This window comes from Equus caballus, chromosome 11 (assembly GCF_041296265.1).
Source record: "Equus caballus isolate H_3958 breed thoroughbred chromosome 11, TB-T2T, whole genome shotgun sequence".
Classification (NCBI taxonomy): domain Eukaryota; kingdom Metazoa; phylum Chordata; class Mammalia; order Perissodactyla; family Equidae; genus Equus; species Equus caballus.
The window spans coordinates 21,103,585-21,242,129 of record NC_091694.1 but is presented as its reverse complement, the minus strand read 5'-3'; the positions used below and the strand labels follow the sequence as shown (position 1 = coordinate 21,242,129).

At 53.2% G+C, this 138,545-nt stretch overlaps 6 protein-coding genes, 4 long non-coding RNA genes and 1 pseudogene across 15 annotated transcripts; 4 read left to right on the top strand and 7 right to left on the bottom strand.

Moving 5' to 3' along the window:
* The window catches only part of KRT9 (keratin 9), a 5,800-nt pseudogene extending 2,797 nt beyond the window's left edge, over positions 1–3,003 (bottom strand).
* Positions 3,004–12,823: 9,820 nt separating this feature from the next.
* On the bottom strand, positions 12,824–17,309 carry KRT14 (keratin 14). The gene is given in 8 exon segments (NM_001346198.1): positions 12,824–13,080; positions 13,650–13,696; positions 13,791–14,011; positions 14,106–14,231; positions 14,325–14,486; positions 14,646–14,802; positions 15,356–15,438; positions 16,696–17,309. Coding segments are annotated over 8 exon segments (1,437 nt in total). The 5' UTR covers positions 17,239–17,309; the 3' UTR covers positions 12,824–12,982.
* A 2,661-nt stretch (positions 17,310–19,970) lies between these two features.
* LOC138916241 (uncharacterized) lies at positions 19,971–21,636 on the top strand. Its single transcript, XR_011423223.1, has 2 exons — positions 19,971–20,057; positions 21,254–21,636. It is a non-coding gene; the product is annotated as an uncharacterized lncRNA (long non-coding RNA).
* A 14,976-nt stretch (positions 21,637–36,612) lies between these two features.
* KRT16 (keratin 16) lies at positions 36,613–42,256 on the bottom strand. The gene is made up of 8 exons (XM_005597406.4): positions 38,978–42,256; positions 38,422–38,504; positions 38,122–38,278; positions 37,847–38,008; positions 37,627–37,752; positions 37,116–37,336; positions 36,977–37,023; positions 36,613–36,864 (listed from the first exon to the last, which is right to left on the bottom strand). The coding sequence occupies exons 1-8, from the start codon at positions 39,497–39,499 to the stop codon at positions 36,764–36,766; spliced, it is 1,419 nt and encodes a 472-aa protein (XP_005597463.2). The 5' UTR covers positions 39,500–42,256; the 3' UTR covers positions 36,613–36,763.
* Positions 42,257–46,731: 4,475 nt separating this feature from the next.
* Positions 46,732–54,149, bottom strand: KRT17 (keratin 17). 2 transcript variants are annotated; one of them, XM_070225646.1, is made up of 9 exons: positions 54,018–54,149; positions 52,094–52,878; positions 50,935–51,017; positions 50,369–50,525; positions 49,601–49,762; positions 48,872–48,997; positions 48,559–48,779; positions 48,443–48,468; positions 46,732–46,981 (listed from the first exon to the last, which is right to left on the bottom strand). In XM_070225646.1, the coding sequence occupies exons 2-9, from the start codon at positions 52,523–52,525 to the stop codon at positions 46,887–46,889; spliced, it is 1,302 nt and encodes a 433-aa protein (XP_070081747.1). In that variant the 5' UTR covers positions 52,526–52,878; positions 54,018–54,149; the 3' UTR covers positions 46,732–46,886. The 2 variants fall into 2 exon arrangements, with proteins under 2 accessions (XP_070081747.1, NP_001333122.1); NM_001346193.1 differs by lacking the exon at positions 54,018–54,149 and having other exon boundaries at positions 46,736–46,981; positions 52,094–52,590.
* A 328-nt stretch (positions 54,150–54,477) lies between these two features.
* KRT42 (keratin 42) lies at positions 54,478–64,784 on the bottom strand. The gene is made up of 8 exons (XM_014736774.3): positions 61,156–64,784; positions 58,720–58,802; positions 58,436–58,592; positions 57,133–57,294; positions 56,469–56,594; positions 55,985–56,205; positions 54,900–54,949; positions 54,478–54,787 (listed from the first exon to the last, which is right to left on the bottom strand). The coding sequence occupies exons 1-8, from the start codon at positions 61,618–61,620 to the stop codon at positions 54,690–54,692; spliced, it is 1,362 nt and encodes a 453-aa protein (XP_014592260.1). The 5' UTR covers positions 61,621–64,784; the 3' UTR covers positions 54,478–54,689.
* A 3,484-nt stretch (positions 64,785–68,268) lies between these two features.
* On the top strand, positions 68,269–75,264 carry LOC138916239 (uncharacterized). Its single transcript, XR_011423221.1, has 3 exons — positions 68,269–68,368; positions 71,250–71,400; positions 74,904–75,264. It is a non-coding gene; the product is annotated as an uncharacterized lncRNA (long non-coding RNA).
* On the bottom strand, positions 69,474–80,665 carry LOC138916240 (uncharacterized). Its single transcript, XR_011423222.1, has 2 exons — positions 80,595–80,665; positions 69,474–71,416 (listed from the first exon to the last, which is right to left on the bottom strand). It is a non-coding gene; the product is annotated as an uncharacterized lncRNA (long non-coding RNA).
* A 7,394-nt stretch (positions 80,666–88,059) lies between these two features.
* Positions 88,060–110,953, bottom strand: LOC102151052 (uncharacterized). Of its 3 annotated transcripts, XR_002811441.2 has the most exons (5): positions 110,815–110,953; positions 110,084–110,230; positions 104,180–104,449; positions 90,875–90,979; positions 88,060–89,223 (listed from the first exon to the last, which is right to left on the bottom strand). It is a non-coding gene; the product is annotated as an uncharacterized lncRNA (long non-coding RNA). The 3 variants fall into 3 exon arrangements; XR_011423220.1 differs by lacking the exon at positions 88,060–89,223 and having other exon boundaries at positions 89,543–90,979; XR_002811442.2 differs by lacking the exons at positions 88,060–89,223; positions 90,875–90,979 and adding an exon at positions 92,747–94,227.
* Positions 110,781–114,351, top strand: EIF1 (eukaryotic translation initiation factor 1). 2 transcript variants are annotated; one of them, XM_070227290.1, is made up of 5 exons: positions 110,781–110,970; positions 111,518–111,893; positions 112,605–112,768; positions 112,912–113,013; positions 113,474–114,351. In XM_070227290.1, the coding sequence occupies exons 2-5, from the start codon at positions 111,863–111,865 to the stop codon at positions 113,516–113,518; spliced, it is 342 nt and encodes a 113-aa protein (XP_070083391.1). In that variant the 5' UTR covers positions 110,781–110,970; positions 111,518–111,862; the 3' UTR covers positions 113,519–114,351. The 2 variants fall into 2 exon arrangements, with proteins under 2 accessions (XP_070083391.1, XP_003362611.1); XM_003362563.5 differs by having other exon boundaries at positions 110,781–111,090.
* A 16,962-nt stretch (positions 114,352–131,313) lies between these two features.
* GAST (gastrin) lies at positions 131,314–134,058 on the top strand. 2 transcript variants are annotated; one of them, XM_023651597.2, is made up of 3 exons: positions 131,314–131,442; positions 133,535–133,759; positions 133,868–134,058. In XM_023651597.2, the coding sequence occupies exons 2-3, from the start codon at positions 133,540–133,542 to the stop codon at positions 133,969–133,971; spliced, it is 324 nt and encodes a 107-aa protein (XP_023507365.1). In that variant the 5' UTR covers positions 131,314–131,442; positions 133,535–133,539; the 3' UTR covers positions 133,972–134,058. The 2 variants fall into 2 exon arrangements, with proteins under 2 accessions (XP_023507365.1, NP_001075979.2); NM_001082510.2 differs by lacking the exon at positions 131,314–131,442 and having other exon boundaries at positions 133,517–133,759.
* Positions 134,059–138,545: the final 4,487 nt, after the last annotated feature.

The window sequence follows — 138,545 nt, the reverse complement described above, 5'->3', positions numbered from 1 at the left end:
TACGCTAGGTGCTGGAGCCCCAGGGAGGAAGGGAGTCATCAAGGAGTTCAGTGTAGTGTGAGAAGCACACTGTTTCTCTACTAGAATCTGATAGCATATCACCTTGTGTAAGCTGTTCGTGCTCTGCCTTTGTTAACACTTGTGATAAACTGTGAGCTTCTCAAGGGCAGCAATCTTATTTGACTCATCTCTGAGATGTCAAGATTTCACCTAAAACCTGGCATTGAGAAGTTACTTAAGACTTACGTTTGTGGGCAATGAATGAATTGGAAGATGGATGACTGACAGCCGGCCTGAGAGATGGAGTGGTAAGAGAATAGAGAGGTGGGGTGGAGGAATGGAGGGACACATGGACAGAGGGAAAGAAGGTTGAATGGGCAGCCCACCCTGCTCACCTGACTCTCATATTGCAGCTCGATGTCCTCATGGTTCTTAGCACTGAGCTGCTCGTACTCCTGGCGCATGTCATTGAGGATCTTAGTTAGATCTTTGCCAGGAGCAGCGTTCATCTCCACACTGACATCCCCAGTGCTCTGACCAGTCTGCTGGCTCATCTCCTGCCAGGGAAGAAGGGGATATGTGGTCAGAGGAGTGGGATCCTCTCCACAACCTTTCGGCCCTCTCCCTCTGCTCCCCCCGGGGTACAAAAAAGGGACACAGTTATAGAGCCAAAGCCCAACCACCACCATAGGCCATGCTAAGGAGGTGCTGGGAGTGTCCTCAAGAGTAAAAGAGAGCATGCCTCCCAGACAATGCTCCATAGCCCCCCTCATCCCCTGCTGTCTCTGCACTCCTGTTCCTCCCTCTCCCAAACAAGCCATAAGTAGCCGGAACCCTACATCTTCATGATTCTTCCTGAGGGTTGCCAGACCCTCCTGCAGAGACTCATACTGCATCTCCAGGTCAGACTTTTGCATGGTCAGGTCATCCAGCACACCACGCAAGCCATTGATGTCAGCGTCCACGGCTTGTCGCAGGCTCTGCTCCATCTCAAACCTGCAGACCAGCCATGGGTAGGGAATGAGAAAAAGAGAACCAGTCCCTCGAGGGACCTCAAGAGCACTGGGGCATGGAGGAAGGATTGATGACAGGATAGGGAGAGAGAGCAAGACTCACTTCATCCTGAAGTCATCCAGTGTCATGCAAGTGTTGTCAACGTCCATGAGAGTTTTGCTGTTGCCCACTGTTGCGTCCATAATCTAAAAAAGAGGAAACAGCATGGAATCTATGCTCCCCTGCTATGACCCACTGATGGAGGGCAAGGGGCCAAGCAAAGCCACAGGAAGTGAGGACTCAATCCAGGAAGATGCTCAAGAGGTAGGAGGAGCTTCCAACAACTGGTACATGATACAGACCCCTCACAGCCTTCAGCAAGGATTTTCAGTATGGCCTCCATGTTTGAAGATCCACTACACAGGACACTGTGGAGTTTAAAGGTCAATAAGGCACTGCTCCTCAAGGAGCCCACGGTTGACTACAACATCCAAAGCATACTAGACAAGTTCAAGGAAAGGAAAGATGATTTATGGCTATGGGAGTTCAAGAAAGACTTAAGGGAGCAGGTGGCAATTGAATTGGTTCCTGAAGGATGGCTAAGATTGCACTTGAATAAACAGATGAAAGAGGCTTTTGGTAGAAGAAACAGGATGTCCAAAGTCAGTTCACCAGAATGTGTGAAGGTAAGGAGAACAGGGGGGAACACTGAATTAGCTAGACTGTGAGCTCCTCAAGAGCAGAGACCAAGTCTGATATATTACTATGTCTGCTCAGAGCAACACTGAGGGTAGTCACTCCATTAACCTCAGTGGATGAATAAATGGAAAGATGGAAATGTAGATGGATGGATGGATGGATGGATGAGTGAATGGGTGGATGGGTGGGTGGGTGGATGGATGGATAGATGGATGGGTGAATGGGTGGATGGGTGGGTGGGTGGATGGATGGATGGATGGATGGAGGGATGGGGGGGGGGTGGGTGAATGGGAGGATTGGTGGGTGGATAGATCAGTGGATAGATGACTTCCATCCCCAGAATTCTAGATCCTCCCTATCATTTGAACAACTAGCATGTGTATCTGGGTCCAACAAAACTGAAAAGATCAAGATAGGCCGCTATAGGAGCCCAGGAGAAGCAGGAAGGGAGAGATAGCATTTCTGGTTTTCTAAACTAGAAAACTCTGAAGTCCTAGTGGGTGAGAGGAGAGACAGGCATAGATGCTTTCCTCTCCTGAGCCATATGATCCATCTGGTTTTGGCCCACCACACTCTCATCTGGTTTTGTTTTGTTTTTTTAAATAAAATCACAGAAGTTTTAAACCAACAGTGACCTGAGAGCTAGTCTCCCTGTCCTCTGCATTAAATGGTTAGGAGAACAGGTCCAGAGAGGGCATCAGGTTTCCCAAGGTCACACAGTGAATTGGTGGCAGACCCGGGACCAGAATCCTGGCTCCCAAGAGAGCGATCCCCTCACTATGCTCCCTCCACACTGCCTCTGCATTCCTAACCTGAGGCCAGGAGGAGGCTCCCACACCCAGCGCCAGGCCTGCCCATGTTAAGCCAGGCCTCTTCCCTGTTCTGCCTAGACTCTGAAAGTTGGGGATGTGGAAATGAAAGCCCAGAGCACAGGCCAAAGTCCCAGCGCTTGGGCCATGAGGAGCCAAACATAAGTTTGTTTCTGATGAAAGTTTAAGGATTCTAAAAGATGGGTTCCCTGGCTATTGTCTAAGCCTGGAATCTAGCATCCTACCTTTTTATTAGATAAGGCACGTGAGTGCGTGTGTATGTGAGAGAGACAGAGACAGAGACCAAGATGACAGTGCCCTCACCTACCCGGTTCTGGAGATCCTTGATAGTGTCGTAATAACAAGAGTAATCCTTGCGGAGGGTCCCGGGCGCCTGCCTGTCCTGCCACTCCCTGATCTTATTCTCCAGGGTGGTGTTGGCCTCCTCCAGGGCCTTCACCTAATCCAAGAAGGACGCCAGATGGGTGTTGAGGTCCTGCATGGTGGTCTTCTCATCAGCAGCCAGAATGCCACCATCCCCACCTCCAGCACCACCCCCGAAGCCCCCAGACCCACCGAAGCCTTCTCCAGCACCACCGCTGAAGCCCCCGGAAGCACCACCGAAGCTCCCGCCGAAACTACCAGCCCTGAAACCACCCGCAGACCCTCTGCCGTAGCTGGAGCCAAAATTACTGCCGCCTCCCCACCCTCAGGCCCCAGAGCTCCCCCCACCATAGCTACCGGAAGAGCCGAATCGGTCCCCTCCTCCGGCAGCCCGTGAGGAGCTGAAGTGGCTGAAGGACGACCCCATGCTGCCCCCACTGCCCCCACCCGCCCCGCAGCTGCTGCGGCGCTGGTAGGACACCGAAAACTGTCTGCAACTCACGGCGCTGCCCGAAGCTCGTCGGATGGGAAGCAATTGTAGGAGTGCTGCTGGCTCTGGAGTGCAGGATACAGAGCCATCCCCAGGGCTGCCTACTTATACCCCCACCTGCAGGTGGCACACCTGGGTGTGCCGTCTGTCTGTGCAGCCTCCCCCACAGACTCAAAGGAGGTCTGGGACACAGGAGACGGCAGGGCCGCCCCAGGCTCAGAGTCCTTTGGTGACTGCCTGGAGACAGCCCAGCCTCTCCCCATTGTGTGGAGTAATGTGATGATATCAGGCTGTCAGGGGCACCATAAATCAGCTCTGCTGCCAAGGGGGTGACCTAGATCCTGGGGTTTGGTCTCCTGCTGGCCCCACAGCAGGTCTGAGACTTAGCCATTCTGGGCTAGAAACTCCCAGGAGCAGTCACTCTCCCATTGATGATTATTACTGCCCACAACCCTCCCTGCTCCCGCCTCGTGCCCACTGTGGACTGAGCTGGGACCGGGGTACCGAGGAGTTACTATAGATGATGAGGGATGCACAAGCCCTGCCCACAGGGAGCTGCCAATGCGGGTGGGAAGCCCAGCCACTGCCCTCGTGGAGCCCCACTCTGATGGGGAGCCCTGTCCTTGCTCTCAGATGCTCCACTCTGATGGAGATGAGTGACATGGCAGAAAGACCGAGATGGTTACAAAGCAGCGTGCCCACCAGCACACAGAAACAGCAAGCAGAGTCCACACGAAGAACTCAGGGAGAAAGTGGACCGAATAAATAAAGTGGTGCTAATACTGGCTGACCTTAGAGCAGGAACACAAGCAACTCGGCTGTCCTGGTCCTTCAGCAGCGCCCGGTGGTGGGTATGGAATTGACCTTGATCAATTGCCTAGCCCGTCCGGACCCTGGGAGGGATACAGGGATGTGTGGTTTATCCTGCCCTCCTGGAACTTAGAAGCCCCTTGCTCTTGGCAGAAACTCGGAACACATTCTAGTGAGCAAGGCCAGAAGAAAGCGGTAAAGAAGGCAGTGGGCTCTGGTGCCAGACTACCTGAGCTCCATCCCAGCTCCACACTCACTAGCTATGTGACTTTGGTAAGTTACTTAACTACTCTGTCCCTCTGTTCCCTCCTCTGTAAAAATGACGATATTAATAGTTTTGCCCATCTCCTAGTAAGAGATGAGTGAGAAGCACTGGAGAAATGTTAGACCGCCTCTGATCATGCAACCCCCTGAGGCCCCTCTTGACTCTGCCCTCGCCTGGACCACCAGCTCCTTGCTCTTCTCCCTGCCTCTCTCGGCCTTTCTCCACGCGAGAGGCAGAGTGGTCTTTCCAATCCATCTGACCATCACTCCACTGACTTCTTTTCACCCCCAAGTTAAGGTTACATTCCTGGCATTCAAGGCCCATCCCAGTCATTCCATCCCGGCCCCATCTCCCACCATTCCCCAGGCACCCTAACCCAATCATACAACGCTCCAGAACACCCTTCACACCTTGGAGAAGGCTCAGCGCTTGCAGTTCTCTCCACCTGAAAGGCCCCTGTTCATCTTTTCTTCCCAGAAAACCCCTGCTCATCTTGGCTGACCCCTCCATGTGCCCCCTCCTCCGTGAAGCCTTTCTGGGTTCTCTCCCTCTGAGTTTACACTTTGCTCCATTACAGTTTCTCAGATCATATCTCCACCCCCGCCCCCAACTCCATGTCCACACTGAGAGCCCCTCTGCCCCTGCACCTGCTCATCTTGTACTCGCCTCAGTGCCCAACACCATGTCTGGTCCCAACACAGGGAGGATCCCGCCACAAATGGGATGAAGGAGAGAGAGCCAGCCATTCCAGTAGGAGATGCTAAGAGCCAAAAAAGAGCTACAAGTAAGAAGAGAGAGGCCAGAGTGGTCAACAACGACCGCTGGAAGGGGCAATGACCTCTGGGCTGAAGCTAAAGGATGTTTGGGCTTCATAAAGGACCAGTGTTTCCTCAGCTGCTTTTAGATGGTGCAAAGACTGTGTTAAATAATATTGAGTCACTTGGTGAGAAAAATATTTCCTTTCTCTGTTTTTCAATCTTCTGATCAGTCAAGGAGAAAATCTCAGTCAGACTCTAGAGCCTCTCCAGCGCCCCCCACACTGCCGATCACCCCACTTAACAAAACAGGAGCCCGTCTCGGGTTCAGAACTTTCAGGAAGCAACAGAATCTAGTTAGAAGTTAAGTATTTATTTATATCATTTCCCTCTATTTCTGGAAAATGGTTCTGATTTTCCTTTTTTGTTAGAAATAGTGTAATATGGGATTTCCTTCATAGATATATCTTTGTTGAAATGAAAGGTACACCAAAACGTGCTAAATAAATATTTAAACAGGTAGTACAACGTTTATGTTAAGTAAAAAATTAAACAGGTAATATGAAAAATACTGAAAGCATTTTGGGGATGCCTAACCCACGGAAAACTCTTGGACCAAGGTTGGCGGCGAGTATATTCGTTGTAAACCCTTCCCCAGGCTCCTGCTAGGCTAGGCGGGTGAGCCCAAAATCTGCCTGCGTGCAATTTGAGACCAGGGAAGCGTCAATCCTTCTCCTTCCCTGGCCCCCCAGTGCTGACGCTGCCACTCTGGGAGGTAAATCCGGGCCCTGGGTGTGTGCTGGATGGAGAAGAAGTTGGCAGAGCCGCGGTAAGCCTGCAAGGGGGCAGCTGGCAGAGCAGCGTCTCTGGGGCTCCTCACGCGCCTTCTCTGCAAATGCATTCACGTGGGGGACCCTGAGGACCCGGGCCTGACTGCCTCAGGGCAGCTGAGACCTGCCTGCCTGACCAGAGCTCCCAGCTCGGGCATCCCTGCACCGCTGGCTGTCTGAGAGACGGCCCATTTCCAGCCCTGGTCCCAAGCCCTCCAACCCTGCCCTCAGCCACCTCCTCAACTTGCCCCCTCCAGGGCCTGCCCTGACTCTCGCTTAGCTCCCAGCAGCAGGCTGCAGGCCTCAGAACTGCAGCTGCCCGGGAAGGCTGAGGTGCCGGCAGGGCCCACTGCACGGCCAGCCCTCTCCCCAAACCTGCCTCCCGGGGGCCAGCGAGGTGAGAACTTGACAGTCCATGTGCTCCAGGTTGGTTGTCAAATCTGGCTCTCCCCTGAATTTTGGACTTGTCTGGCCCATTCTCCCCCTGGGTTGAGGGAACCCTGATCGCTGCCAGCTCCCCTCCCTTCTCTGAGTGCTGAGAAGGCACAGGCTTTTCTCCCCATATCTGCACATCTGCACATCTGCTCCAAAGCCTCATGGGGTCAGGGGCGCAGTGGAGTGGAGAGAGAAGGGCTGCCTCCCAGCGCCCCCTCCCTGCCCCGGGGCCTCCATCTCAGTTTCCTCTTGAGAAGCCCCTTTGTGTGGAGCTGTCAGGGGCCGTAAAGATAGCGTGTGAGGTCTTGTCTGGAGCGGTCTCTGGATGGATGCCCCAGTGCTCCCATGTGCAGCCGTGCTCCCCACATCTGCCAGTCCTCTCCACTCTGGCCCTGCTTCCAGTACGAAGAAAAGCTTGCAGTGTCGGACGACCCCCACAGCCAGGTCTTACTCCAGTCGCACCTGGGTGCCATCCTTTCCCTTCCTCCAAGTTCTCTGTAGCACAGGGAAGACTGGGCAAGATGGGTTCAGAGATGAGAGGTCAATTTCTTCCAGGCCATGTGACACGGCTCCGTCTTCTGCCCTCTCAGGGCTCGTGGGCCTCCCTCTGAGCTGCGCCTCCAACACCTCCTGGGGGACCCCTGCAAAGCGTGAGTGAGGAACAGAGCGCTCTCTCCTGAGTGCGGAGAGCCAGCGCTGCCTCTCCGAGACCCACAGTGCCAGCATCCACTGTGCAGGCCCTGCCCGTGCAGGAGGGAGAAGTGGGAGAGAAGGTACCATGAGGACTCCGGCAGACAGAGGAACACAGAGACATCTGAGATTCCACCCACGAGGTGTCCCCAAAGGGCAAGGGCACAGGGACGTGGGGGGTTAAGGACAGCCTTCCTCTGACCATGGAGTCCTGCTGCTTGCCTATAACCAGCTGCTCATCGCCCACCGCCCCGCACACCCCACCCCCTCGTGCTCTCCGTCATTGAGCCCCAGGTGGGGCCCTGGGAGGGTCCTGAGTCTTCATGTGACTGGCTGCTGGGGGAGGGAAGCCAGGTGTGGCGCGGGACCCACCCCTCCGTTAGCCATCTAGACAGATCTAGACAGTGCTGCCCACTGACTCAGGGCCGAGATGCCTGCCTCGTCTGTCGACACTGGTTCTTTCCTCACAGGATAGGCGCCTGCCACCACCCTACTGAGGCAGAGCCCACCAGACCAAGTGGCATGGGTGAGGGTGGGGGCTGAGGTGGGCCCTCAGGAGGCTCCTCCATGAGTCTGGACACCCCAGCCTTGTGTCTGCAAGGACACACCCAGCAGAGAGGTTCAGGGCACCTGCTTGGGAGCTAGACCCGTGTGAAACAAAAGCCAGGTTCTTCCATTTATTTGGGGAAGTTGCTTCCCCTCTCTGAACCTCAATTTCCTCACTTAAGTTTGGCTTCATCCTTTATTGAGCCCTACTATGTGCCAGGCATGTACTGAGTGCTGGGGATAAAGTGACAAGCAAGCCAGACACAGCCCCTACCTTCCTGGACAGTTACGGGATAAAACAGACCCTCAAAAATAAATGTATAATTCAAAACCGGGGGTGAGCACTGTTGGTGGGAAAATGGGGGAGCATATAATGAAAGTGTGGCCCAGTCTGGGAGATAAGGGAGGATCTCCCTGAGCAAGAGACACTGGAGTGAAAAGGGAGTAGGAGTGAGCCAGGAGAAGAGCATCTTGGGAGAGGAACAGCCAGCATGTGCAAATGTCCTGAGGTGGGAAGGAGCACGTGACTGCAAGGGCAGAAGGCCAGTGTGGCTAAAGGGCAGTCAGATGGGTGAAGCAAAGGATTTTAGTGGCAAAAAGTAGTTCTGACCTCACACGGTTGCTGTAAGGCTTGAAAGAGCTAATGTTGTAAAGTTGCTGGTGTGGGTCCAGCACACAGTGGGATGTTTTCCCGACTGTCCATGGCATTGTGCCCGCCCCTGACTTCCTCTTGGACTGTGTGGACGACCTGGGTTCTCAGCCCTGTCACCTATGGTCAATCCACCCCTCGAGTCTGATGAGCCCCCATTAAGGTCAGGGACCGGTGCTCAATGGAGCTGGGGAGGAGGGCACAGAAAGGTGTGAGGACTATGGTTTCTTCCATCAAGGACCCTCCAGGGCTCCGGGCAAGACCCCCATTGCTTTGCCTGCTCTGTCGTATTTAGTCATCACAGTCATTTTATGAGGTAGGTACTAATTTTTAAATGAGCACTGAGGCTCAGAGAGGGTCGGTGTCTTGGCCACAGGCACAGAGGTAAACAAGCAAGAGGTGGAGTGGAGTTTGTCCTGCAGTGAGTGGGAGCGAAGACAGGCACGAGGCTTGGGGCATCGTCTCTCCACCCCCAGCCTCACACGCTTTCTGGATCCCTCTCTGCTCCCCTCCTCCCTGTGTCTCTCTCCTTGTGGAGTCTGTCTCACTTCACCGCTAGGGTCCCCCACACCTAGAGCAGTTTGCTGTTGTTACTGCCATGGAGTCAATTCCGACTCCTAGCGACTCTGTGGACAGCAGAGCGGAACTCTGCCCGGTCTTTTTGCGCCATCCTCTCCCCTTCCGGCGCTGTAACAGACCATGCTTCGCTACTATTCATGGGGCTTTCATCATGGCCAATTTTTTTGGAAGTGGTGGGCAGAGTCCTTCCTCGTCTGTCTTAGTCTGGAAGCCTTGCTAAAACCTGTCCACCACAGGTGACCCTGCTGGTATTTGAAATACCAGTGGCATAGCTTTCAGCATCACAGTGACACTCAGCTGCCACAGCGTGACAACCGACAGACGGGTAGTGTGGTTCCCTGAGCAGGGAACGAACCCAGGCCGCAGCAGCGAGAGCGCCAAATCTTCACCACTAGACGACCAGCGCTGGGCACACCTCGAGCAGCGAGCTTCACTAAATATGTGTGAGCGGATAAACGAATGAAGGAATGAATGAACGGTCCTCACTGCCTAGTCCTAGCCCAGGGCCTTTACTCTCCTGTCTGTCTGTCTGTCTCTCTCTCTATCTAAATGCGTTTCTGTTTCCTCTCTCTCTCTCACCCTTTCTCCCGTGCGGAGTCACCCCAAAGCTCATCACAGTCCCTCAGAGGCAAAAAGCTTCCTTTCCAGCCCTGTCCCAACAGCTGATGGTGCCACACAGGAAGCCCCATCGGGAAAGTGCTGGCCCAGCACCTCATGCTGGTGCCTGTCCTGTGTCTGCCTGAGGCCAGGTCACTGCCTTGGAAGTCCCTGCCATCCCCTTGTCCCCTTTGTGGCAACATCCAAGCTCAGTGAGGTGGACCCAGCCAGGACATCAGGACCTCCAGCCTCCTGGGTCAGCCCGCCTTGGGGCTGCCTCCTCTGACACCAGCCCGTGGGACTAGTTGGCTACTTTACCCAAATCAGATCCTCCGTGGCTCTGGGGAAGAGCCATTCACCGGATCAGGTAACCACCAGGAAATATGCTGCTCTTGCCTATAGATCTCCCTGAACACCTTGGAGGTCCATTCACAATAAAAAGAGCCCCCAAAACTAAAGGGATCCAAGAATTTCATTGTGGGCCTCTTCCCATAAAACAAAAACATTGGAGTCAGCTAGGAAAAATTCGTGTTGGTCCTGCTGGGCCCTCAGCTTCATCCTCAGAGAGAACAGCAGGAATGAAGCACAAGCCTCACCAGGCTGGGCTGGGCCACTTTCAGTCTGCATGTCCTGGAGCAGGCCCCGTGCCCTAAGACGAGGAGGTTGCAGGAGGCGTCTCCACGGCTCTCCCAGCGCTGTCCTTCCGCGTCTGAGAGGGCGGGAGATGAGCACTCCTCCCAGATTGCACTGGGGCCAGTGGAGCCCCAGGGGCCCCATGACCTGCCCCAGGACTCTGACAGGCAACTCCTGCTCCCTCCACTAGACTGTGCTGTGGAGTCACTTTCCTGGTCTCCTATGGTGTAGAACTGGGGTGGGGGTGGGGAGGCAGCGCTCAGTTGGGTGGTCGCTGTGCCAGGGCCTGTGGACAGGAGCACTGCTCAGCAGCAAGATCCAAGGTGTTGGCTCCACTCTTCTGAGTGGGGTGTGGAGTGGGGGTCCCCGAGGGGAGTAGACTCTATGTGGGACTCTGGGACAGCTGCCCTGTCTACTCTGTTCCTCTGGGGCCCAGGCACACACAGTGGGACCACCTCGAAGCCCACCCCTTGACTTCCTGCCCTCCCACTTCTGAGCCTGCTTTCAGCCAGGCGGCCCCTGGCAGCCATCTTTGCCCTCAAGCGAGCCCACTGTCCCTATGTTCCCTCCAAACAGTAATGGCAGCCACTTGAGCAGGGGAAGGCCACCTCACCACATCCAAGTCTAAGAAATCTCACCTTCCTATATTCCCCTAAAGCAGATCTCCTTTGCTGGTGGAGACTTATTCTGGCACCACCTACTAGGCAGAGCGACACCTGGGGATTCTTCTGCAGTCCAGAGCATTCTAGGCTTCAGTCCTCACTAGTGACTCCTGACATGTTTCTCTGTCCTGGCCCATGTGGCCCCCCAAATGTGGACTGCCCAGATTCAATGCCACACTTGACCTCGTTGCCCAGCTGGGAACACTGGTCCCCAGGGTCCAGCATCCCTTGGGGTAACATGCAGACCCTCCCCACCAGGGTCCTATCACTCTGGGACCACAAAACCATCCCTTCCCAGTGCCTGAGGAGCTCCTTCTGACCTCCCTCCTCCCTGAGTTGTCCCCACAAACCTCCAAAACCCCAGTCATTCACCTCCAGAATGGCCCACCCTCACCCGGAGATCACCAGATCAACCCTCATTAATGCCTAAACTCAGATAAAAAGCCATCCTGGAGTTCTGGGGACACTAAGCAGGTCTCTCTTTCCGGGGGTGAAGACGGGGTCAAGAGGAACCAACATCATTTACTACTTTTCCTTACAACTCACCCTCTTACGCTGCCATTTATAGAGCACAGCTATGTGCCAACACAATGCTAAACTCGTTGCCTGCATGAGATCATTTAATCCTCTGTTGGCCTACTGTAGTAAGGGTTTTTATTCCCCATTTTGTAAAAGAGGATCTTGCCCAAACTCTTAATGCCAGTTAGTGTAGGAGCCGGGACTCCAACCCAGGACGTCTGATTCCAAAGCCGAGGCTTTTGGCTCCCTTGTCCTCAAAGATTAAGTCAGTCTTTACCCCAGTTCTACCCTTGACCCCCCACCCCCACCCCCACAAGCTTCATTCATGCAGCGGAATGAATGAGCTGTTGAAACTGACACAGTGACTAGTCAACTCTTTCCTAGCTCGGGGCAGTGAGCCCTACCCACCTCTGGAATCTTCACTACTCACTCAGGTGAGTCCTCCCCTTCCTCCTCCTTCTCCAGCCCCCCAAAGAGAGGAGAAGATGATCCCCATCAGAGGAGGCTCCTACCAGCCTGGTTCTCACTGTGCATTCACTCATTGGATTCCCATAGCAGCTCCAGGAAGCAGAGTTCACCACTCTTACTGGAAAAGTGGGGAAACTGAGACTCTCGAAGTTCACAGAACTAATTCAGAACAGAGCCAGAGTCAGAAACCAGTCAGTGTCTTTCCAAAGCATCTGAAACCATCCTCATCACGGACGGAGAGTCACCAGAGGCAGCTCACCCAGGACGGCTCACACAGCCGCACCTGCGCCTGCGCCACCCCCACACCACGCCAGGGGCCTCACATGCGTTCTCCCCGTGAATCCTCACAGGAAGCCCGTGAGGGAGGTACTGTCAATACGCCCACTTTACAGATGTGGAAACTGAGGCTTGGAGGTGATAATCAGCTTGTCCTCGGTCAACTAAGAGCAGGAAGGATTCAGACCCAGACTGCTCTGGAGGCAAGAGCAGGTGAGCTGGAGGGAGACAAATCTCTCAATAAAGTGTGAGTTCCTACTGGGTCCATGGACCTCCACTGACGAGCTTTAGGGGGACTCATGAACCTCATGAATTGTATACAAATGTGCGTGTTTATTGAGGGGCAGAGGAGAGAATCTATAGCTTCTAATATATTCCCAAAGGAGTCCCCGATGACAAAAATGTTGAGACTCCTCACCTAGCACAGTGCCTGGCACAAAAGGCACTCCAGACTATCTGGCGAATGAAGGCACCAATGACTGAATAAATGAATGAGTGAGTGAAGGAATGAATGTGCCCCATGGCCTAGGAGTCACCACACATGGCCTAGTACACACATCTATCTGTATCTTTTGAGATGGTGAAAGGCATCCCGGGACCTGAGCCCAGTCCACCTCCCAGCCCTTTCTCCCAGTCACAGAGGCCACAGCCAGGTGCTATGACAAATTCCAAAGAATGCTTCCCAGGCTTTCTCCCCACCTCCACTCCTGACAATGACCAGGCAGAGGTAGGAGTTGTGCAACTCAGATAATGAAGCTTTATTGATTGCCAGGAGCGGGCAAGGGTGAGGCAGGGTTCAGGTATGAAGTGCTTGGGGGATGGGAGAGGGGATTCCCCAGTGACACGTGTGTCCAGACGGGGGGCTTCCTAGGCCTGAGCAGTGCTGAGCAGCCTTAGTTCTTGGTGCGAAGGACCTGCTCGTGGGTAGACACCACCTTGCCATCGTGCACATCCATGACCTTGGTGCGGATCTGACGGCTGGTGGAGGTCACTGGGGAAGAGAGGAGAGAGGGCGTTACCAGTGGTGGACAAGCAATGGAGAAATCAGGACTGGGGAGGCCAAGGAATTGAGAGAACTTAAATGAACCGTCTTCCTACTGCCCTCTCCCCTAATGATCACTTCACTCCCTGCTGTTGCTCCAGCACTGATACCATCAGCATATTTCTTTCAGACTAAGTCTCCCGAAGGTCAGGGGCAGAGTCTGTGTCCTCAGACTAGAGCCTCCTAAGAACTCAGATTGGACTAGTTCAGTCCAGATCAACCCAAATGGACTGGTCTTGGTGGGGAGAGCCATGTGGGGCCCTGTCCATGGTGCTGAGTGCCAGAACCATGGGGTCTGCCACATACACTGGGCGACAGAAGAAAAAGGTGGAGGCTGCCAGCTCCTAGCCCTAAGGAGGGTTTAGAAAATGGCTTCTTCTACCCAAAGACAGTTATAAGGGATCCTGGGTGAGAAAGCTCTAGCTCGACCCTTCCATACGTCCCTCTCCAACTCCCTAGACCTGCTAGGGGACCGGGGATGGTCCTGAGTTTAGCCTTGATGAGAAGGAAGGTCTTACCATCTCTGGACGACTGAGAGCCAGAAGAGAACTGGGAGGTGGAGAGGCTGCGAAGACAGAAAGGGGCAAGATCATTAAACGCATAGGGGGCCACAAGTGAACAGTGGGGGGATGGACTGGAAGGGTGGGCAGGGCACTCACTGGGCATCTTCTCCCTCCAGCAGGCGGCGGTAGGTGGCGATCTCCTGCTCCAGCCGCGTCTTCACGTCCAACAGTATCTTGTATTCCTGGTTCTGCTGCTCCATCTCGCAGCGCAGCTGGGCCAGCTGCTCCTCCACGCTGCTGATTAGCTCCTGGATCTGGGCCAGCTGCATGCAGTAGCGGCCTTTGGTCTCCTCTAAGCTGTTCTCCAGGGATGCTTTCTGTGAGGGAGGAGAAGAGGATCAGGGATCAATGAGGGTAGTCATACCCTCCCTTCTAGTCCTGGGTGCACCCCAAGCCTGGCAGTGCCCCTACCATGCTGAGCTGGGACTGCAGCTCGATCTCCAGGTTCTGCACAGTGCGCCGGAGCTCCGAGATCTCGCTCTTGCCGCTCTGCACCAGCTCGCTGTTGGTGGCCACCTCGCGGTTCAGTTCCTCTGTCTGCAGAAAAGAAAACATCATTCACACTGGAAGTTCCCAGGAGGCAGGTCTCCTGGGTCCTTTCCACCCAATGACGCCCCCAATGACCCCCACCTTGCTGAAGAACCAGTCCTCCGCGTCCTTGCGGTTCTTCTCCGCCATCTTCTCGTACTGGTCGCGCATCTCGTTCAGGATGCGGCTCAGGTCCACGCCAGGGGCCGCGTCCATCTCCACATTGACGTCTCCGCTCACCTGGCCTCTCAGGCTATTCATCTCCTGCACAACCAAAGAACAGTCCACAGTCAGGAGCCCCACTATAGCAGCTGATTGGGACTCCCTAGTTGGAGGTGTTCATGGCCCGAGCAATCCCTCCATCTCAACTCCATCTCTTCTCCCAGCTAATCTTCCAAGCTGGCTTTTCCACTTAGCTCTCACCTCCTCATGGTTCTTCCTCAGGTAGGCCAGCTCCTCCTTCAGGCTCTCGATCTGCATCTCCAGGTCGGTCCTGGCCAGGGTCAGCTCGTCCAGCACCCTGCGCAGGCCGTTGATGTCGGCCTCCACACTCAAGCGCAGGTTCAGCTCCGTCTCGTACCTGCAATGACCCGAGAAAAAAGGAATGAGACACCCATCCCGGCCACAGTGAAGGCTTTGTTCTCTTCCCCCTGCAACTTCTTCCCGTAGCTGGCACCCTGTGGGCGGTTTAGGGAACCAATCTTGAAAATGGCATGGTTGGACACAGTGCCCATTGATGGCTCAGATCTGAACATTCCTGGGGGGTAGGGAATAAGGAAGTTCATCATGCTACAGAATTCGGGGAGGGAAGATGCTTCCAGTCAGCCACCCAATAGCACACAAGACCTCCAAATACGACAACCTCCTGCACTTCAGGGCCAGGTGGGGAAGTGGGGAGCACAAAGCAGTGGCTCCCAAACCTGGCTGTGGATGAGAATCACCTGCGTAGCCTGTTGAAAATAACTGAATCAGAACTTCAAGGGTGGGGCTCAAGAATCTTGTACTTTTACAAGTACCCCAAGGGGTTTCCACATGGCCATCCCGGCACTCATCAGCCCTATTTAGGGAACGCTGTTCCAAAATTGCCCCACCCTGGGGACACTAGATGTTCTGGGCCACCACTGCAAACTCACTTGGTGCGGAAGTCATCAGCAGCCAGGCGGGCATTGTCGATCTGCAGGACAACATTAGCATTGTCCACGGTGGCCGTGAGGATCTGCGGATGGAAAGGGCACAGGTCACGGGTCAAATGGGCATCACTAGCCAGACTCCACTGCGGCCTGCATTAGGCCTTTGCTTTCAGGGGTCCCCTCTTCTCCCTTCAAGCCTTTGCCACAGCAGCCAAAAGGATAACCCCCAGTGGTCCAGCTTTGACCCAGGGCTTTGCTGTCTCATGGTCGACAGAGGGGGTAGAAAGAGCCCTGTCCTTAAAATCAAAAGTCCTTGAGTTCTGGTCCTGGATCCACCACTGACTTGCTGCAAACCCTGAGACCTGAGCCTCGGGGCCTCGGGTCCCCTGCCTACAGACCAGGGGAGCAACCTAAGGCTCTCTAGACCCCTTCCTGTTCTGAGCTCTCCTCTCTGCACAAGCCAGCCCTGCCGGTCCTCTGCAGGCACGTACATTCCTTTTCAACCCTGCAGAGCATGGGACCTCAGGTGGGGCTTTTCCAAAAGATGAGACTCAGCTGGCACACGGGATTAGAAAAGAGGAAGCCAAAGAAAAAGAAAATCCACTGAACCCTGAGCTGAGCTCGAGTTCCCTCCCTCGTCATCTAATTTCCCTAATCCATGCAAAGCATCAGAGCCAGACACCAAGGGAAGCAGGATCAGCAGGGAGGGCTTCCCGGGGTGACATGGAAGCAGGGAGCAGGGGGCACAGATGACACAGGCCCCCAGGCTCCCTCCCATTCAGGGCACATAAGGTAGGCCACCACTGATTATCTCTGTGGGTTTTCTGTGCCTGCCTGGCTGTGGGGTGGGGCGGGCCAGTGCCAGGCTCATGGGCAGCAGCCGCCACAGCCCAGACTAATGAGGTAATGAGCGGTTTGGGTGTCTAGCCTGGTCCCGTTACAGTCTTGCTCCTCCCCTGTGCTGAAGAACAGGTAGCTAGCTGCCTCCTGTACTGGCAGGTAGAGCACAAGGGTTCTAGCCTCAGCTCTGCCAGTTATTTGCTGTGTGACCTTGGGCAGGTCAAGGCACCTCTCAAAGCTTCAACTGCTTCCTCTGTAAAATGTGAAGGTAAGAATTCCTGGTCTCATGTGGTCCAAGGATCTGCAGCACAGAAGGGCATGAGCAAGGCTAGGGAGGGAAGACCATCTTCCCACTGACCAGCTCTGTCGGGGCAACCCAGATCCCAGATCTGGGGTTGGAATCTGTCCTTTCTAGGAATCTAAAGATGCCAGTGGCCTGGGGCATCTACTGCTCCCAGAGTGAGGTAGCTGGAATGGCACCTCCTGCTACCTGGTGCACACACCTTGTTCCTCAGGTCCTCGATGGTCTTGAAGTAGGGGCTGTAGTCCTTGGTCTCAGCAGGCCTCTGCCTCTGGTACCAGTCACGGATCTTCACCTCCAGGTCGGTGTTGGCCTCCTCCAGGGCGCGCACCTTGTCCAGGTAGGAGGCCAGGCGGTCGTTGAGGTTCTGCATGGTCACCTTCTCACTGCCCACCAGGAGCCCATCACCGCCACCAAAGCCAGCACCAAAGCCAGCACCAAAGCCACCACCAAGGCCACCACCAAGGCCAGCACCAAGGCCACCACCATATCCTCCACCGAAGCCGCCACCCAGGCCCCCACCAAAGCTGCTGCTGCTGAAGCCGCCGCCATAGCCGCCCCCCAGCCCGCAGGCTCCCACGGAGGAGTAGCGGCTGGAGGAGACCGACAGGCCGCCCCCATAGGCGCTGGGGGCCCGGTAGGACCCTCCGGCCAGGACAGAGGACATGCGGCTGGAGCCACCACCGATGCCACAGGAGCCCTTCATGGAGCTGGAGGAGGTGAACTGGCGGCTGCAGGTGGTCATGGTGCCAAGGAGGGAGGCGAGTGAATGAGCGAGTCCACAGAGAGAAGAGAAAGGTGCTCAGGTGAGTTGGAAAGGATGCGGGTGCTTTATATTCCTGAGGAGGGGGCGGGCCTGGCATTTTCCATTCCCCTTGGCTTTCATCACCCGCAGGCGGGTGCCAACTCCCAGTCAGATCCCTCCTCTCCTCCGCCTCATCATGTCTGTCATATTTTACTGGAAACTCATTGTTTGGGGTGTTTTTGGTTTCTTGTCCCGCCAGGCGTGATTCACACCAGGAGGTGTGGGCCTGCAGGCTACACTTTCCCGTGGGGCCCTGGGAACCGCGGCCCTCAGGAGCCCCCATGCTGGGCTCAGCCAGGTGGCAGGGATCAGGGCCACTCTGCACCTTAAACCTGGTGACCTGTTGCTTCCCTGTTAACTAGGTGGGCCTCTGACATCCACTTAAAGAAAGCCCACCACTTCAGGTGGCGCCTGGCTGGAGAAACACCAGCACAGCAAGGTCACGTCGAGCACGGGGATGCCCCCTCAGCATTACCATCTATAAAAGTGAGACGAGAGGGTCTCAGGACCCTCCCAGGGCTGACCGACTGGGCTGAGCTAAGGAGTCTGTCACATCCCTGAAGCATGCCCAGCCAGCCCAGTGGCTCAGGTTTCCACCCTGACAGCCCCACTAAAGTGAGGTCCACGCAGCACTGCCTGACCCTGGGCACAGACCCTAAGATCCTCCACAGGCTTGTGGATAGACCCGTGGCATCGGCTGCTCAGTCTGGCCAAGGGCAGATGGCCTCACAGGCACAACCAGGGAAGTGGGGAAAGAGCATGGAGTCAGACTGAGTCTTGGCTCTGCTATTTACTCCTGCGAGACCCAGGCCCTGACACTTCCCTAAGCCTCAGTTTGCACATCTGTTAAGTGGGAGTAAACACCATCCACCGTGCCTACTGCAGAGCCAGCCCTGAGAATGCAACGTTGGCGGAGTGTGTGAAAGGGTTCTGTAAGCCGAGTGAGGCACTAGTCTGCTTGGCCTTGTTGTAGCCCAGTCTGGGCCCCGAAAGAGGTGGAGCCACACCCCTGGAACAGGACTGAAGGGGCCTGTTGGCTTCCAGCCCCAGGCATCTTCTCAGGCCCCCAGGGCAACCTCAGAAGGAGAGGTTGGCACAAGCACCCTTATCTGGGCCTCTGTGGAGCCAGCTCAAGGGATTTTTTTTGAGGTGGGGGCGACCCTCTAGGATCCCAGACTCCTGAGGCCCCGAGGGTCAGGGGACATTTCCAGGGGTCCATTGGTTCTGCCTTGGAGGTTTGTGTATCGGGACCTCAGCAGTCCCACATCTCCCAGACAACTCCAAAGGCACCCCCTCCAGCCGCACCCCGCCCTCCTGCCGGCCCCTCAGCTCCACGGACCCCGGCAGGCATGTCGGGAGGAATGTGGTCGTGTCTGGGGCTGCCTGACACGTCCCATCTCCCCAGACAGGCCCCAACAGCCCCCGCTGGAGGCTCCAACGCTCTTCCTAGGATCAACTGCTCCCAGAAGGGAAGCGCAGCCTCCCTCTCCCCCTCCCCCCACCCCGCCCCGATTGCCACCAAAGCAGAAGTCTGGGAGCCGCCCCCACCTGGGGGGCTTAGGAGCCCAGAAGACAATGCTGAGACAGGCACTTGAGGCCGTGCGCTTCCCAAATCTGCCACGGGGAGCATTTGCAAGGATGTGAGTAAGCTAGGGCCCCGCCCCCCACTGACAGACACTCCTAATCTCCCTCCAGAGGCTGGGCCCCCACCCAGGCCCAGCCCTACAATTTCCCTGTTGAGAGGCACCGCGAATTTTAGCTGAGGGACAGATGCTTTTGTTGGGAGGCATGTTGCTTTCGGCTGGGGTGGGGGGCAGCGGGTGCTCACCAGACAGAAAAGCAGCATTGAGAGGGACATCCCCCCCCCCCAGCAAGAGCTGGTGCAGAGCCCCATAGGGGCTTCTGCTGCGCCGCCCACCACCCTGTCTTCCTCCGCCACGGGGAACCTCCGATAAAGTCCCTGGAGCATAGGACTCGAGAACAGCTCTCCTTTCCCCTCGCCTGATTCAGTGGAACCTCGAAAGAGGCTCCCTCCTTGCCCCTCCAAGGGGAATCCAAAAGATCAAGAGGGTAGGGAACCGATGACATAAACGCATGCACACAATCTAAGAGGACTTTGCCAGCCCTCCCTGCCCCCACGGACCATGGAACGCAGCGTGGAATACACGTCTGCCCCGGCCCCAGGATTGGAACCCTGGCTCAGATCCCGAAGCCGACTCCCTTCCCCCTGCAGACATGGAACTGGGCGCCAACGGCCCAGCCTGGTGCTCATGACATTTAGAGGAGAGGCAGCTTTCTGGGGCAGTGGGGTTAATGGGATGGGGGGTTGTCTGCTGGGGCCCAGAGTACCCCCCACTTCGGACTCCTAGGCACGTTTTGTGTGAGCGCCATTACCTGACCCTCGCTGCAGCTGCCTCAGGAAGGAGGGGGCGCAGGAGCAGCTTGGGCGGCGCTTCTTGTGGTCGGTGAGTCTCCCCGCCCTAGCCAGTGGGGGGGACTCACGCCAATGCAAACAGGTGAGGCAGCAGGGCCAGGCAGCCCCCCACAGAGCCCGTATTGTGTGCTGAGGACGGGGCGGGACCGCCCAGGTGATGGGATCCTAAGGAAGGAGGGGACCTCGGGGACAGCCCAGTCTGAGCCGCCCCCCCCCCCCCCCGCACCCCGCTTAGAGCCCAGTCTAATGGAAGAGACTGTCTCTGTCTGTAGGAAGTCCGCAGCCCAAGAGGGAAGACAGGAGACACATCGAAATTACGTCAGAGGTGAGCAAACCTAAGAAGAGTGCAATCCATATGTATTAGTTTCCTGGGATGGCCATAACAAATTCCCACAAACCTGGGGGATTAAAACAACAGAAAATTATTCTCTCACAGTTCTGGAGGCCAGAAGTCCAAAATCAAGGTGCCAGCAGAGCCACGCTCCTTCTGAAGGCTCCAGGCCAGAATCTTGCCTTCCGTCTTCCAGCTTGTGGCAGCTCCTTGAGTTGGTTGCATTGTGGCTGCATCACTCCAGTCCCCCTGCCCCGGTCTTCACGTGGCCTTCAGCTCTGTGTGTCTCTGTGTGTCCTTTCCTGTCTCTCATCGGAACACTCCTTGGATTCAGTGCCCACCTAATCCAGTAGGATCTCATCTCAATTCTTACCATAATTACATCTGCAAAGACCCTATTTCCAAAGAAAGTCACATTCTGAGGCTCTGGTGGACATGAATTTGGGGGGGACGCTGTTCAACCTCCTACACCCTATAACAGACCAGGAGCTATCCATGTTGCAGAGGGGATGGTGAAAACTTGGTGGGGAGATGGTTGTGATAAGATGTGGGCAGGGCCAATCTTGAAGGCTTCTGGGAGCAGCTTTTAGGGCAGCAGGGAGGCACAGAATTCTCAGGTATCCGGACCACGCTTCCCACCACCCAGTTTCTCTGGCTCCTTCGCAAACAGACAACTGCTCTGGGAGAGAGCTCTTTTCTTTTTTTTAACTTTTTATTTTGAAATAATTTAGACTTTCAGGAGAAAGTTGCAAAAATAGAACAGAGAGGGGCCAGCCTGGCACAGTGGTTAAGTGTGCACAGTCCACTTCAGCAGCCCGGGGTTCGCCGGTTCAGATCCTGGATGCAGACCTGCACACCACTTGTCAAGCCATGCTGTGGCAGGTCCCACATACAAAATAGAGGAAGACGGGCATGATGTTAGCTCAGGGCCAATCTTCCTCAGCAAAAAGAGGAGGATTGGCCGTGGATGTTAGCTCAGGGCTAATCTTCCTCAGAAAAATTTAAAAAAAAAAATAGAACAGAGAGTTCATGTGCACCCCTCCCCCAGCTTCCCCTAATATGATCATGTTACGTAAACATTATATAATTATCAAAACCAATAAATTTACATTGGCCCAATACTAGTAATTAACTACAGACTTGATTCGAATTTCACCAGTTTTCCCACTAATCTGCCTTTTCTGTTGCAGGACCCAATCCGGGATTCCACCTTCTATGAGTCGTGTGTCTCCTTTGTCTCCTTCAGTCTGTGACAGCTCCTCCGTCTTTCCTTGTCTTTCGTGACTGCGACAGTTTTGAAGAGCACCGGTCAGTTATTTTGTAGACTATCCCTCAGTTTGGGTTTTTCTGATATTCTCTCATCATCAGATTAACTTAAGCCTTTTGGCAACAAAAACAGAGAAATGCCGTGGTCTCCTTCTCAGTGCGTCATCTCAGGTATATAAGACATATGTCAATGTCTTATTGCTGGTGACGTTAACCTCGTCCATTAGCTAAGGCGGTGTTTGAGGATCTCTCCACTGTAAAGTTACTATTTTTTCCATTGAAATTAATAAATACCTTGAGGAAGTTACCTTGAGACGAGGCAACTATCCTGTTTCCCCTTAAATTGTCACCCACTAGTTTTCCCATCTATCAGTGGAGGCAAAGAGCTCTGGACGCCCACCGGGCTCAAGAACCTCATTTGCCCCTTGAGGGCCTGTGGTTTTTAGGAGAGACTTTGGTGGCAGGAGTCCAGACCCAAGAAAGAACTCTTTCCACCTATCTCGTCCAGCCCCAAAGCCAGCCCGGGCCTCCTCAAACCCTCTGCGTGCCCTACAACTCTCCCATGCCGGCCTCCCTTGAACAGGGAAGTGCTTCTCTAATCATTGATGTCTAGAGTCTTTTCCTAGGCCCCCACCAGCCCTGGGGGAAAGGAGGGGACAGTCAGGATCCTCCTCCTGTCACAGGTAAGAGGTCTGAGGTCCAGAGAGACTCATAGTTAAGTGACCAGCTAGAACTCTCCTTGTGATTCTCAGACCCACAGGGTCTGCCCAGGGCTGGGCTTCTCCTCTCCTCCTGGCAGAGTCCCATATCTCCTGCCCTTCCTTCTCTGGCCCTCCACACTTGCCTCTGCCCAGCCCCTTCCCTGTGCCCATCCCTCTCCCCACCAAGTCCCAGCCACCTGTGTGTAGTGAGGATAAGGTCTCCCAGAGCTGAGGGCTGCCACTTATAGGAATGACAGGCAGGGGACTGAACTGAGCTGAACCTCAGCCTCTGCCACCAGAAAGGCAGGGCTGGCGTGGGAATTGGGAGCAGGCTGGCAGGCAAGATTGCAGGCACAGGAGGCAATCGGGAGCCTGGAGCACCTCCTTGAGGTCCGGGTCCCCTTTCCTCTAGAAAGCTCTGCCACCCGCTGGTTTCCCAGGCCAACCTGCCCATCTGGGCCAAACGTCCTTGTGAGAGCCTGGGCTGACACAACAGATGGGCTGAGCCAGGTGTTTCAGTGTCCATGGCCTTGTCTGAGCCCGCCAGCTGCTAAAGCTGTTGGAACAGAGAGTGATCACCCTGCGTTATAGAAGCAGGTGCGAAGGAAACTTGAGGAAATTCCCAAGGTCCACAGCATGGAAGCTGCTCAGCAGGATTCAACCCCAGCTCTGCCTAGCTGCAAGCATCACTTTCCAATGACAGGTCCCCTCCTGCTAGAGGGTCCCCAAAAGTCAGAGCCAAAAAGGGCCTTGGGGGTCATCCAGACCAGCCTCTTAACTTTACTTATGGGGAAACTGAGACCCAGGGAGGGGACGGGTCATGTCCAAATTCATGCAGCAGAGCCTGCTTTGAAAGTGTAAAATGTTTCGTAACTGTCACCCAGGAATCTGAGCTAGGTAGGGTGAGGTTGTGTGGGATGAAAAGAGCTGTGCCTGCACCCCAGAATCACATTTGGGGTGTTAAGAACACAAATGGTTAGGTGGCCAAGGGCCAGCCACAGATGGGTTCACTAACTGTCTACTGGCTCCTTCTCAGAAAAGTAAAGATTAAGTTCTCCAGCCAGCCGATTTCCCATGATGCCCTCTGCAGACTGAGCTCTACCTCCAACAGCCCGTCCCCTTGCTGACTCCTCCATACCCACCCATCTCCCAGCCTCTGCCTGGGTTTCTGCTTCTGTCCTCTCTTCCTACCCGAATCCCTCACGTTTTTTAAGGCTGAGCCTCAGTTTAACACACAGATTTAAGATATGATTTCTGCAGGCTGTGTGGCATAAAGTAGGTGCTCAATGAAAGACAGACAATAGGAAGGGAGGGAGGAAGGGAGAAAGAGAGGAAAAGGAAGTTAGTAAGAGAATGTGGAAGGATGGATGGATGGATGGATGGATGGATGGATGGGCAGGTGACTGGGCTGATGGATGGATAGATGGATGGAAGGATAATGGATAGGTAAATAGAGAGGAGAATGGAAGGAGGATGGATGGTGAGTGGGGAGGTAGGTAAAGGATAGATGGGACACAGAAAAAGGGCAGTCATCCCACCCATCCCAGGGTGGGCAAGCATCCTAGAGAAGTTCTCTTTTTTTGAGGAAGATTAGCCCTGAGCTAACATCTGCTGCTAATCCTCCTCTTTTTGCTGAGGAAGACTGGCCTGAGCTAACATCCGTGCCCATCATCCTCTACTTTATACGTGGGACGCCTACCACAGAATGGCTTGCCAAGCAGTGCCATGTCCGCACCCAGGATCCTAACCAATGAACCCGGGGCCGCCGAAGCGGAACGTGCGAACTTAACCACTGTACCACCAGGCCAGCCCCCCTAAAGGAGTTCTTAACTGAGCTGAATGTTGACAATGAGTAGGTGCTGAGGAAGCACAGACAGTGAGGATGGACATTCCATTTGCTCAGGGAAGCACCTGAGCAAAGCCGCAGAGGCGTGGAACACTGGTGTGACGGAAAACGCAAGCGCTGAAGCGCTGCTGGTGCGCAGCTGGAGGCTGGATCTGCCTGATGGAACTGAGAGCAGAGGCTGGGTGGTGAAGGCCGTGCTGAGGAGCTCAGACTTTATCCTGACAACACGGCGGGCACTGAAGGGTTCTAAGCAGGGGAGTGACACTGTCAGGTGTCTTTTATAATGGCCACTCTGGCATCCCTGTGGAACATATTTTGGGAGAGGGGACAGAAAAGGGAAACCCAGGGAGGAAGATGTTGCCATGTCATTCTGCAGGTAGGGATGGTGCTGGCTCAGCTCGCTCTGCTCCCAGGAAGTCCCACCCATCACCTCAGATCACCTGGCTTTCCCCTTCTCAGCCCTCCCACTGCCTCAATGATCTGTGCCCCACCCCTCATTATGGCTTACCCAGTGCCTTAGGGGGGCACCAAGTATTTCTCGAATAGTGGGTGCTCAGCATGTTAATTTACTGTGTCTGATGGGGAGACACAGCCCCTGCCCTTGGGGATGTCCAGTCTGATGGGGGAGGGCAAATGAGCCTAGAGTTTCCTCTGCTCTGTGGGCTGTGGGGAGCTGGGAACCGAGGAGCCACCAGGTGGGGTGGGTAGCACAGGGAAAATTTCTTGGAAAGGGTGTGTTTGACTCAGGTTTTCAAAGAAGGAAGAGCCCTGGGTGGGTGGAGTGGGGAGAGGGCATTCCCAGGCAGGGGCGTGGCTGTGCGAGTTCCAGCACCATGGTGAGTCGCAGGAAAGTCAGCACCTGGGAGTCACAATGGCTGTGTCAGGAGTCCTAAGCTATGGGGCCGGCAGGACAGAGGGAAAGGGAAAGGGGGGAGAGGGGTCCCCAGGTACTTCCAGCCTCGGCGGGGAGAAAGAAAAGGAGTGGTCAGAGGTTGGGGAGCAGAGACACTCCATAGGCTCCGGGAAGCTGCAGGGCCCCCCAAGTCCGTCAGACCAGGCTTCCAGTCTGGGCTCCCCAACTGACCGGCCACGTGACCTTGGACAAGTCACTGCAGCCCTCCAAGCCTGTCTCCTATCCAGTGGGCATAGAACAGTTCCTGCCTCGCAGCATTGTTAAGAAGAATAGATAATTCATGGCAAGTGACCAGCATGGTGCTTGGCACAGAGTAACGCTTGGTAAAAAGTTCCCTTAAATTAAGCCCTAGAGTTTGGCTAGTGGGGGCAGGGGATGAGCCCACATGCAGAACAGGTATTGAAAGTCAGGCAAAGACAGGGACAAAGAACAAAGAGGAGTCAGGACGGTGCTGGGGCGTTGGAGTGACAGGAGGAGGGCGGCCGCGGAGAGCTGCTGAGGCCAGCGGGCTGAGGCGATGAGCTGGTGCGTTCGTGACGGCCTGGCTGGGGTGGAGTCGACGGGAACTAGGCCCGGAAGCCTAGCTGAGGAGGAGTCAGCAGGAGGGTTTGGGTGTGAGGGGGGAAGACACGGGAGCTGCCAGTGGGGCCCACAACCTGAGGCGGGAGGCCCAGCACTGCTTCCCCCCCGCCTGGGAGTGAGGGATGGGGAGCAGCTGCTCTGGGTTCCGGTGAGGTCCTCAGGCTGGGGGAAGCCCCACCGGTCACTCAGCATCACCCAGCGCCTGGCTCTTCTCCTCCCAGCTCTGGCTGTCAGTACAGCGGGGGCAGCATCTATACACACACACACTCTTACACACATGCATGCGTGCACACACACGCATGCACACATACACAGTTTCTATGCCACTCACTTCAAAGGAGTGGTTTTGGGCAGCTTATGATTAAAAAAACACGTGTACAATAAAACTAAAAATATCCAGCAAGGGTCCAATAAATTGAGGTTTAGGTAATAGGGTATATTGATGAACACGTTTTGGTTGCAAAAAACAGAAACCCAACTTGAATTCATTTCAAAAAGAGGTAATTCATTGATTTATTGTCCTGTTTCTCTCTCTCTCTCTTTCACACACACAGTCTCTATCTCTCTCTCTCTCTCTCTCTCTCTCTCACACACACACACACACACACACACACACACACTCCCCTCAGCCTTGCTCTGCCTCCTGACTTCCTCCACAAGGCTGGAATCAGGCTGACGGCAGCCCTGAACTCATCCTTCAGCCTCATGGCCAGAGAGGATCAACTCGAATTTGAAAAACCCCAGGGAAGGCTTCTGCGTGGCCCGATAGGGGCCAGAATCCTATATGACCAACCCAGCATGTGCACACCCCCCACCGTGACCAACGAGGAAGAGTCTAGTATCAGAAGGAGGGGGCACAGCTTTGGCCCCAACATTTACGAACTAAGCGGTCACCCCAACGTGCGTCTACTGCAAAAGGGAGGTGGCAGTAACTATAGGAAGGAGGCTGCTATACCTGATATCTGGCCCTGGGTTTCCCAGCAGCCAAGACAAGAAGGGAAACGTGATGGAATATGAAACTCTCACTAACTAAGAAGGAGGCACATCTGACTGTCAAGAAAGACAAACATCTTCTAAGATCTGAGGTCTGAGAAGAGTCTGTCTTCATAGACTCTGAAGGACACTAAGAGCTTCAGTTTACCGAGCCCTGCTCTGTCAGGCTCTGTGCTAGGCACTGCCACAGATGTTCTCATTTAGTCCTAACAACCGCCTTGGGGAAGGTCTTATTGTGTCCGTGTTACAGACTTAGACAGGTAAAGGCAAGGAAACTCTCTGGGCCTCAGCCCCCAAGGGCTGAGCCCCTCCCAGCTGCCGCTGAATGTGCAGGTGTCGCAAAGGTGCCAAGGTACTCCAGAAAGCCAGATCCCCTACCCCTGGTAGCATCATCATGGCTCGCCTCCTGTCACCACCAAGCTCTGGCCACTTCTCCTGCGCACTTACTGGCCAGGGTTCCAACTGTCAGCACCAGAGACTTTTGGCTGAGGACCTTCTCTGGCCACCAGAGCCTGGTCTGCCTGCACTGAGGGCAGGCTAGAGCACTGTGGAGTCAACGTGACTCCCCTGCCTGAGCACCCCTCCACCTGTGACTGATGGGGTCGGAGGGCACATATGCCAGCTCCCTCGTCGCTGGGAAGAACTCTGAGGTGCCTGATCTTCACCATCTGTTGGAGTTCCCGAGCAGGACTGAGCTACAGCTGACCGCGGTAATCACCTGCTTGATAACACACCCCCTGTCGGCTGCCTTCCCTTCTCTGTCTCACCTACCGGCTCCCTAATGACATTTCATGGGACACCGCCCAAAACACTGCTTGCGCTCGAATTTCTGTCTCAGAGTCTGCTTCTAGAGCCCAAACTGAGGCCCCTGAGTCTTTGAGTTTTAACTATATAAGCCAGTGATATACTGGTAAGTGTTTAACCACCAGCTATCCAGGCGGGAGAGGATATACATATTATATATACAATTTTATTATAAATTTTACTAATATAAGGGATGTGTAACGCTCAATTTACTAATCATAAGAAGTACTCTTTATTGTAAATTCCGTATAATCAACTGATCTCATAGGATGCCTTCACTGATTTTTGCCAAACTCTTGCAACCTGTAGCTGCAAGTAACAAACGAGTATAGTGCCGACGTGAATGCTAGTTGGAATTTGTGTTTACAGTAAGGAGTATGATAAAAGTGAAGCGACAAAGACCCATGCCCTAACTTCAGTCACTCATCGATGACGTGTGACTTCTTTCCAAATCAGATAGCAGATTTCGAATACTGAATGGATGTTTTCTTACGTTTTTTGCTATTCACAGTGCAGTGACTACAGACATGACACGCTTTTAAGTTTAATCTGCCTTATTTTTGACATTGTTTCTTCAAAGGTTGAAGTCTAGACAATCAAAAGACAACAAATCAAGCCCTGATTTGTATCATTGTAAACGCCCCACCACCCTCCCCAGGGGAGGAGGAGGGAAAGGGAGGCACCAGCCAAGGCCAGGCTGCAGGAACACCGCCCACCCTCCGCGCACTAGAGGCACCTAGAGGAGAAGCAAGACAGAGTGCCATTCTCTGAGCAGAGGCTACAAGTCCATGTCTCATATCAGGGTGGGGCAGCTCCTGGTTGATCACTGTAGCCCCGACCCTTCGCCCGCCCCCGAGCCCAGCACACCTGGCCCAGAGCAGCCTCTGAGGGGACGTGGGCTGAGTTCACTCGGCTCCTGCGGGAACTCGCCTTCTCTGCAGACCCGATCAAGTCAAACGAGGCCAGCAGTCTGCTCATCTGGAAGATCTATATGCAGGTGGCATGAGGGGGGCCCATTTTGACACCCCAGTTGTGCACCCTCAGGCGAGTCACAGCCTCCCTGAGCCTCAGTTTCCTCACCTCTAAAATGGGATGAGGGCGGTATGGGGAGGTAGCGAGAGTCTTGGCAGAGAGCGGGCTGCGGGGAGGAGTTTGCCCCGGTTCAGCCTTAGCAGACGGACAGCCGCCTGTCCCAGCTTTGCTGCGAGAACCAAATGAGGTAATAACGGATCAGGCTGCTTCGAAAACTGTCAGAGGGAGACGGAAGGAGCAAGCAAACATTTATTGGGTGTCTAGTTTGTACTTTGTCCAGCTTTTATCTTCTTTAATCCTCACAGGAACCCCTTCGGGTGGATACCAATACGCTAAATTTACAGAAGAGGAAAGCGAGGTTCAGAGAGCTGAAGGGACCAGCCCGAGGTCATGCTCAAAGTTCAACCTGGGCTGGCCTCTTGCCTCCTTCCACTATTCCGCATGACCTCTGCAAGGGACTACCATCTTACTTTAGCTTATTGTTTTTCTTTTGGTTATCACTTTTAATTTGTGAGGTCATATTATTATTTAAATACAAAGTGACTTAAAAATGTATTCTATGGTGTCACCTGCAACAACACGGAAGAACCTTGAGGACATTATGCTACGTGAAATAAGCTGGTCACGAAAAAGAGAAATACTGCGTGATTCCACTCACACAAAGTACCTGGAGTAGTCAAAATCACAGAAACGGAAAGTGGAAGGTTGGTTACCAAGGCCTGGGGCGGGGAGAAGAGGGAATTAGTGCTCAGTGGGTACAGAATTCAATGTCGCAAGACGAAAAAGTTCTAGATTTCTGTTGCACAGCCAAGGGAATATATTTAACACTACTGAACCGTACACTTAAAAATTATTAAGATGGTAAAAATATCTATTACATAGCGCTATAAAATTGACTGTCCAGAACATTAGGGTATGCAGTCTGTTTTTAACTAGGAATTTGATGCGATATTCAACAAAGTAACTGATTCTTTGGTTTTTACGATTTTTGCTTATTTTCTTTGCTCTTATACACACATACACAATTTTATGTATGTATGTAAAAATACATGCACTCTTTTTTTCCTCTTTTGTTTTTCTTGGATCCCCTCTTCCTCTCTATTCTCCCTCCACCCACGTCAGCCTCCTGCCCTGCCCCCAAGGTAAGCCGTGCTGATAACTTCACAGGCACCCTTCCGTATCTTGGTGCTCACGTCATTATACATGCATGCACGTGTATTTACATAAATGAGGCACTGGGTTTTGTTTATTCACACCAGTGAGATCAATATGCTACATATGCTTTTCCACATGATGCATTTCTTTTTCCCCGACACACTGAGGAATCTCTTCTTGTCATCTGACATGGCTCCGATTTATTGACTGTGATGGCTGCTTAATATTCCACAGTATGAGTGGATGCTAATTCCTCAACTGTATGCTACCAATGGTAGCCACTTTGTTTTCCATTTTCAGTCACTGTAATTAATGCAGCGATAAATACCCTTGCATATGTGTCCTTTTATACTGGCCTTTATTTCTATGAACTTATTCATTTCATAATGAAGTCCCTTAAATGTTTGAAAATCATCTTCGTCATGTACTCACACATGAGGCCAGAGAGGAGCCTGGGAGAATAAAATCCCTGGGGACAGAAAAACGGACAAATGTTTTTATTTTTTATACTTCCGTTTACATTGTCACACTATTCGTATGGCAGATAAAAGCTGGAACCAAACATGTGTTTTATGTCTAACAATCTTATGATGTAGGAAAGAACGGGACCCTTGGACCCCAGCAATGAGTTCACAAGGACCCAAGTCAGAAGTGGACTCTCCTTCTAAATAGCTGCCATCTTTGCTTTAACATCCCGATCTGCTCAGAGCCTTTGAGGGGCCCCGGCTGGCTGGGGGGGTGGTCAGGCAGAGATACAGCTGCTCATGGTGGTGACCACACAAGCACGTCAGAGGAAGGCCAGACAAGGAGCTGCACTTGCTCTCTGCCTCAGCCCCATCCCTCCACGGCTTGAGAAGATGCTTGCTTCCTCTTCCGTGGCAGCTCCACTATGCCTATCCACGGCGGCTGCCTTGTACCAACGTGACCAAAGGCATGTGGAATTCAGAGAAGCCTGACCTCAACAAACTTGCTTCTGAGAAGCTTCCATGGAGACCAGAAAGAGCAGAGGCTTCTACACCAAACCCGTGGCCTTGACTCCACAAACCTTCACCGAGCGTCAGCTCCGGGCTGGGTGCTGGGGGTTGTTGGGGACGAGCAAAACCAGAAGCTTCCTTCATGTTTATGTTTCAGGGAGCTGTTAGAAGGTCTTCAACGACAAGCCACAGCGGTGAGAAGGCAAACAGGAGAAATTGCTTATCTCAGACGCCGGGAGGGACACTGCTCTTTTCATAGCTCTCAGAAACAATGGGCCCAAAGAAAGCAAACCCTTACAAGCTTACCACTAATTCATTTAGCTCAGCAGACACGCTTTATGGGCTATCATTAATTCTCACTCCAGCCATTGTTTTAGCACTTTATGCAATTATCTGAAACAGTATTTCACAAACTTTGACTCTAACTCAAGCTTAAAGAATCTGAGGGTGTGTTCAAGCAGACAAGTTACGAGGAACATTCCAGAACACTCAACCTCCTCATCTCAGGCGCCAGGATCTTAGGAAGTGGGAAAGGCCAGCCAGGAGCAAAAAGCATTCCAATCTGGGGCTTGAATCTTAGTTTGAGAGATCCAGGTGATGCGGGGTCGGTGAGCCGAGGAGTCGAAAGAAAGATTTCTTAGACTCTTAAGATCTGGCAGTAGTGCTCTTTTATTTAGAGAATAGTATAGAATAGCATGGGGACAGGACCCATGGGCAGTGAGAGCTTCTGCTGCCGCCGCTTCTGCTGCCCCCGCTGGCATGGGGACAGAGCCCACGGGCAGTCAGAGCTCCTGCTGCTGCTGCTTCTGCTGCCCCCACTGGCATGGGGACAGGACCCACGGGCAGTCAGAGCTCCTGCTGCTGCCCCGAGTTGAGGGTTAGGGCTAAATTTAAGGCATAGGTATGTGAGTTATCTCTTTACAAGACAAAGAATATGTAAAAAAGTTAAAATGGTATCAGTGCCCGTATGGTCTGGCCGTTTGGCGGTCCCACAACTTTTAGATAAGAATCAAACCGGATTGAGTAAATGGCAGAAGTCACCGCTTGAATTTTATCCTCAGCTAAAGACAAAGGAGGATTTGGGGGGGGGGGGGGGTGTCAGTTACATGAGGTTGCCAGACAGTAACCAACTTAAGTTCTTGCCTCTGGCATTGATTAAGAGCTTCTAGAGATAAGACCATCCCCCCTTCTTCCTGGCACAGAGAGGGAGGCATCTTCACAGATAGAGGTTTCCCTTAGAAATGTAAATGTTTCCCAACAAAGGGGCAAACAAATTCCACTCCTTGGAGCCTGAATCTCATCTGTAGTTTTAAAACTAACCAGCCTAAAAATCCTCATCATAAGCCATTTTAAAATTAAGCAGCCTAAAAAATCCTCATCACAGGCAGCAAGGCGTTTTTGGGTAGAAAAGCTGATTCCCGTCCTGAAGGGGAAACTCACATTTCTGCTTTAATGTTGTCCTTTTCTAAAGGGCTCTCATGCTTGGTTTCCACAGGATGCAGCCACGAACAGGACAAATGTGGTTTCTGCTCTCAGGGAGTTTTACTAACCAGCTGGGAGACCCTAAGAAATGATGCAGGGTCAGTGAGCCGAGGAGTCGAAAGAAAGATTTCTTGGACTCTCAAGATCTGGCAGTAGTGCTCTTTTATTTAGAGAATAGTGTGGAATAGCATGGGGACAGGACCCATGGGCAGTCAGAGCTGCTGCTGCTGCAAACATGGGTGGAGAGTAAGGCTAAATTTAAGGCATAGGTATGTGAGTTATCTCTTTACAAGACAAAGGAAAGAATATGTAAAAAGAGTTAAAAATGGTATCAGTGCCAGTAGGGTCTGGTTATTGGGTGGTCCTATAACTTTTAGATAAGAATCAAACCAGATTAAGTAAATGGCAGAAGCCACCACTTAAATATTATCTTCAGCTAAAGACAAAGGAGGATGTTGGGGGGGAGGGTCAGTTACATGAGGTTGCCAGACAGTAAACAACTTAAGTTCTTGCCTTTGGCATTGATTAAGAGTTTCTAGAGATAAGGTCATCCCCCTTCTTCCTGGCACAGAGAGGGAGGCATCTTTACAGATGGAGATTTCCCTTACAAATGTAAATGCTTCCCAACAAAGGACAAGCAAACTCTGCTCCTCAGAGTTGCTTTTATTAAAAGTAACCAGCCCCCTTCTCATCTGCAGTTTTAAAAGTAATCAGCCTAAAATAATCCTCATCAAGAAAGTTTTTGTTTTTTCCTTAATTAGTTGGGACCTCAGTTTCCCCATCTGTCAAATGGAGGCCTTTCTCAGGGAGCTTCCAGAGGGTCCACTGAGGGGCGTTAGGCCCTCTGAAGACAGTGGCACAGACAGCTTTGCTAAAATCACTCCCCACGCCCGGGGACATCTCTCACTGAACAGCTCAGGAGCATATGCTCCCGCTCAGAGCTTTCGTCACCAAGGCCAGGACTCCATCTCTGTGTAAAGGTCCTTCCACACCTTCACTTTAAAAGTGACAGGTGAATCAATTTATAAAAGAGATTTTAAAAGATGATACTCAAAGTCGGTGAGCACGTTTTGAAATAGGCACTCCCATTCCCTGCTAGCAAACTATGCTAATTGGTACAACTTCTCTTTAAATCAATTTGGCAATCCAAATCAAGAGCCTTAAACCATTTGTTATTTTCTCACCTAGTAATTATACTTCTGGAAATCTGGCCTAAGGAAATAATGCAAAATATTTGTAAAAGCTTTATGGTGAAAGATGTTCATTGCTGCATTATTTCAAATGGCAACCCAAAAAACCAGTGGAAACAGCATTAAAAATGTATAACACTTTTAATAACCCAGGGAAGTGTTTCTCTTATGAAATTAATATAAAACGGTATAGACATTCAGTGTGATTGTAGCTATATTTTATGTATATATAATTTGTAATATATATGCTTAAATATATGAAAGGAAGTCACCAAAATGTTACTGGTGGTTACCTTGGGGCATTGGGATTTAGGGTCAGTCTGAATACAAGCTCACCCCATGGCCCGGAGGACAGGATCAGTGGCCAGAAACAGGGAGACATGTATGCCAAACCACCAACAGTGGTCATGCGTTATAGAGTGATGGGTCAGCCTCAGCAGCCTGGAGGAATGAAAAATACTTTGCCATATAGATCAGGGACTTCTGGTTAAACTAGCAGGTTACGTGGTTTATCTTCTCCCCCTAAACTCCACTAAAATTACTATAAGTGATAAAGCCCACATTGGACAAAGAGAACCGGAGAGGAGATGACAGTAATAAAATTTTGGAATCTGGAAAACAGACAAAAAGAAATCTCAGTGCTTTCCCAGGGAGAAGCAGAGAAGCCAGCAGATTCATACATCAGAACCCTGGAAAATCTCTGGAACGGGAGGCACGAAGCACCTCTGAGAGGGAGGTGCAGGCGGGCTAGAAACGGGAGGATGGATGGGTTACAAGACTGTGTAAAGCAGGGGAGACCTCCATAGCTCCTCTCACATCACCCACCCCTCCCTTACCCCAGGAGAAACTGGAACTTTACTCTGGAGGGTTTACCCAGAGGGACTCCGAACCCTGAGACACCGAGCACAGCCAAAGGTGGGATAATAAATTGAAATAAGTCAGATTAACAGAGACTGAGACCCTCCCAGCCCCGCTTCTCCATGTAACTTCCCAAAAGCTGGCAGCTTTTTACACTTTTACGGAAAGGACATTAGAGGCATCCTCCTTGAGGAAAACTCTGCCCAAAAGAAAAAGCCCACAGATACTGACATTTGGGGTTCCCCAATGAAACAGTTTATTCTCCACCAGAATATTCTATATTGAGACTCACCAGGGAAAAAGCCCCCTTGCTGTACACACACACACACAAACACACACACACACACACACACACGTGTATGTGTTCCAATCAGTTTCTTAGTATTATTACCCTTAAATATTAGCAGACTACCAAGAACCACCAGACATTTGAGGAAAACCTCTGACATGGAGGATGGAGACAAAATAAATAGGAAAAAAGGAACCAAGAGGAAACTGAGACGATGGCAGAAACAGAAGAATTATTACATCCATGATTAATAGGCTCAAAGAGATAAGAGAAGATATTCCCTTGACACAGAACAAAAGACTATAAAAAAAGAGCTATGAGATATTTAAAATATATCAGATTTTTTTAAACTCAAAATAATAAGGTTAGATGGCAAATTTTAGGCAAATCTCAGAAAGTCAAAAAAAGACTTGAAAATAGAATGAAACACATAGGCAAAAGAGGAATTCAAAAAAGACAGAAAATAGAGGGGAGGAGATCATCAAATAAATAGCCAAGGAAATTTCCCAGAACTGAAGAACATGAGTTCCCACCTGAAAAATTCTGCTAAGTGCTCAATCCAACAGATGAAGACACAGCTACGTCAAAGCAGAACGTGTGATATTTCAGCCGGCCAGAGAGAAAGAGAAGAACCTAAAAGCTCCAGGGAAAGGGTTGGGGATAGGACAGTGCAAAGGATAGAGGATCAAAATAGCATGAGACTTCTCAGGGGCCACACTGAAAGTCAGAATGCAGAAAAGCAATACCTTCAAAATGCTGAGGGAAAATTCTTTCCAACCTAGAGTTCTATACCCAGCCAAACTGTCACTCAGGACTGAGGGAAGACTAACGATATTTTCAGACATGAAAGTCTCAAAAAACTTAACCCCTATGAATCCTTTCTCAGGAAACTACTAGAGGATGTGCTTCACTTAAATGAAGGGGAAAAAAGAAGAGGGAAAAAGAAAGAAAGAATGGGATCCAGGACACAAGCGCTGCAACAGAGAAAGAAGGGATGCCCAGGATGATGGCGAAGGGAGATTCCAGGAGGACAGCAGGCCTGAAGAGCACCCAGAACTGACCAGAACAGGAGGACAGAGGGCTCCAGGAGGGGCATCTCTACGAAGATGAAATTGATGGATGATATACAGTGTTTAACGTATAAAGAGGAGATTTATACTTCTGGCAATGAATGAGGGAATAAATTAGTGGTAGGTACATAGAAAACAAGCAAATTGAAAAACACATATTTATCCCAAGCATATTTAATATAGTATAAAATGTGACTCAACTGTGAATAACACTTAAATAGTCATAATTATTTCAGCCTTAAACATTTGTCTCATGAATATCTTGAGAGGGTGGGAAGAAGTGGGGAGGGGCTATGATGTATAAGAGAGCTAAATCCCTATCCTTCATGGCAGGAAGTCAAGTGGTTAAAAATAAAACTGAAACAATCAGGAAATAGTATAAGCCTGTGATTTAGAAACAAGGAGAAAATACCAAAAGTAACAGCTAAAAGTTGAAAGTGGAAGGTGGGAATGGAGGAATGGGAGCCAGCCTAGGGATGGCTCTTTTTCATAAAAAGTCTTATTATTATGTTATACATACATAACTTTGATTTTTTAAATTAAAATTTTAAAATATGGAAGGCACCCATGGCAAGGTGTGGGACGCTGCAATAGCCAGGGATGGTTGACTCGGGGAACAGGGCAGGGAAGGGCAGGAAGGCACCAAAGCGGGTTGAGACTGGGGCCAAGAGTCAGAGGGGAAAGGAAACATCTCAGGTGCTTAAGCAGAGGAGTCTTGATCATGGCTTTGATCTTGATCTTGACCAGATTCTTTTTAGGAAGATCCTTAGGCAAAAAAGGGAGTGGGAGAGATGGATGGCAAGGGGCTCTTGGTAGGCTGTGCCCATTTCTAGGGAGAGAGGACAGCTCTGAACATGGCGGTGGTTGTGGGAATGAGAGGAGCACGTGGGTGACCCAAAGAGGAGCCCAAAGGAAGAAGGCTCTCCCTTCCACCACCCAATACAAAAATCGTGTTCAGATGTGAGGAGCCAAGGGGTAGAGTTAAGAGCTCAACCTTTGGAGCCTTTGGGTTAAAATATGGGTAGCTAGAGACCTGGGTGTGACCCTCTATCATGCCACTTACTAGCTGTATGACTTTGTGCAGGTTACTTGACCTCTCTGAATTCTGGGGGTTGTCTCAATTGCAAAATGGGCCTGACCACATCCATCTCACAGAGTTGCCCAGAGAATCTAAGGAAAGAACCTCTGTAAAATGCCTCTGCCAACACGTGTGAGCTCCCTCCTGTCCTGTGTCCCACCTTCCACTCCCACGATGGCATGAAAGTCTTCTAGGAAGACCCTACAAGCTCTTCTGAGCTTGATTTCCTGAATCCCTCAAGTGTGAGGCCCCAAAGGGTTCCTGGGAGGTACTGTCAACTCCCCTCCGATCAGCTCAAGAATAGAGACCACACAGGTTTGCATCAACCAGAAAGTCAGCTTTATTAGCCCACCACCAGCGGAGGGGGAGGGGAGACAGCTGGGAGCCGCGCTGGGAGAACAAGGGCCCGACCCAGGCCTTCAGGAGGGGAGGCCAGCAGGTGGACAGGAGGCTCTGGGAGAGGCAACTCAGTGCTTGGAGTTCTGGCCCTGGCTGAAACTGGAAGAGTCCATCTCCTTGAGGATGGACCGGGTCTGGCGACCGGAGGATGACGAGGAAGAGGAGATAACTGTGGGAGAGAGGAGAGGCGGTGAGAAGAGCTCTGAGAGCTAAGCAGACCCCATACATGGAGAAGGGGAGACTGGGGGCTCTGGAGTGCCCAGGAACCTCAGGAGCCTTACCATCGCGGGAAGAATAGGATTGGCTGGACATGTGCTGGGAGGAGAGGCTGTAGGGGAGAAGAGGCAGAGAGGTTAGATGTGCTGGGAGCAGTGGGGGGCTGAAAGGTCTATGGGGCAGGACTGGGGGCTGGGCACTCACTGGGCATCTTCTCCCTCCAGCAGGCGGCGGTAGGTGGCGATCTCCTGCTCCAGCCGCGTCTTCACGTCCAGCAGGATCTGGTACTCTTGACTCTGCTGCTCCATCTCGCAGCGCAGCTGGGCCAGCTGCTCCTCCACGCTGCTGATCAGCCCCTGGATCTGGGCCAGCTGCATGCAGTAGCGGCCTTTGGTCTCCTCCAGGCTGTTCTCCAGGGATGCTTTCTGTGAGCAGGAGAGAGAGAAAAAGGAGTCAACAGTGGTGGTCACTCCTGTCCCTCCAAGTCTCTGGGTATGTTTCCTGAGAGGTGCATGGATTTTGACCCCAGCTGGGCTACTGAGGGGCCAGACAACATGGAGAAAAGTTGCTCCACCATTATGGGCCTTAATTTGTCCATCTATATAATTTGTCCCACTCCTAGGAAAAGAGTGATGGAACTGTATCGTGGCAGTATTGAGGGGCTGGTGGCCATTACTGATGACTTGGGGGCTAGGGCTGGGCCAGGTCCTCATACCATGCTGAGCTGGGACTGCAGCTCGATCTCCAGGCCCTGGAACACCCTCCGCAGCTCAGTCACCTCACTGCGGCTGGTCTGCACCAGCTCACTGTTGGAGGCCACTTCTTTGTTCAGCTCCTCTGTCTGGGATAGGAAAGAAGAGCAGAAGGTGTGAGTAACTGCGGAGGTGCCCCCTGGCTGGGAAGCCCTGCAGGAGGGCTGACGGCCCGAGCCCCACCTTGCTCAGGAACCAGGCCTCGACGTCTCTGCGGTTCTTCTCCGCCATCTGCTCATACTGGTCGCGCATCTCGTTCAGGATGCGGCTCAGGTCCACACCAGGTGCAGCATCCATCTCCACGTTGACGTCCCCACCGGTCTGACCCCGCAGGGCAAGCATCTCCTAGAAAGGGATTCAGGGAGGTGGTCAGCTCAGTTGACCCCTTTCCTGTCCCCAGGCACATCTGCAACCCCACCGAACCAGCCTCCCACCCCCAACGCCAGCAGCAAACTCACCTCTTCGTGATTCTTCCTCATGTAGGCCAGCTCCTCCTTCAGGCTCTCGATCTGCATCTCCAGGTCCGTCCTGGCCAGGGTCAGCTCGTCCAGCACCCTGCGCAGGCCGTTGATGTCGGCCTCCACGCTCTGGCGCAGGGTCAGCTCGTGCTCATACCTGGCAGGACAGACGTCAGGGCATCAGGTTCCATCTGTGAGGCTTCTGAGCCTCAAGACCTACTGGTCCACCCGGATGGACAGCCCCACTACCCGCCCCCTGCCTCTTCTCTCTGCCCTCAGCCCACCACAGCGGCTGCTCACTTGGTCCTGAAGTCATCCGCCGCCAGCCTGGCATTGTCGATCTGCAGAATGGGCTGAGCATTCTCAATGGTGGCCGCAATGATCTGCAGAGGGCGTGAGGGACAAGGGGCCTGGTTAGCCAAGACCCTGAGGTGAAGGAGAGCAGAGAGGGGAGAAAGGAGCCTCCCCAAACTTGAGTGCTGTCTGGCTGTCAGGTCAGGTCCTCTGCTCCCCCAGCCAGCCCGGGGTGCCTTCTCCACCCAACTCAGGGTGTGTAGGGAGGCACCCTACATCTCCCATCACCCCATCCTGGGCCAAGGCTGAGAGCTGAGGGTGCAGTGCAAGAACACTTGCAGGGAATTAGAGGTTCAGGGTTCCAGGCCCAGCTCAGACACGTAGATGCCGAAGAGGGACCCTCTGCCACCAATTCTGAGTGGACCTTGGCTGCTCCCCCAAGGCAGGCCTTGGTCTCCCTGTTTGTAAAGTGGAGATGCTAGCAAGCAGTTTTCTAAGGGCCACTGATGCCCTGGCATCTCTCAACGTGCCACCCACCGGAGCAGCCCATCTGGCCACCCACCTTGTTCCTCAGGTCCTCAATGGTCCTGAAGTAGGGGCTGTAGTCCTTGGCCTCAGTGGGCCGCTGCCTCTGGTACCAGTCGCGGATCTTCACCTCCAGGTCGGTGTTGGCCTCCTCCAGGGCGCGCACCTTGTCCAGGTAGGAGGCCAGGCGGTCGTTGAGGTTCTGCATCGTGATCTTCTCATTGCCAGAGAGGAGGCCACCATCACCACCACCAAAGCCAGCACCAAAGCCAGCACCAAAGCCAGCACCAAGGCCACCACCATATCCTCCACCGAAGCCGCCACCCAGAGCTCCACCAAAGCTGCTGCTGCTGAAGCCGCCGCCATAGCCGCCCCCCAGTCCGCAGGCTCCCATGGAGGAGTAGCGGCTGGAGGAGACCGACATGCCGCCCCCGTAGGCGCTGGGGGCCCGGCAGGACCCTCCGGCCAGGACAGAGGACATGCGGCTGGAGCCACCACCGATGCCACAGGAGCCCTTCATGGAGCTGGAGGAGGTGAACTGGCGGCTGCAGGAGGTCATGGTGCCGAGGGAGGCGAGTGAGCGAGCGAGTTGGCGGAGAGAAGAGAAAGGTGCTCCAGGAGGCTGGGAGAATGCTGGGGCTGCCTCCAACCCCAGGAGCCTTTATATGCACCTGGGGAAGGCGGGGCCCTCCGAACTGCTGACTCCGGGTTCCCCTTTGGATTTCATCATTCCAGGTCCTGCCCAACTCCCCACTCCAGATTATTCAGCCCAGGGTGGACTCACTTTGCTGCATGCTGCTCGGAGTTCCCACCCAGCTTTGGGGGTGTGGGGCCGAGAGAAAACACACAAGCGGGAGTCGGTCGTGACTCAGGCTGGGTGGTGGGGACCCAGCTCTGTTCCTGGAGCCCCAGGGACCAGTGGGGCCTTGGCACAGGCAGCTTCGTGGTGGCTGCATCCCCAGGCAGTGAGTCAGCCCATGGAAGGACTCCCTGCCCCACGGTGACAGCCTTGCTGAAATGGTCTCAGCGATGCCATCCCGGGGCTGTCTCGGGATGCAGCTGTGGGGATCCTAAATGCCTGGCTCTGCACAGGAGAGTTGGTTCTGTGGCCTCACTCTGCTTTGCTCACTGTGTGACTGAGGCCCCTCACAACCTCTCTGGGCCTCTGTTTCCCCTCAGTAAAGTGGCCTGGACTGGGTGATCTTGGAATCCTTTCTAGTTCTAAAACTTCTATGACTCTGTTTCCCTTATGGGATTTAATCCCAATGTCAGAGGCTGCCTTTGAGCCCCAGGACCTCCAGAAGTGGAGCGTGCCATGGACGCAGTACGCTCTGTGGAGCCAGACAGACTCAGCTTGAACCCCTGCTCTGCCACTTATAAGCTACATGGCATAGGCAGCCCTCTAGCCCCTCTGCGCCTCGGTTTTCTCATCTGTAAAAGGGGAGGACACACCACCAGCCACAAAGAACATGCATGAAGGACCCTGCCAGCCCTGCCCTTCAGCCTCCCCACCTTCCCTTTCCAGCCCAGCTGCCCCTCGCTTGCCTCCTCACGCCCACCTCTGTGCTCTGGCACCTCCCTACCACAACCCTGCCCTCTCCTCCGCACCCCGACACTCCCACCCCAACGCATTGCTACACCTCATCCCAGGCGCCCACTGTAAACTGTGGTGGGAGGGAGACCCGTCCTGCCACCAGGGCCGTGTGTGACCCCTGACTCAGCCATGGGCTACCCACACAGAAAACAGTCGTATCCAGTGCTCAAGTCCCCAACAGTTTCCTCTCGCGTGTCCACAAATTCCAGGCTGGGCTTGGCAGCTTCATTCATGCAGTCCAGGAGAGGGAGAAGGCAGCTCTCTGGTCATCTGCCTCGCTCAGATACTGCAAGGAGTGCCCTGCTCATGCCACACGGCTCTGTGAGGGTCGTTATTCCTGCCACCAGTTCACAGGCGAGGGAGCTGGAAGAGTAAGTGGGCTTCCCTGGACAACAGTCACTGGGGAGCTGAGGTTTTGAACCCCTGTCTGTTGGCTCACCCAGCCCGGGCCCTTTCCACCATCCTGAACTGCCCTCTCTAGTGCCTCCAAAATATATCATTGTCTTGAATTAACCCTGTGAAGGGGGGAGGGGAGAGGGAGAAACAGAGAGGGGGTGGTTCACCCAAAGTCACTCGGCTTTAAGCCATGAAGCCGGGACTAGAACCCAGAGCTCAGGCCATCTCCTCTCTCCCATGATGCCTTGCAGGCAAGTATGGACCAGGTATGTCCATTCTCATCTACCTCCCCACAGTGCCCAGGACAAGCTCCGCCCACAGTGGGCATGACCTTGGCCTGAGGGCTGGAGGCAGGATTAGGGGATGTGGACCTAAAAACGAGGCCTCCTCAGGGTTCTCTGGGGGTCACCCACATTCCTGGTTCCTGTCCTTGCTGTGAGGGGCCTCTGTGGAGGGGAGAGGAGCCAGGACAGGGCTTGCATCAGCCTGAGCTCTGCCAGCCGATACCACCTGGAACCTCGGGCAAGAAATTCTCCATCTCAGCATAACCAGGGCTTTGTTACTGCTGCTCAGCATCCCGTCAGCTTGTAGGCACAGGGCCCAGAGGTATGAGCAGAACTGATGCCCAGCGACGCCTTCAGCGCCAGGCCTGGGAGAGAGAACTCGGCACTCCCTTCCCCCAACCCCCAAAATGGGCAAAGGGGACTCTGGAATCTTGGACAAAAATCCCACCATCCCAGAGACCAGCATGGGCCTGGGGTTCAGGTCCAGTCACAGACTCATCACCCTCAGAACTGGAAATGACCTTTGAGGTCTCCAAAGGTCACCAAGCCCCAACCAGAGAGAGTGAAACATTTGTCCCGGGTTAAACAGCATGGAAGCAGAGGAGCAGAGACTCAACCCGGCTCCAACACCCTAACTGAGCTCCACGCCGACCCTCCCAGTGATCTCTGGGAGCTCCTTCTCTGTCCCCAGCACCCCCCGCCACTGGGATCACTGCCCCTCCCCCCGTTCCTGGAGGCGTCATGGGTGGGATTACACACAGGCCCAGCCCTGGAGGTCTAGGGGTCTGCCTGGGCTGAGAAGCTGCGGGAAGTTGCCAACCAAGCCATCAAACCACTCAGTCCACATGGCAGACCAAGCACCCACTGTGTGCCCAGCACTCGGGGTGTGGGGAGTTGCGGAGATGGTGACAGAGTCTCTGACCTTGGAACTTATCACTTGACCCTGGAGGGAAAACTAAGGCTGGGAATACAGCACCACGTGGCAGGAAATGTGGGGGGCTTGGCCTGCAGGATGCAGCTGGGTAAGACTCTGAGCCTCAGCAGTGAAGGAGGGGGCTGCCCCTCAGATCCTCTTCAGAAGGGGCCTGGAGTAACCAGGGGAGGCTCCAGCGGGGCCTCAGAAGATCTGAATTGGCAGAGAAGGAGCAGGGGGCAGCCTCCCACCAAGCTGGCACTCCTCCTCCAGGCGGTGGGTTCCTTCCCATACCTAGCCTCTTTCCTCTCTCCTTTGTCCCGCCCCGTCTCGGGTATGAGGTCATCTTGCCCCTGAGTTGGCTGGGAAATAGTATTGGCCAATGCCACGTCTCAACTTGCAGTGGTTCCCAAACCTGACCGAGCAGCAGAATCCCCATCCAGATTCCCGGGCTGTCAAACCCACTGCATCAGCATCGCACACAAGCCTGACTGTGGGGATGGTTTCCAAGCCCCCAGGGGATTCTGGTGACCAGCCAGGCTGGGAAGCAGAAGGCAGCTGGGGCAGGGAGGGCAGGGGAAGGAGGCCCCAGGGAGACTGAGGGGAGAGAGGGGGCTGCTGTAGGGCCCCCGCCCCTGGTGGCAGCCGGAGCCACGGGCTTCGTGCAGGATGAAGAAAGAGAAGAGCCCGAAGGAGACAGGACAGAGCAGCCTGAAGCTGGGCAGGCGGGGGCCAGAACTTGGGCAAGTCGTTCTTCTTCTCTGAGCCTCAGTTTCCTTCTCTGGGAAATGGGAATGTCAACACTGCTTCGCAGGCATGTTAGAGGATTCGAAGTAAAGTAAATGTAGTACCTGGCACAGACTGGCGGCTGCCATTGCATCTACTCACGGGTATTTATAAAGTACCTACTACATGCCACATGCTGTGCTGGGCCCTCAGATGCAGAGAAAGAGAAAGAGAATCCCCCAGGGCACAATGTCTGGCAGGGGAGACACGGTAATCCCAATACCGTGTGGTCAGGCCGCCATGGGGCGCAGGGGACCTGCAGGGAGGGGCCGGCTCCCTGGGAGTGAATGAATGTCCCCTGTCCAGGCTCTGGCCCCATGACTGCTCCCAGGATCTGGGTGAATCTGTGAGCACCAAGCCTGCCTTGGATGGTCCTCTCCCCTCCCCAGTGTTTGATGCCCCTCTTCTGAGGGTAGGGGCTGTCACAGCCCCTCATACTGGTCTGCACAACCAGGGAGCCCTCAGGGGAGCCCATGGCTGGGTCACGCTCGGTTACAGCCCCAGCCCTGTGCCTGGTGGCAGAACTGCCCCCCTCCTTACCCCCTGTTCGCCTCAGCCCCCCACGGCCTGGGGTGGCACAGGAGACCCGCACTGCCTAAGGGCTGAGGGAGTGCCGCCAGCCCCCCGCTGTGTCCTGCTCACTGCCCCTACACTGGGGTTCCTCGGGGTCCCTGCAGGCCAGGGCCTGTGTCCCCTCCTCCCCCAGGGCCAGGTGCAGACCCAGGCACAGAGCAGTGCAATGCCGTGGACCATGCTGCTGCCGTGTCATCTCCCTGCAGGAAGCCCTGCCAAGCCGCCCTTCCAGGGTGTGGGCGTGGTGGAGGAAGAGTCACAGGGGCTGGCTGCTGCTGGGCCAGGGCCCGGGCCTGGGAATCAGGTGTGTGTGTCCGTCATATGAGAGTGGGCGAGGCAGTGCCCAGGGCAGTTGCAGACCAGTCCGCTGATGGGGGTGAAACAGGCTGTGGGCTGGACGGGTGGGTGTGGACAAACTGCTGGAGAGTCCTACAGCTGGGTGCCCCAGTCCAGCCACAGGCACACGTCCCCAGCAGCCTGGGTCAGCTTGGGGTGCCTAGACAAAGCCACCAAATTTCCCCACACCATCCCGAGGGGGACCATGGGCCCCCACCCCTAGTCACTCCTCCCTGTGGATCCCACCTGCCAGGGCCTGGGCTGAGCCCTCCTGGAAAGGGTGGGGCTTTCCCTCTCTGGGCCCAAGACTATCCCCTGAGGACTCCCAATCCCAGCAGGCTGCCACCTGGCTGCTCCTCCATCATGGCCTCCTGAGCCGCCCACCCACTCCCTTTGTGGGCAGGGGCTGCTCCCAGAGCAGAGGGGCAAAGTCTGGGGCTGCTTCTGACCAGCCCCACACTCTGACCCCTCCTCACTCACCCCATCATAGGAGTGAACCTGCCTAAGAGCCGGGGGCGGGGCAGGGGGTGGGGCTCTCGGCTCCTCTTCCCAGCACAGAGGTCTCCCTCTGGCTCCTGCTCCACCCCTGACATGCCAGGCTCCAGACAAGGGCTGAGTCACTGCTCCTCGGAGCCTCAGTGTCCCCATCCGCACAATGGGGAGCCTCTTCCCAGACCCTCCCTGCTTCCTGGGACTGTTGTTCAGATAAACGAGATCAACCTGCAGGTGAGCCATCCTTGGCCCCCCGGGCTGGTTCTTCTGGTTGCAGCTGGATGTGCGGTGGGGGCCTGGTGGGTACAGTGCTTCCCTCCTGATTGCTGCCCAGGCAGCTGAGAGACGCCAGCCTCTGAGGGAGCCACCAGCCTCTGAGGGAGCTGAGCCCACACTCCCAGCTGGCTTTGAGTCTTGCAGTTGATGCTGCAGGCCCAGGATCCTGGACTCCAGCCGGTGGTCCTGCCACAGAAAGGAACTCGCCATCCTCACCATCCCCATATCAAGGCCCAAAGGGCCGTTAGCTGGGGCTCCTCTCACCCCTCATTTTACCGCGGCTTCTGAGGTCGGAGAGGACTACAACCTGCACCAAGTCCCCACACCCAGCTGCCCACTCCAGCGACAGCGCTGGTGCCTCTGCCCCACCTGCCCCTCTCTGGCCTCTGCTAGTCCCAAGCCCGTCTCTGCACCAAGCCTGGGGCAGTGGGGGGCCTCCGGCTGCTCCTCCCCCTTCCTGGCCCAGGGCCCCACCCCCTCGTCTGATTCTGCAGCAGCAGACAGCCCCAGGCCTGTCTGTGAATTGGTGTGGGGGCTCCCCTCCTCTCACTAACCCCTTCCACCTGACAAATAAAAATGACAAGTAATAGGACATATTGGAATATATGTGGAAGCCATTTGGTGTAAACCTAATTCGGCCTGACTTTGTTTTTTCCAAAAGGGCCTGACTGGCCATTGAGCACGCATTGTATATCTGCTTAGACATTTCCTATGGCCAGAACAAAGGCTCTTGAGATAAAAGTGCAACTTCCCCCCACATTGCCATTTCCTGAGGGATAAGCATTTTTCCTTAGGCTAGGAACTGATTGCTGCACTCACCTTTGACCACCCAGCCCACCTGTGACCACTCAGCTGGAGACAACAGACTGCCACCCTGCTGTGGTCTCTGAGACAGAAGACCTACCTGCTGTTTCCATCAATCGCTGTGCAGACAGAGCAGTCTCGCGACTATTGTAAAAGGGACATTTCAATCATATGTGAAACACCCTCTTTGAGGGTATATAACCACCCTGTGTACCCCCACTTCTTTGGAGTGCCCTGTTCCTTTGTGGAAAGACTCTCCCGGGTTATAATCCTCAGATTTAAGCTCATAATAAACTCACCCAAATTTTCATTTATAGATTGGATATGGATTATTTTCGTCGACACACCCACCCCACTTCTTGGAGAAAACCAGGAAAGCAGGCCGGCCCCACCCAGTGGTTTCCAGATTTACTCAGAGGAAGACTTCCAGGTATCAGGGCTCCTCCCCAACTGGCTCATCACCCGCCCCGAGAGTGTGAGGGGCTGGGGCCCAGAGGGTCCTGGGCATGGCTGGGGCAGGACTGCCCCTCCCCACTCTCCCATCTCCAGGCTGCTGGAACGCAGAGGAGACAAACTGCCAGGAGGCTGGTGCCCCTCTTAACACCCCCATCCTGAGTAGCAGCTGACTATTTGAGGAAACACCCCTGAGAGAGGCCCCAGCCTTTCTCCCACTGCCCCCTGGGGTCCACAGTCTTCTCCAGAAGCACAGGCCTCCAGCTCATATTCCTGGAGTACCCCTGGGGGCCCACAAGCCCTCTTGGGGATTTCCTGAGACTCACGCAGGAACCTGGGCCCTGACTAGCCAGCCCGCCTCCCCTTCCCCACCCTCGTGCCTCTCCCAGAGGATCCTGCCTCCCCTCTCAGTCCTTGCTCACCCCCTGCCCCCTCTCAGAGGAGGGCACGGCCCCCAGGACCCTGGGAAGCACTCGGTTGGATGAGTCATCCCTCAGGGGTCTGGCTCCCACACCTGAGAACTTCTTGTCCATTTAGTCACAGGAAAAAGAGGCTTAGCAAGGGGGTGTGACTGCCCGAGGTCACAGACCTACTTATAGGGCAAGAAGAGGCCACCTAAGACCCCCTCTGATGTGGTGACCCCACCCTGGGTCTGGCACTGCCTGGACCACCTTGCCTTGGATCCCTGGGCCTTGGGAGATGCAAAGTGCCCCCTGCCCCCAGCTCTGCCCAGCCCTACTCTTTACTAAGATGGTCTGTGATGACCTGACCTCCAAGCCAACAATAGTGGGTGTCCATGGACTCCACCTCTGCCTCCTGTGCCCCCAGGTTCACCCATTTCTCACTGGGGCCCACCTCAGTGGCCACGATCAGGATGCATTCCGTGAGTGAGTCAACAAGCTTTATTGATCAGGCAGAGGAGTGTGGGAAGGGATCGAAGGGGTGGGGAGGGGGCTGTGGCTGGGGAGGCCAGTGGCTGCAGGGCTGACGGGGGCTGCCGCCTCCCTGCCCCTGGGGGCTGGCTGGGGGAGCTGAGTCTTCAGTGGGTGGTCTGGTGGACCTGCTCTCGGGAGGAAATGACCCTGCCGTCCTGGACCTCTTCCACAATGGTGCGCACCTGGCGGGTGGTCACGGCTGCAAGAGACAGACACGGGAGGTGGGCAGGGGCCAAGAGACCTTCGCTCAACCCCCAGCCCCCAGATTGGAGCCTGCTTTCTCCCCCACAGCCGCTCGGTGTCCAGGCCTCTCCTGGCCCCTCAACATCACAGCTACACCTCTCCCTCCTGTCCTTGCCACTCATTCCCCACTTCTATCCTGTCCCTCTTCTGGTGTCCGGGAGTGAGTCCTGCCTCCAGATGAGTCGCTTGATGCTGACCCACTGAGTCCTTCTGCAAGAGACGCACCAAGCAGCCTGGGCACTACAGCAAACGGGGTCTACCTCCATTTCTCTGCAGTCCCGAGGGTGAGGACTGTGCTCCTGTCTCCCCCATCAGACTGCGATCTCCAAGACAAGAACCTGGTCCCCATCACCCCCAGTAGGCTAGACACCCCAGGGCTAAGATCTTATCCTCCCCCAGGCTGGGATCTGGAGGACAAGGACCGAGTCTCTTTCTCCCATCAGACTAGAGACCCCAGAGACAGGACTGCTTTGCTCATCTGTAGAGTCTCCAGTGATGAGGATTTTAGGCTGGTTAATTTTAAAACTGCAGATGAGAAGCAGGCTCCGAGCAGTGGAATTTGCTTGCCCTTTGTTGGGAGGCATTTGCATTTGTGGGGAGAAGCTCCATCTGTGGAGATGCCTCCCTCTCTGTGCCAGGGGGAAGGGGGATGGCCTTGTCTCTGGAAACTCTTAATGCAGAAGGCAAGAACTTAAGTTGGTTACTGTCTGGCAACCTCATGTAACTGATTTAGGGTGGTGGCTTCTGGCCTTTACTTAATCCGATTTGATTCTTATCTAAAAGTTGTGGGACCACCCGATGGCCAGACCCCACCTGCACTGATACCATTTTAACTTTTTTCCATGTTCTTTCCTCTGTCTTGTAAAGAGATGGCTCACATACCTATGCCTTAAATTTAGCCTTACTCTCCAGCCATGTTTGCAGCAGTAGCGGGAGCAGCACCTCCTCCTGCCCGTGGGCCCTGTTCCCACGCAGCAGCCTGACTGCCCATGGGTCCTGTCCCCATGCTACTCCACACTATTCTCTAAATAAAAGAGCCCTACTGCCAGATCTTGAGAGTCCAAGAAATCTTTCTTTCGACTCCTCGGCTCACCGACCCCGCATCATCAAGAGCAAGGATCATGAGACTGTGTCCCTATCTCCCCATCAGAGGAGAGTCTCCAGAGCTAAGACGATGTCTCCCCTGTCCGACTAGGATCTCTAGGGTAAGGACCATCTCCCTGCCCCGCCCCCATCAAACTCCCTCATCTGGTTCCCCTGAGCATGGACCCTGAGCCCTAACGGGTCCCTTCCCCCCTCCCCACCCCTTTTGAGGATCAGCCATCATTTCCTGGAGCTCCTGGGGACCCTCCCCCAGCAATGTGCAGATGGATGGCCTGACCCATGCAGCTCCGCCCTCAGCTACCAAGATCCTTACGTTCTCTGGGCTTGTACTGAGTCAGGCTGCAAAAAAAACAGAGAGGAGATTAGATGTGGGTCTGAGAGCCCCACCCTTGCCCCTGGCCCCAGCCCTGGCCCAGGGCCCCCACTCACTGGGCATCCTCTCCCTCCAGCAGGCGGCGGTAGGTGGCGATCTCCTGCTCCAGCCGCGTCTTCACATCCAGCAGGATCTTGTATTCCTGGTTCTGCTGCTCCATCTCGCAGCGCAGCTGGGCCAGCTGCTCCTCCACACCGCCGATCAGCCCCTGGATCTGGGACAGCTGCACGCAGTAGCGGTTCTCTGTCTCCGCCAGGCTGCCCTCCAGGGATGCTTTCTACAGGAGGGTAGGAGGAGCAGAGGTGAGTGAGGGTGGTCAGGGCCCCCTCCAGGACGCTGGGCACACCCCAGGCCTGGCTGCACCCCTACCATGCTGAGCTGGGACTGCAGCTCGATCTCCAAGGCCTGCACCGTGCGCCGGAGCTCCGAGATCTCACTCTTGCCGCTCTGCACCAGCTCGCTGTTGGTGGCCACCTCGCGGTTCAGCTCCTCTGTCTGCAGAAAAGACACAGGACAGTGCAGCATGAGCCTGGGATCCCTCTTCCAAGTCAGACGACTCCATGGTCTCCACATGCTCAGCCCCTTCTGTGCCCAGACCCAGCACTCCCCATAACACCCCTGACCATGGTCACCTTCCTGACCTCCCCTGGGCCCCTCAGGCCTCCTCCCAAACCTCACTGTGGGAGCCGTGCCTTCTCAGCAGCTTCCCACTTCCCAAAGCCCAGAAGCCTTTGAAATGATGTTGAGTTTTATCTTTCATCCCTACAAGTGGAAGGCACAAGAGTAGGAAACTCGAGAACCAGCCAGGACAGGGGCCCAGACCCTGGTGCTGGTTCCTGACTTCCTGACGGAGAGGCAGAAGCTCCCAGGGTCTTTACCCTTTGGCTTCATTCCTGAGGGGCTCCCCTCCCATCCCCCAGATCCAAGCTTTAGCCAGGCTCTAGGCTTGTAGATGCAGAGGGTGACACCAAAACCCCTGGGGTCCCTGCAGCTCCCTGAGGATAGGCCAGCCCAAGATGCCAGGCGCTCGGCTGACTGTCAGGACTCAGTCCTTAAACCCCACAGCCTGGGAGAGGCCTCTGGCACGCGTGGCCCCACCTTGCTGAAGAACCAGTCCTCCGCGTCCTTGCGGTTCTTTTCCGCCATCTTCTCGTACTGGTCGCGCATCTCGTTCAGGATGCGGCTCAGGTCCACGCCAGGGGCCGCGTCCATCTCCACGTTGATCTCACCGCCCACCTGTCCTCGCAGGGCGTTCATCTCCTGTGGGGGATGGAGATTGTGGGGGTGGGCATCCGGGCCTATCCTGACCTCTCACTCCCAACCCTTCCCACACAAGCTCTCCAGACCCCTCCCGAGGAGTCCTTCATTCTGCCTATCCTCTCCCCTCTGACCCTCCTAAAAACTTTCGTCGTCTGCTCTGTAAGGGCTCTGCCTCCACCATCAGACTGGGAGCTGCCTGTGTCTCCCCCTTAGACTAAGGGCTCTCCAAAGATAAAATCTAATTCTTAGGTCTGTGCCCCCAAAATATCCCCTCTAATTTCCAAACTTCTACATAGGGCCCAGATTCGAGGATTTGAACTGAGACAAGGAGGAGACCACCTCGCTTATCCCCTGTCCTTGTGAGGGAGGCCAGATGGGCAGAAGAGGCGTTTGCAGGCCCCTGGGAGGTTCCCTGGATGCAGGGAAGCAAGGTGGCACATGGAGGAGGCTGCCCTGACTCTGGCTCTGCAGACAGGGCAGCCCCGTAAGGTGACCAGCTCTGGTGCACCTGCTCTGCTGTCTTCCCACGGCCTCAGCCTTGGCCCAGCCCCAGAGCCCTGCCACCCGCTCCACAGCCTCTTTGACCTGCTGCCTGGGGTGCCCCACCTCCTCATGGTTCTTCTTCATGTAGGCCAGCTCCTCCTTGAGGTTCTCAATCTGCATCTCCAGGTCGGCTCTGGCCAGGGTCAGCTCGTCCAGCACCCTGCGCAGGCCGTTGATGTCGGCCTCCACGCTCAAGCGCAGGGCCTGCTCCGTCTCGAACCTGCAAAGGGAACCAGAGACTTCAGACTAGATGCTTGGACTGGTAGAGCCAGGACCTGGCCCTCATCCCGCCTCCACCAGAGCTCTAAGGGCTTGTAAGGAATGATGAGGGGATGGAGTGGAAGCAAATTCTAGCCTGTCCCTGGGGCCCCTGGGACCCCACAAAAGGCAAGGCCCCACACCCACCCAGCATCCTTGCTTCTCTCCTCTCTGCCTCCTGCCTCCCTCTCTTCCATCACTTGCCTAAGCCCAGTGACCATCAGAATTTGCTGCATCCTGGACTAAGAGGTAGGCTCTTAGCTCCTGGGACTTGCCCACCCCTAACTCCTGGCCCTTGCCACAAGCAACCGAGGAGTCCTGGGGTGGAGAGGGGTGCCCCAGCTCCTCCCCAGCCCACTGGTAGGGCTCACTTGGTGCGGAAGTCATCAGCAGCCAGACGGGCATTGTCGATCTGCAGGTGGATACTGGCATTGTCCACGGTGGCCGTGAGGATCTGGAGAGAAGAGAGAGTAGTCAGGTCATTGGGTGTGGGCACCTCAGCCCAGACCAGGGTTCTGAGATGAGTCTTCCTGGCCCAGGGGCCAGGATGCAGCTGCCTTCTCCAAGAAGGTTCCCCTCCCCCCCCCCCAGCCTCTCCCCTTTACTGTGCTGCAGTGGTTGGCAGGGGCCAGGCCAGCAGGAGTCTGATGCCCTGAAACTTACCTCCCCTGCCCCCAGGACCTGCCTCCCCCGACACAGACCCCCAGGCCAGGCTCTACCTTAAACAAGAGGAGGCATTCGAGTGCCCAGCTGGGAATTCGGAGAGCCAGAGCGGAATGGGAGAATGGCCCCAGGGCAGAACCCCAGAAAGATGAGGAGATGTGGGCACCCCCTCCTTTTACAGTTGGGGAGATGGTACCTCTGAGAGACTCCCCAAAAAGGAAGTTAAGGAGCCCTCACCAAAGAGCATTTCCAAATCAGAAGCCATGAGCCCCACTAAACCCTAACCCCGGGCCCCCGCAGGCAGCCCTGCACCCCCCCCCCCCAGGTTTGCTGAGCCCATTCTTGAGGAGGCAGCAGGAGGGATGGAGAAGCCAGAAATATCCCCAAATAAGGCACACAAGAGGCCTCCTGAGGGCCCGCCCCCTCTCTCCAGCCTCCTCCCAGCAGGTGTCATCAGGAGCTCACTCAGACCCTTCACCCTGCCATCGCCCAGAATCCCCCTCTTACTCCAAGGAGAGAGGTGCCCACATATCTGGCCACCCCATGGGCCCAGCCTTCCACATGCATTCACTCATCCTATAACCACATGAGGTGGCAAGAAGCTCTGTGATGAGGAAACTGAGCTCAAAGGAGCTCCTCAAAGCCTGCTTGTCCCTGGTCCAGGCTGCTGCCCACGATAAAGGGAAATGTGGGCCACATAGTGCTGCCAAGGTGGACTCCCAGAGGCCAAGCTGGCGCCAAGCAGTCCTTGGCTCCCCAAGACCCTATTGCTGCCCCCAGGCTGGACTCTAGGCCTTGGTCAAGGGCAGGAGGTGAGGAAGGAGAAGTCCTGCCCCTCCCAGGCCCCCTCTCACCAGCAGGCCCTACCTTGTTCTTCAGGTCCTCGATGGTCTGGAAGTAGGGGCTGTAGTTGGGGGCGGGCCCCGGGGCCTGCTTCTGGTACCAGTCACGGATCTTCACCTCCAGCTCGGTGTTGGCCTCCTCCAGGGCACGCACCTTGTCCAGGTAGGAGGCCAGGCGGTCGTTGAGGTTCTGCATGGTAGCCTTCTCACTCCCCGCCAGCAGCCCATCAACACCACCAAAGCTGCTGCCATAGCCACCGCCAGAGCCGAAGCTGTAGCAGCTGGAATAGCTGCTGCCCCCAAGGGCACTGCCCAGGCCACCAGCAGACCCCAGCCTGCAGGAGCCGGCACCCAGGCTGCCAGACAGCCGGCAGGAGGTGCGGGATGAGCCGCCCCCCAGGCCAGAGGAGCCCTTGATGGAGCTGGAGGAGGTGAACTGGCGGATGGTGGTGGTCATGCTGGCAACAGCAGGCGGCAGTCAGGCACGGAGCAGAGCAAGAGGGTTCGAGAGGAGAGAGGCCCAAGGCACAGGTTGCTGCTGGGGCTCGCCTGCCTCCTTTATAGGCCAACCAGTGGGCGTAGCGATTACGGCAGGCTCGCTCCTCTGTTTCCATTCCCCTGGGCTTTCATCACCGCTGGCTGCCAGCCAGCTCCCAGGTGGCTGTGGGCCCCCTCCCCTCCCACCATTAGGGCTTTGCCTCATTTCTCCGAAGCCCCGTGCTGGGCGTCTGCATGTGCATGTGCGTGTCTCTGGTCTCAGGCCCGTCACCTGTGATTCAGGCAGGCCCTCCAGCTACGCTTTCCCATGACCTAATACGGAGAAGAGAAGAAGGCAGGACGTCACCGTCACTGGGCCCTCCCAGGCAGCTGCCACCCCAGCCCAGCCCTCCTGGACCTTGTGTCTGATGGGGAAGCAGGTTGGGGACCAGGCAGCCTCCAGGCTGAGGTTGCTCTCCTTCATCACACAGCACACCCCACACGGTGCTGGCCCTGGGCTGGGTGCTGGGGAGGCAGTGAGGACCAAGCCCCATCCTGCCTTGGAAACTGGCCCTAAACCCACCTGGCTCACCACATAACACCGTGACTCTGTCAAGTCTCAGATTACCACCCCATTTCACAAGTAAAGGAAATTGGGGCTCAGACAGGGTGGTGTCCCACGGCCCCACCTAACTCCAGAACTGAGCTGGCTGGCTACACCCTTTGTACCCCCGTGCCACAGCCCCCACAGCCCTCCCCCCGGGCCCTGGGCGCACCATCCCCTTCTGCAGAGCCCTGACCCAGGCAAGCACTCCAGGGACTGTGAACCCATCTGGCCAGCTTTCTGACCCTGCCCCCATCCCTGGGACCACCGGTGACTCAGTCTCCTCTTCTAACCTTTCCCCAACCCCTCTTACAGGTGGGCGTCCTCGGCTAGGGTGGGCAAAGAGGAGCTTAGCTGTAGGTGGGGAAACGGCAGGCTGGGAGGGAAGCTTGGTGGTAAAGGGGGCTGAAAGAGCTGTGAGGGGCACCCCCTTTCCACCCTTCCTACCCCTCCTGTACCCCAAGAGGCCTCAGGGCGAGGCGAGGGGCATACAGCTCAGGTCCCAGCCAGCTGGAAACTGCCCAAGAAGGGGGTCTTCCTGAGACCCCACCAGCAGTCCCCCTCCCCAGTAACCTCCCACAAAGCGCACCCCCCCCCCCCAGATCCCTGATGTGCCCCGCAGGACAGGTCGTGTGTCTGCCCACCACCCCCAGCCCAGCCCTGGGTCCCAGGGTCCCGGCAGGCCCACTGGGCAGAATGTAGTCGTGTCTCAGACTGCTGATGGCTTCCACTTCCCAGACAGGCCCAGACAGCCCCGGCCAGCAGCTGAGAGAGATTCTCCAATAGCCCAGCCCGCTGCCAAGCCATCAAAGCAAACAGGACGCCCCCCACGCTCACAGGCACAGCAGCCACCCCGCCCCACACACACCTCGGAGCCAGGCAGAGCCAGTCTGGTTTCCTGGGCTGGCTGTGCCGCTGCCACCGGCTCTCCTTGCCCTGGACCACTCCTTGAGAAAGCCCCCTGCCCAGCCCCTCTCCCTCTGATCTTGAATCTGGATCTGCCCCGGGACGAGGCAGGGAGTGCTCTATAACTGGCGTGGTTCCCCAGAAAATCTATGGGGCCCTCCCAGGGACCAGTCACAGGCCATGGGAACCCTGGGGACTGATTCTTAGAAACTTTCCCAGCCTGATGGCCTGTTCTAACCCTTCACCCTCAATCCTTCTGCCTCCTTCCCTCTGGGCCTCCCAGGAGCCCCAGGCCTGGAGGGGAGTGGGCAGAACAGGGTGGCAGGTGACAAGCGCCACCCAAACACTCCACAGACCCCCCTCCCTCCAATCCCTCTGCCATATTGTCCCAAGCCAAGGACCAGACCAGAGCACACGAGGCATTGACCTTCTGGCAAAGCTTTAATAGCAGTCACTGGGGCAAACCCAGGAGGCCCCCTGGGTGAGGGGCTGCAGGAAGCAGGTACAGAAAGGCAACAGCTCTTGGGTGGGGGCCCAGACCGGTAGTTGGGGCACAGCAGTAGCACACTGGGAGCTGGAGGCGATGGCTGCCCCTTGACCTTCAAGGCTGGGGTGTTGCAGGTGAAAAGGGGCTTCAGTGGGTGGAGCGGTGGACCTGCTCGCGGGTGGAGACCACCTTGCCATCCTGGACTTCCTCCACGATGGTGCGCACCTGGCGGCTGGTGACCGAGGCTGCGGGCCGTGGAGGAGGGGGCACAGGGAACCTCAGGCCAGAGCCCCTCCCGCAGTCTCCCACACTTAAGGGTCCTCAGCCTCTCCCCACTCCCTCTGGGCAGGCTCTTACCTTCCCGGGTGGGCTGTGAGGCCAGGGACGAGGAGTAATGGGTGGCCAGGCTGCAGGGAGAGGGGGACCTGTCAGCCCAGGGATGCCGGCAGGGAACCCAGCCCCTGGGAGCACTGCTGGGAGGAGGAGCAGCTGGGAGGCCAGGGGTGAGGGGAGAGAGGTCCCAGCAATCAGAGAGAAAGCACAGCTGGGAGTGCAGGGAAAAGCAGGGCAACCACAGGGTCAAAGGGCACAGGCCCAGCGCATAGGAGTAAGGAGAGAGCATCCCAACAGAAGACCGGAAGGCCGGGAGGCACTGCGGTTAACCAGGGATTTACAAGGAGAAGCTGAGCAAGTGGTTTTCCATATCCTGAAGGTCCCAACAAATAAACTCAATTAAAGCAGGAGATACTGTGTTTAGACTCTGGATGGACTTCACCATCATCAGGGAACAGAAGCTGGAATGCGTGACTAAGCATGGAGACTCCAGGACATTCTCAGCCCCCTTACACTAGGGGCCCATCAAGCTTCCCAGCTCCAAACCAGATTACCACCCACTCTGTTCCTTATCCCTCCTGGGTGATAGCATCACCAACCACACAGTCATTGGAACCAGAAACCCAGGGTCAGCATCACCCACTGCATGTGCTCATCAACACTTACGGAGTCCTGCCCACGAGCCACGCTCGCCCCCACGCTCAAGCTTCCAGCCCTGCTGTTTTTAGCTATAACACAGCTTCTGCTGCCTCACCTCCCTTTCCTCGCCCTCTGCCCCCAGCCACAGCAGGACTTCTCTGGCCTGACGCTGCCACAGCCTCCTCACAAGTCTCCCTGACCCCGCCCTGGCCCTCTGATCCATTTCTCCCTCTAAGCCATCCTGAGGATCATAACCCTCCATGGCTCCCCATTGCCTACAAGCTCCAGTCCAGATGCTTTCATTTGGCCTTCAGTGCTCCTCACAGTCAGACCCCGCCAGGGTTCTCAGTTTCACCTCCTGCGAAACCCCACACCTCCTCCTGGCCTTGGTGGGTGCTGTCCCTTCAGCTCAAACCTCTCTCCCTGGGTGAAGCGGCCCCCAGCCCACTGGAACAGGTGCCCCCACTCACTGGGCGTCCTCTCCCTCCAGCAGCCGGCGGTAGGTGGTAATCTCCTGCTCCAGCCGTGTCTTCACGTCCAGCAGCACCTTGTACTCATGGTTCTGGCGTTCCATGTCACAGCGCAGCTCGCACAGCTGCTGCTCAATGCTGCTGATGAGCCCCTGCAGCTGGGCCAGCTGGGTCCCATAGCGGGCCTCAGTCTCTGCCAGGCTGCCCTCCAGCGATGATTTCTGTGGGCCAAGGCATAGGCAGCTGGCTGAGACTGAGCTCGGACCCTTCCTTCCCCACAGTGGAGCACCCATAGAGGGGCCCACCTGTGGGGTCGTGGGTTCTGCAGCGTGGCAGGGTCGTGACTGGGGCAGAGGGGGCCCCGAGCTGCCAAGTGTGAATGACACGCTGGGTGGGGACTCTCTGGTTCTCCCACTGGGGGTCCAAGAGGCTGGGCCCATCCTGGGGTGACAGACTCAGGGCAGGGAGGGGACGGAGGCCCTACCATGCTGAGCTGGGATTGCAGCTCGATCTCCAGGTTCTGCACGGAGCGGCGGAGCTCCGTGATCTCCGTCCTGCTGCTCTGCAGGGCCTCGGTGCTGGTGGCCACCTCCCGGTTCAGCTCCTCCGTCTGCAAGGCAGGGCGAGCCAAGGGGGCTGGGGGAGGCGTGCAGAGGACAGGAGCTGCCCATGAGCCCTCACCCCCCCACAACTGCTGTCCCAGGTCCTCCCTGGCCTCTGTGGGGCCCCACACACAGCGTGCCCCACTGGACCTGAGCAGAATCACCTTGCTTCACCGTCATCTGCACCTCTTACTACTGCCGAACTGCAGGCGCAGCTCAGAGCCAGGCGCCAGGCTTTACCCGTCCTGTGCCTATGACCATCCAGGACTGTAGATGCTCATGGGGAGTTTACTCAGGGCCGGAGTTATGCATCCAACACACACAGCCACACACAGCCAGCAAGGGGCCAGGAGACCTGACTCTGTTCTCCAGGCCCCAGTGAGGGTGTGTGACTTAAGGCCTCTGAGCCCCACAATCTGCCAGAAACACGAGGGATTGGTCCACCTGGCTTCCAAAGGTCCTTCCAGCTGGGACAGCCTGTGAGTCCACAAGTCTTCATTCAGCACACAGCACACATGCGCACACCTGCTCACGCGCGGCCCCCACCTTGCTGAAGAACCAGTCCTCCGCGTCTTTGCGGTTCTTCTCCGCCATCTTCTCGTACTGGTCGCGCATCTCGTTCAGGATGCGGCTCAGGTCCACGCCAGGAGCCGCGTCCATCTCCACGCTGACGTCCCCACCCACCTGGCCTCGAAGGGCGTTCATTTCCTGGGAAGAGAGGAGAGCGGGAGCTCACCCAGAGCTATCCTGGGGAGAGACCCTGGGGCCTGCCTTCTCTACCTCGGAGAGATGGGTGCAGATGACAGACAGACAGATACAGACAGACCAACAGCTCCTCACCCTGAAGGTGAGGCAGGTGTCATCATGTCCCAAACGTGCAGGCCTGTGGATATCAACCATCTCCCCAAAACACACTCAGGGTCCACCCCCAAGGTGTGCTGTGGCAGGAGAGATGGCAAATGCCCATCACGGTGGAGGACGAGCCAGGACAACCTCACTCACTGTCCTGACTGCCCACCTTGTCCCCCACCGCCAACCACACAGCACCAGCAGGGGAGCAGCCCTATGTCAGTATCGGCTGAGCCAGATCTCATCAAGAAATGATAAATTGCTGGGGGGGATGCAATTCACATAACCAGCCTCAAAGCCAGGTGGAGACACTTTCTGGGCACCTGCTACTTAGGACTAGGCTCCCCCAGCTCAGGCCAGCCCAGAGGTCGACTGAGAAGGAAGCCACAAGGCTCATTGGTCCCCCTACAAGGTCTTGGATCCCTGTCATTGGGTTGAGCCTTGAGGTCCCTGGGAATCGGGCACAAGAGGTGGCAGACCTGGTGGAGTCAGACCTGGGTGTGTTTACGGGTCAGACAGATGGGAGGGAAGACCGCTGTGCAGCCTTGAATAAATCCCTTAACCTCTCTGATCGCCAGTTTCTTCTCTGGTAGACGTAGGAAAGAGCTCCCTTCTCCCAGTGCTGCTGCTGGTATCAGCTAAGATAATTGCTGTGAATCACTTGCAATGTGCTGGGCAGATGCTCCTTGTTGTTATGACTATCGCTATTATCATTCATTATAATAATTAGCATGCGTGTTCTTAGACTGATTCGCTCATTAGATAGTTAACTGTCACCACGCAATGGACTGTGCCTCCAGGGACCAAAAAATGTATCTTTGTGGGGAAGAGGGCCCTCCAGGCCTCACCCAGGACCCTCTGGGGGTCTCCCAGGGTCAGACCAAGAGCCCACCAGAGACAGAAACTGGATTGAGAGCATGGCCCTGCCCAGGAAGTCTCGGGGGCCCCAGCCTCGCCTGTTCCCGGGCGAGTTTCTCCTGCTTTCCCGAGCTGGCCCCACCTCCTCGTGGTTCTTCCTCATGTAGGCCAGCTCCTCCTTGAGGTTCTCGATCTGCATCTCCAGGTCGGCTCTGGCCAGGGTCAGCTCGTCCAGCACCCTGCGCAGGCCGTTGATGTCGGCCTCCACGTTCATGCGCAGGGTCAGCTCCGTCTCGTACCTGGGCAGGAGGGAGGCGCAAGCCGTGGAGTGCCACGAGGACACCCCCTCGTGCACACAGAGGGCTCTGTGGTGTGCAGAGCCAGCCCCACTGCCAGCCCCCCAGGGCAGCCCCGAAGCCGACTCACTTGGTGCGGAAGTCGTCGGCTGCCAGGCGGGCATTGTCAATCTGCAGCACGAAGCTGGCATTGTCCATGGTGGCTGCCAGGATCTGGGGGACATGGTGGGCTCAGTGAGCAACACCCTCGGCAGCCCCGGGAAGGCCCTGCAACACCCCTCTCGCAGCCCTTTGGAGAACGGGCCCGAGTGAGGGAGATGCGGGTTCCTGGGGTCTCCTCCTCTGGGCACCCGGCTGGGGGGTTTCCCTGGGGGGCTCTCAGAGTGGTGAGGGCATGCTACCCAGGCACAGGAAACCATGATGCCAGGAGAGGGACCGATATGCACCCCTCTCCCACCATGGGGTCACTGCCTCAGCTGCCTGGACCTCACTCCCTCTTCCCCAACTAAATTCACCTCTAGGCTCAGTTACCACCCCCTCCGGGAAGCCCTCCTCGATGCCCTGCCATACCTCCTCCCTGCTGGTCTCTCTTTCACAGCACTTCCCCCAGTGCAATATTTCTATTATCCTTTTGGCTATTTCATCCTCCACTGCACCCTGGGCTGCAGGGGGACAAGGACACGTCTGTCTCATTCTCCTCGGAATCCCCTGCCCTGGGCACAGTGCCTGGCCCAGAGTCAACCCCAAGGAAATATTCATTTAATTAAGAGCTTAATTAATTAATTAATGAGGTTGTGACTGGCCCCACCTCAAACCCAGGACAAAGTTTTCTTTTCCCACAGGGTCATCCAGGAGGTTAAATGGGAACACAGGAGACAGGCTCTGGAGGGAGCAGAATATTGGTTATTATTATTGCTGCTGTTGTTATTATTGTGAGAAATGCCCAAGAGATGCTCCAATCTAGGGCCGCTGGGGGCGGAGGAGAGCGAGGCCCCTCCCCACTGCCCGGAGGGAACAGAGGGGAGGTCTCGGTGGAGGGGCAGATGAGCCGGGGAGAACCTGGAATTCTTGAGGGCCCAGGACTGAAATGTAGAAGGCAGAAGACGGGCAGCCCCAGGAGGCACACGCAGCTCCAGTGGCTCCTCCAGGGCCTCAGAGCCCGCTCGAGGCCCTAAGTTCTGCGAAGGGACCCCGGGTCAGGCCCTGTTTCCAGACTGAATCCGAGGGCCAGTTTGTTATTGTCCTTGGGCCTCAGTGGGCCCATCTATGGCCTGCAAACCCGCCCCCACCCACCTCCCTGCTCAGGAGGCTCACTGGGCCCAGCGAGGGGCAGTTGTGCAAACTCCCGGGAGGAGGGGGTGGTGACTCAGAGGCGCAGAGGCCTGGTGCAAGTGCACGGGGCTTGGCAGTGAGGAGCTGGCTGACCCCGAAGCTGGAACGGTGACTCACCGGGGCTCCCCTGGGTTCCCCCCTGCGCAGACCCAGCCCCATATCTGATCTGGCGCTCCCTGTGGCTCCGCTTCCCGGGGGAACCTGCAGGAATTCCCTGCCTGGTGGAGGCCCCGGGCAGGAGCAGGCAAGGCCCCTCGCAGGGCAGCACCAGGCCTGGTTCTGCACCAGGAAATAGCAGGCCTTGCTGTCTGGGGCCTCCACAACCTTCTCCCAAGCCCGGCTACCAGAGGTCCTTGACCTCTCACCTGCCTCTGGGGGCTGCAGCACTGTAGGACCCCCCCCCACCAGGGGCAGGGTTTGTGCAGAAGACCCAGGTGCCACATTTACAGAACGCCAAGGCTGTGTTCTTAGAAGTCGTGTGCATGTGTGTAACCTGTCTTCTCCAGCAAACTAAGTTAGAGAAATTCCTTCCCTTGGGAGCTTCCAGTCTGAATGGGAAGACACAGCTCCTTCCCTCAGGGATCCCCCCAGTCTGCAAGGGGAGACACAGCCCCTGCCCTCAAGAAGCCACAGAGTGACCATCGTGGAGCGAGATGGAGGACCCACAACGAAAGCAGCCACGAGAAAATGCCAGACTATGAAACCAGCACAGTGAACAGGGTGGAGGCAGAACTTCAAAGTGTTGAAGGGACCCCAAGATCTGGGGATAAAGCCCAGTGCCATCCATCCAGGAGGACTGCCTGGAAGAGGTGAGGCAGGAAGGGGGGCAGACCCAGCAGTGAATGGAATAGTGAGAAGGAGATCTCCAGCCTCACCTCCCAGCAGCCACACCAAACTCTTTCCCACTTCTTTGCCTTTGCCCAGCTGTTCCAGACCTTCCAGGCCACCTGCAGCCTTGCCTGCCCACTCCTCCATCACCCACCCCACCCACACTCCCCCAGAAAGGGAGAACTAACTCCGAGTGACCTCCTTGCGTGGGATGTCCTCCAGGCCTGGGACCAGTGACTGGCCCGGGGCTGCGTTCCAGAGCAAGTGAGAGAGTGAATGGATGAATGAATGAATAAAGGATGGAGACCTGGGACGGGGGAGAAATGTTCGCAAAGGTCCAAAGTTGGGACAGGGTGAGTCAGAAGCAGGTACTAAGGACAGAGGGCAGAGGGCAGGAAGCTCCCACCTTGCTTCGCAGCTCCTCGATGATCTTGAAGTAGTGGCTGTAGTCGCGGGCGGGGCTGGGCCCCTGCTTCTTGTACCAGTCTCGGATCTTCACCTCCAGGTCGGTGTTGGCCTCCTCCAGGGCGCGCACCTTCTCCAGGTAGGAGGCCAGGCGGTCGTTGAGGTTCTGCATGGTCTCCTTCTCGCCGCCCCCCAGCAGGGCATCCCCCACGCCAAAGCTGGAGCCGAAGCCCCCGCCCAGGTTGCAGGTGTAGCCCCCACTGTAGCCGCCTCCCAAGCCTGCCGAGAAGCGGGACGAGGTGACCGACGTGTTGCCAAGGCTGCCAGTTCCCAGGAAGCTGGGCGCCCTGCAGGCACCCCCGACATGGACTGAGGACACCCGAGAGAAACCCCCGCTGGGCATACACAGGCCCTTGAGGGAGCCGGAGGTTGAGAACTGACGGATGGTGGTGGTGGTGGCAGCCATGGTGTGCACAAGTCAGGAGCAGGGTCCAGTCTGGACAGAGACCCCGGGCAGCCCTTTATAACTGGGCTAAAGGGGGGCTGGGCCCCTGGCCCTTGAAGTCAGAGCCAAAACTCCAGCTGTGTAATTTGCTTCTGTTCCAGCGCCCAGGGCCTGGGGCTCAGGCTGGACACACTGAGTGCATCCCCCAGGTCCCCTCCCATGCCCGAGCCTGGCCTGGGCCTGGTGGCCTCTTAGCTGCCCATTGTCTGTTCAGAAACAAAGGTGGTGTTGGAGCCACAGCCCTAGGGTGGGGTGATCCTCCATCCTTGGCCGCAATTAGGCCGCTGAGCTCACTCTTGGGGGGAGTCTGGGGAACCCAGCCCCAGGAGTCAGGAAGGGCCTGGAACAAGCCTCCACAGGCCTAGAGCCCGGGGGCTGCTTTCGCCCCCCACCCAGCACTCCTGGGCCCCAGGGAGAAGGCGGAGAGATTCGACACCCTCCCCCAAGTACAACGTGGCCCTGAGGGAGCACCCCCCCACCCTCAGCCGAGGGGAGAAAAATCAGTCTCTGACAGCAGGGACCCCCAGCCATCTTGGGATGAGTCCAGGACTGTGGGAGGAGACACAGCCCTGGCCTGGAGGGGGTCCCCGTATCTGAGGGGAGCAGACACAGGCACTGACCTGAGGGAGATTTGTTTCCAAGCCTTGCAGGAAGTTAATACACGAGCATCAGTTTCCCCATTTGTAAAGTGGGGGTAATTCCCGCCCCCCATGGTCTTTGAGGGGGTATGGAGAGACAGTCACATCAGTCAAGCTGGTGCCGAGGGGGAGGAAGACACAGAGGGTGGGGTGACCACTCCCACTCATGCCCCAGGGCTTGGGAAAAGCCACCCCGAGGGGCCCCCAGATCTGTGTGGTGGGGTGCCCCTCCATCAGGGCCATGCCCTGGGGGGCCACCCTGCGAGGGAGGGCGCCAGCCCCCATCCTGGCAGCTGGCACCCACCTCCCGACAACGAGATTACCAGCCTAATCTCCGCGGCGCTAATGACTTAGGTGCTGCCAAGATGTTGGTGTCTGCACCGGGCCTGTCTCAGTGCCGAGCTTCCAGCGGCGGCCACGGGCAGGGGAGGGCGAGCCTGGCCCGGGGCGGCAGGCGTGCGGGTGGCCCAGGCTCTGGAGAGGCCCACACACGGGGACAGGGAGGGAGTCAGACTTTCCATGTGGGCTGGAGCTCCCAGGCTGAGGCTAGACTGCCGGAAGGACTTCCTGCCTAGCAAGTGGGTGGCCTCTCACCTGAAGGTGGCCCCTCGCTTGGAGAGTGGGGACAACATGATCTGTCTGGGAGAGAAGGGATGAGCCCCAACTTTATCCTGCTCCCACCCCAGCTGTGAAGTCTGGGGTTCCCAGAGCTGCTGGGGGTGGCGGGGCTCAAAGCCAAGGCTAGAGAGCCAGGGCAGACCACCAAGGCTCTTCCATGAGGTCAGATGTCAGGGAGGACTTCCGGGCACCCCAAGACCGTAGGAGAGGGAACCAATAGAACCTGGGGTCACCTGAGTGGGCCAGAGGCAGGCCCTGCCCCAGTCACCCACACAGGGAATGACAGGCGGTGAAGACCCTCACCATCCCTGCCGGAGCCACATTCCCCGGAACCCTCTCCCCAGAAGCTGGCTGCCCTCCTCCCTCAGGCAGGCCTCACTCGGCTCAAACGGGATGGCCGGACTTCCAGTGCTGAACCTGGCGCACAGTCAATTTAACCAAATTCAAATCTGGGCCTGGGAAGAGGGCCACCGCCCTCAGTGCCTCTCCCCAGAGCCCCCGCCTGCCCTCACCCCACTTCTAACTCCCTCAGACCTTAGTCTTGAGGCCCAGTTTGAAGGGGCAAAAGAGCTTACGAGCCTGGCTTCCTCCCTCTAGAATCACCAAAGCCTCACCCTACGTCACCACCATCTGCCCCTCACCCCGGGCGTCAGGCTGCACACTGCCGGCTGGGCCTCAGTTTCCCCACACCAGTGACTCCCAGGCCCTGTGCCTCTGCTCTTTGGAGATGCTGCTGCCTGTGGACCCCTCTGCCCCTCAACCCAGAAAGGCCTCGCTTGCTGAAGGCCCGGCCCAGCTCAGCCCCCTCCCCAAGGGCAAGGGCAGGGTGAGGCCCTAGGAAGGCCTCCCCAGCTCCCCAGAGTGTGTGGCCATCTCTGGCAGGGCCGAAGAACACCTGGACTTTCCTCCTACACAGCTCGGGGACAGCCCTTGCCAGATCTTCCCAACCACGGTGGGAGGAAACCGAGGCCCGGTGCTCCTGGGCGGCGGCCAGGCAGCAGAGCAGGCTGGGGCCAGGCTCCCTGGGGGGGAGGAAGGCCTGGCAGGAGCAGCCAGAGGGCTGCACAGAGGTCCTCTCAGCCATGACTCCTCCTGCCCGGGCCTGTCCTCCACCCCCGGCAGGGAGAGGCCCCGGGCCCACAGCCCCCGCTGTCGTCAGCAGCTTGGCCCACATAGGGGACGAGAGGAAAAGGAGGAAGAGATCAGCCCCAGAGGTTTCTGGGAGCCAAGCACAGAAGGAGAGGAGACAACAGGAGGCCCCCAGGGAGACAGCGGGGATGGCTTCCAACATCCCCCGGGGTCCTCAGGCCAGCCCCAGGCTCAACCACCCCACAAGCCCTGGATATCCTCCAGAGGTTGCTGAGAAGCCCATGTGCTGGAGCGTGGAGGGCGGACAGGCCCCACCTCAGAGCTGAGCAGGCCCAGGGAACTGGGGAGGGTCCCGGGTCTACACCACCCCCACAATGCTGACAGAAGGTGCAGGGTGAGGAGCAACCTGAGGTATACAGTGGATGTTCAACAGATGCATATTGACGTTGACACAGGTCATGACATATCTGCCCAGCTGACCTTGGCTCCTACAGATCCCCTAAGCATTAACCGTCCACCCCTGATCCCTTCCCAGAACCCAGGGCATGGCTTGTATGCAGCAGGCGCTCTGTAAGTGCTTGTTGAATTGTTAGAGACAGGGAGCCTGGGCCATGACTAGATGGCAACAGGGACCCAGGAAAGGAATACACTGCCACTTACCCTCCCCCCAAGGAAAAGGGTCCACATCAGGGGAGGTCAGGGAAAGCCAGAGTCCCAGGAGCCCAGAGGCAGGCTCCCAGCTTAGCTTGGCTTGGCTGATGAGAAGAGGACCCCAAATCCTTCAGGGGTCCCAAAGTCCCTCACTCCATCCCGGATCCCTGCCCCAGGGTGCCTGTCGGCTCCTTTCCATTCACCCCACAAACACGGAGCCCACTCTCACCTCTCACCTGCGGGCACCTTGCCCGGGATGGGAAAGGCAGGGCCAGCAAGGAACTCACAATGCCCTGCCGCCTACCTCATCCCAGAGCACTCCCCACCCCTGCCCAGCCATGCACCCTGCCCAGCCACACCTGCCCTCAGGGGGAATCTGCTTCTTCCTCTCTGCCGCCTGCCCAGATCCACCCACTAATGATTTGTGTCTGGCTCCAAAGGGGCCCCACCCTCCCCGGGGCAGCAGGAGATGCAGAACATTCCTGGGGCTCCCAGGAGCTTCCTCCAGAGTGGGAAGTCAGAGGCGGGGTCCCCCAGGGCCCCCTGCACACCCCAGGGGTTGCCAAGTGCGCCCTCCCCAGGGACAAGCAGACTCAGCCACCTCCCTCTGACAGGTTTCCAGGAACCATCGGCTTGGGGTGGACACAAGACATCAGATACAGTCACCTGGGGTCACCCCACACTTCCAGGCAGGGCCATCAGCTGCCCCGGGCCCCTCTCCAAAAAGGACCCTCCCCTGATGGAACCCAGGTCAGGAGAGGGCAAGGGAGGGCGGGCAGGAAGCAGCGGGAATGGGCGGGGAGGAAGTCGGGGAGCCTGGGAAGGGGAAGCGAGCGCTGAGGGAGGCATCCGTGGGAACTCCTGCTGCTGCCCACAGGCTGGAAGACTCCAGGAGACAGGACTGCATTCCTCCCTCAGCCTCCCCTTCCTCTTTCCACTCCCCCGCTTCCTTGGCTTAAGGGGGTATGGGGGAGGGTGAGAGGCAGCAGCCCAGGTAGGGTCCTCTTTCAGGCTGGCACCCCCCTTGGCCCTGCAGACCAGCTGAGGGGGCCCTGAGGGCGCCCCAGGACCCAGACCCTGCCTTCCGGACCCCGGCTTTCCAGGGTCCTCGGGCCAGCCCCACCTGCCGGCGCTGCTCTCTGCCCTCATGCCCTGCGAGGCTGGTGGCTCCGGCTCACTCACACTCATTGGGACCTGCTGTTTCTTCGGTGCCCTGGAGAGATTTCCTCCAGGGCAGCTGTGGCCCAGGTTCCCTGACAGAGGGGCTTGGTCTCCCCCCAGAGAGGATCCTTCCTCAGGGTAGCAGCTGTGCCTCCCCCTCACACTGGGAGCTCACTTGGGGTGGGGGCTGTGACTGCCTGTGTGAGCGTGGGGATGCTGAGCATGCCGGTCTCCTCCCTCCTTCACCTAACACAGCCGGCAGGAAGGGGGCTCTTGGCTCTTTGTCTCGGTGCATGACCACCCAGCCCACCACAGTGTGACCAAAAAGGGGGGACAGTCAGAGGATGACCTGGGGACGGAGAATCAGAAGGAGGACCAGGGGAGGAGGATCAGGGGAAGGAGGATCAGGGGAGGAGGACCAAGGGAGGGAGGAGCAGGGGAGGGAGGACTAGGGGAGGAGGATCAGGGGAGGGAGGACTAGGGGAGGAGGATCAGGGGAGGGAGGACTAGGGGAAGAGGACCAGGGGAGGGAGGACCAGAGGAGGGAGGACCAGGGGAGGGAGGACCAGGGGAGGGAGAACCAGGGGAGGAGGACCAGGGGAGGGAGGATCAGGGGAGGGAGGACCAGGAGAGGAGGACCAGGGGAGGGAGGATCAGGGGAGGAGGATCAGGGGAGGGAGGACTAGGGGAAGAGGATCAGGGGAGGGAGGACTAGGGGAGGAGGATCAGGGGAGGAGGACCAGGGGAAGAGGACCAGGGGAGGAGGACCAGGGGAGGGAGAACCAGGGGAGGGAGGACTAGGGGAGGAGGACCAGGGGAGGGAGGATCAGGGGAGGAGGATCAGGGGAGGGAGGACCAGGGGAGGAGGACCAGGGGAGGGAGGATCAGGGGAGGAGGATCAGGGGAGGGAGGACCAGGGGAGGAGGACTAGGGGAAGAGGATCAGGGGATGGAGGACTAGGGGAGGAGGATCAGGGGAGGGAGGACTAGGGGAAGAGGATCAGGGAAGGAGGACCAGGGGAGGAGGATTGTGGGAGGCAAGAGGAGGCAGAGTGGCCTGGATCCCAGTGTTCCCAGCTCAGGAAGTCCACACTGGGAAGGGAGTGATCCGTCCTTTCCAAGGGCAAAACAGGAGGCAGAGGCCTGGGCTTGGTGGCACACCTGCCCCACCACAGGCCCCCTTCCGGCTCCTCCCCTGGAGGCCTGCCTCCTCCTGAAGCTCCCAACCGGCCTCCAGGAGCAAGCTCCCTCCGCTACCCTGCCCAGTCCCCTCGTCCTACCTCTGCCTCAGAACCCGGGCCCTGGGGGTTGTAATCCAACCTTTCAGGTGAGGTAGCCTTTCCCCAGCAAGGCTGTGGGAGGAACCACAACTCCTTATCTCCCCCAGCCCCAGGTCAGGCACATCATCTGTGATCACGACCCTGCACCTTACGAGAAGAGCTCAGGTGCCTGGGGTCCATCTGGACCCTGTGTAGCCTGGGGCACATCACGTCCCTTCTCTCAGCCTCAGCTCCCTCGTCTGCAAAATGAGGCTACTAGACATCCATGCCAACTCTTCGTGAGGCTTAAACAAGAGAGCGTGTCACAGCGGCTGGCACCGTGCCTTGTATGTACAAGGGACTCCGTGAAGGCTCGGCGACTCCAGAGCTGGCTGGGCGAAGGCTCTCGGGGCTGAGACACAGCCCTTCCCTCCCTGCACCAGGCAAGTAATGCCCCAACCACGTCCACCTCCCAGTCCCCAGTACCCATGAAGGTGTACCTTACCCGGCAAAGGGAGCTTGAGGGTGTGATTACGTTAAGGGACTTGCTATGGGGAGATCATCCTGGATTAGCTGGTGGAGCCCAATATAATCACAGGGGTCCTTATAAGAGGGAGGCAGGAGGGTCAGAGTCAGAGAAGGAGATGTGAGAACAGAAGCAGAGGTCAGAGTGGTGCAGCCATGAGCCAAGGAATGTGGGCAGACTCTGGAAGCTGGAAAAGGCAAGGAAGAGATCCCCCCCTCCAGAGGCTCCAAAAGGAGCACGGCCCTACTGACACCTTGATTTTAGCCTCGTAAGATGCATTTCAGACCTCTGACTTCAGAACTGTAAGATAATAAATGTGCAGCTTTAAGCCCTGAAGTTGTAATTTGTTACATCGGCAATAGAGAACTAATACATTCCACTGGCCCATTCTAGCATCAGTGAGTGCTAGCCATTCTCACTTGTGTTAGAATTATTCAGCAGTGGATGTGCTCCCCTTCCAGAATCATAATCCTTTGCAGCCAAAAGATGGCTTTCCATTCATCTCTGGGCCCACGATAAGGTCTCACTCAGTGCTTCGTACACAGTAAGTACCTGATTGATGCTTGGTGAGTGGACACAGGCAGGCAGGGCCCTAAGTTGGACACCATTCAGCAGCCATTCATTGCATCACTGTGTGACATTCCCCGGCTGGGTGCTGAGACTCCGGCACTGAGTCAGCCGAGCCCTGCCCTTAACAAGCGCAGGCCGGGGAGCGGGAGATGCACAAACAGTCCGTCACAGCACGGTGTTCTTTGTGCCGTGATAAAGGTATGTGTGTACAGCACCTGGGAGGAGCGGGAGGGAGCGACTCATTCAGACCAGGCCGCTGAGGACAGTTTCACAGGGAGAGACAACAAAGCTGGGTTTCGGAGCCAGGGTAGGGCTCTGCCAAGCCGAGAAGACAAGGTGAGAAATCACCCAGGCAGAGGTGGGGACACGCCTGGTGGGTTTGGGGAACCCAAGCCAGGAAACTTGTAGCTGGATCCATATTCCCAAGGGGGTGCAATAGGAATGCTAAGGAAAATGGATCCCAGAAAAAAATACATCCATTCGGCTACTGTTCATTGAGCGCCTACTGTGTGCAGGACACTGTCCTGGGCTCTGGGGATAAGGGGATGACCACAACAGACAACATCTTTGGATGGATGCATCTTTGGATGGAGCAGACACTCTAGCGGGAGAAATGGGCAATAACCAAACCAGAGAACCATACGTTCTCCATGGAAACATACAAGGGAACGTGGATGCCTCTGGGGGCCAGGGAAGAAAGGCCTCTCCTAGGCCACATTTACGGGGGAAACCAAATTAAGGAAGGAGCCAGTGAGATACAGGGAAGGGCATTCCAAGCTGAGGTAACAGCAAGTGCAAAGGCCCTGAGGCTGGACCAAGTACTCCTTTGCAGCAAACATAAAGAAGGGCCAGTGTGGCTGGGGTGGGTGAGCAAGGGAGAGAGGGGGCTACACAAGGGGAGATGGGGCAGAGCAGTGGCTCTCAGCCCTGCTGCACCAGAGCTGGGCCCAGGGGTGCTAAAGAGAGCCAGACCCGAGGACAGTGCTCCAGAGCCTGGTAGGCCAAGGCAAGGCACCTCCTTGTCAGTTTTTGCTTGTTTCACTGCCTTTAACGAGCTAACGTGCACTGTGACTCTCCAAGGAGGGAACAAAGTGCTAAGCGTTTCCCAAACTTATTCACCCATGGAGCCACTTCCGGGATGAGCATGTGGACCTCGGGTTCCTTAGAACTCATCTTGGGAATCTCTGGGCCAATTCCTGTAAGTGGAAGAAACGGCCAGAATGAAGGTTGGAAAGGGAGACCGCCACGAAGGGCGTGCCGCAGGGTCTGGACTTTATCCTGTAGCAATGGAGTCAGCCAAGCGTTGCTGTGCAGTTTTGTTTTTAATGTGTCTGTTTATAGAGATTTTAATCATACAAAGGGATATTACTGAGCCTGTCAATGCCTCCGTGCCCCAGTTAATCATCTCTCTTGGAGAAGCACCTCATTCTTTTTAATCCATCATGACCATGAGCTATAATTTATTTACTCCTGTCCCTACCAACCACCTCTCTGGTCTCCAGGTTTTTCGGCTTTTACAAACAACTGCGTAATAAACGGCCCTGAACAGGGCGCCTGGGGAACTTTGCGAATACATCCTTAGGGAAATTTCAGCAGCAGGATTACGGGGCTAAAGGGTAAATCCATTTTTTACTTGGATAGCTATTGCCAAATTTTCTTCCAGAGTGAAATGAAATTATATCTTTGCTTTAAAATACTCTCATCTCCCCACAAAAGCAGGGGGAGAGAGAAGGAACAAGAATGGCAGCATGTTGACAATTATTGAAACTAGCAGTGGGCATACAGAAGTCCGTTTTGCTATTCTCTCTACTTTTGCATATATTGGAAATTTTCCACAGTGTAAAAAAAAAAGTCTTCTTGAAAAGTTCTACAAATTTTTGCTCCCACCAACCGTAAATGAGAATAACTCTCCCCGGCACGTCCACCAGCACGGGTCTCGCCAAGGTTTGAAGGTTTGTCTGCTGTTCTCCAATTTTTGTTTCTGCTAGTTAAAAAAGGCTTCTCGGGGCCAGCCCAGTGGCGCAGCGGTTAAGTTCGCACGTTCCACTTCGGCGGCCCAGGGTTTGCTGGTTCGGATCCTGGGTGCGGACGTGGCACCGCTTGGCAAGCCATGCTGTGGTTGGCGTCCCACATAGAAAGTGGAGGAAGATGGGCACGGATGTTAGCTCAGGGCCAGTCTTCCTCAGCAAAAAGAGGAGGATTGGCAGCAGTTAGCTCAGGGCTGATCTTCCTTTAAAAAAAAAAAAAAGGCCTCTCTCTTGCTTCAGTTGCATTTCTTCAGTCACGAGTGAGATTGAAGCTCCTTCCTTAAATGTTTTGGGTCGCTTCTTGTTTTTTATGAACCAGCTGTTCCTCATCTTCACCTCTGTTTTCCGTGCGGTCTTCTTCCTGTCTCATGTGAGCTGTTGGTAAATGTGGGAAGAAGGCCTTTGGCACATGGGTTGCGAACGCATTTTCCCAGTTGGCCACCAGTCTTCCAACCTTGTTTATAGTCATTTTCCACATGGATGACCTCCCTTAGGTGACATTCGCTGATTTCTTCTTTCCTGCATCTGGGCGGCAGGTAGTTTGAAGAAGGGCTCACTTTGGTGGCGATGTGAAAGCTGGATGGGCCCAGGGCTGGGCCCACGGCTGAAGCAATGGCCTGGGAGAGAGATGGTAGGACGGCACATGGTGGCCCGCTCAGAGGCAGGCCTGTGCGGCGGACACACCTGGATGACTCTGCATTTTTGGGGGTTGAGCAGGTGGCCGGCTAATGATGCTGCTGACTAGGATGGAGAAGCCAGAGGGGAAAGCAGGATTCCAAGGAAGAGAACAATTCATGGCTCTCAAAGCACTGAGTAGCCTGCGAGGTCACACCTGTTTGCCTGTCTCCTCCTCCAGACACGAGCAGGGACCCTGCCTCCTTCTTCTCTCATCCCCAGAAACAGACGTAGCCAATGGTGCTTGATAACCGTAGAAATGAATGAATAAGCGAACAACCTGAGTTGAGGGTGGCTCTGCCTGGGTGGAGATGTCAGGAGGCAGAAGGAGGAATTCACAGCAGAGGGGACTTTCTCCTCCCTACTTTTCCCCCAAGGAGTTGATGGTGTTGGCCCCACCTCGTCTGAGCCAGCCAGACCTGGCCGTGTCCACCAACCTGGGGCAGAAGACCTGGGTGTGTGTCCCGAGAACTCTGGCATCCACCGGCTCCTAGGAGGTGGCAGCTGAGGGACCCTGCTGGACACCAGGTGAGGAAGTCTCCACCTAGAGGCGAGAGCGAGGGAAGCAGGGAGCCAGTGAGGTCAGGAGAGAGACTACAGAAGCAGAGCCCTAGGGCTAGAGCCCTGCAGAACTTTCTAGAAGGCCGGCTGGCCCCAGTAGACTACCGAGGCCCAGAGGAACACCTCCAGGGCAGGGCAGGCAGGCTGATCACATTTCTGGGGGTAGTTTCCAGGTCACCACCTGGAGACGGGATGGAAACACTGACCAGACTGCTTGACCAGGGAGCAGGGGAGGGGGAGAAAGAGGACACTGGGGGGCTCCCCCCTCACGAGGTCGTCCCTCTCACCGCTAGGCTCCGTAGCTCCCAAGGGGGAAGCCAGAAAGCTTCCGCTCAGGACTGCAGGCCCCGGGGCTTTCCAAGAAGGATCCCCGTTTCCACCCGGACTCTCCAGCACGCCGGCTGGAGCCTCAAATCTGTACCAGGAGCGCCCTCTGCTGGCCACTCTGGGCCGCCGCCTCTGCTCTGCAGTCCTGGGAAGTGACTGCCTGGGGCTGGCGGAGGGACGAGGGGACTCAAGACGTCCTCCATCTCCGCTTCACACTGTCCCTCCTCCAGGGCCTTGGCTTCTCCTCACCATCTTCAGCTCCTCTCCCTCCAGTCCCATGACCTGCATAGCACCAGGGACCTAGGCTGGGCCATTGTGTCTTTTCCCCTGCCTCCAGGCCAATGGACACGAAAATCCTTTCTGAAGCTGGCTTGTGCATTACTCTCCCCTTATTCTCCATCTCAAAAAACCCTCCCCTGCCTCTGGCACAGAGCTCTCCTCCCCGCTCCCACCTTAGGTCGTTCTATTAAACTGCTCACCCCAAAGTCAACCTTCCTACTCAGCTTCTGCCAGCCCTGAGTGTGAGGGTCCCTGAGGCACTGTCCCTCCGTGGGGCCACCCTCTTCCTGCTGCAAACTCCTTACGGACTGCAGCTGCTCTTAGCTCGCTCTTGTCGGAGAGCCCCATGCAGAGTGTGGCACCCACTCCACTCCCAATAGATGGAACGTGTCTGTGTATAAGCCTTTGTGAGTGACCAGTGTGTGCATCTGTGTCCTGGCGTGCCCTGTGTGTGTGTGCACAGACAGGACAGTGCGTCCACCTCTAGGGGGTCTCTGTAGGATGACCCTGGTGGGACTCCTCGCCCAGGCTTCAGGCTGCTCTGAGCTGGAGGCAGGGGGCGTCCGGCGCCGCCAGAGGGCAGCACTGGGCCACTGTGGCATCGCTGGGCGACTTGACCCAGACGTACAGACGCCCACGAAGGCCTGGCGAGAATGACTTCAGAATAACAACAAAAAATTAAAAATAGAAATACCATACGATCCAACTATCCCACTACTGGATATTTATCAAAGAACATGAAATCAATGATCCAAAGAGAGTTATGCACCCTTATGTTCATTGCAACATTATCCACAATAGCCAAGATTCGGAAGCAATCCAAGTGCCCATCAACTGAAAACTGGATAAAGAGGGTGTGGTGTAGATATACAAAGGAGTACTATTCAGCTATAAAAAAAAAAGACAAAATCGTCCCATTTGCAACAACATGGATGGACCTTGAGGGTATTATGTTAAGTGAAATAAGCCAGACAGAAACAAATATTGCACGATTTCACTCGTGTGTGGAAGATAAACACGTAGATATCAGAGAACAGATTAGTGGTTATCAGAGGTGGGGCAGGTGAAAAGGATAAAGGGGCACGTATGTATGATGATGGACAAAAATCAGACTACTGGGGGTGAGCACCAGGAAGTGTGTTCAGAAATTGATAAACAATAATGTACACCCGAAATTACACAATGTTATAAAACATTATGACCTCAATAAAATTACTGGGGGAAAAAAAAAGAATAACCCAAAATCCAGGTAGTGCTTTACAGTGCGTCCTGGGAAGGAGCGCTCCTCAGAGCTTCTGAAACTGGGCGGTGGGTTCACGGGTATTTGTTGTATCTTAATTCTCAAATCCTATGCAGATTTTGTAGATATTATTTTTATTATTATTTTATATCATATATAAATATAATATATATTATGTTATATAAAATATTATAGTCTTATTATTATTATTATTTGTAGTATTACTTTTTTTTCTGGTAAAGAACGGCCTCCGAGCTCTCTCTAGGATGAGGAAAGACCACTCACCCCTCTGAGTAAACTCTCCTGGGGCAGCACTGAGCCTCAGCGCCCTGGTCTCCCCAGAACTCCCGGGAAGGGCTCTGAGTTTCCCAGGGTTGACCGTGGCCTTGGGTCCTCATCAGGCCTCTCCCCAATAAGCCACACAGCTCACACACATTCACACTCTCATACTCAAACAAATTCACACTCACGCTCATTCATAGACTCCTACAAGCTCACACACATTTACATACACACTCCCAGGTTCACACATCCACAGCCTTCACACAGTCACACTCATAGACACACATTCACAATCACGGGTATACACATACTCACACCCACTCATAGATCCATACACACTCACATACATTACACATTCACAGACTCCCACACTAACACAATCAGCTTACGTGCACATTCATACAGACTTACACACATTCACATTCACAGATAGACTTACACATACAGTCACAAACCCATACACACACTCACTCACATCCATACTCTCACACATTCATACAGCCTTGCACAACCTCACACACTAGTACACATTCAAAGCCTCACACACTAATACACATTAACTGACACACTCATATTTTCACACATTCATGGACACACTTATGCACACACTCACACTTGTGCACATTTACAGGCCTCTCACTGTTCATACTTTACACACATTCACACACTCACACAAAGCAGCCATTACTACTCACACACTGGCCCATTAAACTTGAGTCTTCACAGGGGGAGAGAAGGAGCTTGTACCACCTTGATCCTAAAAGAGATTTCTGGAACCTTTCCAGGAGACCCCAATCCCAAGGTGGAGGGATGTCTCCTCAGACTGGAGGAAGCAGAAGCAGAGCTAGGATCATATGACAGCCTTTGCAAGTCCACAGGCCTCAGAGGAATGCCTCACACTTCCCGCACCCATTCGTTAGTTCATTCTGTCACTCCCTGAGCTCCGTGAGGGAGGGCCTGGGGCCATGACAGTGGACACACAGTCGACCCTGACCTTGGGGAGCTTTGTGTCCAGGAGACACACATGGACCTCACAGACTGACTGAGCAGGGCATCATGGAGGCCTGAGCAGGTGCGGCTGTGGGGGCACCTACGAGGGGTACAGGACAGCAGGGGACAGAGTCTGAACAGGGACCCGTACACAGAGGGGTCCCAGGTAGACCCTGGCTTTCCAGGCAAAGGCCGTGAGGCACAGGGGCCTGGTGCTTTCCGGGAGAGTGAGACGCTGTGCACAAGGCAAGTTGGCTGGGGACAGTGAGATGGAAGCTGGGCCTGGAGAGTCTGGCGGGAGCCCACCTGTGGATGGCCCTGTATGCCATACTAGGCATACTTTCTCTTGAAGGCCACAGGACACCCTGGTCAACTGTGCAAGACAGGAGACAAAGACACTCTGCAGAGGCCGCCAGTGTGTGTCCAGAAGCTCCAGGACTGGCAGTTGCCCTCAGCCCCTCTCCTGGGAGCAGAGCTAGCCCAAAAACTCCATCCGCTGGGGCTGGCCCCGTGGCCGAGTGGTTAAGTTCGCGCGCTCCGCTGCAGGCGGCCCAGTGTTTCGTTAGTTCAAATCCTGGGCGCGGACATGGCACTGCTCATCAGACCACGCTGAGGCAGCGTCCCACATGCCGCAACTAGAAGAACCCATAACGAAGAATACACAACTATGTACCGGGGGGCTTTGGGGAGAAAAAGGAAAAAATAAAATGTTTAAAAAAAAAAAAAAAAAAAAAAAAAACTCCATCCGCTGGTCCAGGGAACCCCCCAGGTGCAGCCATGTCCTTCCCTAACTCATCAGATTGAGTCCCCCATCAGTGACAGAGGGTCTGTCTGTGCAAAGGGTCAGAAACAAACACATGGCACCAAGAACCTAGGAATCTTCAGGAAAAGTTGCCAGCTCCTCCCAAACAGCCTGCCGGAGCCAGGAGGCTGGCTCTAGCCCAGCAAGGAGTGAGGGGGTGTGGGGATCACCCACAGGAGGAGCAGGGGCTGGCAGGCATGGCAGAGCAGAGCTGGGAACAGCTGGGGGAGGGCACTGGGTCCTGGCTCCCCAGCTAGGGCCCATTCCTGGTTGGGGAAGGGTGGGGCTGCTCCAACCCACACATTCCAGCTGCGGCCGCACCCTTCCAGCCTGTTCTCACCTGTTCCCACGATTTCCCAGGCTGCCCTGGGCCCGGCTCTCAGGGCCAACTCCCAGAGTCCTTCCAGGGTTCGGAATCCAACTATAGGGACCCTGGTCCAAACATCCAGAAGCCCACTTCCAGTGGGACAACTGCCTCCCCCCAGCATATACACACGAATGCACACATGCAAGCAGAGACATATACACACACACACACATGCGCGCGCGCACACACACACACACACACACACACTGAACTAGCCTCAACCCCAGGATGCCAGGACACGGAGCAGGGCCTTCAAGGAGCTGAGGCACTTCCTTCCACTGCAAACAGCATCACCTCCCAGGACAAGGTGCTACCTTCCTGCCACAAGGCCCTGGACAGGGGAGGGGGGATGGCAGCCAAAGTCCCTAGAGGGTCCCCAGGAACAAGGTCACCCCAGAATGCCAGCCCTAGGGCTCAGTGAAAGGAAGGCTGGGGAGGAGGATGCTGAGGGTCCCTGCCCCAGCCTGACACACCCCAGGCCAGTCCTGCCCCCACTGCTCAGTGATGGGCAAGCTGGGGCGGGGGGCTGCACCCACTCTGCTACCCCTCTCCCCTGACTCAGGCCCCCTGGCTGCCTGGAGCTCAGGTGCTGCCCCTCACAGGTGCAGCATCAACATCTCGGCTCATCCCTCAGTCTCTCTCCCACAGCCCTGGTGTCACCCTTCCTGACCTTCCAGGCAGGACGGGATTCCCACGCCCACCCTGGGCCCAGGGCCGGGGCCGTTTGTTCCCACCAAGTGCTGGGAAGTGATTTCTGCAGCCCCAGCAGCCCAGGGCCCGCCCAAGAAACAGCCCTGCCCTGCCTGCTGCAGGGGCATGACGAGGACCAGCCCCGGCCCACGGGCTAAGCTCAAAACTGCTGAGGCTACAGAACAGGGTGAGGGGAGGCAAGGGCACCCTGTACCCATTCTACCGCAGACCTCAGAGGAAGGGGTGAACAGTGGGCAGGGTCCCCAAATCCCAGACTTGAGGGTACCTCCCCCTCCCCCAGCTGGGAGCCTGGCCTGAGCCACAGAGGCTGATGGGGAAGCTGTAGAGCTGCCATGGGCTGGGCTGGGGGTCCCCCAGTGGGGAAGGGGTGGGGTCCCAGCACAGCCCGTCTCAGTCCCAAAGCACTTCCTCAGTCTCCAGGTCACATTCCCTCCACCAAGAGCCCAGGGGCCTTGGCAGGGCAGGGGCTTCTGTCCTCCTTTTACAGGAGAGGAAACTGAGGCCCAGAGAGAGCAAGTGGACTGTGGGCAGAATTCCACCACAAGTGAGTAGTGGGGATGACCTGGACTGACACCCACGTAGGTCCCTCCCAGCCCCTGTCAATGCAGAAAGCCAGGGGTTGGGGGGTGGGGGAAGCAGGCCAGGGCCCATGGGCACAGGGCCCCACCCAGCACCCAGAGCTCCAGCTGGTGAGGATAAAGCCCTCCCTGAGAGACTGGGGGCAATGAGCAGGATGTGCCCCCTGAGGTTTCCCAGGCTTTGGGAGACGCTTGCCACCCCCAGCTCTCAGAACACCCTTCAGACTTCCACCAGAATTTGCTGAAAAGGAGCAAGTCCCGAACTACAGACTATCTTAAGCCTCAGCCTCCAGCTCCCTGAGTGCAGGGACCAAGGAGGGGCATGAGTAGGGGGTGAACAGGGGCACCCCAAATGCCCAGCCCATCGTGGGGCTGGGGCTCCAGCAGCCTGAAACCCCCACCAAGCAAGGACGTGCAAGGCAAGCAGTTCCCACACCCCGTCCCAGGCAGCTGCCAGGCCCCGTCCTTACAAGGCAGTGGCGCTGAGCTGGCTGGGGCAAGCAGGGGTCTGGGCGGGGCGCAGCACACCTGGCTTGGCCAAGCCCGGACGCACCCGCTTGTGAGGAATGTGGACGCCGCCCGGGCTGGCCTGGGAAAGCTGCCACCCCCTGGCTCCCGCCTGGCCCTGACTCAGCCTGGGTGGGCCGGGAAGCTGCAGCCTCAGCAGGACCAGTCTCTCCGCCCCACCCTCCCCATTGGCACCCAGGGATTGAAGCCTGTGAGAGGGCGTGAGAGGGGCCACGGGCTGGGTCAGTGCCCACCGGGCCTCAGGACTTGGAGGCACAGCAGGGACACTGCTGGACTTGCCCTTCTCCTGCACAGCACGGGGTCTGCCCACAGCAGGTTCCCCCAAATGTCAGGATAGTGGGTGCTCCAAACACAGCGGTCTGCCCCATAGGACCTGAGCCCTCTAGCACAGGCTTCATCCCTTCTCTGAGCCTCAGTTTCCTCATCTGTCAGAGGGGGCCGTGATGGCTCCTCCCGCAGTGCAGGACTCAAGTGGCGAGGAAGCAGCTGCTCAGCCTGCAAGCACTTGACAAGCAGTGGGAAATCAATGACAGCTTTGACCTGGCCTGGTGACTTTGGGAGGGAGGAGAAACGGAAAGACCCTCAGGTTCCTCCCCTCCCCAAGTCGCAGCGCCATCTGCCAAGCCCCAGGAGGCCCGGGTGATCCCGTGGGTCCTCTGTCTGTCCTCCAGTATGGATATCCCAGACTCCCCAGGACAGGGGCTACGTCTCCCTCCTCAGACTAGGAACTCCCCGAAGGCTGGGGCCATGTTCCTCCCTCAGACAGGGGGCTTCCCAGGGACCGAGACGCCCCATCTTCCTTTCTCTGTCTCCCCACAATCCCAAGCCCTGGGCCAAGGAGACCAAAAGCCAGAGAGGGTCAGAAAAACTGTCCTTCCCTCCACAGCGCCACCCCCGCTTCCCCAGGCCTTGACATCCCTGCTGCTCACCCACCCAGCCAGTCCGCAGACCTGATGCTGGCGCTGACCCTGGGGGCTGGTGAACCTCCCATGCGTCCCCTGCTGTCCCCAGGCAGGACAGAGGGCCCCCTCCTGCCCTCCCTCCCCTGAACCCTCCCCACAGCTGGCCGGCCCGGGAGGGCTCTCTTCCTGGGACCCACACTTCTCTGCTGTGATTCAGGCACAGTGCCTCTCGCCGGCCGTCTCCTCTCCAGCCCCACCAAGACCAGAGGGGCTGGGAGCCGGGGCTGGGGTTGGGGGCCACACAGTCAAAGGGTGCTGGGACAACAGCTGGCTGGCCTGAGCTTGGGAAGGGAGAGGACAGATCCCCAGGCCCACGGGGCCCTGCTGCCCCCTGCCCAGCTGCTCCCACTTGCAGCCAGGCTTCTCCTCAGCCGCCAGGCGTGCAGGCCCAGGTTGGGGTGTGGCGTTGGCAGGACAAACAGTCTCCAGTGTTGGGTGTTGCGCCTTGGTTACCAAGGAGGGAGGCTGGGGCTGGCTCCCTGCCGTGTTTGCGCCCCGGGCTGATTGAGTGGGTGCGGAGGGAAGGCGGAGGATTTGCGGTGTGGAGCGCGGGCTTCCCACTCCCAGGGCCTGCAGGCAGGGAGAGCCAGCTGGGACTCGCAGCTCCCGAGCTGATTCAGACTTGCTCCCGCCCTCCCTTTGGCTCTGGGACACACCGGGCCAGGCTGAGTCTGCTGGGGGCAGGGCGGGCTCTCCTGCAGCTCAGATGGGGGCCTGGGGCCTGGGACCCCAACAAGGCAGCCACTGCTATGTCCTGACCCCCAGGACTGACCATACCACAGCCTGGCTCAGGCCACTCGGGAGAGGTTCCCAGGACACCAGCTCAAGTTACTGCCCCTCTCTGGGCCTCAGTTTCCCCATCAGTAAAGTGTCCCTGAGGAGCCTCCCTAGTTCTCTTCCCCCCATTGTGAGCTGAGAGGTGGAACAGCTGGGCTATGGTGGGGGAACTGTGGCTGGCTGGGGACCCCTGGCCATGAGGGCTCCTTACACATCCCCACAGGCCCACTGCCCGGCCCGGGGCTGCCACCCATGAGATCCAAGGGATGGCTGAGTGCAGGAGCCCAGGGCTGCGGCCAGGAATGGTGCTGGAGGGGAGGGGGCCTCCCTCCCTGCTGGTCCTGAGGGTGGGGGCTACTCTTTCCCCCTCCCCCAGCACTGGCCGAGCAATAGCCAAAAGACTCCCGGCCTGACCCCTGGTGACTTCTCACCAGGTCCCTGTCACGGCCTCAGCCCCCGCCTCTCAGACAAAAGCCAGCCTTCATTCATTAGACCATTTATTAAGCACCACCTGTGTGCCTGGCTCTGTGCTGGAGGCTGGGGAGGCAGGACCGGGGCCCTGACCCCACATCAGGGACACACAGCCCAGTGCAGGAGGCCATGGGCAGCACCATGGGGGCCCCATGAAGACAGGACAGGGAAGGCTTCCAGGACATGGAGAAGCTGGGTCTTGGGGGAGGGGGCTGGCAGGGGAAGAAAGGGAGAGGATTTAAGGATGTGGACAGCCATGCCACAAAAACCCCAATCAGTATGGGCATTTGCAAGTGGGGGCATGGAGGTGAGGCCAAGGGACAGGCAGACAGGCAAGGTGCTGGTCTTTAAGGTCCTTGTCACCAGGCTGAGACACTGAATGGAGGTGATCGCAGGGGGAGGGGAAGGACCCGGCCCCGGGTGGGAGGGACCCAGCTCCCCACAAGCAGACACTGTCTCTGGCCCTGACCAAGGCTCTGGACACCCCCGGAAGCCCCAAGCCCTCAGCCTCTGCTTTGGATAAACACATGAGCTCACGGCAATCCAGTCCAGACCTGTCCTCTGAGGCCTCAGATAGGCAAAGCCAGAGGGAGGAGGCCTGTCCTTGCAGCTGCGCCAGCCACGGGGTCGCTCCGGGGGCCAAGCTGACGGGGCACAGAGGGTCCTGGGCAGGCATGGCCCCCTGGCTGGAGGGAAGCCAGCAGGCCACAGACTCAAATGCCTGCAGGGCCAAGCCCCCGGGGAGTGGACAGCAGGGAGGGCTGGGCCCCGGGGGAATGGAAGTCCCCTCCCCAGCAGCCACCCCAGGCTGCTGCCCACAAACGTGGGGGTCCCAAAGCCGCCTCACCTCCTCATGTCGCACTCAGGAAGCCAGACTCTGGATTTGCTGGGAAGCTGCCTAAGCTTTAAAATGTAGGTGCTGATTGCAAAATAACCCCCACGCAGGTCAAACAGCAGGGACAGGAGAGAGCCTTGGACCTGGGGGCCTGAGGGACCATTGAACCCCATGGCCCCCTAGACAAGAGGGTAAACTGAGGCCCAGAGGGGGAATGGGCCTGCAGACAGTTAGGATCAAGTCAGGCCAAAACCCAGGCCCCTGACTCTCCTGTGCTCTCCACAGCATCCTGTCCACCTCCCGAGGGATCCCCTGGAACAGTAGCACAGACCGGGCCCGCCCCGTCACTGCCCCCACCGTGCAGACTCCAGCCCAGCTGACAGGGGCTGCGTGGCCCCTCACTCACCATCCTCCCCCCAGCAAGCCTTTGCTCCCTACACTTCTGGGTCCCAAGGTCTCCCATACTCTCCAACTTGTCTGACCTCACAGCTGCCAGAATTGTTTTCCCACTCTACAGAAAAGGGAAACTGAGGCCAGAGAGGCCAGGCCATTGCCCAAAGCCCTTTGACGACAAGTTCCAGATGGTAGGGAGGGGCTCTGTGGTGCTTTGATGCCCCTGTAACTCGGGAGGTGGGGAGGCCCGACGCACAGGGCAGAGAACAGGGGTGAGTCAGGCGCAGGACCGGGCAGGCTCAGAGCAGCCCCAGCACAGGGCAAGTCCAGAGCAGCCAGACCTCAGCCTCCCCAGCCCGGGTCTGAAGGGGCCTCAGCAAAGGCCCAGGTGGCCTCAGGGTCAGGGGCGAACTCACAGGCAACAGGAGGTGCCCACCTGGGCTAGAGGGAGCAGCAGCGAGAGGCCAGGGGCTGAGGACCCAGATGTGGGCAGTCCCCCACACCCACACCCACGCCCATGCCCACCCAGGGACCCCTGAGTCCCACCCCTCTCCCCTGGCACCCTCTGCTGTCCCATCCCTTAGCCCTCTTCTAGCCCTGGACGGCAGCCAGGTGTTTCAGTGCTGGCCTTCTTGGGGGCTGGGTAGTAAGGAGAAACACTCCCTCAGGTTGTTTGGTACCCCAGGGCCTGTAGGGGGAAGACAGGATGAAGTCTAGCCAAAACTCAGGCCCCTGACTCACCTGAGCTCTCCGCGGCACCCCTACCCACCTCCCAAGGGAACCCCTGGAACAGCAGCACCCACCAGTCCCACCCCGTCGCTGCCCCGACCCGCCCCACCCCATGCAGACCCCAGCCCAGCTGAACGGGGGGTGCACGGCCCTCTCTCACCATCCCCCCTCCCCAGCAGGACTTTGCTCCCCAGGAGTCATCCATGTCTTCAGCATCTGTTCTGTGCCCAGCCCCATGTCAGGGGACACGGGATGAAGAGGACGTGAGCTTGCCCTCAGGGAGCCCAGTGGAGAGGAGGGCAAGTGAAACCAAAAATTACACGAGTGGAGCAGCCAGGACCTTGAGAGCTGCGAAGGGCGGGCAGGAGGGAGAGAAGCAGCCAGGAAGGTCTCCTCACAGTGGAGTACGCAGAGGACTCTTCCCGAAATTTAAAGCGGATCTTTTTTCAACTTTTTGTTCATATACAGAAAAAAGCACCTATAATCCCTGTACAAGTGAACAAACTTTCACAGTAAACACACCGTGTAACCGCACCCAGATCACAAAACAATCAGCCTCCCAGAGCCCCTGGTGCCCCTTCCAGGCACTAAGCCCCAGGGGACCATTACTTCCGGCAGCACAGATTCGCACAACCTGCTTTCGTGCTTTCTATAACTGCACTCATATAATATGGCTTCCTTTACGTCTTCTTGCTCAGCATTACGTCTGCAAGGTTCTCTCACTGCTGTAGAGAATCCTTCTGTGTGAACAGCACGTCCCAGGCAGGGGAACTCGGGGAGCCCGGCCCCAGCCTTGCTCCCAGAGCAAGTGTCCAGAGCTTGGAGGGCCTAGCAGGTACCCCCTCACCCAAAAAGTGTCATCGCTTAACCCCAGACCTGCTCCCTGGATGGGCATCAGTGAGGGGCCAGGTCTAGGTGTGCAGCCCAAGGCATCCCCAACACTCCCAGCCCTCTGTCCTGTCCACTCTTTCCCCAAATCCAGCCCGCTCCCCAAATCCAGCCTGCTCCCCAAATCCAGCCTGCTCTCCAAATCTAGCCTGCTCCTGCTCATGTAAGGGAGAAGAGGAAAAGAACCAGATAGATATGCTAATCGCATGCAAATGATATGCAGATGGACCCAGACTCTCTGAGTCAACTTGGACAGTGGCCAGAGTGAGTGGGGAGACAGATCTCAGGACTCCAAGTGGATAGACAAACCCCCGCCCCTCACCCCCCCAGCCAGCTGACCTCACTCCTCCCACCAGCTCCTAAGATACACAGCCCCGCTCCCGGAAGCTCTGGCCTCCTGCTCTTCCCTTCTTGTACTAATTTAATTAGATTCCCTGGGGGCTGCGGTGTGGAGGCCCTGAGGTGGCTCAGCCCCTGCCCTCCAGGAGCTCACAGTCTGGGAGGGAAAGGGACACAATGCAGCCACCAGTCCCCAGTAAGAGACGGCCTCAGGACAGCGCTTCTCAGCCTTGAAATTACTAGGGGGCTTGGGGACTCAGGACTTCTGGGCATAGCCTGAGACTCTGCATTTCTGGCCAGCTCCCAGGGCATGCGGACGCTGCTGGGCCCAGGCCATACCGTGAGCAGCCAGGAGGACAGGAGCTGTGTGCACAAGGCCCCTGGGAACATGAAGGAGCGGGGGAGGCAGACAGGAGAGGGATGCCCTGGGAACCAGCAGGCCAGGATCAGATTGCAGCTCTGCCCCTGACTCACGGTCCTGAGCTGGCAGGTGCCGGCTGATAACACTGTCCCCATCTCACCAGGTTCTCAAGGCTTTTTAGTGACACAGAACTTGTCAAACACCTCCGTGGAGCCTGGCACATTGCAAGCTCTGAATAATTGGGAGACATGTTGTTTTAAAGCCAAGGTTGACTAGGAAAGGGCACGAGGAAAGCTTTTGGGGTGAAGGAAATGTTCTGTATTTTGATTGTAGTGATGGTCCCATACATTTGTCAGAACTCATGAACTCTGTACTTAAAATAGGTAAATATCTCAATACCTCAATAAAGTTGAATTTTTACAAAGAGACCAATGAGACGGAGCCTTGGAGGAGGAAAAGGACAGGGGTGTCATTAGGAGGAGGGAACTGCCAAGGTAGAGACCTGGAGGTGTGAAAATGCAGCCAGATGCCAGGAGGAGAGGAGACAGGGGCCAACACTGGAAGGAGAGTGTCCTGCTGCACTCTCAGGGGGCGGAGACAGGGGCCCACGGCGCCACAGAGCAGGGCTGCGTGGGCCCCTGTCTCCGCCCCCAGATGGCTGACACCAGCTAGCACTCTGTGAGCGCTTAGCATACGCCAGGCCCCGGTTTGGGACTTCATCTAGATCAGGGGTCCCCCTGCCCAAGGGCTAAGAATGCTTGTTACCTTTTTAAGTAGTTTTTTTTTTAAGTAAAAAAAGGGCAATATTTCATGACACTTGAAAGTTGTATGAAACTCAAATTTCCACGCCCACAAATAAAGACTCATGGGAACACGGCCACACGCATTTGTCCTGGGTTGTTTCCACTTCTAGGACACAGTTGAGTATTTGCAACAGAGACCATATGGCCAGCAAAACCTAAAATATTTACCTTCTGGCCCAATACAAAGAAAGTTTACCTATAAAGTAGAGGTTAAGACCGCACTGCACAAATGAGCAGGAACGAGAGTGCCACGCAGTCTTCCTCCCCTGCTGCGCCTTGGACCCACCCCACTCCTGGCCGGGCTGCTCCGGCTGCCTCGTCCCGCCGGTAAAACCCACCGAAATCACCTGTGCACCAGGTGGAGCAGCCGCGCCCCCTGCCGGCGGTCCGCGGCTGGCAGGCGCGCGCTGAGCCCCGACTCTTAGCTTCTGCCGTCACCTGCTGGCCTTCTCCGGAAACGCAGCCGGGAGCCCAGGACGGGTGGGGCCCGAGAGACAGGGCAGGGCCGGTGCAGCCCGGGGTGGCAGTGGCCGAGACCAACGCGCAAACCCTTCCAGGCAGGGATGGAAGCCTCAAGCTCGTGTCCACCGAAAACGTTTCCCCTCGTCCCTGTTCGTGATTTGATGGGTGAGAACAGACGTGACAGTGCCTGGCCGGGTGCCAGGCACGTGTTAGATGCTGAATGATGCTTGTTGACTGTGGCCCTGAGTCTCTAATTCCTGGGGAGTTGAGCAAAGAACGTCAGCTGTAGCCAGAGGGTGACGGGAGGGAACTTGCAGGTCTGCTGACCCCGGTCCCCCTGCCCGGGCATTTGGCTTTGCACGCTTCCTTCATTCTTTCTTGCCTTCATTCATCATTCACTCATTTTTCCAACAAAATTCTTGAGCACGGAGTGAGGCACAGCCCTGGCCTGCTGGACGCTGGAGAGATGCCAGAGAACAAGGCAATGCCAACCCGGCTGCACGGAGCTGACAGTCTAGAGGGAGAGGCTGTCACCCAATACTGTCAGGAAGGCACGACCAGGCACATCTAGGGGAGCAGAGAAGCCCAAATGAGCAGCACACAGGCCACCTGACCTTGTTAGGAGTGAGGGAAGGCCTTGAGCAGCCTGAAGAATGGGTGAGTTGGCCCAGACAAAGAGGGAGTGTGCACGTGCAAAGGCCCAGAGGCAAGCAGTATGCCAGCAAGTTGCTGAAAGAAGGACGGAGAGGCAAGAACACAGAGGGGGCAAGACGAGGCCGGAGAGAGAAGGGGCCTGTACCAGACAGAGCCTCCAGCACTGGGGGAATGCCCCCGGCTCAGCAGGGAGCCACTGCCAAGTGTGGGGAGAGACACGGCACTTGTTGTCCTTGGACTCCTCCATTCTATGACTGGGCAACTCTGATTACTGGAAAGTTCTTCCTCATTCTGAGATGAAATCAGCTGCCCTGTAACCTCCCCTTTCCACAGGCTCCTGTCCCGGTGGAGTCGCCTCCTTGACCCCAGGGCAGGCCCTCATGCCATCGCAGCCTCACTGGCTGCTCCCTGGCAGAGGCAGTCTCACCGGGCAGGTGGGAGGGCACTCTGGAACCAGGTTCTGGGGGCAAATCCCAGCTCATCCCCTTACTGAATGTGTGGCCTTGGGCAGGTGACTTAACCTCTCTGAACCGATTCTCTCCTCTGTTAAAAAAGCATAACCCTGCTCACCCCAGGGTTGGTGCATGTGAGAGGGATGGTAGTGAGAAGTGCTTGACCCCTCCTCGGTGCTCCCCCAGCAGCCTGAGCTGGCCTCTGTCACCTGGATCACGTGACCCGGGTGTTGGTTATCAGGGCATGCTCCTAGCTTGCCACTTTACTCCCAGTACAGCGCTTGACACGAGCCGGGGTGCTCAGCAGTGTTAACTGAATGCATGATTGCTGGGGTGATTACAGGCAAACCCACGGTTGCCACTCGGGACACAGGCCAGCAATTACAAACGGCGACACGTCCCCAAATTAACCAGCATCGCATCCCCAGCGACCGCGCGCGCGGAGGCCTGCAGTTCAGGAAGACACGAGCTCGGACCGGAGCTGCCCGAGACCCAGGGCGGCCGGCGCGTTCGCGGCGCCCTCTGCTGGCCGGGCCCACGGCCGCGGGGAGGGAGGCTGAACCGCGCACCCCCTCTCCCAGGGATGACCCTCCTCGGACATCTTCGTCCTTCCTCTCTCCTGCTCCCTCATCGAGCACATTTCAGGCATCCCTACGTCCCCACCATCCCTCCCCTGTTCTCTTGGTGGGTCTCAGGGTAAAGTTAGAATCGTCAGACGGGATTTTAATTATTAAAGTTAGTGTGAGTATTATTGCGGCTCCCACGGCCTGGACACTTGTGTTTGCCGGCCGTGTCACCCCACGACCTTCCACCCCCCAGGCAGCGCGCCGCTCCCTCTCCGGTGAGCGCGGCCACGGGTGTGGAGGAGCTCCCTCCGGGTCACAGGCCAGACTCTTAAGGAACATGACGTTTTTTTCCTGCCTGGATGGGGCTTGTCCTGCCTCGATAAGGATGGACAAGTGGGCCTGGAGACGGAGGCAGGACCTTCTGGGGCCCCAGGGACCCCACCTTCTCCCTCTTCTCGGCCACACATAATCGCAGAAAGAGAGAGAAGGTGGGGAACGGCAGATGTCAGCGCGACCATCCATCACTGCGCCTTCGGGAAACCGGCAAGGGCCCGCGGAGGAGGACGGGGAGAGGAATCTTCACGGGCTGGAGCCAGGAGCTGGGCTCTGTGACCGCCCTTTCGTGGTACACAGACGACACTCGCCCAAAGTCGCAATGCAGACCCGGCGTCCAAACCTGCCGACTCTCTGCCCAGTGCTCCGTCCATCCCACCCGGGTCTCTCTCGGAAACGGGACCTCAGAGTGGGCCTTGGTGAGGAGAGGGAAGGAGAGACACGCAGACACACTACAAGCCGCCAGCCCGCACCCCCACCCCAGACCTAACGCCCCCAGCCACAGAGAGAGGCCCCTCCTCCACACACCCGGAGGGGACCGGGTTACCTCTTAGGGCTGCGGCCTCTGGGAAGGCGGGAGGAACTAGAGGCCGCGTCTGTCCCGAAGCGCGGTCTGTGCTGCCATCTTGTGGCCACTGCAGGAAATGTGCCTATTCTGTGGCTCCGCGTTTGGCCTGAAATTCGAAGTAACACTTGGCTTGAAGGAAAGTGGGCGCTGTGCTGCGACTATCAGGGGATATAGAAAAGAACGCGGCACAGCTCAGCCCGTGTCCGGCAGGGTGGCCTCCAAACGACATGATCCAAAACTCAAGTCAGCACCAGACACCCACCAGAATAGAAGATCATGCACAAGGTTCCAGAAGACGGAGGGGGCGTGCCCGTAGAACATACTCAGGAAAGGCTTCGGCTGCGGGTGATGCTGACGCCGGGCCTGACTTGGGGCAAGCAAAGATGCAGGAGGGCCCTCCAGGTAGAGGGGTCAGCCTAAGCAACGGCATGGAGGCGCAAAAACATCGTTCTAAGGAATCCAGTTTGTCCCGAGCCTCCGTCACATGTAAAGCAGAGAAGGAAAGGTCATTCGGGAGCCTCGCGGGCAAGTCTGAGCCCAGTCCAGGGAGTTTGTACGTAAATCTTACGCAATGGGGAGCCGGCAAAGGTCTTTGAGAAAGGGCGCAGCTTGACCAGGCATCTCTTCAAGAAGCAGCACCATAGCTGGAGGGGAGTGGACAGGGCACATGGGAGACGTTTCGGGGAGAGGGAGAAGGTGCTGGGGAAAGAGAACAGAGGGAGGACAAGCAGTCTGATGGTGGCGCTACCCGCAGAGCTGGACAAGCCAGGGCCAAGCAGGAGACCCGGCCCTGGCTGGAGTCGCTATCAGGACATCCTGGGGAAGACGTCCTTCGGCCACTGGAAATAATAAGCTATTAAAGTGGAAGCAAGAGCAATTGCTCACGTGTGTACAGACTTTGTCGTAAATAAAGCACTTTAACCCACACACGCCTTTGACTTGTGTTTACTGAGCCCGGACTCTGTGCCGGGCCCTGTGCTGGCTGGTTTGGCATACAGCAGTACGTGGTGTTAGATGGCAGTGGGGGAGACAGACGTTACGTAACAGCCCTAATAAGTAAATGACATGGCATGCTAGAAGGTACTATGGGAAAAGGAGCGGTAACACAGGGAAAGGGGTGAGAGGCCTGGGCAGGGCCACCATTTAAAATCGGGTCAGGAAAGGCCTTGGGACAGAGGGGGCATTTAAGCAGAACCTCGAGATGGACCCGTAGCAGGACGTGCACCCCAAAATCCACTGCTTTCCTGTGGTGATTATTTTGAGCTGTAGGCACTTGAAAAACAGCAAATGCGGGGAGAGGCTTTCTCTAAATTCCTCTTTTCTGCCTAAAGACAGGTTCTCCAGGAGGAACTCAGCTGTCATAAACCCCCTCCCGGGAGGGGGCCTCATCACCCACGAAGACTGACTCATCACAGGAGAGGAGAGTGGAAGTGACACCACAGCCAAACTTTGTCTCAACCGTCACACCTCCCAGCTGTGCTTTCCTGAAAGTCATTTACTGTCCCCTAGGAGGCCTTTCTTTCCCGCTCCCTTTCCCTCTTATGGTGGATTTCAGCCTGAATTCTAAGCCGCCTCGAGGAGTCCCTCATTTGTCCTGAGTGTTCCCATGTTTCCATGAGGTATACATGTTAATAAACTTCTGTTTTTCTTTCTCTTGTCAATCTGTCTTTGATTGCAGCGGTCTCAGCTAAAAACTTAGAAGGGCAGAGGGAAAATTACGTTTTCCTTGCCTACAAAACTTTGGGAAAGAAAGCCATGCGAATATCTGGGGAGAAGCGTCCAGACCCCAAAGTGGGAGCATTGCTGGCATGTTCTAGGCCCAGCAAGAGAGCTGGTGTGGCTGGAGTAGAGGTGAAGGATAGAGGAACAGAGGTGAGCTCAGAGAGGTAACGGATTCATCACGGAGGCCTCACAGAACACAGTGGAGACCGGCTTTCACCTTTGAGCAGAGGAGTGCCATGATGTGACTTACATTCCAATGCACTCCCTCGGCTGCTGTGTACGGACCAGACGCCAGGGAGCTGGAGCCAAAGCCAGGAGACCCATCGTGGGCTATTGCAATAATCCAGGCCAGAGATGACGGTGGCTTGGACCTGGGTGGGAGCCAAGGAGGGGTGAGCCATGGTCAGACTCTGGCTATATCGTGTAGAGAGACCCCTGGGGTTTCTAACCAATTGGATGTGGGGTGGAAAAGAAGAGAAGCGTCAAATGTTCTGTCTCCAGGGGATGGATCTGCCATCAGCTGTGATGGGAAGGCTGAGGATGGGACAGTTTGGGCAGGGAGGGGACATTAGGTGCCCAGTCTAGGGCATGCTAAATTTGGGATGTTTCTTAAACACGTTGTTAACTTACACACTTGGTATCTGTGTGTGTTTTATGGTGGCAAAATACACATACATAAAATTCACCATGTTAACCATTTTTAAGTGTATAGTTCAAGTATATTCACATCGTTGTGCAACCATCATCACCACCCATGTCCCGAACTTTGCCCCAGAGATGTTTCTGGTTCCCTAGGCCACTGTGATTCTGACACACGCTCCAGAGACAGACCTGGAAATACAAACTCGTGAGAACTAAACTGAACCGAGGTGCAAATTTAGGAGCTATTTTCATAGACCTGGTGGGGAATGAATTTGCCACAGAAGAAAAGAATGAGAGACCCAAGAGAGCAGGAAGCAGAAGTTTGGGACCACGGAGGAGTTCAGAGAAAGAAGGGGAGCCAGCAGAGAAGGCAAAGGGAGAGGTGCCCATTGATACAGCCAGTAGTTCCCAGGCCAGGTCCTCCATCAGGCAGCTATGTGAGCCAGTCACATCTTACTAGAGCTCTGTGACCTTGGGCTGGTTACTTGCCCTTTCTGAGCCTCCATCTCTACTAGAAAATGATGATAATAAAAGTACCTGCCTCGTTGGGTTAATGTGACAATTAAATATGATGAATGAGGATTTGTGAGGCCGACAGACGATCACGGAAGCCCAGGGAGAAAAGAGTATGAGAAGTCACTGGGAGAGAGGAGTAAGGACCTCCCTTTCCCGGGCTGCTGGAGGGAATGTGAACCAATTTGTCTCTGCAGGGCAGTTTGGCAAACACCTTAGAGATACACTTACCTGTTGACTCAGAAAATCCACTTAGAGGAATTTATCCTAAGAAATACTGAGAGACGTGCAAAACTGGGGGCCAACCTGCTTTAACTATACTCAGTTAGTTGTCTGTTTGCACAAGTAGTTAACGCATTACCAAAACCCACTCCACAGATAACGTCTCTGACACTTGGGTCACCATGGTAATGAGTGACTAAGTTTTTCAGGAACTGAGAGTTGACTCCTTGTGCAGTGCAGGCTGGTTAAGACCACTGACTCATCCACTGGGCCTGCGTGGATGACTGACAGGTGACCCTTTGACGTCAAGGAGCCAAAAACTCCACCCTCAGATCATGGTAACACCGCCATTTTATGAACGGGTCCTATGAAGAGCTGTGAAGTCTGACTACGCTTGCACAGATCGTCAATTACCTCACTTCTCCTCATCTCCAATCATCTGTTCCCACACTTCAGACCACCCCACCCCTTTATCCCATAAATATCCCTTATCCCCATTTTTCAGGGAAGTGGGTTTGAGATTGGTTCTCCCATCTCCTCGCTTGGCTGCCTTGTGAATAAACCTCTCTCTGCTGCAAACTCCTCGTCTCAGTAACTGGCATGACTGTGCATCAGGCAAAACGATCCTGGTTCAGTATCACTTACGTGTTGAATTATCCACAAGGATATTCATTCAGTGCTGTTGACGAGAACAGAAGATTGGAGCTGATTTAGATGCCCAACAAAAGGAGACTGGTTACGTTGTTTATGCTACATCAAGACAAAGGACAATTAGGTAGCCATTAAAAATGCGGTTGTAGAATTCTGTTTATCAGCACAGTAAGAGGCTCAAGACATACGTTTGTCACTCTTTTATTATAGAAATTTTAAAGCATGCATCAAAGTAGAAAAAATGATATAATAGACCCCCAGGCACCCATCACCCCAAAGTCAACAATTATGAACTCATGGATAGTCTCAATCTATCACCCCACCCCCTCCTCCCTCCTCCTACATATTGTTTTCAAACAAAGGCCAAGCATCATAGCATTTTATCCATACATATTTCACTATGTGGCTAGCAGAGAAGAACTTTTCTTCTTTAGCATAACCACATCTAATTATCACAACTAAAATAATTAATAATAATTCCTTAATAAAAGAAAGTTGTTTCTCAACTCACAACCTTCTGACACCAAATGTGTGGGTTTTCCACACCAACCAGTTCTGACACGAACTACCCCAAAGTTAGCACAAACCCCACAGGTTAAGGGCTCAGTCCCACAAGACTAGCCCCCACTTCAGACATCAGTCACAAGTCGTGGGTCCCCAGGTTACCCACAGATCTGTCCAACTTGGCTGCAAATCAAGAGTTCCCACAACCCCTCCTCGGGCTTGGTCATTTGCTGTCATGGCTCAAAGAACTCAGAGAAGCACTTTACTTAGTATTACCAGTTAGTTCATTCTAAAGGATGTGATAAAGGATACAGGTGAGCAGTGAGATGAAGAGGTACACAGTACAAGTTCTGGAAGGGTCCTAAGCTCAGGAGCTTCTGTCCCCGTGGAGGTGAGATGCACCACTCTCCCAGCAGACAAATGTGTTCACCAACGAGCAGGCTCCCCTGAACCCCACTGTTTAAAGTTTTTATGAAGGTTCCATTATGTAGGTGTGGCTGATTAAATCACTGGCAGCTGGCGACTGACTCACTCTCCATCCTCTCTCCTCTCCCGGAGGAGGTCAGGGGGTGGGATGGCAAGTTCCAGCCCTCTAACACACGGTTTGTTTCCTTACCAACCAGCCCCCATCCTGAAGCTCCCGAGGGGCTCCCAGCCGCCAGCCATCTCATTAGCATACAGAAGACACCGTCACTCCAGAGATTCCAAGAGTCTTAGAAGCTCTTGTTTCAGGAACTAGGGTCTAAGACCAAACATTATATAATAAAAGATGCTCCTAGCACCTCTGTCACTCAGGAAATTACAAGGATTTTAGAGGCTCTGTGCCAGGAACTGGGGGCAGAGACCACATATATTTCTTATTATATCACAATATCACACTTAATATAATCAAATATCTGGGCAGTATTTAAATTTCAAAATCTTTTATAAATGACAATTGTTATTTTTTTTTAATTCAAGATTCACACAAAGTCCACACAAAGTAATTAGTTGTATGTATCTTAAGTCTTTCAAACTACAGGTACCGCTTCCCTCTGTTTTCTTTCCCCTTCCAATTTATTTGTTGTAGAAAAGATCATTGGTCTTGTAGAGGTTCCAGTCTGGACTTGGCTGACTGCATTCCCATGGTGTAATTTAACATGTTCCTCTGTCCTCTGTATTGTCTGAAACCTACTAGTGAGACCTAAAGTCTTGGCCAGATTCAGGGTTTCCTCCTCTTTCTCAGCAGGGGCAATTCGTGTGTGGTGCTGGAGAGATGTGTTGTTTGTCTTTTGGTGACTTCAGTAGCCATTGATGATCAATGCCCGGATCCATTCATTGATTAGGGGTTACAAAATGGTGATATTCTAAGTGTATCATTCCTTTTTTTTTTTTTAATTTTTTTGGTGAGGAAAATTGGCCCTGAGCTAACAGCTCTTGCCAATCTTGCTCTTTTTGCTTGAGAAAGATTGCCCCTGAGCTAACATCTGTGCCAGTCTTCCCCAGTTTGTACGTGGGATGGCACAGGATGGCTTGAGGAGCTGTGCGTAGGGGAACTAAACCTGCCAACTGTGGGAGGCTGAAGCAGAGCATGCAAGCTTAACCACTACACCACTGGGCAGGCCCCTGTATCATTCCTTCTTCATTCATTACCTGGAATATTTCTATAAAGAGAACCATGCCCCTCCCCAATACACACACACCTACAATTTGGTTCCACTGAGGCAAGTTCTTACAGGAAAGGTAAGGAAATAATTTCCTTTTATTTACCAGTTTTCAGTGTGAGGAGATAATTCTCTAGCATCCCAGAAAGACGACTAGTAAGGATTTTTTAAATTGTTATAAACTTGTGAATTCAAACGTATTTGATATAAGCATCTTTGATGTGTTTCAACCCATTGCAGTTATTACCCCTGTGATTATGTAAGATATTTACAGGAGTCCACTCTTATCTGCAGTTTCACTTTCCATGGTTTCAGTTATTCCTGGTCAACCACAGTCTAAAAATATTAAATAAAAGATTCCAGAAATAAACAACTCATAAGCTTTAAATTGTGCCGCATTCTGAGTAGCCTGGTTAAATCTCGCTCCTTCCTGTCTGGGATGTGAATCATCCCTCTGTCCAGTGTACCCGCACTGTAACTGCTGCCTGCCCACAGTTGTCAGATCAGCTGTTGGGGCACCGCAGCACTTGTGCTCAGGTGACCTTTGTTTTACTTAATGATGGCCCCAAAGTGCAACAGTAGTGATGCTGGCAATTCAGATGTGCCAAAGAGGAAGTGCTTCCTGTAAGTGAAAAGCTGAAAGCTCTTGTCTTAATAAGGAAAGGGAAAAAAATCTATGCTGGGGCCAGCCCCGTGGCCGAGTGGTTAAGTTCACGCGCTCTGCTTTGGAGGCCCAGGGTTTTGCTGGTTCGGATCCCAGGCGTAGACATGGCACCGCTCATCAGGCCATGCTGAGGCAGCGTCCCACATGCCACAACCAGAAGGACCCACAGCTAGAATATACGACTACCTACTGAGGGGCTTTGAGGAGAAGAAGAAGGAAAAAAAGAAGACTGGCAACAGATGTTACCTCAGGGACAATCTTTAAAAAGAAAATCTATGTTGAGATAGCTCAGATCTATGATAACTTTTATTACAGTATATTGTTATAATTGTTCTATTTTATTATTAGTTATTGTTGTTAATCTCTCACTGTGCCTAATTTATAAATCAAACTTTATAACAGATATATCTGTAAAGGAAAAAACAGAGTATGTATAGAATTCAATACTATCCACGGTTACAAGCATCCACTGGGGGTCTTGGAAGGTATCCCCCACAGATACAGGGGGACTACTGTGCATGGTTCCAAAACCAAATCTGCAAAACAAGCCAAAGTCAAGAAAATTCAGTTTTTATCCCTGTCCTCTCCACCCTGTCTCCTCCTTCTCCTTACAGGTACCTTGTTGTTTTAGACTAAACACACACACACACACACACACACACACACACACACACACACACACACACACATATATATATATATATCCCTTTTCTTATATAACAGGAGCATACTCCATTCTCTATCACATGACAAAAAGCACGTCATGCACCAGTTTGTAGCATTTGATCCCAAACAAAATACACTGTTTAAGTGTGCAGTAATAGTAAAAACATTTTGATGTCTCTAACCGCATCTCTGTATCTCTGCTCCAGGGGTCCTACAAGCTGGCAGATCCCTTGTTGGCCCAGTGGAGATGGATCTGAAACTGAGGGTGAAGGAGTTAAAATTTCCCTGGGTCAGGGTGAAACTGCCTTGTACCCACAAGGTTAACGTGGGAAACAAAATAACCAAAGTTTCTGAGCTTGCCTTGCAGAACAGCAGAGGACCAGTGATAATAGAGGAACTTCCAGACAGCTCCCCCGCCTGACTCAGCATCTTGCAGGCACACTGAGAAGCTAAAATGACTGCTTGTAGATGTTAGACATCACAGACTAAAACTCCACCCCACGCAACACAAAGAACAGACAGTCACGCCTGTGCAGAGGACTCTTAGAACTGAAGCCCCCAAGGCCACATGCTCCCCCTCCTCTACCTAAAACCCCCAAATAAAAACCCTTGCTTGTAGCTTTTCGGCGAGTTCCAGATTACAGCATTAGCTGCCCATTCTCCTTGCTCAGCACTTTGCAATAAAATTTCTACTTTCTCCCACTGCACCCAGTGTCATAGATTGGCTTGCTGCATGACAGGTGACCAAACCCGCTTCAGGTTGAACACCAAATTTGGCGACCACGAAGGGACACAGTCCCAAGTGGACGTCTCATGTGTGGCACACCGGCCTCTGGCAGAGAGGCCTCTCTTGGAGGCTGTCCTGCAGCCCCCTGAGCCCCTTGTCTCAGGGACAGCCCCAAGCAACTGGCTGCTCAGCATACACGATTGGCCCACAGCACTATTGCTTTTGGTGGTGGAAGAAACTAGGTTCGGGCTTTGGGGAGACTTGATAAGTAGTGGGCAGTTTTTTGCTTTTATCTTTGCACCGACCTTTTCCAACAGGAGGAAATAATGGGTCCTCAGAGTGCTATTACACCAGCCAGCCCTCTGGGCTCCATTTCTTTTAGTTTGCAATGGATGTCCTTTTGTTGAGTTTCCTTGTTAACTGACTGAAATCTTATTTTTCCTTTCGTTTGTTTGCCTCTGTTTCAAGGGCTTTATTCCAGGTACCTGGAGTTTGTTTGGGGGGGGGGGGAGGGCGCGGAGCTCGATTTGTTGAAAGGACTAGAAATTTTTCGCTCACAGAGGAACCCTTTGGCCCCATTTATTTTGATGTATGTGTCTGTGTGTGTGCGCACATGGGAGTGTGTATGTGTGGTGCCACAATGGGAAGCTCAGATTCAGTTCCCAGGGGCAGCCCTCTAGGTTGCATATTTGCAAAATCGGGATGTTTTCAGTTATAAACCTATGAAAAAGAAAAAGATGAAACTTAATCAAATTTGGGGTCTCAGCTTCCTCTCGTGATCTTAGAGATGCTAATGAAAACAAGTCAATAAAACAACAAGAAGAAGCTGAGAAAAAGAACAAAGGGATTCTTCTCAAAAAGTTGGAAATTTTTAAAGGTTTTTAAAAAAACTAAGGTAAATAAGACAAATATTAAAAGGGGGAAAAACAAAGAGGAATCAGAGAAGGGAAGAGTCACAGGGCTCATCTCAGCAGGATAGAAATCTTTAGCTCGTTATTAAAAAGAAAAAGTGGAATAAAGGTTAAAATGTTTGAGCTAATGTTATATGAAGAGGTCATGTAGACTTTGCCTGAGGGTCTTTTGGGAACGGAGGTTGTGTCTAGCTGGGAATGCTTCCCCTACTCAGTATTATAAGACCAAGGCTTGCTAATGGACTCTTAATGGAAACTATCATTAGAGGTATAGGAGTTGGTAAAATTAAAATAAAATTTTGTAAAAAAAAATTAGTATATTTAAATGGGCTTTATGGGAAATGATTTCATCTGTTTTGCCTGATGGTATTATAGACTATGTTGTGGGGATAAGCACTGTGTCTCACTGGGGACCGTTTCCCCTGCCTGATGTTGTAAGAGCATAGAAATCCACCCTGTGGGCAGTGTTAGTTAAACACGCTAAAGGGAAGCTAACTTTACAATGGCCATTCTGGGGAACGCTGTCTCGGATAAGTCCACTTTAAGGGTCACCCTTAAGAGAGCGAAATCAAAACCTCTCGCAGTAGAATGCTTTCTTTGACTAATACGCAGAAGCTTCTAAAAGACAAAATGACTCCAAAAACTGCTCTAAAAAGGATCCTTACACCAAAAAGAAAGGAATTGATACTAAAAATCTTTGGCCATCTGAACAGGTTCATCTGCGAGAGCAACAGTTGGGATCCAACTCTTCCAGTTTTGTACATGAGACATGGCTAAAACTTGGAAGATCTCTGTTTGTGTTTATCTGTATGTTTACGTGTGCAAGGCTCTCTATGTATTTGTCTGCCTCTGAATGATATAATTTCTAAAGAACTCTATTAATCTGCTTAAAGTGCTCATATAAATTGTTTCTAAATGTAATAAAAACTAGCCCTGATGTCTTTCAAGCTAACATGACATAAAATGAGCTTTGGTAAATAAGAGCTAGTTTAAATTTGTTGGTTTAACTGAAATAAACATGCTTTCACAATTATCAACATCGGATATGATACAAACATGTTATCTCTGTTACAAAATTTGTCAGCAAAAAATAGTAACTTAGAATAATAGCTGATTTGGTTTGATGTCTCATGAAGTTTCTGTAGGCCACCTAAACACAATTATTTAGAACAGGGAAACTAAATAGATGTAAAAAGGATGAAAGTTTTGGGGAGAACTTTTTAAGGTATAATGTGTTATGGTGTGTATATTTTAAACAACTTGTGATGGCTAACTGCTTTAATGTCACATGAAGTTTTTGTGAATAATCTAAACCTAATTTGGGGGAACAAATGATTTAGATAGACGAAAATCAGTAAAAGTTTTTGAGTGCAGAGGCCAGCCCTGTGGTCAAGTGGTTAGGTTCACACACTCCACTTCGGTGGCCCAGGGTTTCACCAGTTCAGAATCTGGGTACGGACATGGCACCATTCATCAAGCCTGCTGACATGGTGTCCCACAGGCCACAACTGGAAGGACCCACAACTAAAAATACACAACTATGTACTGGGGGGCTTTGGGAAGAAAAAGGAAAAATAAAGATCTTTAAAAAAAAAGTTTTTGAGTACAATAATTACGTTTTATTGTCTGTATACTTGAAAAACAACTTTCAAAATCTTTTTGGTAATTTGAAATTTTAGAATTTTGCCAAATTAAGTTAAATGATAGAAGTTTGAGTATCTGCATCATTTTCACATAAGATAAAATATTAGAAATTGATTACTAAGCATAGATTTGTCTGCCTTTGGTTTTTTTATCTGAGAAACTAAAAGATGCTGAGGTTTACTGATAAACATGTTTTGTGCATGCTGGGGAATTTTCTACAAGAAAGCACATGTTTCTGTATACAAGGAAAGTAAAACGTATGTTTTCAGTAAAGAAAGTATAAAGAATGGAGATAGTTTTGTTTGTTTTGTAAAGAAAGATAAATTTGTCCACAAGTACTAGGAAGAAAAAAAGAAAAAAAGCATGGGACAAATTCTGAGTGTAAAAAGTGAGTGACAGAAGGTTTGTGGAAGTAAAACCCTGAGGAGTTTTGTGCATGGTCAAGTTGCTGAGATTAAAATGAATCCAATTAAATTAATGAGTTTCAATATCAAAGGTAAGCTGGTGCAAAATTTGAATTTGTCTTTCTCTCTCTTGAAAGGGTGATCTTTTTGAACTTTTGGTCTGCTCGTGATAAAGAGATTACAGACAGTTTTTCTTTTTTCTTTTTTCTTTTCTTTTTTTGAATAAGTCTGCCTAGGGGACAGAAAGTCTATGCTTTGTTAAAATAATTTCCCATGTTTGAAAAGACTGAGGTCTCTCTATTGACGTTTCTTTTTACTGTTAAACTCTCTCTGTTTGCCTCTGACACCTTCTGTTGTCACCTTGATTGAATGGATAACTAAGCATTGTTTCCTGTTTTACTAAGTGTTTTAAACCCTTTTGATATTTTTGACAATCTTCCTCTAAGGTTTGAATCCTGGGTAAAGTCTTTCTTTTGACTTAAAAAGGAACTTTGAGAATTTCCAATGGGCCCTGGAACATCTCAAAGAATCTGTTCTCTTTTCATAGAGATATTAAACTAATTAGACTTATTTGGTATATTAAATTACATGGGAAGCATTGTCAAATAAATGATGATAAACCTTCCTAGGTTATATTGTGTGGGTAAACATTATTAATATGAGTGTTTTTAAAAAGTTATATAACATTCCTAAAATTCTTATCTGTCTTGGTTATCAATCATAATTCTGGTTATTATCTCAAAGTGTTGTACGTCACATAAATGGCCAAGTGTCTTTGTCAACTGCCATTTTTGAATGTTTTGTTATTTGCAGACAGTTGTTGTTTTACTCTGATGCTTTTGCAGATGTCTTTCATCTTTAGAGAGATTCATAGAAAGGACTGCATGTGCTCTAGAATGCAGGTTTCTGATGAACTTTCAGATTATAAAACTGAGCTGGATATGAAATTACAGAACTCTAATGGAGAAACTGATGGCCTCATAAAACCACTAATAGACGATCAAGATCAAGAATTAATTATATGAGACTGAATAAATTGATGAGGATGTTTATAATTTTTGTGATTTTTCATTTGAAATATTGCCGATTTTCTTAATGTTTTGTTTTTCCAGATTTAAGGGAAACATTTTCTCTTTTCTCTTAAGAAACTATGACATTGCAATTTGTAATCAGAATTGAAGCATTTATCTTTTTCTCCTTATCTTATCCCTCTAGAATTTGAAAACTCTTGATGAGTGAGTATTCTTATTTTCATGGCAATATAGTTATTTGCATAAGTTCAATAACAATCTGTTCTTTTTATAGCAGAACACAATTGGAAACACTGGTTATATCACCAGGCTTCGACTGGAATGTCATATTTGAGAGAAACATGCATAAATTCAGATATGACCAAACAGCTTTAAGGGACAAGGATTGACTGCATGGAACAAATAAAGCTACTTGGAAATATTGGCTTAGTACCTTGCTTACAGGATTCCCAGCAACCTCAGCAAGTGATTAACAAAGGTCACTTCCCTGGCAAGTGCAAGAACCCCAGGATATTTTGGCAACCTCAAGAGAAGAGAGGAATTCACCCAAATCTGTAGGTATTGGAGGCAGAGTCTAATGACAAGTCCTTGGCTTGGCCTGGCCTCCAGAGGCCTATAAATTTCAATCTTAGATTCCTTATAAAAAGTTCCAGCAAAGCATATTTAAAAGAGCCTCTGTGATCAATTGCTATTCTTGCTGTACTTATGTAAATAATTGGGCCAAGTTTATTGAAACTAGACTTATTTTGCAAATCAATGAGTCCTCATTTGGCTATCTTTGGTGAAAATGATGGTGATTTTATTTATTTATTTATTTATTTTTTTGTGAGGAAGATTGTCTCTGAGGTAACATCTGTGCTAATCTTCCTCTTTTTTGTATGCGGGATGCCACCACAGCATGGCTTGATGAGTTGTACATAGGTGGGTGCCTGGGATCTGAACCCATGAACCCCAGGCCACCAAAGTGGAGTGTGCAAACTTAACCACTACACCACCAGACCAGCCCCTGAGGGTGATTTTAGAGAAAAAAAATTATGCTTAAATAGAAACTATAATGCACATTTGTGGATATTGTATTCTGGTTCTTTTAATTGTCTTTGAGATTTTTGTTTTCTATCTGCAAACTGAAGCTGGACAACTTGATGTAAACTTAAGAGAGAACACCATGATAGCCCATGTTTAGACAATCTTTAAGCCTACTGCTGTATAAGCCACTCAAAAAGTTTACCTGAGCATCTGATGACATCAACAGAGACATTTCAAACTGCAAAAGATGCTTTGACCCTGACATTTAGAAATCTTCTTGAGGGGCCAGCCCCACGGCCAAGTGGTGAAGTTTGAATGTTCTGCTTTGTCGGCCCAGGGTTTCCCTGGTTTGGATCCTGGGTACAGACATGGCACCACTCATCAGGTCATGTTGAGGCAGCATCCCATATATCACAACCAGAGGCACTCAAAACTAGAATATACAACTAGGTACTGGGGAGTTTGGGGGAGAAGAAGAAAAAAACAAAGATTGGCAATGGATGTTAGTGCAGGTGCCAATCTTTAAAAAAAAAAGAAAGAAAGAAAGAAAAGAAATATTCTTGACTGGCTGTCCCCTAGGTTCAGGAATTGGTTTATAATTTGCTCCAACCATTAACTTTGTTTTCTTTTTGTTTCCCTAGAAATTCTTCTTATTAAATACCTGGTTACTTGCTTATACAATATAGGCCTAACTTTGGGGGACCTCCCTCTGTTCTAGAGATGATCCAAAAGATCCAGAGAGAACTCAAATTAGAGAACTAGACACTGTCAGATGTTCCTCTGCATCATCTTTGTTGTGGAGACTGGATCCTACTAAAATCCTGGAAACACAAGCACCCGGAAGATCAACTTCATCCCTGCTGGATGGGCCATACAAGAAGTGCCACAGGGAACAGGAAACATGCCACAGAAGTACATCACAACCAGGACCACCCAAACCATGGTTGGCTTCATACTCTAGACACAAACTTCTCCAAATGGACAAGTGAAACTGTGATAGACTTCAAGTTGCTGTATAGAAGACCATCTCCCTAAGATAATTAATGAATGACTCCCAGGTTCTTACCTTACTTGTTGGACTATCAGACAGCAGGCTAATTGGCTACATCAGATTTCACTTCAGATTCCAGGACCTAACCTTGATTGGTTTACAGGCCTCTTCTCCTGGATTCCCCAAGGATTAAGGTCCACTATAGAGGGGATACTAAAATTTGGGCTGTCTATTTTGCTAATATTTGTGGTGGGTCTGTGTAATTGTAAAACATAGACCTAAGTGTTGTTCCAAAGCCATTGATCAGGGTACTAAATATTAGTCATGCAGAATATACCTCACTCTCCCCCACCTGGCATTCAAGAATATTTTTAAATAAAGGTAGAACAATTTCATTCCTCTGACCTTGAACTTTGCCCTTTCACAGCAGGAAGCAACTAGAGCAGTCTTTGCCCCCATTCCTCAAGATTGGGCAATGATCAAAAGAGAGGAGGGATTGAAACTGAGGGTGAAGGAGTTAAAATTTCCCTGGGTCAGGGTGAAACTGCCTGGTACCCACAAGGTTAACGTGGGAAACAAAATAACCAAAGTTTCTGAGCTTGCCTTGCAGAACAGCAGGAGGACCAGTGATAATAGAGGAACTTCCAGACAGCACCCTCGCCTGACTCAGCATCTTGGAGGAGCATTGAGAAGCTAAAATGACTGCTTGTAGACGTTAGACATCACAGACTAAAACTCCACCCCATGCAACACATAGAACAGACATTCACGCCTGTGCAGAGGACTCTTAGAACTTTAGCCCCCAAGGCCACATGCTCCCCCTCCTCTGCCTAAAACCCCAAATAAAAACCCAGGGGCCAGCCCCGTGGCTGAGTGGTTAAGTTCACACGCTCTGCTTTCGCGCCCCAGGGTTTCACTGATTCGGATCCTGGGTGTGGACCTCACACTGCTGTCAGGCCATGCTGAGGTGGCATCCCACAGAGCACAATCAGAAGGACCTGAAACTAGAATATACAACTACATACTGAGGGGCCTTTGGGAGAAGAAGAAGAAAAGAGGGGAAAAAAAGAAGATTGGCAACAGATCTTAGCTCAGGAGGCAATCTTTAAAAAAAACCCATGCTTGCAGTTTTTCACGGAGTTCAGGCACCCATTCTCCCTGCTCAGCGTTTCACAATAAAGTTCCTACTTTCTTCCATTACACCCAGTGTCATAGATTGGCTGCACAACGGTGATCGTTCACTTCAGGTTTGATATTAGATCTTGGCTGTACACTTTTGGGGAGGCATGGGGCAGAGCTGAACTGCAAAACTGAGGGGAGAAGAGTTTAAGGTCTGAAACTAGGATAGGATCAAAAGAGGAGATGAAGGAGCCGGGAAACGCAGATCCCAGAGGAGAAAGAGATGCCATCTGAGAGGTCAGGAGGGGTCTGAGCCTGCTAAGACTTTTGAGCTGTGTTGGGGGAGAGAGTTGTAAATGCCCTCCCCCACCTCCTTCTGGGGTCACTGGGTAAAGCTTACATCACTCACGCGTATTTAGTAAGAACGGACTCTTTGGGGAGAACTCGAAGCAGTGCTGAAGGCTGCGTACAGGCTAACATGGCACAAAGCAGTCGACAGCTTCATAAATATCCACATAAACAGAGGGAAGCACGCCAAAACAGGTTTTGGTCATCCCTAGGTGGTAACTGATTTAACCAGTGATTTTTTTTGGTCATTTTCATACTTTTTAAATTTTTATGCAATAAGAAGATATTATTTTACAATGGAGAGAAATATCGTTATTTTAAAATAAAATAAAAATAAAATAATATAAAATAAATAAAACATAGAGATACCAAAAGATCTGAAGGAAGTGGGTTCACTCAAGGGCCACGCCAGGCCACCCTGCCCTGAGTGCCCCTACTAGCTGTGGGGAGAGAAGCCAGCAGTGACTCCGGGGTGCTGTGGGGCACACGGGCCAGGCACCGACAGCCCTCCAGGGCGGGTGCCTCTTCATGGTTACGAGCACAGGCTCTGGGCTTGAATCCAGCCCTGCAACTTACTAGCTATGATCTTGCAAAAATAATTCCACCACTCTAAGCTTCTGTATCCTTGTCTGTAAAAGAGAATAGCTATTCCCACTTGGTGGGGTATTGGGAGGATTCAAAGAGGCAAATGGAAATTGCTTAACGCCGAGCCCGGCACTTGGAAGCAGATAATAAATAAGAGGTCTGCGACCAGCCATGGACTCCCTATAAACTAGCCAAGGTGTCACAGGGCCCCCATGAGCAGCCCTGGCCAGTCTTGATACAGAACTCCAAACCTCACTGTGTCCTTGAAAGAAAACCCTCTCCCCAAAAGCACCAGTGAGCTATCAATAATTTACTAAAGATTCGCAGGAGCAGTGAGGACGGGCAGATAGAACACAGCGCACAAGGTTTCCCTCCCTAAGACCCCGGAGATGTGTCGTTCCTCCCAGCTCCTCTGGCTGCTTCTGTCCCCATCAACTGCGGTGAGTTTCATCGCCCCCAGCCTCACTGGCTGTGCCTCCTTCTCAGCTCAGGTCTCCCCCAGGGTCTCCAGCCTCCTCCAGCATCTTAGTTCTACCCAGGCTCTTCCCCAAGCCAGCTGAGGCCCCTAGGGGCACCTGAAGCAGCTCTCCTTAGAAGGGAGGCTGGGGGGTTATGGATAGTAAATCCAGTGGGTTTTCTCCTGATATATACAGGAAAGGAAACAGGCTCGGAGAGATTATCCAAGCTTCCTGAGGACACAGAGCAGACAACTAGCAGGAGAGCATCTCAAATGGTCCCTTGACTCAAAACCCCACTCACACCTGTAGGGCTCCCCTATAGGCTCCTGTAGGGACTGAGATGGTTCCCCTGGGCCTGGGCGGCTACGCAGGAAGTTCTCCGGGAGCATTTGGGAAGGAAGAAAGGAACACACACATGGTGCTGGCCCCATCAAGGAAATGGCTGACCCCTTACAAGGGCAGAATCACCCCAGAGGTGCCTCGGGGGAATCTGGTCGCTCCCGGGTGGCCATGCTGCCCGGCAGGAAGAGATCCACCGCCACCCCAGCCCAAGTCCTGGTCCAAGCCGGCCGCCTCACCTGCAGATGGGCTGAGGACCCTGCTTCGTCAGGATTCCGTGGGACCGGGGTGGGATATACCTCGCACAGGACCCAGCAAGCCATGGGTGCTCAACAAAATGAAAAAATCTTCCTGCCCCGAATTCCGCTCAAGAAGAGTCCCGGCTGCAGGTAAGAGGGGACGATCACTAAGCTGTTTGGGGCAAAGGATGAGGTCGGCGATATTCTTCAGTCCACAATCGTCTAGAGCAGCGCCATCCAGTAGAAATAGAGTGCATGCCACCTATGCAGCTTTACATTTCCCAGGAGCCACGTTTTTTTAAAAAGTAAAAAGAAACAGGTGAAATTAACTTTAATATTTTATTTAATCCAATATACCCAAAATATTATTTAGTAATTTCTAAGAAAATTACTGAGCTATTTTACACTCTTTTCCATGCTAAGTCTTCAAAGCTCTGTGTGTATTTTACGCTTCCAGCCCACGGGCATTCCGACTAGCCTGAATTCCAGGGCTCGTGCGCCACGTGCGGCCCGTGGCTGCCACAGCCCTTTGGGAGCTGGATTTAATTTGGTGAAGGTGGGTGGAGGCAGGGAGAACAAAGGCCGCCCAGGGAGGCCCGGGCACCTCCAGGTGACATGGGCCTGCGGCCAGAGCTGCACAGGGAGGAGAACTGAGTGCTGGGGGCGGGTGCAGAGGTGTGGCTGAAGGGGTCCCAGAAGTGAAGAGGGGAGGGCACCCCACTGCGCGCTGTGAAAGCTCTGTGTCTCCTCTCCGGATCTTCAGTGCAAACCACCCTGCTCTCTCAAAGTTGGCAGAGAGTTCTTCAGATCCACAGGAAGGACTTGAGCCTTGCTGCAGACTTGCTGCCGGGTGAACACAGAAGCCTTCCTGAAGATGGCCCTTAGGTGAGTTTACACTAGCTTTTAAAAAATAAAAATAAAATGAAAAGAGGTAGGGGCCGGCCCCATGGCGGAGTGTTTAAGTTCACACGCTCTGCTTCGGCAGCCCAGGGTTTCGCCGGTTCGGATCCTGGGCACAGACGTGGCACCACTCATCAAGCCATGCTGAGGAAGAGTCCCACATAACACAACCAGAAGGACCTACAACTAAAAAATACACAACTGGGGCTGGCCTGGTGGCACAGCAGTTAAGTGTGCCCATTCTGCTTCAGCGGCCCAGGGTTTGCTGGTTCGGATTCCGGGTGCAGACATGGCACCACTTGGTACGCCATGCTGTGGTAGGCGTCCCACGTATAAAGTGGAGGAAGATGGGTACGGATGTTAGCTCAGGGCCAGTCTGCCTCAGTAAAAAGAGGAGGACTGGCAGCAGATGTTAGCTCAGGGCTAATCTTCCTCAAAATACATAAATACACTATTTACCCGGGTGCCTCGGGAAAAAAGGAAAAAAATTAAATCTTTAAAAAAAATGAAAAGAGTTTGAAGGAACTATGGTCTCAGTCTAAGGCAGATTACCCTACCCAAACACACCTGTGAGCTTCTGCCAGGAGACGGCCGAGAACTGGGTCTGAACTGATTTCCACACAACACGTCCAGTGCTCTTCCCTCCGTCTGGAATGTCCACCCCTCCCCCGCCTAGGGAACTCCTACTCCAGTGCTGTCAGAATGCAGGGCCCTCTCTGCACCCGTGCCGGGCGCTTCCTCCACTCCTTCCGGGCTCCTGGTTCGTTGGGGCAGCGTCTCTGAGCTCCTCTGCTTCCTCCACGGGCCCAGGCTGCACTTTATCATCGCACCCTCAGCAGCTAAGTCAGCACTGTGACCACCCAGGTGGCCCTGCCCCGGCGAGGGGAGCCAGGGGCTCTGACTTTTATCCCCCTTCCTAAACAAGGCCTCCTCCCCCTCATCCCATCTCCAGGGGCTCCTACAGGACTTCTCGGAGGAGGAGGAGGAGGATGCAGAAGAAGGGAAGGAGCAGAAAGCAGGATGGAGAGGGCAGACTCTCCGCCAGCAAAGGGGCGAAGGGGAACCGAGCAGGAGTACTGCTTCAGGTGGGCAGCGGTGAGTCCGCGGTGAGGGGATGAAGCAAAAAGAAAGCCTGGCTGTGTTGGGGGTGGAGAGAGGGGGCTGCAGATAGGTTAAGTATAACTAACAGATATGCGTAAAGCACACTAGCCTTAAGGGTCCAGCTCGATCAACTTCTATCACCTGGATCAAAACTGAGATCATTTCCAGCACCCAGAAAGTCTCCCCTGCGGCCTTTCCCAGTACACACCTTGCAAGGGGAGAGTGAAAGGGTGAGGTGTTGCCAGTAGAACCCCGGCTGATGCCTGACACGCACATCTCACAATAACCCCACGCCATCGGGGTCAGAGCCCCAGCAAACCCAGGTCTGCCTCCGTTTCCACGGGGTAAGAATAGCAGCCTTCCACATGAAAAGATGTCCAACATCAGTAATTACTAGGGAAATGCAAATCAAAACTACACTGAGATATCACCTTACACCCATCACATAATTAACAAGATGAGAAATAACAAGTATTGGAGAGGATGTGGAGAAAAGGGAAGCCTCATACACTGCTGGTGGGAATGCAAACTGGTGCAGCCACTATGGAAAACAGTATGGAGATCTCTCAAAAAATTAAAAATGGAAATACCATACAACCCAGCTATCCCACTACTGGGTATTTATCCAAAGAACATGAAATCAATAATACAAAGAGATCTATGCACCCCTATGTTCATTGCAGGACTATTCACAACAGCCAAGACATGGAAGCAACCCAAGTGCCCATTAACTGATGACTGGACAAAGAAGATGTGTTATATACATACAACGGAATACTAATCAGGCATAAAAAAGACAAAATTGTCCCATTTGCAACAACATGGATGGACCTTGAGGGTATTATGTTAAGCGAAATAAGCCAGTGAAAGACAAACACCGTATGATTTCACTCACATGTGGAAGATAAACACACGGATAAAGAGAACAGGTTAGTGGTTCCCAGAGGGGAAGAAGGTTGAGGGGTGGGCAAAAGGGGTAAAGGGGCACATATATGGTGACAGATAAAAATTAGACTATTGGTGGTGAGCACGATGCAATCTATACAGAAACTGATAAATAATAATGTACACCTGAAATTACACAATGTTATAAACCATTATGACCTCAATAAAATAATTGAACAGAAAAAAAGAATAGCAGCCTTCAGTCGTGGGGGTGTGGCAGTGAGGGGGCTAGTATTCCAGTCATTTACATACCTGGGTGGTAGCTCCCAAATAAGGAATGCAAGAAATACCACATTTATTTGACTTTCTTTAAATCAGGTTAAATCCTGCGCCAGTTAACGTCTCACCTGGCTGCCCAGAAATCCGATCTTGGACGGGAAAGGGGCTCTAGCGCCCCCCAGGATCTCCTCTAGGTCACAGGGTTTTCTATAGCACCAGAGCTCCAGGGAGGCCCCTTGGACCAAATCATCCATCTGCCCTGGTTACCATGGAGATGCCTATTTCCCCAGAGGAATCTTCCTGGAGGGAGATTCTGCTGCTTCTGTGCCAAGTTTGGGGCCCTGGGGAATCTTACAGAGGCCGAAGGTCCCCAGGTGTCCCACACAGCCATGCCCTCGCCACATCCCAAGGAGATCACCATGGAGAGGCGCCCACCTCTGTCCCATCCACCTTCTGAGGAGCTCACTCCTGTCCCCGGCTGCTCTCAGAGATTCTGGGAAGCTGACATAATCTATGTAGTGATTTAATGACTTTAGATTTGTATGCTGTCACACATGTTCTCCTCTTTAAATCCCCTCAAAAGCCTAAGAAAATGATATTATTATCCCGGTTGTACAGATGAGAAAATGAAGGCTGGGAGAAGCTGAGTCTCCCAGGCAGGAAGAGGTGGAGCTGGCACTCAGGTTCAGGTACCAGACCTGTGCTCTGTACCCTGCCCCTGGCTACCGGGACCAGAACCTCAGAACCGGGAGTACAGTCATGAATAAGCCAGCATTTAACAGCAGGCACAGATGGCACTTTCAGACAAATTCGTCCTGGCTCCATTGTTCCTCCATAAGCTCCCAGGGCTGAGACAACCTCCCACACTGGACAGTGGAGCCCTGCAGACCCTCCTTGGAAATGCTCCTAACCTACGATACAGCTTCAGACTTTAGACCTGGCAAAGGCGTTAGAAATTACCCAGTCCTTCTTTTATGGGGGATAAAACAGAAGCCCTGAGAGGTGAACAGGGTGACCCAGGAAGCTGGTGGCAATCAAGAACCGGGTCCCCCATTTCCCTGGCCCCCCACCCCAAGCCTGCCCTCTCAGCTGCATCCCGCCCAGGGCAACGCCTGTGCGTGTTTGTGGCAATAACTGTTTATAGTGCACTCAGGTCAGGTCTGGCACCGGGCACCAGGTCCCTGCAAGAGAAGATGGGGAATGTGGCTTCTCTAGGGCCACCCTCTGGGCTCTGCGGCAGGAGGCCAGGTCCAGTAGTGACCTTTGGAGCCCAGAGTCAGACCTCTGAAAAGGATTTTTTCTCAATCCTCCACCCCAGGACTCTCTGAGAGGGTGGCAGAGGTTACAGCCTGGAGCCAGGGACCGGCCATTCCTAGGAACTGAGCACCTACAATGTACGTCCACATGTTCACCGGACAAGCACTGAGCTCCCGCGCTGGGCCAGGCCCCTACCGCACACACAGAGTAGAGGAGACAGGCCCGCACTCCGCTCTTTGAGCTCACAGCCTAGCAGGGAGACACACAGGGAAGGGCAGAGCCAGATTCTCAGACATGCAGCCGGTGTCAGTCACACAGCGCCCCGTGCTTAGAAGGGCCCTGTGCTTGGTTTAATGTGCTGCTGTGCTGTCTTGAAATTCTTAGCCATTTTGAACAAAAGGCCTCACGTTTTCATTTTGCACTAGGACCAGCAAATTATGTATGTCCAAAGAACAGGCAAGCAAAATGCAGTGTGCTACATGCCAAAATAGGGGAAGTGAGGGCACTGAGAAAGGCTCCAAACACAGGCTTCTCAGAAGGAGTCCTGAGGGTGCGTGGCAACACCAAGTGAAGAAGAGGTGGGAAGAATGTACCAAGCAGAGTGAGAGCACGCACGGACACCCTGGGAGGGCAAAGTTAAGGGGCTTCACAGAACCCCATGGTGTGCCAAGTGGGGAGTGCTGACTTGTCATGAGGCTGAAAGGGGAACTAGCACCTTGATGAGCCAAGGAAATTCTGAAGAACAAAATGGCTCCTTCTACCGGACCTCGAGACTTTTTGTAAAACTCATATAATTAAGAGAGTGTGGCTTAGGGATAAATAAACAGACCAGTGGAACAGAATAGACTCCAAAAACAAACCCACGCATAAATGGAAACACAATCATGATAGAGGAGGCACAAGCGTGTAAGGAGAAGATGTGTTACTCAATAAAGGGCGCTGGGAAGATTGGTTATCCACGGAGGAAAAAACAAATAGCCCCCGGTCTCACACCACACACAAAAGTAAAGTCCATGTAAAAAGCAAAGCTTTAAAGCTTTCAGAAGAAAATACAGAATATCTTGGAGCTGACTTAGTGGTGTAGCAGTTAAGTTCGCACGTTCCACTTCAGTGGCCCAGGGTTCGCCGATTTGAATCCAAGGCACAGACCTACCCACCACTTGGCAAGCCACGTGTGGCAGGTATCCCACGTATAAAGTAGAGGAGGATGGGCACGGATAGTAGCTCAGGGCCAGTCTTCCTCAGCAAAAAGAGGAGGATTTATGGCAGATGTTAGCTCAGGGTTAATCTTCCTCAAAAAAAAAAAAAGAAAAGAAAATACAGTATATCTTTATAAACTTCGGGCAGAGAAAGGGTTTCTTTAATACAACACGGAAAGGATCTTTTCCCAAAAAAGAAAGATCGATAAGCTGGTCCACATTGTTATTTTAAAACTCAGTATAACAAAATGTGTGCACACTGGGAAGGATAGCTCTGACTTACCCACTGTCGCCCCAAACCCCTTTCAGGCAGAGCCAGGTCTGTGAGTGCCGAGGCTCCCAGGTGGAGGGCAGGAGGGCACTCAGCTTCGCAGACTGGGGAGATGTGAGACTGGGACGCCCATGTCATCGACGCCCATGTCCCCGCTTCCTGGAATCAACGAAGCCAAATTATTCATCAGAAGATTACTTAGTAAACACAGAATCAAACCAAACTACTGAGTCCACCTAGCTTCTCCTCCCTCAGGGTTTTCCATCGGACAGCCTCTCACCTTGCCCCATAGCAGGTTCTTTCCTACCCTCTAAGTGACAGCTGGGATGTCAGCTCCTCAGAGGCCCTTCTGAGGCCCCTATCATTCTCTCCCATCACTCTGTTTCCTTCTTTCTTGGTACCTCCCACAATCTGTCATTTTATTTGTTTACTGTCTCTCTCTCCCACTAGACTCCACGAGGCCAGTGACCCTGACTGCTAAAGGTCATAAACCAGCAGTCCATGGGGCCACCACACACTTTTTTTGGTTTGGCTTGTGCAGTGTTTTTCCAAAAATTCAATTTATTGGGAATATTTAAAAATCAAGAGATTTTATATAAAAATCTGGATTTCCAGGTTCTCTTGAAAAAGATCTAGCACAAGGGGCTGGATGTGAGTAGCAGCTGCAGCCTCTAGCTCCAACCTAACGCCCACCACACCCCATGACATCACACTTGGCTACGGTCTGCACTCCTTTATCTTACCTGCCTGGCCCCTGGAGGCCTGTGGCGTCTAAAACCACTCTTTTCACCCCTGCAGCGGAGAGCGTTTCCATTAATAAATGCAAAGAACAAGAAGGGTTGACTGATTTGAAGGAAATATTCATCTACGCTCCGAGAAGGCTCCACCACACACGATTTGTAAGACACAAAGGACATCCTTCAGGCGCCTGAATTCTTCTCGGTCCCCCAGAACCAGCATTACTCTCTCTTGGCCTCGTGCTAATGAGCTAGGTGTCCTTTCCTTAGATTATCTAAATGGTAAATTTACAGACTAATCCATTTTTAGATTAGATTCATCTAAATGATAAATTAATCTAAATGCCAAAGTTAGGGTTTGGGTTATATTATTCTAGGTTGATTAAATAAAGGTGCCGCCGTAAATCTGCAAAGAAAGTGGGAGTAAGTGTGTGACCCGGTGGGTAGGTGGGTGGGTATGAGATAGGGGGCATCTGTCATGTGCGGGACGCTCGGCAGCTAAATCCCCTCTAAGGAGTGCCAATAACCCCCAGGAACAATCCTTCCTGGAGCAGGTAACGCCGCAACAGAGTCAAGAGGATGGAACGTGCCAGAGAACATAGTGCGCAGGCGCGCCCGAAACCTCCGCCAATTTTCTGCGCAGCCCAGACACCTTCCTTCCGCACTGCGCAGGCGCCTAGACTGACTAAGCTTTCCCTCCCCCTTCCAGCTCTCCGAGAGCCAGGAGGACGCCCTCCTGCAGCACTGAGCTCCTGCGCAAGCGCCGCGCCGCATCTCCGCCCCCGAACCAATTGGAAGAGGCGGCGCTTGGGCGCTCAGGGCACGACGCCGTGGGTGGGGCCGGGACGTGAGTGCAACGCGCTGGCGTCACAGGGGCGGCTATATAAGTGAATACAGGCGCCGCCCCTCCGCCCCAGTCACTGAGCCGCCGCCGAGGACTCAGCAGCCTCCCCCTCGAGCCCCCTCGCTTCCCGACGCTCCGTCCCCCCCGCCCGCCTTCTCCCGCCGCCGCCTTCCGCAGGCCGTTTCCACCGAGGAAAAGGAATCGTATCGTATGTCCGCTATCCAGAACCTCCACTCTTTCGGTAAGCCGCGGGACGGACGGTCCGTGGGGGGAAGGCCCGGTTGGGCGGCGGAGCACTCTCGGCCTGGAGACGGGGCCCGGAAAGCTGCCGAGCGGCCCGGCCCTTCATGAACTTGAGCAGAGAGAAGCTGTCCGGGTGCGCGGGCAGCGGGGCCGAGGCCTGGGCCCAGGAGTCGGCCCCAGAACGCGACCGGAAGGAGCGGGCGGGAGGTCAGCCTTTGGGCGGGCCCGGTGGCTCGGGTGGCGCATTTACTAATGGCTCCCGGGCCGCCTCGGGCCACACCTGCCCCTCCTGCCACCCTTGCGTCACGTCCGTTACGTCACCGCTGTTGTCACGGCGCCGGGAGAGAGAGGCGGCGCCAGCCCTAAGTGACAAACGCGCACGCCAATGGGGCGGGAAGCTCGGCCCCGCCTCGGGGCTCGGGTTCCGGCCGGTTGCATCAGCCGGGAGGGGCGCTGTCTGCCACCCCCGGCTTCCCTGACACGTGATCGGTGTCCGAGGGCGGGCCCGGGGCAGGAGGCCCAGGCCTTCTCCGGGGCTGGGGAAGCCGGCCGTCCCGGATTGACCTGTTCCGGGAGAGTCGAGAAAGGACATACCTGATCTAACTGGCGATTTCAGTATGAGTTTCTGCACCTGGAAAAGATCCAGTGGGAGGGTGGCAGTGGCAGCAGAGCTACGACAGCTCCAAACGAGCTTGAACTTTCTCCCCAGACCCCTTTGCTGATGCAAGTAAGGGTGATGATCTACTTCCTGCTGGCACTGAGGATTATATCCATATAAGAATTCAACAGAGAAACGGCAGGAAGACTCTTACTACCGTCCAAGGGATCGCTGATGATTACGATAAAAAGAAACTAGTGAAGGCGTTTAAGAAGGTAAGTCTTCGATGAGATCGTAGGGAACTCACATTTAACTTGCCCACGTGGCAGTGCTGTGTTGTGTTCTTTCCCAGAGAGGATCATTGGCGCCTTGGTGCTGTTGCTTGACCTAATTTGCTTTGATTCCCTTGTGCTTGCAGAAATTTGCCTGCAATGGTACTGTAATTGAGCATCCAGAATATGGAGAAGTAATTCAACTACAGGGTGACCAGCGCAAGAACATATGCCAGTTCCTGGTAGAGGTAAGTTCAGTCGCTTTTTGATAATCCGTTTGTGCTCTGCCCTGGCTAATCTCAGATCCTGTCTAGTCTATTTCTGCTGGGGACATAGAAGCTCCTTTTGTACGACTATGCAGAAGAGTTGTTTGGAGGTATATAGACAAAGGTATTTCCAAAAACAGAAGGTATTTGTTTGCCTTAAGTTTACTGTTTGCATGGATCTACTTTAAAGATGCAAATTTAAATTGCACACAAATACTGAAATAAGATATCTAGTTGGCTGTTCCTAAGTGCTACAATCTTGCTGCATTGGTTCTTAACTGCGTACCCTGAACTGAAAACCGTTGTGCTCGTGGTGGTGAGGTGTGCACTTGGCTCTTGGACTTGCCCGGTGTAGAAGCAGGAAGACAGAATTGTCAGCATCAGAAATACAGGCTTTAACTCTCTGTCCCCTCTTTAAAACTCTGCCCTTTTTTCTTTGCAGATTGGACTGGCTAAGGAGGACCAGCTGAAGGTTCATGGGTTTTAAGTGCTTTTGGCTCATTGAAGCTTAAGTGAGGATTTCCTTGCAATGAGTAGAATTTCCCTTCTGTCCCTTGTCACAAGTTTAAAAACCTCACAGCTTGTATAATGTAACCATTTGGGGTCTGCTTTTAACTTGGACTAGTGTAACTCCTTCATGCAATAAACTGAAAAGAGCCATGCTGTCTAGTCTTGAAGTCCCTCATTTAAACAGAGGTCAAGCAGTGGGCGCCTGGCAGTGTCCAGCCTGAAACAAAGCAATAATGTGATGTTTCGGCCAAGCCCAGAGCCCCGAGATCACAGATGGCTATGTCTGGCCAGAAGCTCCTCGGCTCTCCCTCTACAGAGTTCCCTGCCCTGAGAGAATGTCACCACCTGAGCAGCCCTTGGTGAAGCTGAGAGGAGAGGATGGGGTAAGGCAGCAACGGCAGCTGCACCACTAGGCGGGAGCCTTTGGTGGTCGAAGAGTGATGCCCTGGTGTCTCCAGCCTGCCCGGGTGCACAGAGCTTAGAGTGGCCCCCTTCCCTCTAATGAGGTGATAGGACATCTGGCTTGCCAGCGAGGTCTTTTTGACCAGACATATCCTAGCTAATTGATGTCCAAACACCAGAATGTGAGGCCACCCTTCTAGCAGAGTTAAACTTTTGACAAGGGAACAAATCTCAAACTGATATGTGTCAGTCACGTAGCCAGCTGTAGAACTTGCGGCTTGACTAGCAGCAGCTGCCCAATGCCATGTGAAGTAACAAACTGGTCTTTGGTTTTTTCCTTCCCTTCAGTTTTAATGTTATGTAATGTATTTAAACCCTTATTTAAATAAAACTTGGTTTTCAGAAACACCTGATTTGCAGATTCTATTTTTTTGTATAGCCGATCTTGTATGTGAAGAAACTGCAGAAATGGGCAGTGGCTGTTAGGTCTACACCCGTAGCTTCTCAACTGGGGCCTGAATCTCTTGGCCAAGAAAACCTAGTGAGCTTGTCCCTTCCAAGTGCCCCACGGGTCAGCTGATTTGCGAGCATTTAGCCAGGGGTACACGATCCCATTAATCTGTCCTGAAAGACGGTGCTGCGTGGCTGATGGATGCTTGGCCAGTAGTCTGAGTGATCAGTGGTTACTGGGCTGTCACTGCTCTCAGTGGTTGTCGAGGAACTTGTGAGGTGACAGAGCAGGTTGATTGGAAATCCCTGAGTTCCCTCAGTAAAGGGGCCATGGCTTAAAGCTGTAACAAAAGGGCAAACGTGGTGTGGGATTTGATCTAATCCACAAAGCCCTGGAAGAGATGCACGAGCGTGTACTTCTAGGGAATAGGTTTGCAGTATTAAAAAGTTCAGTGACTAAAGTGTTGGAGATGAAATTGAACGTTGGGAGGCCACCCCTTCACAAAGGATGATGAGTAGTAAGTATATAGAGGTCTATTCTTGGGGCCGTTGATTCTGTTACATAATAGAATTCTTCCAGCATGTGGATCACGAGAACTGGTACTAATTTCAGGTACAGAAATAAAGGCTTCAAACCGCTGAGAATGGTCATGAGGAATCAGCCCTTTTCGTGTTTGTTGCCAGCCCCTGTCTTGTAGATAAAGGCTAACCTGGAACCGGCTGAGGTGTGGGGGAGGGTGGGTGAAAGGCTGAGCCACCGGCATGTGCTCTGGAAATAGAAGATGATTCTAACCCCAGAGGTGGAAGCTTTATTAAGATAAGGTCCTACAAAACTGATCTAGTAAAAGGAAGAATTTACCACTTGACTCCAGACTGATAGTCTTCAAACGTGTGGGTGATACTTTGAAATCAGTAAGATTTGACTGTAGACAAGAGTGCTTTTCTTGAGGCACTTGTGGAAGCAACCCTGGAGGCTGTCCCCACAGAAAACCACAAGCAGAGGGTGGGAGGAAACAATCACAGGCTGTAGGTTGATGTGCAGGTCCTGTGCTGTGCTGTAGCTCAGCTTAACATCTTTTGCTCCTTTTAAGGACCTCCAATTCTCTAGAAGGATTATTCCAAGTTAAAGTAGCAACATCAGTATTAAAATCAGCTGTCTGGAACCAAGCAAAACCAATTACCTGTGAACTAGGAGGTTTGTCGACACTGTAGTGCAGTTGATGTGACTTGGGTGTACCTCAGGGCTGAAATTAAGCATAGTTCTCTCCACTTGATGATTGAGAAAACAGATGTGGGAGTTTGCAAGGCTGGTAAGTGGTGGAACCTCATCTGGAACCCGGGACTCTCTGCTCTTCCGTCGGATGACGACATTCACAATCTTAGTAGCTCATTTGACAGATTGGTTGGTACGCGCAGTGCATCGTGGGGAATCAGCGCACAAAGGCGAGTCAAGCAGACACCCTGTGCTTGGGAAGCTGACGGCCTGAGAGGGCTGTCAAGACCAGCACAGAGCCTTGACGCGAGGCAGAAAGGGGCAATGCCACCACTGGTGTGGCCGAAGAGCCACAGGATCTCTGAGGATTGGGAAATCTTCCCCACCCTCATCTGTGCCAGGGAAGGCTTCATAAGGGAGGTGCCACTGAAGTGGGGCATTCCAGGTAACGTGGAACAGGAGTCAAGACCTAGAGGTGGAAGCACCCAGTGTGTATGAGGAATCTAAGCTAGGACCGTTTGGCTGGAACAAAGGGCCTGCATAGAGCAGAAAAATACAGTTCTGTCTCTCACTGTGTGCCAGGCGTGTGTCAAGGGCTTCAGGTGTACATCGACTCATTGATTTAGCAGTAGAGCCTCAGTCCCATGGTGACACTGAGACTCAGAGAGGTAACATAACTTAGCAAGTAGGTGGAGAGAAGGGAGTAGAGGAAAGTGAGGGCTGGAAGGTTGGTGTGAGATGAGAGCAGGCTAAGACCTTTAGATGTTTCTGTACAAAAGCATCTCTGACAAATGTCTCGCGGCGCTCTGCTCCCTCGTTCCTCTCCCCGACCTCCAGTCTCTTCTGTCTATGTCCTCGTTCCCCTCTCTGTCCAACATTCACCCCTTCCTTCTTCTCCCGTTACCTCCCGTGTCTCCCCTCAGTCTGCCTGCCCCACCCCAGGCCTCAGCAGCCCTCCTGCCCCGGTGCCCACCCTCTGCAATAGGGACAAGCAGGGACAAACCGAAAATTCCTTAAAATGGTGCTGTGAAGACAAAATGTGAACTGGTCAGCTAAAACTGAGCAGCAATCTACAAAAACTAAAGCCTATTCTAATTTTACCTAGAAATAGGTCAGAGAAACAGTATCTTCGGGAGCCACACATTCCACTCGGTAGCTCGACTTGACCCCCGTCCTTGTTTACAAGCCGGAGTGGTGCCCTCTTGTGGCGTCAGTGTCGAAACACAGGTCTCTCTTCACAAGAGCGAAATTAAGAGCTCCTTGACTAGTTTTTAACTTTTCAGGAGATAGACATTATTTCAAAATTAACACAAAATCTGAGGCTTTGGTAATTTCTTCTCTTGCGCTCTCTTAAATCTTCCTAATTCAAATATTCATAAAATGCACTGTTCTTGGGGAGCTTGTTAAAAATTCCAGTTCTAGGCCCCACCCAGGACAGTCTGGCTCTCCTGGGTGTTAGCTGAACAATGCCCAGGTCCCACCCACTTCCCAAGGGCCTTCAAAAATGTCTACGAACTGAAAAGAAACGTATCTTCTCCAAAATTTGACCAAAAATCTGCAAAATCAGAATGAATAACGGGGACGCTTACAACAGGGAACATTGGCAGTAGCTGCGGCACAATTCTTACATAACTATATGGAAACGTAATAAGCGTTTTAGAGAAAGAACAATATTGACTATTTTTTTTTAAAGATTTTATTATTTCCTTTTTTCTCCCCAACACCCCCGGTACATAGTTGTACACTCTTCGCTGTGGATTCTTCTAGTTGTGGCATGTGGGACGCCGCCTCAGCGTGGTTTGATGAGCAGTGCCATGTTCGCGCCCAGGATTCGAACCAACGAAACACTGGGCCGCCTGCAGCGGAGCGCGCAAACTTAACCACTTGGCCACGGGGCTAGCCCCAATATTGACTATTTTTAACAAAACTTAGATTTGTAAAATTTATCAACATCTTTTCAAAAATATTATGGAAAATACATAGTTGTTTGGCCCGTGGGTGCATTTTCTTCGTCTGGTACGAGATGTGACCGAGGCTCCAAGGGTCGAGTGCCCAGCCTACAAACTCCAGGGAATGGCCTGCCTTCAGGCAGAGATTCTGATCCGGAAGCTCTGATGTGGGGCCCAGGAACCGGCCTTTTTAACCAGCATCAGCCAATTCCTCTGGGAGAGCCACAAACCACACCTGTGGAAACACTACTGTGCCTAATGGGGAGCTATCCCGGAAACTTGAGCAGGAGAGAAGCATCATCGAGCTAAACTTCCGGGAAAGTAATCAGGAGTATTATATTTAAGATGGTTTGACAAGGGGGCAGCCGAGGGTCAGAACTTGGTTACCAGCATCTGAGAAACCAACTCCTGAGAGTGAAATATCGTGTGTAATGTACGTGCATGCATTTTCTTGGGAGACTGTCCATAGCAATAATCAGATTCTTAAAAGAGCCAACGACCCAAAACAGTTAAGAGTCACTGGTCCGTGGTTTCCTTCCGCGGCTTCCAGAGCCCCAGGGATTAACCAAGGTTTTCCAGGCACGTCATTGCAAGCAGTAACGGTGCATATTTCAATATCGATTTTTAAAATTAATAACTATTTAAAATATTTTTAAATATCTCCAAAACGGGGTGTGAGTCAGGCAGGAGCCATGCCTGACTCACTCGCTTCACAGCCACTGTCGCCAGCCGCCGTGCAGCTGCAGCAATCCGGGTCATTGCACAGTTTAAATTGTCTTTAATCTTAGTCCTTTATGGTTAATTTATATCCAGAAAGGACAATTGGTTAAAAACAGGAAGCACAGGGAACACAGAGGGTGAAAAATGTTAATATGGCAGTTAAAACATAAACACGACAGTCACTGTGTGTGTGTGTCAAGCCATTGATTCTCACTCCATTTCTGTGAGGCTGCGGGAAACAGGCGCAAGCCAGTGCTGAGACGTGGCTCGCCTGGTTCCGCGGTCCACCGTGGAGACAGAACTAAAGACTCTCTGCTCAGCATCACCAGGGAGCTTGTTGGACGGGCAGAGCTTCCAGCCCCACCCCAAACCTACTAAATCAATCTTCACTTTAACAATCTTCATTTAACACAATTGGAGAAGCACTGGGTTGGACCATAAAATTAGCAGACCTCATAGTGTGATCTGCGAGCTGGTTAAAAAAAGACAGTAACATTATGACTTTTAATGTTTTATAAGTACGTTTTCCATTTCAGTTTGAGATCTGCCCTGAAATGCACAAAAACAGGCTGTTGGAGTACGGAGGGCAACAGTTGTGAGCTGCATATGGACTGAGTAGGATTGCACCGGCTGAGAAGGGCAGAAACCTGGCTGTCCCGGAAATCAGCTGGGGAGCTCTTCAGTGGTACCAAGCCTGGGCTCAGTCCTCACATCCCCAGGCCAAAACCATTGGGGGTGGCCCTCGGGTGATGCTGACCTACCCATTCACCCCCGCGGAGCCCCACTAGACCTGCAGGTCCTGTTCATCCAATTAAGAGGTCTCCGAGGTGTCAAAAACCATGTTGAAGGAGAAAATATAGGGAGGGCTAGGTCTAATTTGGCTTTTCATTCACTGGGACCAAAGAGAGCCTACATCTCTCACGTGCTATTTGCAGTGGGCTTGTGTGTGAGTAGCCTGGAACTCTCTTGTATCACCCTCTGGGAGAAATAATACAAAAGTATAACAAATGTAAGGGGATCTTAAGGAACTTTAGTTTGCAGGGGGTTTTCGTTTGCTTTTTGGTGCAGAAGATTGGCCCTGAGCTAACATCTGTTGCGAGTCTTCCTTTATTTTGCATGTGGGCTGCTGCCACAGCGTGGCTTGATAAGTTGTGTGTAGCTCCATACCCGGGGTCCAAACCCACAAACCCCCTAAAACCCCAGGCTGCCGAAGCAGGGCACACAAACTTAACTACAGCACCCAGGAGGCCAGCCCTGAACTTTAGTTTTTTTAAAAATACATAATGAAATTTAAATCTGCATTTTAATATATATTCTTGTAACCAAACGTGATACAGTATCACTTTTTAATTTGTCGGAAGTCATGCTTTTTCTTCTAATTAAATATAAAAAGTATTGTGTTGCTTTTCTAATGGGGAAAGTCAATAATTATCTTTTTTTTTAAAGATTGGCGCCTGAGCTGTTGCCAATCTTCTTTTTCTTTTTCTTTCTCCCCAAAGCCCCCCAGTACATAGTTGTACATTCTAGTTGTAGGTCCTTCTGGCTCTGCTATGTGGGACACCGCCTCACCATGGCCTGATGAGCAGTGCCATGTTGGCGCCCAGGATGGGAACCAGCAAAACCCTGGGCTGCTGAAGCAGAGCGCACAAACTTAACCACTTTGCCAGGGGCCGGCCCCCAGAAATTTGTCTTTAAATGGTATGATTATTACAGATTGTTTTTTTTTTTTTTTGAGGAAGATTAGCCCTGAGCTAACTGCTGCCAATCCTCCTCATTTCGCTGAGGAAGACTGGCCCTGAGCTAACATCCGTGCCCATCTTCCTCTACTTTCTATGTGGGACGCCTACCACAGCGTGGCTTGCCAAGTGGTGCTACATCCACACCCGGGATCCGAACCGGCGAACCCCAGGGCACCAAGAAGTGGAACGTGCGAACTTAACCACTGCACCACTGGCCAGCCCCAGATTGTATTTTAAATTAAACCTCAGAGAAGAACCTATCATAATTTGCCAACTTCCAATAAATTACCTTTTACTTAAAATGCCTGGTGTATCCCTGGTATATGTTGCAAATGATCTAAAATTCCCAAGTTGGTCCTCTAGATTCTTAACAGAAGAGAGAAAAGGATTGTTGAGTCCAAAAAAGTTGAGGCTCACTGAGAGAGATCTCAGCTGCTTTGCTGCTGGACGCAGGACAGAAGACATTCATGTGGGCAACTCTATGAGAAGCTGGCCCAGGCTTATGATAGTTCCCAGTGGGCTCAGGCAACCCAGGGTTTCTCACCCTCAGCATTATTGATGTTTGGGGCCAGAGAGGTATTTGTTGGGGAGGAGGGGAGCTGTCCTGTGTATCATAGGATGTTTAGCAGCATCTCTGATCTCTACCCACTAGAGGCCAATAGCACCTCTTCCCTCACCCCCTGGACAACCAGAATTGTCTCCAGACATTGCCAAATGCACCTGGGGGACAAAAACCACACCCCCCTTTTGAGAATCACTAATTTAACCCACCTTTTCCCTCCCAGTCTACCAAATAGGATAACCCTGCTAATTTTAAACTTCTTATAGCATGAACCATGCATTCATTCAGTAAACATTTATTCCAAACCTAGAATGTGCCAGACACCCTTTAAGGCACTGGGATGTAGCACCGAACAGAGATCCCCGCCCATGTGGAGCAAATGTTCCAGTGGAAGAAGACAAACAAAATCAACCTAACATTAATAAATAAGATTCTTGTCCAGACAGTGACTGCTGCGATGGAGAAACAGAGAGCCTCTCCCATCACACACCGAACGTGACCCCTTGCAGCAGGTGAAATATTTCTACAGTGGTTGGTTTAACATCTGACTCCCCAGCTGGAGTATAAACGCCATGAGAGAAAAGGTGTGGTTTGAACCCCCACACCTGGCACCATGCCTGCCCCGATTAAGTACTCCATAAATGTGAATGAATGCGTGAATGAATGAATGAACACAGCAAAGAGTTGGCAATGGAGTCTGGACTTGGAAGAGGAGTTGTGGCTGGAGACAGCTTGAGGATCAAGAACACTGAAGGCGTAACCAAAGTCATGACAAAGGGAGGGACCACCAAGGGAGAGGGAAGGAGAGTCTGGACATCGTAGTAGCGCCTACACTTAGAGAGTGGAAGGAATGGAAGGATGAAGCAGGTAGAGAAGTACCTAGTAGGGGACCTTATCAGAGAAGCCCAGAGGGCTGGCCAACATTGCCAACTGCTGCAGGAAACTATGGTGGGAAACTAAGAGAGATCCAGCGCCATTGGGTTGATGACCTTAAGGAGGGTCAGAAGCCCCACCCGGAGCAGTGAGCTGGGGATGAAGAGATGGAGGCTTGGGTGCACCCTGCTCTTCCTTAAAAAGCATTTTATTTGACTAGGAAAATAATATACATTCACTGAAAAGAAATGGGAAAATAGCAAAATGTAGGAAAAAAGAAAATAGAAATCACCATAATCCACTATGTGAGAATTTCCCTGTGTCCTTAATTGTTCTTTGTAAACACCGTTTTTAATGGCTGAATGATAGTCCGTCATTAAATCCTCTGGCCTTTAATCTTTATTAGAGGTAATTCTTTGACGACTCCTTCAATTTCTTCCTTAATTTTGAACTATTTGAGTTTTCTTCTTGATCTTGCAAATGTGTATTTTTCCCTTTTGTTGAGAAAATTGTCCCTTTTATTGAGATGATCATGTTTATTAGCATAAAATAATGCATAGTATTTCTTATAATTTTAAAAATCTCTCTTTGTTAATTAAATCCTCTTTCTCACGTCTAACCACATGGGATTTCTGTTTTTTGAACAATTGGTCTTGCTAGATGTTTCTCTGTTTTATTGATTTTTCAAAAAAAATCCATTCTCAGTCTTAACAACCCTATCATTTTTTTTGTTTTTCTCAATCATTGCTTTCCACTTTTTATCATTTTTCTTTCCGCCCTCATTCCTTGGTTGACTTTGCAGTTCTTTTTCTAACTTCTTGAGTTTGAAGATTCACACATTTATATTAATTCCTTAATGCTTTAACGCTCTAAATTGGATTTGGCCCCATCTCTTAGAATTCTCATGGCTATAATTTTCGAAGTACCCTATGGTTTTCATTTCCTTTTTAAGGGCTGTTTGAGAGAGTAGCTTTAAGTTTTGGATAATCGATGAGGAGAGAGAAGTTCTTATTTCTTAAGGTAATCTGTGTGCTGCCAGCTCTTTGAGCAGTTACTCACAAACCTCTTTTTCACTGGAGCTTTCATATGTGAATTTAAATTGGGCCATTTGAAATCACGTTTTAGGGCCCGGCCCCGTGGCCAAGTGGGTCAGTTCGTGCACTCCACCTCAGTGGCCCAGGGTTTTGCTAGTTCAGATCCTGGGTGCGGACGTGGCACTGCTTGTCAGGCCATGCTGAGGTGGCGTCCCACATGCCACAACTAGAAGGACCCACAACTAAAATATACAACTATGCACTGGGGGGATTTGGGGAGAAAACACAGAAAAGAATATTTAAAAAGAAAAGAAATCACGTTTTATAAAGGCCTGCTACTCCAAGTGTGATTGCAGACCAACGGCACTGGGCTAACATGGGAACTTGTTAGAAATACAGTCCCAGGGCCCATCTGAGCCGAACCCAATCAGAATCTGCCTCTTCACAAGACCTCCAGGGGACTCTGGTGTGCCTGGAAAGTTGCGAAGCTGTTATAAAACACACTAATAAAGCCTCACTCTACACATTACATTTGAAATAACACAAATTACAAATTGTCAGGAATCATCATATTTCAGTCTACTGATTTTCGACAAGGGTACCCAGACAATTCAATGGGGAGAAATAGTCTTTTCAACAAATGATGCTGGGACAAGGGGATATCCACATGCGAAAAAGTGAAGATGGACCCATACTTTCCACTGGATACAAAAATTAACTCAAAGCGGATCGTAGACCTAAATAAAAAAGCTAAAAATACAGAACTCTTTTTGTGTGCGTGAGGAAGATTAGCCCTGAGCTAACTTCTGTGCCAGTCTTCCTCTGTTTTGTATGTGGGATGCCACCACAGCATAGCTGATGAGCAGGGTAGGTCTGCACCCGGGATCCAAACCCGTGAACTCTAGCTGCCTAAGTGCAGTACAATGAACTTTAATCACTCAGCCACGGGGCCAGCCCCTAAAAATATAGAACTCTTTTTTTTTTTTTTTTTTTTGAGGAAGATTAGCCCTGAGCTAATGTCTACAGCCAATCCTCCTCTTCTTGCTGCTTGGTCCTGAGCTAACATCCGTGCCCATCTTCCTCCACTTCCTATGTAGGACGTCTGCCACAGCATGTCTTGCCAAGCAGTGCCATGTCCGCACCCGGGACTCGAACCAGCGAACCCCGGGCCACCGAGAAGCAGAACGTGCGAACTTAACTGCTGTGCCACCGGGCCGGCCCCTAAAACTACAGAACTCTTAAAAGAAAATAAAAGAATTAATCTTTATGGCTTTCAATTAGGCAAAGTCTTCTTAGTTAGATAAGACACCAAAATTGCAAGTGACAAAAGAAAAATGGATGAATCAGACTTTATCAAATTTTAAAACTTTCATTTCAAAGGATGCTATCAAGAAAGTGATACTCAATAATAAAACTCAATAATAAAAAGGGAACACAATTGAAAAATGGGCAGGGGGTCTAAAGAGACATTTTTCCAAAGAAGACCTGCAAATGGCCAATAACCATACGAAAAGATGCTCAACATCATTAGCCATCAGGGAAACGCAAATCAAAACCACAGTGAGGGGCCGGCCCTGTGGCCAAGTGGTTAAGTTTGCTCGCTCTGCTTCGGCGGCCCAGGGTTTCACTGGTTCAGATCCTGGGCGCAGACATGGCACCACCCGTCAGGCCATGCTGAGGCGACGTCCCACATGCCACAACTAGAAGGACCCACAACTAAAAATATACAACTATGTATCAGTGGGCTTTCAGGAGAAAAAGGGAAAATAAAATCTTAAAAAAAAAAACCCACAGTGAGATGCCGCTTCACACCCGCTAGGATGGCTGTAGTCAAAAAGACAGACGATAATGTTTGGTGGAGGATGTGGAGAAGTGGGGACCCTCATCCATTGCTGGTGGAAATGTAAAATGGCGCAGCCGCGGAGGAAAACAGCCCAGCAGTTCCTCAAAAAGTTAAACACAGGGTTTAACATAGAGACGTGAACATATGAAGAGAGTTAAACATAGAGAAGTGAAGACATATGTTCAGGCAATGACTTGTACATAAATGTTCATAGCAGCATCGTTCATAACAACCAGAGTGGAAACAACCCAAATGTCCATCAACTGATAAATGAATAAATAAAACGTAGTATATATGGGGCTGGCCCGGTGGTGCAGTGGTTAAGTGCACACGTTCCACTTGAGCAGCCCAGGGTTCACTGGTTCGGCTCCCGGGTGCGGACGTGGCACCACTTGTCAAGCCATGCTGTGGTAGGCGTCCCACATATAAAGTAGAGAAATATGGGCATGGATGTTAGCTCAGGGCCAGTCTTCCTCAGCAAAAAGAGGTGGATTGGCAGCAGATGTTAGCTCAGGGCTAATCTTCCTCAAAAAAAAAAAAATGTAGCATATCTATACAATGGCATATTTATTCAGCAAAAAATGGAGCAAAGTACTGTTACGTGCTTCAACATGAATGAATCTTGAAAACATTACACCAGGTGAAAGAAATCAGACACAGAACGCTACATATTGTATGATCCTGTTTATATGACATGTCCAGAATAGGCAAATCCATAGAGACAGAGAGTAGACTAGTGGTTGCCAGGAGCTGAGAGGAACGAGGAGTGACTGCAGACGGGTATGAGGTTTCCTTTTGGGATGACAAAAATGTTCTGGAATTAGATAATGGTAATGGTTGTGCAACTTTGTGAAGATACCAAAAGCCACTGGATTGTATACTTTAAAAGAGTGAATGGTGTGATACGTGAACTATATCTCAATAAACCGGTTAGATGTATATGTATACTTTTTTAATTACATCATTTCAAAGCTGGCTGGGTGGGCAAATTATGGGCAGGGTTTTTGCCCTTGCCGCATGGCAGCCCCACTTTGGCCGGTGAATGAAAATGTCCTCTACCCTCTGCCAGGGAGAGTTTGGAATTAGGTGGGTTTATAAATGCAGAACTCCAGGAAAGCCTAAAGAAATGTGCTGCCCCTTCTCCCTTCCCTGAAATAGCTTTTTACAACAGTCAAGTGAGGTCAGCCACCAGAACCCCCCATTTCTCCCTGCCCCCACTGCCTGTCACTCCCACCAACCCCAGTCACTGGCTTGATAGACAGAGTGAAGGGAAGGAAGATCTCTGTAGAGGAAGCAGAAATGCAGCAAGGAAAGACTGTTTTAATGTTCATAGAGTCCAACTGCCTAGGTTCCAGTCTCAGCTATGTGTCCAGTGAGCTGTGTCCTGGGCAAATCGCTGGGTTGAGTGTGGTATTTGATTTTACCTGACTTACAAGCCGATAAGTTATCCTAATACTGTTTCACCAATGCTGGCAGAAGACACAAGACTCCCGGGTCAGAGACAAAGAACTTTACTACTCACAACCCAACTAGCAGCATGATTTACATCAGTTCCCCTTGCCCCTGAGTTCCTTGGTGGTGACACAATATGGACCCACATAGATTCTATGTGGGCAGTAGTTGCTTGCAGCTGAGGAACACTGAGCTTGGGGAATCTACTGCTCTTATAGCCAGGAGTAGCAAGCCTGCACTTTGTCCCATAGGGAGATATTACCTCATCCTTCAAGATTACTCACTTCAAACCCAACCCTGAGAAATGGCCAGGAGAAAGAGTGGTCATGACCTTGCATTCCTGGCAAACTCAGCAAGAACATTCAGGGATGCTCAAGGCCTGTGGTGGATTGCTTCATTGTTTCTCCCCAAAATCACCAACCTCTCTGTGCCTTAGTTTCCTTGGCTAAAGACTAGGGCCCATAGTGTTACCCTCCTCATGGGGTTGTGGTGAGGATTGGCAGACGTAATGCATGTAAAGTGCTTAGCATGGGGACCTGCCCATGGAAGGGCCCCCTAAATTTTAATCAGTGTTATTCTGGTAAGGGGAGGTGAAAATGTTTTGTAAACATCAGGCTTGCAGGTAGGAGAGCTTCAAGGTCCAGGGGGAAGGAGAAGTGTTCCCTGCCTACCTCCCCTCCCAACCATCCAGGGCACCTTAAGCTCATATCATACTCTCTCCCCTCCAAGAGAAAAGGAATGAACACCCTGGTGACCAACATTGTGTCCCCAGAGTCAGCACAGTGCCTGACACAACGTGGGCACTTAGGAAATTTTTTGTTGAATAAATAGATGAATGAACGAATGAAAAAGTGAAGGCACATGGTCTCTAAGGAGGCAAGAGGGCTCTGCGATGAAGGGCCCTGGTGGAGAGGCTGACCTTGAACAGGGCTCCGCACCCTCCAGTGTTGGGGGAAAGGAGAAAAGGACGGAAGGTGGACTCAGACAACCGTGGTCATGGCGAGCAAAAGGGGCTGACGTCAGGTGACGCTAGGAGGGAGGGGAGAGATGAGTCACAAGGTTGCCAGGCAACAACGCAGCTGCAGAACATTAATCTGTAATTGAATCAACTGGTCACTTTCAGGAACTTTCCCGTTTGCAAGGAGAGGGAGACAGGAGCTGAGGATGGGGTGATGGTGTCCTCTCCAGGAACGGGGGACCAGCCTGGCCGGTTCTGAAGCAGGACAGGGGCAGCAGTCTAGGTGCTGCACACGTACCTGAAATGACAAACTGTGAAGCCAGGTTGGGGAGGGAGGACCATGAGACCAGGAAGGGTGGGTAGGTTGTGGGGACTCGGGCAGGGGGAGGAACTAGAGGCTACCATGAACGTAGATTCAGCGGGAGCTGGGCTTCTGCAGAGAGGGTGGGCGAGGAAAGACAGCAGTACAGGGAGTCCAAGAAATCTGACCAGGTTCACAGCTCAGCTCCCTCCCGGTCTACCTGCGGGCCTGGAGCAAGCAACTTAGGCGGGCTGGCCCTCCCCTCCTCACCTCTGAGCTGCGCCTGCGTACAGACTGCTCTCACATAGCTACTTTCAAGATTATTTTCCCACTTAAAACCACTATCAGATATTGCTACACAAAAGAGTTTCTAATGTTTTATTATAAAAATGTTCAAACACACAGAAAAGTTGAATTTTAACATGAACACTCATATGCCCATCACTAGATTCTGTAATTTACATTTTATTGTTCTCAACCTCATATCTATCCATCCGTCTGTCTTATTTTTCATGCATTTCAAAATAAATTCACAGTACACTTTGCCCTAAACAATTCCTTAACTAGAGTTCAACATTTGTTACAGTTCTTTTCTTTTTAGTAAAATTTACATACAATGGAATTCGTAAGGCTAAGCGTGCACTCTGTGGGTTTTGACAAAAGTGTGCATGTAATGGGTTTTGACGGTCTGCAAACAGGGTTTTGGGCTTGATTTTGAGTATTAAGCGAGATAATGTGCCCTGGGAGGGCTCATTCAACAGTGCACGGGGTTATTGTTAAGATATGGGAGGGGACTCCGTCCCAAGGAGGGAGGCCAGGATGTGACCAGGGCTGTGGGAAGCAGAAGGTAGGTGGACATGAGGAGCGAGTGTGAGGCCTGCATGAAGGAGGGGGCATTACCCTGTAGGGGAGGCCTCCAGGGACTATTGCAGGGATGAGTAGAGAGGAAAATAACCCAGGAAAGGGGCAGAATATTCTGGAAGTCAGTGGGATGCAGTAGCACGATGAAGTGCGGGTAAGACTGTGGTAAGGAAAATACCGAAAATAATAGCAGACTTTCACTTAGAATTTACCATGTTTCAGAGACCAGGTGAATGCTGCAGGCGCCTCATTTAACCCTCGCCAGGACCCTCCGGTAAGTACCAGTATCATCCTCAAGTCTGTGATTTGCCTTAGGTGGCACATACAGTTAGGAAGTGCCAAAGCTCGGGTTTGAGCCCAGGATTGCAAAGCCTCCTGCCTTGTCCTGCACACAGACTCCAGTGACACCTGGGTCTTGCTCCCCAGCTTCTGATTCCAGGGGACCTGGGTGTGACTTGGGCACAGGGGCCGGTTAGAGCTCCCCTGGTGACCCTAACTGCTCCAAAGGTACAGGTGGGCTTCAGATGAGAAGGTGAGAGGGGAGGGCCTGGGAGAGAAGGCAGAGGCTGGAGTGGGAGGGGTGCCCTCTGCTCTCTCCTAGACAGCCGGGCTGTCACCTGGCCCCTGAGGTTGGGGGGTGGCCTCGCCAGCTCAGCCTGGGAGCAGCTGTCCTCTGGGTCCTGCTAGCTTATCACTTGGGCAGCAGGTGAAGGCAGAAGTCACAAGCCCGCTCCCCCCTCCCCAGCCCCCTGCCCTGGGGGGGACGACCACTGGATACCCGTATTGACTGGAACACCTCCCAGGTGTCACTGTTTGTCCCCGCACCTTCACTCCCTCCAAGGCCCAGTTGCCTGGGGCAGGGTGACTGAGTCCTTATCAGCTTCTCCCTTTTCCGCTATCAATAACCAATTAGGAAGCCAGCGTTTGCAGCTCTTCAGTGGCGATGTTTCCCAAGGCCGGCCTGGCAGGCAGGAGTGTGGTACAGGCGTGCGGAGTCGCCCCTGGGGAGTCTCCTCCCAGGGAACATTGTCCCCTTCACATCGTATTTTTTGTGTCCTCCACAGAGTCTGAACTCCATCAACGCAATGAGAGGGCTGATCACATTCACCTCCTATCCCCAGGGCCTCGTCCAGACCCTGGCTTCAGCAGGTGCTCAATAACTGGGGTGAAAGTGGACTAGACGCACGGCTGAATATCTCAACGAACACCTCTCTAAAAATTGCGTTTGAAAAATCCCATGCGGACTCATGCAGGGCCATTCTTACTGACAGAAACCTTCAAAAGGCTGGAAACCCTTGTATTCGTTTTCCGCTGTCGTCGTAATAAATTACCACAAATTTACAAGCTTAAAACCACACAAATTCATTCTCTCACAGTTCTGTAGGTCAGAAGTCCAGGTACAGCACGGCTCCCTGGCCGAAATTACCAGGCTGCCTTCCTTTCTGAAGATCCTGGGGCTGAATCACCTCCAAGTTCATCCACGTTGTTGGCCGAATTCAGTTCTTTGCAGTGGCGGGGCCTCAGCCCAGGGCCCCTCTCAGCTTCTTAAGGCCACATGCATTCCTTGGTCTGTCGCTCTCCCCGTCCCATCTTCAAACCAGCGAGGGCAGGTCGAGGCCTCCTCCTTCTTCAAATGTGTGGTTCATCCTTCAGCCACGTCTCTTCTACCTCTGGCTGAAGAATGTTCTCTGCTTTTAAGGGCTCATCTGATTAAATTGGGCCCACTCAGATAATCCAGGATAAGCTCCCCATTTTAAAGTCTATAACCTTAATTATATCTGCAAAGTCCCTTTTGCCATGTAATGTCACATATTCACAGGTTTCGGAGACTAGGGCACAGACATCTTTGGGGGACTGCTATTCAGCCTACCACACCCCTCCTGGGATCCAGAAGCAGGAGGACAGAGACAAGTTTCAAGCCCAGCTCTCCTTCTTGGTCACGTGAATTCAGACAGGAATTGTGTCGCCTGTGTGAGCCTCAGTTTCCTCCTCTGTAAGATGGGGACACTCTAGCACTTACATCCCAGGCTCATGGAGAAGAGTAGTTGCATTCACATGTACAAAGCGTTTTTGGGTGCCTGGCACCCAGAATTGTCATCGTCGTGGAGATAGTCAGGTCCACGGGGAAGCAGAGCGGCTGGGCCCCAGGGGCTGGGATCTGGTCTTCAACTTGATAGACCCAGAAACTGGACTTTCTGGTCACCCAGCTAGTCAGAGTGTTGGAGCCAGGATCCCACCCCGGCCTCACCAGTTCCAAAGCCCGCTGCACACCATTTGGTGCTGGCCTCTGAGAGGTCCAGCCTCCATAGGCTCCTCTTCCAACGGCAGCTCAGGGCAGGTGTCCCTCTGGGTCACGGCCAGCAGGGGGGAAAACCTTGGGTTCACAGACGATGGTTTTTAGGGAATTACCCTCCTTAATCCTTGGAGGAGGAGAAGCTCCCCATGTGTGCAAAGCGTGTGCACAGACCTTGTCACATTTCCCCTTCACTGCAGCCCTACGAGGTAGGAATGAATGATTCCCATTTCACAGAGGAGGCTAACTGAGGCCCAGAGAGGCCAAGGGGAGAAGGTGCAAACACAGTATGTACCCGCGAAGTTCTGGGCCCGGGCACAGCGCTCTGTGGACACCACATTCACAGGACTCCTCCCCAAGTTGTTTTCCTCATTTCCCGGAGGAGAAAAGAGCTCAGAGATGGCGAGAGATCTGCCCAAATCTCAACAGCTCCAAAGGGCAGCGCCGGAAACCTTCCCTTTTCCACCGGACAAGGTTCCCCATGAGGAGAACACGCAGTCCCTGTGGTTGTGTTCTCCTTGGGGCAAGGGCTGTCTCTCTCAGCTCTGAACACAGCCCTCCCGCGAGCCCGCCAGCGCCTACAGACAGCGGCGCCCCACCATCGCCTGTTGAATGGGAGTCCGCGCTTCTCTGATGCAGTCGGCCCCCTCGTGCAATCAGCCTGCAGAAGAACAGCTAAGGGGCCAGAAATCAAGTCTTGGGCTCCGGAACAACCAGCGCTCTGCTGAAAGCTTATAATTTCCCGTTACCACGGCAACACGAAAGGCTCTGTCCCCCCAGGATGTGAGCAGAGCTGCTCCCCACCCCGCCCTTCCCCCAAGCCCCCTCCTAGTCCCTTCCATCTCTGAGATCCTGTGATTCAATTAATTATCACCACTGCCTGCGCTGTTTTTACCATTTTCATTTATCCCATCTGCCGAGTCACCGAGTCCTGCTCTGGATTAGAGTGGTTATTCACCAGAACATTCTGCCGCTGGTTGCCATGGACACCTCCCAGGCTGCTTCCCTCATCACCTCTTCATTCTCAGCAACACTGGCTGCGAGGGTGGGTACCACTGCCCCTTCTCCAGGACCCAAGGGGCATCAAAACTCCTCCAGACAGGGAGGGGCTCCGATGACGCAGAAACAAGAGCAGAATCTCTTGTCCCAGCTGAAAAATCAAGAACAGCCTGGAGCTGGTTACATCCATCCAAACGTGGTCGAGGCAGGAATTTACCAAATAAGTCAACAAGCACACCATTTGGTTTTCCGGTACATCTTGGACAATTCTTTTAGTCTCTTTGCTAACCATTTTACAATGTATTTTTGTGTTGAAAAGTGGTGAACACATTATGCAGATTACTATCTCCCCTTGAGAACAAAATAAGGGAGGCTAGAAGTGCAGGAGCCTCAAGGAATTGGCTCTGGGCAGGAGGTTTGCAAGAGATGGAGGCTGAGGGGCAGACCTGGAGAGATGAGGGGTCTGCAAGCTAGAGCCAGCCCAGCACAGAGGGCATAAGGAGCGAGGGCGGCCAGGGTTTTCCAGGTGAGGGGATGTGAAGGGGGTTTAGAGGCAACCAGGACGCAGCCACTAGGCAGAGAGAGCGGGGCCATCAGCCCACGGCTCATTGCTCCTGATAACTGCCACACGTCCTGTTTGCAGAGCCCGGCAGAGGGGACAGGGGGTCAATACATCACTCCACATTCACACACTCCCTGCTCTTCAAACATCAATGTGTCATGAAACACGCTTCTCTCAATCTAAGGTCATTTGGTCCATCTGCCTCACTTGCCCCTCAATGGGACGTGGTCCAAGGGATGAGCACCAGGCCTCTGACCCCAAGGACGTGGCGGGGGGCACTGTTCCTGACCCCAGGAGCCTGTCTCCTACCTGCCCTCATACTCAGCGGAAGAAATGCCCCACCTTGCTCCTGTCCCTCACTGCGGAGGTCAGCTCCCCTTCCCTTCCCCCACATCCGGATGACTGGTTGACTCCAAGTGACAGGGCGGGGCAGGGGCGATGGACCTGTACCCACCCCATTCCTCTCGCTGTGGGCAGCCTGGCCTCATGGGGGAGGAGGGTTCTGGAGGGACCTTGAGAGCTTTATAAGGCAGGGCTGGAGCCCCAAGCAAAGCAGAGAACAGAGAGGCACCAGGCCAGCCGCAGCTTCTCCCACGTCCCAGCTCTGCAGGTGAGGCACCCACGAAGGGGGCAGAGGCTAGGAAGAGGGTTGACAGGACCCCTACCCCGGTCAAGGTACCAGGCTCAGACCTCGGTGTCTCCAGGCCTGAGGCCCTCTCTTCAGCCCAGGGTCGGACTACGCCTCAGCTCTGGGACCCACCCTGGCATTCCCAACCGTTGCCTTCCAGCTGACCTGCTCCTTCACCCAGGGCCCTGCCCTGCCCCTCTTACTCTAGGCTCACCTTAGCCCTGCAAGGTGAGAGGATGAAGGCTATTCTCCCATCTCGCAGGTGAGAAAACCGAGGCCCAGAGGGAGCTGTGACTTACCCAAAGTCATACAAATTATTGAGCAGGGCTGGGACTGGACCCCAGGGCTCCTGGATCCCATCTCAAGCACTTTCTTAGATGAGCACTGTCTAAAAGAACGTGCCACGATGATGGTGATGTTCTCTATCTGCACCGTCCACCACGGTATCCATCAGCCACGTGGGCACTGGAAATGCGGCAAGGCCAGGGAAGAACTTTCACTTTAATTCTTTTAGACGTAAGGAGCCACACGTGGCTGGTGGCCACCATAGCGGACAGCATGGTCTATAGCACTGATTGCTCAGCTTTGTTTCTTTAGCAGCAAAACTCTTTCTCTCCCAAAAGAAATCTAACCGAGAACCCCACCACGAAAAACAGATCAAGGCAGCGTTTTATTCATACCAGTGTGTTCTGAGAAGGTAAAAATTCTTGTAATTTACTTCTGATAGAGCCAATCAGAACAACGAGGCTAGAAGAAGACAAAGGCGATGAATCCAGAGAACCGAAGTTTAGATTTGAATTTTCGGTTTGTGGGGTTTTACTATTGAAAAGTTCTTTAAATTACAAGACGTAAACATCTACAGAGCCGCTCACACGGCCTCAAATTCTGCAGGACAGTTTGGAAAACGTTGCTCTAGGTTTTAAAATCCTCCGAGAGAAGCAGTTGCTGTAATTGGGGGAAGTAAGGAGGAAAGGCCCAGGCGGGCGCCCGGGAGCCGGCAGGAGCTGGAGGAGCTCCCTGGAGGGACAATCCGCAACCCAGCGCAGGACAGCAGACCCGTCAGCAAGGAGGGCCTGGAGGCCGTCCGTCCAGGGCCCCGCTTCCGGGTGCCTGGACAGCCCCACCTTTAAGGTCAGCCCCTCTCTCCTTTGCAGACAAGATGCGGCGACTGTGTGTGTATGTGCTGATCTTTGCGCTGGCTCTGGCCGCCTTCTCCGAAGCTTCTTGGAAGCCCTGCTCCCAGCTGCAGGACGCACCCTCAGGTCCAGGGGCCAATAAGGGCCTGGACCCGCATTGGCCAGACCAGCTGGACAGGCTGGGCCCAGCCTCTCATCACCGAAGGCAGCTGGGGCTCCAGGGTTCCCCACACTTGGTAGCAGGTAAGAGCAGCTGACAGCCACCCCGGCCAGGTTTGGCCTTGGCCTCAGTCTCCAGAGGCCAGGCATCCTTCCTCCATCCTCACCTCCTCCCCCTCCTCTGACCGTCAGACCTGTCCAAGAAGCAAGGGCCATGGCTGGAAAAAGAAGAAGCAGCCTACGGATGGATGGACTTTGGCCGCCGCAGCGCTGAGGAAGGGGATCAAAGTCCTTAGAAAAAGCTTGGGAGCCCAGCCGGCTCCCACCCAGCCCAGCCCTGCCCTGTGAAAAACCAACCAAAATAAACTAGCTTCGGATGGATGACTCTGTGTCAAGTGTCGTGGGGCGTGGGAGGGGAGTTGGTTGGAGGCAAGACTGAAGCAGGGAGGAGAGTTGAGCACCCCTGGGGGCAGGGACCTGGCTAATTCTTCTCGGTGTCCCCAGAGCCTAGCACTGAACAAGAATCTACATGGGTGAGTGGGAGAAGAGGTGGTGGGCTTGAAACTGGAGAAAGCTTTCTAAAAGACAAAGCAAATCATGCCACTCCAGCTTTTAACCCTCCAAAGCTTCCCATTGCACTTAGAATAAAACCTAAACTCCTGAGCGAACCCTAACAGCCAACCTCACGGAGGGTGCCACCGCGGGTACATTTCTTCCTCCTCTCTCCCCCTCCCCCTTAAACAAATGCACCACGTTCTTTCCTGCTCAGAATCTTTGTCTTTGCTGTTCCCTGCACCTGGAATGCTTTTCCCTAGGCAGAAATGTGGCTGGCTTCCTTTTTCTCCTTGAGTTCTTGGTTGAAATGCTGCTTCCTGAGAGACCCGCCCTTTCTGCTCCTCACCCTCCACACACGGACCCCAATATCCTCTAATCACAGCCTAATATTTTCTATAGAGCACATTGCACACTCTGTAGTTGTTTGGTTTGCCAGTTTATTGTCTGCCTCCCTGGTGAGAAGGAAAACTCTGTAAGAGTGGCGACCACATGTCCCTCTTCCCTGCTATATCCTCAGGGCCAAGAACAGGAGGTACCCAATAAGTATTTGTCGAATGCACGAGCAAGTGGTGGCTGCAGGCCCTTGCTGTTTCGCCCATGGCCCCTCACCGTCTTTGTGCCTGTAGGCAGCCTCCCACCACAGGCACAGGCTACTCTCCACCTGAGGGCTTTCCGAGGGCAAGGCAGGCTGGGAATGCTGGAGAGTTAGCGCCTCCAAAAGCATCTCTCAGTCAATGACAGACAAGTGACAGGGAATAAATACCCCAGCTCCCTCACCCTTCGGGCAGGGTAACTCTGAGCTATATTCAACCCTGTCTCCCAGAGGTCCCAGCAGGACTGAGCCCATGGCCCATGGCAGAAACCTGCTCGATGACACCCTTTATTGGCTTCCTTCCCTTCCCTGTCTCATGCCCTCATGTTCCCACTGGTGTTTCTTGGGACCACCACCCGAAGAAACTACTAGCACTCAAATCTTTATCTCCGAGCCTGCCTCTGACTCCTTTCCCAGAGGACATAAGGAACACGTTAGTGAGGGGACATAGGCCTTGTTGAGAAGCTCGGCGGTGGTTGTCCTCTGTAGGCCAGAGTTGATGTAGGAGATGCTCCTATGGACCCAGGCTTCCCGGCACCAATGGAGATGATAGGGTTGCAGGACACAGGAGGCCAGGTGGCAGCACTTAACCATCAGAGGCAAGGTGGACATAATGAGGAGCAAGACCAAAACGGCAGCCAGGAGGCCTTGACCAACAGGATTTGCAGCAGCGGCTAACAGACCTTGGGGTTCCTAGACTTGAGATATATGGATGGCCAGTGAGGGTATTGTTTGACTTATGCCATCAGAACAGATCAAAAGCGGATGTGCCAAAGGCTGATGTCGGCTGCCAAAACGGAAAATCAGAATCCCTTGCCTGGTTTGCAAATTCGCATCAGTTCTCAGACTCGGCCATTTATCAGTGTAATTGTACACTGGGGAAAGAGGCAGACCCAGGTATTTCAAAAACTATTGTACACAGAGCCCAAGCTAACACATCAGGCCACTTGTATGGCCTACAAGTTAAGAATGGTTTTTATATTTTAAATGATTACAGGGCTTGCTAGGATTCTTCAGGTTTTGAGATGCTACCATACTTGGAAATACTGCCCTGAGTTTATCAAGTGAGTCAGGAGGCTGCCAGTGGGGCCCAGATCAAGAGAAAACTCTCTGGGCCAGCTCAGTGGCGCAGTGGTTAAGTGTGCACGTTCCACTTTGGCGGCCCGGGGTTTGCCAGTTAAGATCCCAGGTGCGGACTTGGCACCGCTCAGCAAGCCATGCTGTAGCAGGTGTCCCACATATAAAGCAGAAGAAGATGGGCACGCATGTTAGCTCAGGGCCAGTCTTCCTCAAAAAAAAGAAAAAAAAGAGAGAGAGATAGAAAACTCTCTGACAGGTTCAGGCAGCCCTGCTGATTGGGCCATACAGCCTGGCAGCCCCCACAGTGCTAGAAGTATCCGTGGTGGACAAGGATACCATGTGAAGTCTCTGGTAAGTCCCAATAAGAGAATTCTAGTGCGGACGCTTAGGGCTGTCAAACTTTTCTTAAAGGGCCAGATAGACGATATTTTAGACTTTGCAGGCCAAGAGGAAAAATCAAGGATATTGTGTAGGTATTCAAATAACCATTTAAAGTGTAATCATTTAAAATATAAAAACCATTCTTAACTTGTAGGTCATAGAAAAACTGGCAATGGGCCATATTTGGCCCACAGGTCACAGTTTGCTGAGTCCTGTTCTCAAGCAAGGTCACGCCATCTGCAGAAGAGAATTATTTGCCATTTTAAAAGCCACTCCTGGCATGCTACTGGGCCCCAGCAGGGAGTGAGCGCTTGACCATTGGACAGCAAGTTACTACGTGACCCGAGTTGTCCATCAGGAGCTGCGTATTTTCAGACCCACCATGTCATAAGGTTGGGTGGGCCCAGCAGCAATTCAGTTTAGGATGGAAATGGCACATTTGAGATTGAGCCTGAGGAGGGCCAGAGGACACGAACAGGTTACTCAAACCAGCGCCCCTTGCTCAGCTCGTCCCTGTGGCCTCATTGGAGGTTCCCTATGGACAGCTCATGGAGGAGGAAAAACCAGGTCTGGTTCACAAGTGGGTAGGCTTGACATGTTGGTAAGAACTCAAAATGAGTGCTGCCGAACTACGGCCCACTCAGGGCTGGCCCTGAAAGACGGTGGTGAGAGGCAATCCTCCCAGTGAGCAGAGCTTCAAGCAGTAGACCTGGTCGTGAACTTGGCATGGAGGGAGAAGTGGTCAGGAGGAGGGATATACGCAGCCTTCAGGGCAGTGCAAATGGCTCACCTGATTGGTCAGAGGACTTGTAGGAGGAAGATTAGAAAATCAGAGACGAAGACTTCTGGGGAAGAGCAAGTAGATGGATCTACGGAGAGGGCACAAAGTGTGTGGATCTTTGAGTCTCATATCAATGCCCACCCAAGAGCGCCCACCTGAATAACCAGGCGGACAGGATTGCTTATCCAGTGGAGGTGAACAGACAGTCTTCAGCCACTCCACACTTGCCCTGTGGATCCATGAATACAGTGACGATGGTCGAAGAGACAGAGGTTATGCATGGACCCAACAGCCAATCTCAGCAACAGAGACCAACTGTGAGCCCTTAATATGGGACCATGCTCCCATATCAACAAGTCCAACAAGCTACTTACAGGTAAACTGATTGCATCAGACACCTTCCGCCCTAGAAGGTGACCCATCTTCTTGGGGATTGATACATGTTCTAAGTTTGCCTTCCTGCCCGCAGTGCCTCCGCCAGCACTACAGGACGACAGAGCGTCAAAGGACTTACAGTGTGTGAGTTGTCATCACGGATCCCATAAAATATGACCTCAGATAAGGGACCTACTTTACAGTGAAGGAGGTACAGCAATGAGCACACGACCATGGGATCTACTTGTCCTACCAAATACCGTGTCACCCAGAAACGGCAGGCCTGATAGGATGTTGGAATTAAATGCGCAGCCAAGGCATCAACTTGGGCATGCACCCTGGGGTTTGGAATGCAGTATATATTTTGAACCAGTGGTTATTATATGGTGCTGCGTCCCCGACAGACAGGACACGTGGGTCCAGGAACCCAGGGGTAGAGTGGGAGTGGGCCCTATCACCATCACTGCCAGGGGTCCACCTCAGGAGTTTGTGCTTCCTGTTCCCACAGTTCTAGACACCTCTGGGCTAGAAATCCTGGTTCCTGGGGGAGGATGCTTTCAGCAGGGAATATGGTAAAGAGTCCCCTAAACCTAAATTTACAGCTGCTGCCTGGCCATTTTGGTCTTCCTGACATTAGACCAGCAGGCAAAGAAAGGTCAATTACTATCAGAGGTTATTACTTTGATTAGCATGAGGAGCCAGGATCACTGCCTCCTAGTGGGGGCAGGAAGGAGTACATGGGGTCTGGAACTTGGGGGGTTCACTGGGGTGCCTCTTGGCGCTTCCTATCTGATGAAAGCAAACAGGCAGTTGCAGCAACAATGACCTGACAAGGACATGGTGATCAAGGACCTCTCAGCAATGAAGGCCTAGGTGATTTCACCAAGAAAACAACCTGGACCAGCTGAAGTGCTGGCCAAAGATGAGGGCACATAGGATGGGGCTAGAGGAAGGAAACGAGAAATATCATTTAGGGCTTCAAGACCAACTGCAGCAGTGGGGACCACTCACCCTCCGGGCATAAGTTTATTGATTGACTGATTGATTTTAAGATATTGCAACAAGCCACCATGTTAAAGAAGCAATGCCATGGGGCCAGCCCTGTG

Excerpts from the sequence above, each read along its gene's own strand:
- KRT16 (XM_005597406.4), bottom strand. The coding sequence starts at position 39,499 with ATGACCTCCTGCAGCCGCCAGTTCACCTCCTCCAGCTCCATGAAGGGC. Across the intron at positions 37,337-37,626 it reads TGCAGTCCCAGCTCAGCATG|AAAGCATCCCTGGAGAACAG; the intron begins GTATGAGGACCT and ends TCCTGCTCACAG. Across the intron at positions 37,024-37,115 it reads CTGGAGGGAGAAGATGCCCA|CCTCTCCTCCCAGCACATGT; the intron begins GTGAGTGCCCAG and ends TCTCCCCTACAG.
- KRT17 (XM_070225646.1), bottom strand. The coding sequence starts at position 52,525 with ATGACCACCACCATCCGCCAGTTCACCTCCTCCAGCTCCATCAAGGGC. Across the intron at positions 50,526-50,934 it reads GCTGATGACTTCCGCACCAA|GTTCGAGACGGAGCAGGCCC; the intron begins GTGAGCCCTACC and ends TTCCCTTTGCAG. Across the intron at positions 46,982-48,442 it reads TCAGTACAAGCCCAGAGAAC|CCGTGACCACCCGCCAGGTG; the intron begins GTAAGGATCTTG and ends TGTCTCTTGCAG.
- KRT42 (XM_014736774.3), bottom strand. The coding sequence starts at position 61,620 with ATGGCTGCCACCACCACCACCATCCGTCAGTTCTCAACCTCCGGCTCC. Across the intron at positions 58,803-61,155 it reads TCGAGGAGCTGCGAAGCAAG|ATCCTGGCAGCCACCATGGA; the intron begins GTGGGAGCTTCC and ends CATGTCCCCCAG. Across the intron at positions 56,595-57,132 it reads AGGACTGGTTCTTCAGCAAG|ACGGAGGAGCTGAACCGGGA; the intron begins GTGGGGGCCGCG and ends CCTGCCTTGCAG.
- EIF1 (XM_070227290.1), top strand. The coding sequence starts at position 111,863 with ATGTCCGCTATCCAGAACCTCCACTCTTTCG. Across the intron at positions 112,769-112,911 it reads TAGTGAAGGCGTTTAAGAAG|AAATTTGCCTGCAATGGTAC; the intron begins GTAAGTCTTCGA and ends TTGTGCTTGCAG. Across the intron at positions 113,014-113,473 it reads TATGCCAGTTCCTGGTAGAG|ATTGGACTGGCTAAGGAGGA; the intron begins GTAAGTTCAGTC and ends TTTTCTTTGCAG.
- GAST (XM_023651597.2), top strand. The coding sequence starts at position 133,540 with ATGCGGCGACTGTGTGTGTATGTGCTGATCTTTGCGCTGGCTCTGGCC. Across the intron at positions 133,760-133,867 it reads TTCCCCACACTTGGTAGCAG|ACCTGTCCAAGAAGCAAGGG; the intron begins GTAAGAGCAGCT and ends TCTGACCGTCAG.